Source organism: Temnothorax longispinosus, chromosome 2 (assembly GCF_030848805.1).
Source record: "Temnothorax longispinosus isolate EJ_2023e chromosome 2, Tlon_JGU_v1, whole genome shotgun sequence".
NCBI classification, from domain to species: domain Eukaryota; kingdom Metazoa; phylum Arthropoda; class Insecta; order Hymenoptera; family Formicidae; genus Temnothorax; species Temnothorax longispinosus.
The window spans coordinates 12,939,804-13,061,918 of NC_092359.1; the positions used below are offsets into that span (position 1 = coordinate 12,939,804).

Consider the following 122,115-nt stretch of genomic DNA (forward strand, 5'->3'; position numbering starts at 1 on the left):
CTAGATGACACCAATACTATGCGATGCGGAAAACATGAAAAGAATTGCGCGTTACAAAATGTAATAAAACTGTTTAATTGGTGGTCGCGCGCGACGCCATAAAGATTTGCGATCTTTTTTTAATAAATATATTATATATAACTTTTTTATGTTTTCTTTCTTACTCCCCCTCCCCTCCTCCATCATCACCGTTAGAGTAGGCTTTACTTCCCTCTCTCCTAAAAAAATCCACTGCGCAGTTCTATAAACATTAATTCCCCCTCCCGCTCCCCCTTCCCCCACCACCACATCATTACTTTTTGGAGTTGTCGCGTATACTCGAGTAATTTCAAATGAGCAGTCTCGTCGCGATCGCTTGTACTGACGGACAACTTCTCAGAGCCTAGAGAGCGAAAAAATGTTCTCCTTTGAAGGATGCAACAGCAGCAGCAGCAACAACGGTGCAAAACGTGTGAATGCCGTGAATTATTACGTGCCGATTCACAACGTTGAAACTCAAACGTATGAAGCCAGATGCAATAGGTAAGTTTCGTTTGAGAGAAAATTAACATATAGAGTCTCCCCCCAGTTTTTATATCTTTGCATATTGTAATACTTATGAAAAATACAAAAAACTAATTTCATTTCTTTTATCCAGCATTTCGGGGGACCGTCGCGCAGTACGTATACTCAGCAGACGATACGCGCTGACAGCTACGGGATACAAATTCCTCGAAATTGGCATCAATGTGGGCCCACCGAGCTATGTGGAGATCGCCGTTGGAGTTCATCGAGGAAAGGAACTGCTGTTGTCTCTCGAATCGTGGAAAGCACTCTACGAGCAACGACGAAATATTCAGAATTTCTTTCGCAACGACTTCAAAGATATCCATAGTTTTATAAATGTTGGACCGCTAACGGTGAGAGTTTGTATGACGGTTAATAACATCAAACTCATACGTCTCGAATCTGTAAACGTACGCTTGATGATGACCGAATCGACGCTGCATCGTATGTTCGATCTCGATCGGTGCATCGAAGCGAGATTCGATCGTTTGGTCAGAATCCTTGCGGCGGTCGATGCAAAATTTGCGCAGTTCTCCGATATCGCGTCCACCGTGACGGATCCCAGGGAAGCGTCGAATGCAATATACGCTAGCGATGCGTTCAATACGAATCAGCTCATCGATTGTGAGCTCGCAGTTTTAGTTTTTTAGCACGTAAGATATATTGTGTAAAAGAAGAGTTAAATAAACAGGCTTTTTTTACACCCTAAAACGAACGATGTATTTTTCTTTTGCGTGCATGTCCTTCCCTATACCTAACTTTTATCATACGTTGTTTACGACGAACATGTTCCGACAGGTTGATCTTCGTCCCGATGACGTCATTTTTTTCCTTTGTCTTTCACGTACTGCGTAGATAGATTGTTTAGTCTACGCGCGATAACCGCCCCCTTTTTCCTAGAAAAATGTTGTTTACGTCGAACGTGTCCCGACAGGTTCGATTGTTTAGTCTACGAGATAATCGATTGTTTAGTCTACGCGCGATAACCGCCCTCCTTTTCCTAGAAAAATGTTGTTTACGACGAACGTGTCCCGACAGGTTCGATGCGTCATCGACAAAAAAACACAAAAAACACGCTACTACGCAGTGCCCTATCGAGTTAGTCTTACCATTGTGCGCCGCCTAGCGGCGTCGTTGCGAACGAGGCCCCCGCGGCGCGACGGACTCCGCGGCCCCCGCGGCCCCCGCGGACCCCCCACGCGGCTCCCGCGGACCCTCGCGCGGCCCTCGCGCGGCCCCCGCGCGGCCCCCGCGGCGCGACCGCGACCGCGAACCCGCGGCGCGGGTGAGTCATCCCGGTGATTCATCCCGGTGGTATGTCAAGGTCAACCCCTCTCCCCCCCCTCTTCCCCGCGAAATCCGATACCCTTGTGTAACCCGATACCCTTGTGTAACCCGATACCCTTGTGTAACCCGATACCCCGCTCCTCCCCCCTCCCCCTCACCCCCCCGCGAAATCCGATACCCCCCCCTCCCTCACCCCCCCTCGGAGCTCCCGAGTCTGAACCGGCCTATACACACTACTTGTGACATTCGCTCGAATTCCCGAAATAATTTTCAAGGATGTGAGTACGAATATATGTATATATATATCGTACTATTTAATATTTATAATTAATAGAAAATTATAAACGATGCGTTATGTATGAGAAATTTAACAGAATTGCTTTTATCAAATAGAATTAATTTGCGATTAGTTGAAGGGAATAAAAGAATAAACAAATCAGGTAAATTTCAGACACGTGTTACAGGTGTCTATCTGTAATTATCAAAAATATCGATACCTGAACATATACAGTTGCGAACAACATTCAGTAAGACACGCGAATAAAAATAAATAAAAAATTTTACAGTTAACAACTTATTAACATTAATCATGCTATATTGCGATTATGTTTTATGTTAAAATTGAAAAATATATACAAGGTGTACAACTAAAAGGGTTACAGATTATTATTTTTAAAAAATTAAGCAAAATATTAAATTGTTGTTTTCTTTAGAAATAATAGTCCGTAACACTTTTAGCTTCATACCTTGTATATACTGTTTATAAGATTATAAGATATATTGTTTATAAGATTAAGATGCGTAACACTACAAAAAGGCGTGATATCCGTACAAAATTACCTTTTTAAGGTGATTGGGCCATCAGAGCATGTTAAAGAAAAAAAATCCGAATTAAATATATGTTATAAAAAAAACCTAAATACGTTTAAATTTGCAATTTTGAGAAGATCTGCCGTCTAGTTTTTGAGATATTAAATCTCAAAGTTGGCATTTTTAACATAGGTTTTATGGGAAATTGTACCGAAAACATACATTTTTCGAGAATTTTACTCACTGTCTGTAAAGAAACAAGTTCAAAAAACTGAAAATAACATTATTTGATTCTTCTAGCACTTGTTAAGTATAAGACAAAACGACTTTGACGTGTAATAAGGCCAAAAATTCAATCAAAAGTTGATGAATCGTCGCGTTTCTTGTCGGCCTTTCGATCAGCTGTACGCGACGTGAACATGTGGCAACGCCGCGCCGTGTAGTGTTTTCTTTCCAAAGCACTATTCTTTTGCAAGCAAATCTCCCGTTATCGAAATTGTTTGTTACCTTCCATTATTTTTTAACATAAACACAATACATAACCTCACTCAAACACATGGCACTGGCATGATAGCTGCCTACAGCGAAGAGATGCAATGTCGCGACATTTCTCTTGTACGAATGTCAACTGAAGTCAAATCTTGAACTGTTTACATTTATCAGTAGATAAATTGATACGTAATCGAATGAAAAGTTACATTATAAAACCAGTAATTATACAAGTGTCTAGAATATATCCATAAAAATGGTTTTTCTTAAAATAAAATTTAGCCCTTATATTGATTCATATAATGGTACATGGCCCAATCACCTTAAAAAAAAGGTAAAAGAAGGCGCCAAGTACACGTATAGTAGTGTATATGTATTATGTTGTTACCCTGTTATGTTGTTACCTCGAAAAAAACAAAGTGGTAGTATTATACCTCCAAATAGCTTTACCCTGTACGTACTGTTTATAAAATGCGTAATACTACAAAAAGGCGTGATATCCGTACAAAATTACCTTTTTTAAAAAAAAGGTAAAAAAAGGCGCCAAAAGTACACGCATAGTAGTGTATATGTTGTTACCTCGAAAAAAAAAGAAAGTGGTAGTATTATACATCGAAAAAACCGAAGTAACAAGTGATAGACGTAATCTTTATATCTCGAAAAATCTCGAAAAAATCTAACCAGTAGTATCTTTATTTTCGAAAAATTATAACCCAAGTGATACACATCACAAAATTATGTTACTTTATCAAAAAGAAGAGTTACGCTTCAAGTGATCTATTACAATTACAAAAAAAAATGATATCTCTTTATAAATTACAGCGCCAATTACAGAGAGAACATATATATTGCCTCAAAAAATAATTGTTGCACTACTTTGAAAAATCTTTACATTGTGTCAATTAGAAAAGAATGTATGATAACAATTTTATAAGATTAAAAAATTTTATTTAAATTTAACAAGGGAATACAAGATATTTAAATACAAAGTTTACATGTGTATTTTTTAGTGGTCACAAAGAATTACAGAGGTAACAGTACAAAATAAAAATATTTTATTAAAATACATAAATTTTTCTTGTAAAAAAACTTGGCGCTGCTAGACCTCAAAATTTTAAATAAATAAGGACAACAATAAATAAAAATAATTCAGAAAAGAATGCGATGGGAGTAATATTAAATGATTATCAGCGTGGATGTGCGAGTGAGTGATATGGGTGTGCGTGACGACGCGAACGGCGGATAATGCGGCTTATAATTAAGTAGAGGATAAATTTATTTATTTATTTAAAATTTTGAGGTTTAGCAGCGCCAAGTTTTTTTACAAGAAATGTATTTTAATAAAATATTTTTATTTTGTACTGTTACCTCTGTAATTCTTTGTGACCACTAAAAAATACACATGTAAACTTTGTATTTAAATATCTTGTATTACCTTGTTAAATTTAAATAAAATTTTTTAATCTTATAAAATTGTTATCATACATTCTTTTCTAATTGACACAATGTAAAGATTTTTCAAAGTAATGCAACAATTATTTTTTGAGGCAATTGTATATGTTCTCTCTGTAATTGGCGCTGTAATTTAAAGAGATATCATTTCTTTTTTGTAATTGTAATAGATCACTTGAAGCGCGACTTTTTTTTTGATAAGGTAACATAATTTTGTGATGTGTATCACTTGGGTTATAATTTTTCGGAAATAAAGATACTACTGGTTAGATACTAACAAATACCGATTTGTTTGTAAAGCTCAAAAATTTATTACAATTATGGCTAATTAAAATTTGTAATTTTTAGTTAAATGTTACAAATTTTTACACAAATCTTCCAAAATTCATTTATTATTAATAACTTCTTAATTCGCAGAAGTCAAAATACTTATGTTTTTATTTTCGTATAGTTTGTTGTAAAGTCCAATAGAAAAATACATAAATGTACAATTCTTTACCTATATAAATTTCTGATTCGTGAATGGTTGTAATTTTGCATACAATATACTACAAGGTTCTACAGAAAACGACAAAATCCTTAAGCCTTTTACAACTCGTGAATTCATGAAAATCTACATAAATTTGCTTTTTTTAGATGTTTATAGGATACTACAATTTTATTTGAAAATTAACAGACCTTTAACCAAACCTTCAACCTTTCCATGGAAAATAAAAATTAATATGTCAATTAAAAAAATTAAGTATCTTATGCAAAATTAAAAAAAAGAAAACTTAAAATAACATATAAGCAATGAGAAGTGCCGTTTTCGGTCGAAGCGGATATTGATGCTTAATAATATTTCACAATATCAATTATTATTAAATACATGTTTCAGTTTTTTAAATTGGACTTTGTCGGACTTAAAACGCAATTGTGTAAACTGAAACTAAAAATAATATATTTTATATTAATTTGATATTGTCAAGTAAAATAATATACTATTAGAAGAATATTTTTATAACAGTTATACAAATTTATATGAATAGATCCATTATAGAGTATATATTCATGTATGTTATCTTTGTAATGGCCTATCTTTCGTATTGAACGCGGACTAGCTCGCCGGATCAGGGTTCGATATAGATGGCCCAGAGACAATAATCAGTGTGGTAATGCGTATATAATAGGCATAGAGTTTATTCAATTTGATAGTTTACAGAAAATAATGCGACGCGGTCTTTGGTATAATACCGACGGACATGGGCAGCCGCGAGATGCGGTGCAACGCAAGCAAAAGGCGGGACGCGATATGTACAGCGAGGGGCAGTGCGGGTGCACTCGGCGCGGTATGCGGGACGCGGGATTACATTGGCCTGTTCGTTTTCGCTGCACTTCTGAACTAGTGCAATAAGTTAGAATGAAAGAAAGTATATTTGTTTTATTCTAACTTATTGCACTAGTTCAGAAGTGCAGCGAAAACGAACAGACCAAATGTTAGACGGGCGCGGTATACGGAACGCGGTCTTTTACAATATTAGGCGGACGCGGTCATTTACATTATTGCCTGTGCACTCGGCGCGATAGGAACGCGGGGTTACAATGTTAGGTGGGCGCGGTATACGGACCGCGGTTCTTTACAAATATTAGGCGGACGCGGTAATTTACATTAGGGCATGTGCACTCGGCGCGGTATACGGGACGCGGGATTTGACGGTAGTGCATGTGCACTCAGCGTGGAATACGGGACGCGGTATTACAATATTAGAACGCGGGCGGGAACGCGATATGTACAGCGAAGGATTGCGTAGTCCCGGGGCTACGGTAGCGAGAACCCTCGATACGGGGCCTAGCACGCTCGACCCCGCTTGGCCGTGGCCGTCGGGAGTGAATTTGTCGGAGTGCGGGAACACCTGAGAACTCTCGGTCGGGGCTCAGACTCTGGACCCCGTTTTGTGTGTTACCTTAGGAGTTGGATAGTGGGCTTCGTCAGGAGTAGCCAGGAGTAGCGGAACGCCGTGGTGAAGACGAAGTGCCCGCTCTCGCTGGCGCGCCGGGTTATATACCGCTCGGCGCGGTGCGTTCGGCGGGAGGAAGGCCGATCGTCAGGCGAATCGCGCGGTGGTGGGAGCGGCGCGATCCCGTACGCTCGTCTTCGGCGGGGATCGGCTCTCGTCGGCGCGCGTCGGCATCGTGCGGAAAGGCACCGGTGCGGCGGGTTATCCGCGCACACGGTGCGTTTCGAATGTTTAAAAAAAGGTGGGCGCACCGCGCCCTGTCCTCGCCCGACGGAGGATCGATCGGGCGGCATCCGGCGGGTGGTGGCCGGGAACGATGCTTTGTCGTAGGGGTGCATCGTTACATCTTTAACCTTATAAATATATTATACTTTTACATAATCACACATGATAATATACTAGTATATAAAACCATATATGACTATATAAAGTTATACTTAAAGAGATTTAGCCATATAATATTATTGTTCAAGATTATATTTCCATTTCTTATATGACCATATATAATTATAATATATTTACTAATATGAACAAATAAGAGGTATTTTTTCCCGAGTATATAATCATATATGCTTATATATGGCCATGTATAATTATATACTCTCATATACAATATGGCCGCATATAATATTGTTTAAGATTATATTTTCCATTTCTTATATGATCACATATAATCATGTATCTACTAATATAAACTATAATATGAATAAATAAGAGATTTTTTTCCCGGGTTATGCGGTTTTCGACATGTGTGTATGTGGTGCTGGGTAAGGTTTTTTTTTATAATGACTCGCTTTTTATTTTACAGATAAGTTAGAATAAAGAAGTTTTTTTTCTTTTTGTAATCGCGCGGCGTTGGCCCAATAGGCCTATTTTGTAATGAGCCGGCACTGGTTTCTGACATTTACCAGACATTAAGAAAAAATTATATTCGTATATCAGATTCGAAATTTTATTACTTTTTTTAAACTGAATTTGTTTCTTAAGAATTTTTGAAAAATTATATATTTGCGCTGGTTATGACACATGTTGTACACGTTCCGAATGAATCGTGATCTACGTAATGGTGTTAAGGATTAGGAAACTTGATGTCGTTTAGTCAATATATTTGAAGAGTGTTTCGAGAAGACTTTTAACATTTCTTAAGTCTGATAATGGAAGAAAACATCTTATCAATAACAAATCACATGAATATAAAATAAGCAATTCAGCATGAAATTTGTATCATTGGTCAATCAACTCAAAGCAATCTTTCAGTTTATCAGAGAAATCCTAAACTAGAATCTATTAGTTGAAGGTTTATAAAATAATATAATTTCTGTAGAACAGAAGATCTATCAACATGAAGAGTTGAGTGTATTTTACATAAATTCCACTCCTGAATAGTTAAACAGTTGAACAGACCATTAATACGAACAAAGTTATTAATATCGATGACCTTATAAATTCACAAAATATCATATAAAGTAGTAAATAAGTAATGGAAGAATGCATACATCTTTTACTTTTAAGCTTCTTATTATTCGAAAGAACAGTCAGAATTAGATTGTGAAACTAAATTTATGGTAATAATAATGTGCATATCAAGATGATCTGCTTCTGAAAATATATGACAATCGTCATCTGAGTTGTTTGTTAATTCAAAACAATTGAAATATGTACGCATTTATCCATGTTTGTCGAATAAAAAAGTATCTGACGGAGCGAGAGAATATTTCCTAAAGTAAAACGCAATCGTATTTTCGGGACAAGAATTGATAATATAGAGAAAAGTATATACAACGCAAAGTATCGGAAGAATTCAAATAATTCAATATAATTCTACTCACTCGTATTGAGTCCGCGAGATATTTACAAAGACGAAATATAGCTTTTACTGACAACGGCCGTGTCTTTCAAACAATTATTAATATTCAGCTTACAATTGAAGAATCATTTACTACAGGTAAATAGCTTGATTTTACAATAATACACGAATGATTTACGAATGTGAAATCTATTGATTCTCCACATACAAAATATTCTTACACGTGCGCAATCGGATAATTCTGCTACATGCAACGTGGGTGACATTCATCGAAAAACGTGCAGATATACAGCGACTCGTGCAGTCATCGGTACCATCATCGCTAACGTTTCGAGATCTGGAGCTTGTTAAAATACGTGACGCAGATATTGTAAAATTGACGTCGTGCGGCACCAGCTTGTACATGAAACCGTCAACTGCACTCTTCCTGTTCGAACTAGAACATTGCGTCGAGAATGTGTATTTTCAACTATGTCAAAATGTTCACGGCGTAAGTGAAAAATTCAAACAGTTTGTAACAATTTTACGTCAAAATTGTATCACCGATAAATGTAACGCAGTTACAATCTTGCGTGACGTCTATGATAAAAATTCGATTATTGATTGCGAATTATTAGCCTACGCTTTGGATACTATTGTGTATAATGCGCTACATGATAAATAAATGTATATATGATTTAAAAAAGTTTTAATTATTTTTCCTCGTCATTTACCGTTCATCCCATTTCCTGTCATAAAACTGTCTTCGTTTATCGTTTACTTAAATGTAATATTAAAAATTAAATATCGCAAAAATCTGAACGATTAAATATCGCTGGCGAAGAAAAGATACGCGATCGCGAGCGAGAACGCGCGAGGGAAAGAGACCGCGCGAACGAGAAGACGAACGTGGGACGGGGGAAACATCTACGAGGGGGAGACAACGCGAGCGTGCAGTGTGACGTCACGCGGACTCCGCGGCGCGGCGAAACACGAACGTGATCGTCCCTCACCCAGCGCATTACAAAATGTATTAAAAATATTTAACTGGTGGTCGCGACACCAGAAAAAATTATGATTTTTTGAAATAAACTATATATGTATATATAAACGTTTTATTTCCTTTTCCCACATACTTTGTAGTATAATATAGATGTTTTAGCTGTTCAAGAGCTGTTTTTAGTTGTTTAAAAGAAGTTTGATAGCGGTTCAATAGCAGTTATACAGATCGCAGTTATACAGATCGCTGTTATACAGATAACTGTTTTAGTTGTTTGATAGCTGTTTAAAAGCTGTTTTTAGTTGTTTGAAAGAAGTTTGATAGCGGTTCAATAGTAGTTATACAGATCGCTGTTATACAGATCGCTGTTTTAGTTGTTTGATAGCTGTTCAAGAGCTGTTTGATAGCTGTTTTTAGCTGTTCAAGAGCTGTGTTTAGTTGTTTGATAGCTGTTCAAGAGCTGTTTTTAGCTGTTTTTAGTTGTTTGATAGCTGTTCAAGAGCTGTTTGATAGCTGTTTCATAGCGGTTCAATACCTGTTTGATAGCTGTTTGATCGCGGTTCAATAGCAGTTTTACAGATTAAATCACCGAAAGTCAATGGCGCGATATCGTTTTCGAGAACATACGTGTCTCGCGGTGACTTCATTGCACACGTGCAAAACTGTACATCGCAGATTTTTTGGAAGGCGCAATTGTATGGATGCTGAGATGAAATTAGATATGATAAACAAACGATGTGACAATAGTGAGATGTAGAAGGATGAATTTGAAGGTACGCTCAGTAGTCGAGGACTGGAAGTAAGAGTCGGTTGGCATGCTTGATAGTGTTCGGACGTGTTTGTCTTGTCGAAAAATTTCAAGTGTCGCGACTGTTTGTACTGTCTGCACTGTGTGATTTTAACAGTAGCACCGTGTATTGCGCCTTTTGAGGCATACAACGTTCTGTAAAAATGGATTTCGAAGAATTACAGTTTGAAGGACATGAAATGGAAGTTGAAGCAAACGTTGAAGAAATGGAAGTGAATGACGAGGAAGAAATGGAAGTTGATGATGAAGCATTATTGTCGGACGATTCGTGTTATGATAGTGAAATGTCTGATGAGGATATTCCGGACGAAATTTTCAGAGTGTTGAATCAAGCAGAAGTGAATATGTTACACCCTCTGACAAAGATGTGTTGCATATACTTTTATTTTACTCTAGGACATATGAAGTTTTGTGCGTCATGCATTGTCAGAATACACGGATTGTTCTCGATGTTATACGCTGTTCGCAGACATGCCACATGTCCGTATATCCTCATAGATGGTCTCTTTTGTTCATCTTGTGGAGACTCATTATATCAGATTTCACCGTGTAATCTGTGTCCTATGTGTGTTTTTGTGTAAATTTTAACTGTGTAAATAGCCTGTGTAAATAGCCTGCAGTATTTTAGTGTATACATATTATTGTGTAAATTAAGAGACAATGGCCTGAATTCTGAAGGTGACTGACTCAAGAGTTAGGGATTTCTGGTTCAAATCCTGCGGTGGTAAGCAAATTTTCTATGTATAATATAAATTTATTTAAACGCGATCGTGAGCGTGAACGCGAACGGGAGCGAGAGAGACCGCGCGAACGAGAAGACGCGCGCAACCGGGGGACGGGGGAGAGATAACGCGAGCGGGAGCGTGCCGTCACGCGGAGTCCGCGGCGCGGCGAAACGCGAACGCGGGTCCCCTCGCCCCGTGGCGCCCGAAAACGCGAACGCTCCGCGGCGCGGCGAAAACGCGGATCCCCCCTCGCCCCGCGGCGCGGCGGAAACGCGGTCGCCCCGCGGCGCCGGAAAACGCGGACCCCCTCACCCCGCGGCGCCGGAAAACGCGGTTCCCCCCCCCCCTCCCCCGCGACGCCTGAAAAACGCGGTTCCCCCCTTCCCCCTCCCCCGCGGCGCCGAAACACGCGGTTTCCCCCTCTCCCTCCCCCGCGGCGCCGAAACACGCGGTTCCCCCCTCCCCCTCCCCCGCGGCGCCGAAACACGCGGTTCCCTCCCCTTCCCCGCAGCGCCCGAAACATGCGGTTCCCCCCTCCCCCTTCCCCGCGGTTCCTCCCCCCTCCGCCCGCGGTCCCCCCGCCCGCGGTTCCCCCTCGCCCCTCACCCCCCCTCATTGCCCCATGGCTTAGAACAAACGTTGCTTACCTACTTGAATTAATAAGTTTCTGAGTTATTTGCAAAATAAGTTCAGTTAATATGGTTAATGTACTGCGCAGATAACTGCGCAGATCGCTGCGCATGCGTGAAATGTACTCAAGGCTCCTGCGCACAAAGAGTGCGTCGACGCATTTCGCATGGCGGAAGTCGATGCGGTGGCCAATCACTTCTCACCTTTCTATAACTAGCGGGCGATTATTGGCCACGCATTGCCTGTATGAAGCTAGCCGACAGAAATTACTAAATTCGATTAGTTTTAATTCTTCTAAGTGTATTCCGTTTGTAAATTAAGTGTATTTCGTTTGTAAATCGATCGTGATTGATTGTGAGTCAGTTCTTAACGTTTGTGACCAATTAGTTCTTTGTAATTAACAATTTTATTTTGGTCATCAAAGAGCGCGTCGACGTATATTACGCATGGCGAAAGTCGATGTGGTGGCCAATCACTTCTCACCTTTCTGGTACCAACGAGTGATTATTGGCCACGCATCCTATGAGCAAAAATCCTCAGTAGTTTTAGTAGTTTTAGTAGCGCGTCGACGCGCTCTTTGTGCGCAGGAGCCTTGATACATTTCGCGCATGCGCAGCACAGTTATCTGCGCAGTACATTAACCATATTAACTGAACTCTTATTTTGCAAATAACTCAGAAATTTATTTACTTACAAACGTTTTACTAATATATTCGTAAATCACAAACGATTTCCTATTAATTACAGCTATCAGAAATCAAAAATCGGTTTGTTATTAAAAAGTGTCGGCTGACATCATGGCCAAAATAAAATTGTTAATTACAAACAAACTAATTGGTCACAAACGTTAAAAACTGACTCACAATCAATTACAAACGATTTACAAACGAAATACACTTAGAAAAATTAAAAATTATCAAATTTAGTAATTTCTGTCGGCTAGCTTAAGGGTCATACGTAGCGTAACGTAACGTGAATCAACGCACAAGAAACGTATCGGTTAGAGCCTCCGCACAAGCTCTCGTATGGCAACGTAACGTAGATTAACGCACAAGAAACGTATAACGCCGTAACGGCCGTAACCAATACGTTTCTTGTGCGTTGGCTTACGTTATGTTACGCTACGTGACCATACGAGAGTCTTGTGAGGTGGCTCTAAGACGGTTGGCTCACGATCCAGAGGTCCCGAGGTCTCGAGTTCGAATCCCATCAAGGTAAGTGTGTTTTTCAAGTACGAAAAAATCTTTATAATCATAGGTTGCATCTTAAGAAACAAATGTAGTTAAAAAGTAGTAATAAAATTTCAAAAGAAATATAATTTTTTTTATGTCGGGTGAATTTCCTCATTAGAGTGTTTTAATTCTAGTATTTCCTTGTAGTCTACTGTACTCAAATAGATATAGAAATGTGTAGAATATCAGTATTAGTTGTAGTTTGGCGTAGTTTTACCGAAAAATTTATAGATCAAGATGCACTAAAAAAATACAAAAATTTACAAAAGGCATTTTCATGTAGGATTTTGTAGTACTTCTTAAATTCATGTAGAATTTAATAGATTCTGGCAGTTATATTTTATAGTTTTTTGTAGTACATTTTTATTTTTTTTTAATTTTGTAGAAATATTTCCGCCAGGGCTGCTTTAAGGAAAATCACAACTTCTATAAAGCAGAACATATACACACTTGTGTCTGTGCCCTGCTTTAACGAAAATCATTAAACAGTTAAATACTTTTAAAGCGCGTTACTAATCTACATAGGTTAAGTAGTTGACGCGCTTTAAACACTTAAATACTTTTAAAGCGTCGCTAATCTATACGCCGAAAGAATATCATTTCGAATTATGTTACACTTCTGACTTACCAACCAAACAGTTGTCACGTGACCTCTTGCATGCGCGCCACTGAGCATGCGCATATGGCCACAGGGCATGTTCGTAGTTGCTACATCTCGTCGGTATGACAGGAATCATAACCTGATTACTATCAACTTTAACAATTAATATCTCGCTTCGCGGGGCAGAGCGGAGCTTTTTTCTGCCAGATTCATTCGTTTTGTGCAAAAACGCGTCGATTAAGCCCAAATTTAGCGAAATCGATGAGGAGGGAGCTCTCCTTCAGATTTACTTTCAAAAATAATAATATTACATCACAGTAGCTAGCGAACGTCTACATATTTTCTATTTTTACGTCTGCTTTATATATGTTTAAACTTAGCCGTATTCAAAATTGGCGCAAGAAAATGGCGCAGAGTTGGGACCTCTGTTCATTGGCTACGTTCAGCCGAACCTCTGCTTAGCGAAGCAAAAGGTAGCAATTGAATGTGATTGGTTCTTACCTTTGGATCCAACCAATTACACTTATAGCGTTTTCGATTTGCGACTCAAACCGACTCGGGTCGCATCATGTATACAAGACTCTAGCATCATTGACGTGGAATACATATGTACATATGTATATCTATGTGTGTATTCCACGTCCATTGATGCGACCCGAGTCGGGTCGAGTAGTAAATCGAAAACGCCATTAAGGTTGTATGACCCCTTAGAAGAAAAAATGCCAAATTCTTCAAACTTTGTCAGGTGATGAGTATTATAATAATAAAGCATTGTGCCAAGTTTGAACAAGTTTGCGAGGCCCGTTCAAAAGTTATAACAATTTGAATTTAACATAGGCTCTTATAAGAATTCATCAAGTTTCACTGTTTTTTCAACTTCATTTGAGAAATTAATATCGAAGAAAATATGGCATCTTTTTAAAACTTTGCAGAAATATTAATAAACATCTTACAAACAAATTAGAACCAAAAAAATTATGACTTCGAGGATATTTTCTGAAATATTAAATAAAAACCAAACAGAGAACAGTCTCGCTTGGTCTCGCTGAACTCGTAAGTACAGAGATCCGGCAACAGCGCACTATGACGTCACATTAGAACCTCTCTCTCCGTCACTCTCTGTAAAGGATAACAAATACTACAGAGGTCCGTTACTTTTTCCAATAGAGCCTCCTGTGTATCGAAAGTGTGCTCTGAGTACGTGTAATATACAGACGCATCGTTTGAGGTTAGTTTTCGCTTGCGCTACGAAAATGCCGAAAGTAAAACGTTACATGTGGAAAGGAAAAGTTGTCACTGAAAAAGTGTACAATCAACGGTTAGCACAGACAAATACTGGGAAACGTAATTTGAAGACACGAGTCGAAACCACACCAGATGATTGTAACAATTCCATGGCACATGTAACGTTTTACTTTTGGCATTTTTGTAGCGCAAGCGAAAACTAACCTCAAACGTTGCGTCTGTATATTACACGTGCTCAGAGCACGGCTCCGGTAACTTAGCCGGTCAACTTCGACTTTATTAATTTTCATATTTTTTTATCGTTTGTTGGTCGTTTGTTGGTGATTGTTGGCCTAATTACAACGTTTGTTGGTTCTTAATTTTTTTTTTTAATTTAAAAAGAAAAATTAGCATGAAGTTAGCCGGAAAAATTTTATTTTTAATTTCAAAAAAGCCTAATCGATGCGTAATCGTTTGCTGCTGATTGTTGGTCTAATTTTAGCGTTTGTTGGTTTATTATTAGTCTTAAAAACGAAAAAAAAACGAAAAATTATCTCACATATTAAAGTAATCGAAGATTGGTTTATTTGCCTACGACTTAAGCTTTATTTCTATCAATTTAAGGTTAACATCTATAAAACTGCCATATGAATACGGGCCTTAACATCGGCAGAAAATCACGAAAAGATAAAGGGTGCATTCCGATATTCACTGCCAGTACTGACAGTGCTGCGAGTACGTTCCAAAATACCCTGCAGTAAGCTTTCGATGAGCTTGTGAAAGCATATGACGTCATAGATTTTGTCGTCACTTCCTGCTTTCGTTACTGCGGCTGGCGAGGTAAGGCCACAGTATATACAGTAGCGCAACTCTCTGTCGGCGCCTTTGATATTAGTGTTGTCCAAAATGGAGTGCGCATGCGCGAAATAAGTAAGCGCCCAGTAGCACCAACTGAACGGCCACGTTCAGGCAGACACAACTGTTAAGTGTCGTCTTATCGACACGCTACGCTGATTCGTTGGATCTAAAAGTATAAGAGCCAATCACGTACTATTGAGCGGTTTTACGCGCCCAACGTCTTTCTCTGAACTTCTTTCTTAATTGCTCTTCCTTTCTCCGCTCTCACTCCACTTTTACATGAAATTAATCTGAATTTAATGAAAATAATGAAGATAAATATTTATTATGTATCTATTAAAAATAAGAAAAAAAATTCAAAAATGAGAAAAAATAAAATTATATAAATGTGATTGCAGATTGAATAATATAAATGTATTGAGGTAAATTATTAGAAAATATAATGTTATATAACATATATTGAACAACCGAAAAGCAAAATATAATATTTTATACATTATACTTATAAGAAAACAATTATAATTATAAAATATTTAACATAAAATAGTTTTATTACATTAAATGAAATAAACGAATGATTTAATTATGCATCCAAAATAAAAATAAGATATATTATATTCATGCTTAATTTAAAATGCGATAAATGAAATTTTAATTTTAATACGACGATATGTTCCCGGATAGCACGGAAAATTGAAAAGGAATTCTTTTTAAATTCTCGATTTTAAAAATTTTTAAAGTATTTTTTCCGTATATATTTCTGTCCCAAAACAACTCTTAAGAGTTCAAAAGAAATTCTTTTCTATGTCACCAATTCTGAGTTCTTCTTCAGATACAAAAAAAATCACTTTTCTACTCCATAAGAATTCGTAATATATTCGAAATTATGTTTAGATAGTATTCTAATACAGCTCTATCTAAGCGCTATTTCGAATGCATTGCGATTTCTTATAGAATAGAAAAATAATTCCTTTGTATCTGAAGAATAAGAAATGTACTAATCCATTTTATGTTCTTTCTGATGCAGAAACTGTTTTCGGATAGATTATGAAGGATTCTTTCTTATTCGATGTTACAGACAGAATATTAGGATTATAAACTCTGAAATTAGGAATATATAAATATAGGAAAATATAAAATAGAAGTATCCATGACTCCTATATCGATTAATGATTATATTACTAAATTGGTATACAGATTTGAAATATTGTATCATTATAATTGTTATAACAAACAATTCGTATAATATGAGCGACATATTTATCGTACATACAGACATGCAAAATAAAATTTTATATGCAAAATAATAAATGTATACCTAATATGATATATTGAAAATATAAAAGTATCCCGAAAGAGTGGTCGAGTAACGATTCGAAATTCTACAAACATATATTGTTACTTCGCAGAAGCAGCGACGATCGTTGTATTTCGGAATTCGGACGCGCTTCCGCGCGTTCCGTTAATGCTTCATTGGATGAGAGTCTATACCCGATAAAAACAGTCACGTCACATCCACGTCGAATCCACGTAATTTCGTCGTATCCACGTCGAATCCACGTAGCAATAACGTGGATCCACGTACTGTTTTTATCTGGTATGTACTTCGATAGATATGCATCAATCAATTGGCAGTAATTTATGGCTTATATAAAATGTAGCTGGATAGAATAATGGACATATGTATTATATTATCTCGATGATTCCCATACGCCGGATTGAGCATTGCGTTTATAAATTTATAAAATTTCTCCTAAGAGCCGTTCTGATCCGAGTAAGCAAAAGTCCACATACGAAGTTGCAACACCATGGATTTAATAGCACTTTGATATTCCCATTTAAGATAGCAGATACAATGAAAGAATCTATGGATAGATTTGAATATATTCTGTCTAGTCTTAGAAGTGTCGATAGGTTTCCGTTTAACGATGCTAAACTGGTAATAATTTCTGCTCCGGTGTCAGTCTTCAAGGATAATACAACCTGTCTTGTATTTAAATGTAAATCAGGTACACTGAATTTCCTCGATTTCGTCGGCACTGCTATATTTTGCGAATCCATATCCGTAGTTTCATTCTTCTCTGTAGGTACTACACGTCGTCATCAATAAAACACGATAATACCTAGAACATTATTGATATAATTTAGAACTGTTGAAAATATATACGAATATGTTATACATTCTTTGTTGAGTTACCTTATTCCGTATATATGTTATAAAGTTGATTGAGCCGGGATAAAGAGAATAAATGTACTTTCGTCGGTCGTCCCATTTCAATGAAAAACTGGCGGTTTTTACCTAGAATCATTTCAGATTTTATTGTCGCAAAAGAAGGTAGAATACCCGTGTCTGGATGTGGATCTCCATGCTTTGTTTCTATCATATAAATTTTGAAATCCTTCTCGCTCGGTATTGCGTTTAGATTTTGTGCATTGCTGAGCGCTAGCTGTTATTGTTATATCGAAACAAGATATCTATAAATTCCGCAACAATATTAATTAAAATAAAATATTTGATAATATGCCACATTAATATTAAATGACGTATTAATTTTTTGTAAGTAAGATGGTATAATACGTACTTGTATCTTTTTAGATAATTAAATGTTGCTGAGAGAATATGTTATCTTTCCGCAATTTACTAAAAATTCAAACGGTGGAAGTATATCATATAGTTTCAACCATGGGCCTTCCCTATACAAGAAAAAAAAATCATTACTTTTAATATAAATTCTGAATTAAATCATGAAACGCTGTTATATGATAACTTACAAATTGTATTGTATTGTGGAATGCATGCTGGAGATTTCAAAATCGACACCACTATCTTTTGTGAAGTCGATCTGAATCATCTGACGTCTGTTTCAGCCAGAAATTTGCATTTTAATAAGTATTTCAGAAATGTAACCGTTCGTAGACAACGTAGAATCAAGCAGCAATTCTTTCTAGATATTAGAGTATCACAGAGTTAGTTTCACAAGATAAATAGATAAACGATATTCTTAATTTAAGCATGACTGATTTTAAGTACAATGATTATGAATAATTATCCTACCTTCTGAGGTTTGTAACCACTTTATACTCCTAAACTCTTTTCACTTTCATCACAAACGTAGTTATTCAGAGCCTGTCAAACACTTCTAACAGCTCTCAATAGCATTCAGTGGGTAATTGAGCTAATTCTCTCCAAATTTCTGTTCCAATACAGATAGGCATTTACTTAACTAACCATTTAAATTCTGAGAGGGAGCAGAGCAGAACGGAGAAAGGAAGAGCAATTGAGAAAGAAGTTCAGAGAACGACGTTCAGATGGTGTTAGTGGGCGCTTACTTATTTCGCGCATGCGCACTCCATTTTAGACAACAAGAAATCAGGAGAGTTGCGCTACTGTATATACTGTGGTAAGGCATTCGCAGTAGAAAGATGGCGGCGCCCGTAGAAGATATGGAAGAGGTTGTTTTGGTAGACGCGGAAACTAACGAAGATTTTAAAATGTTATTAAGCAAAGAAGATGTAATCAGAGTACGAAGCGGTAAGAAACTAAATAATATTTTTATAAGTATATAATATTATTATTATGCAAAGCGGATAATAAATTCAACAGGAAATTGAATATAACCTATAATTAACCGCAAACATTACTTGATAATTTGTATGTTTTTTTCTTACTAGAATAGCCTAAATGTTAAGAATTACTTGTATTTCATTTTTAGATTTAACTTTTGCTACGCAGTTGTTGCAAAGTGCAAAGGACTCCGCCCAACAAGTAGATTGTACTTCGTCCCAACGTATGAATGATCTTAATTGTGTTACAGACCGCTGTTACACGGCGCCCCTACTGAAAAAAATCACGTCACGAAATCACGTCATGAAATTACATCACGAAATCACGTAACGAAATTACGTAATTAATGACATAATTAATCACGTAACAGATTGTTCCAAATCGGTACGTGATTTTAAAAATCACGTAATTTAAAAAATTACGTAATGCTGGGAAACACATTTTTTTTTAAATCTGGATAAAGTTATATAGGAACTACAAAGTTTGTTTAATTGCTTCTTCGTCGTAACTTATGCATGTAAAACATGATTTAAGCAAAATAAGTGGTTCTAAATAAAAAATCAATACTGTATATTAATTATATTGTCTATAATTTTATTTTTATGAGTCAACTTTTTAAGTATATAAGTGAGTGTAAAAGTGCATAAGTATAAGTATATAAGTGTGTATATCAAATATAATAATATAATAAAATAAATAGCATATATAACATAGACAACTTAGATATATGTTATGGTAACGTTAACAAGGTTAACTCATTTTAACATTGGTAATATGGTAACACTAAACTTAATCACTATCCGATAATGATTCACTGGAATTTGAATCATTGCTACTTTATGAAGAACTTGATGAATTGGGCGATGTTGGACGTCAATGACGTTTTCTTTGTTTTTCTTCTTCTTCTGCAAAACATTTTTAACATCATTATTATTAAGGTGTTTTTAATTTTTTATTAGTAACTTTTAGATTATATTGTTTTCTAATTTTTTGTATTTATTTATTGAAAGACTTTGTTTTAAAAAATCTAGACTGTTAAGATTTAGCATGTTAATTAAAAATGTTTATTATTTTTTATAATTATCTATGCTAACAATAAATGTTTAAAAATATTAAAATTTTTTATTTAATTCAATGTCTTATATTTTACATGTAAACACAACTATATTACAAATTATTTTTTTAAGTATCTTTTTACTGTTAAAGAGTTCTTTAACTGTGTATAAAGTAATGAGAAAAATATCATATATTAAAAGAAAAAGTATTATACTTTAAAGATTAATTCCATTAAGTTACTTGTTTTTATAAATTTTTATGAATATATCAATCTATAAACACATATTTTCCATTAAAAAATACAAAAAAATATTACCTTTAAACATATAAAAATTATTTGTCTATTGTTGTTTAAAAAGTATTGACAAACACAGCAGGTATGACGAGAATTCTTGAGTACGTGAGCGATAGAAAGAAAGAGAGTTCCTTTTAAGAAAATTTCGTCTTTATTGTATGTAATTCTTTCTAAAAATATGCCAACGTAAAACAAATTGATATGAACTAAAGAGTTTTTACGTGAATATAAACAAACAAATCAGTAATCAGTCCTAAAGATAGAATAGAGAATAAACTAAAAAGAGTCAGATCTTACAGGACGGAATCAAAGTATCTAAATTACTGACTGAGAATGAGAGTCCGAAACGTATTTGAATGTAATGCTGCTGACGAAAAAAAGAAAGATAGAAAAATGAAAAAGGGGGCCCTCTGGATGAATGTCTATCAGATCGGTTCTTGGGCTAGAATTTTAGGCCAGAGCCACAAGAACAAAATGCAGATCTCAGATCTGAAAACGAGAATGAACCTAGCAGAGGCCCTTGTACTTTGACGACCAATGTCGATCTTCAATATGGCGTCTTAAGATTCGGAATCTATCAATATTCCCTAACCTAACCTAACCTAACCTAACCTATCAAAGGCCCCGCTCATGGGATTATATCTCTCGCCTCGATCTTCCCTCACGGACGTTAGTCGTTGCAGCTCTCCTTTTCCTGCTGATGAGTCCACTCCTTGGTCATCTGAATCTCGCTCGGTCAGAGTCCAAAACTTTTGCTGTTGTCAAGATGAATCCGAAAGAGGGGCAGAGAATCGACTCGTCCGAAAGATCGCAAGCAACTGCGGCCATGACACCTGAGCGCCCCCACCTTGTTCAGGACAAGAGAAGAAGGAGGTGGGAGCGCTCAGGTGTCATGGCCGCAGTTGCATACGATCTTTCGGACGAGTCGATTCTCTGCCCTTCTTTCGGATTCATCTTGACAACTGCAAAGGTTTTGGACTCTGACCGAGCAAGATTCAGATGACCATGGAGTGGACTCATCAGCAGGAAAAGGAGAGCTGCAACGACTAGCGTCCGTGAGGGAAGATCGAGGCGAGAGATCTAATCCTATGAGCGGGGCCTTTGATAGGTTAGGTTAGGTTAGGTTAGGGAATATTGATAGATTCCGAATCTTAAGACGCCATATTGAAGATCGACATTGGTCGTCAAAGTACAAGAGCCTCTGCTAGGTTCATTCTCGTTTTCAGATCTGAGATCTGCATTTTGTTCTTGTGGCTCTGGCCAGAGAGAAACCTGAGAGAGGCCATCCCGGCATTTTTCGTCAATTTTTCTGTGTCACATTTTCCGACGCGCCGCCTGAGAAAGTGCGTATCAACTACGTCGTTTCGCTCGGTAACCGCACATGGTTTGCGTCCGTGCTAATGGTTCGTGTCCGAACTAGCCAGTTAGAGGGGATATGCTGCGGCCGCGGCGCACAGTGGAGCCGTTTGCGCGAATCGCGGAAAAAATTATGTTACTTGTAAAATATGCAATGAATGATCATAGAACCTTTCAATGTTGACTTATAAAAATTGCAAAAGTGTATATTTTTAAAAATTAATGATAGGAACAAGTATTTGATTGAAATTAAATAAAAATTCAATTTACATTTAATTTACGTATAAGAGCAAAGTAATTCTTGTGTCGATCATCGCTTAAGTTTAAATTTTTTTGATGTGGTTTACTTCTTAAACTAGTTATTAACGGATCGGATGACACGAGCATCATATGCATAACATCTTCATTTGTAAACAGACGGCTACATTTTCTACTATGATTAAGTCGATATCGTTTATAGTCCTTAATTATTTCTTGCCTCTTGAACTTCTTCCGATAATGTCCCAAACAGGTAACGCTGCATTTTCCGAGGCATTTTCTATAATTTCCTTACCGTGAAGAAGAATTTTATGAACGGTAATTGGCATAAAGTACCAAGAATATTCTTCAATAAATATTTTTCAATAACTAGTTAGTGCCAATTGTTATAAAAGACTTTTGCAGCAACAATGCACTCGAAACAACAATTATCCGTTGCGTTCCTTTCTCCTTTCAAGACATGAAAAGCTTTTCCATCTCCTATCAAGAATTAGTCACAGATGATGCCCTTATACGTCTTACTTCATTTTACGATAAAAATATTATTATTTGGAATAATGATCGACCTTCTTCAACGAGATATTGCAGAGCAATACAATTTGAATACACAAAAGAAACTGCTAAAAAAATAAAAAGTGAAAAGCAACGTATGTATAGATGACGAAATTGCTCAATTACGAGAAACAGAAATAGAAAAGTTCGGAACCACATTCAAAATAAATCATCAAATGATATTTACGATGATAGACGGTAAGGTAGCTCAAGCTGTAACCCACACGCCTTCATCATCTTCGTGGTTCATTTGCGGTTCCAAACCATCTCAAATGAACAACTTAACAGAAATTAATAAAAGGTCTAACAAAGAAAAAAAGCACTCAAATTAGGAATGTCACCCTTGCACGCACGAATCAAATTCATGGAATGTATATTACATATTGCCTACAATTTGTCTTTCAAGAATAAGTGGTCAACAACGCCAGAAACACGCGTTAAAAAAGAAGAAATAAAAAAAAGAATACAAGACGCTTTTTATAATAAACTTGGACTGAGGGTAGACATCGTTAAACAAGGTTCCGGATCATCTAATGACGGAAATACTTCTCGACGATTTTTTGCTGATCCAAAAATCACAGCAGAAATAACTGGAGTTGACGAGAAATTGATCAGAAGATTTTCCACAATATTACAAACGATTAATTGTGGTGAAGAAATAAATTCAGAAAAATTCGGTTCTTATGCGTACAAGGCAGCGGAAATATTTATTGAAAAATATTCTTGGTACTTTATGCCAATTACCGTTCATAAAATTCTTCTTCACGGTAAGGAAATTATAGAAAATGCCTCGGAAAATGCAGCGTTACCTGTTTGGGACATTATCGGAAGAAACTCAAGAGGCAAGAAATAATTAAGGACTATAAACGATATCGACTTAATCATAGTAGAAAATGTAGCCGTCTGTTTACAAATGAAGATGTTATGCATATGATGCTCGTGTCATCCGATCCGTTAATAACTAGTTTAAGAAGTAAATCACATTAAAAAAATTTAGACTTAAGCGATGATCGACGCAAGAATTACTTTGCTCTTATACGTAAATTAAATGTAAATTGAATTTTTATTTAATTTCAATCAAATACTTGTTCCTATCATTAATTTTTAATAAATATACACTTTTGCAATTTTTATAAGTCAACATTGAAAGGTTCTATGATCATTCATTGCATATTTTACAAGTAACATAATTTTTTCCGCGATTCGCGCAAACGGCTCCACTGTGCGCCGCGGCCGCAGCATATCCCCTCTAACTGGCTAGTTCGGACACGAACCATTAGCACGGACGCAAACCATGTGCGGTTACCGAGCGAAACGACGTAGTTGATACGCACTTTCTCAGGCGGCGCGTCGGAAAATGTGACACAGAAAAATTGACGAAAAATGCCGGGATGGCCTCTCTCAGGTTTCTCTCTGCTCTGGCCTAAAATTCTAGCCCAAGAACCGATCTGATAGACATTCATCCAGAGGGCACCCTTTTTCATTTTTCTATCTTTCTTTTTTTCGTCAGCAGCATTACATTCAAATACGTTTCGGACTCTCATTCTCAGTCAGTAATTTAGATACTTTGATTCCGTCCTGTAAGATCTGACTCTTTTTAGTTTATTCTCTATTCTATCTTTAGGACTGATTACTGATTTGTTTGTTTATATTCACGTAAAAACTCTTTAGTTCATATCAATTTGTTTTACGTTGGCATATTTTTAGAAAGAATTACATACAATAAAGACGAAATTTTCTTAAAAGGAACTCTCTTTCTTTCTATCGCTCACGTACTCAAGAATTCTCGTCATACCTGCTGTGTTTGTCAATACTTTTTAAACAACAATAGACAAATAATTTTTATATGTTTAAAGGTAATATTTTTTTGTATTTTTTAATGGAAAATATGTGTTTATAGATTGATATATTCATAAAAATTTATAAAAACAAGTAACTTAATGGAATTAATCTTTAAAGTATAATACTTTTTCTTTTAATATATGATATTTTTCTCATTGCTTTATACACAGTTAAAGAACTCTTTAAGAGTAAAAAGATACTTAAAAAAATAGTTTGTAATATAGTTGTGTATACATGTAAAATATAAGATATTGAATTAAATAAAAAATTTTAATATTTTTAAACATTTGTTAGCATAGATAATTATAAAAAATAATAAACATTTTTAATTAACATGCTAGATCTTAACAGTCTAGATTTTTTAAAACAAAGTCTTTCAACAAATAAATACAAAAAATTAGAAAACAATATATTCTAAAAGTTACTATTAAAAATTAAAAACACCTTAATAATAATAATGTTTTGCAGAAGAAGAAGAAAAACAAAGAAAACGTCATTGACGCCCAACATCGCCCAATTCATCAAGTTCTTCACAAAGTAGCAATGATTCAAATTCCAGTGAATCATTATCGGATAGTGATTAAGTTTAGTGTTACCATATTACCAATGTTAAAATGAGTTAACCTTGTTAACGTTACCATAACATATATCTAAGTTGTCTATGTTATATATGCTATTTATTTTATTATATTATTATATATTGATATACTCACTTATATATACTTATACTTACGCACTTTTATACTCACTTATATACTTAAAAAGTTGACTCATAAAAATAAAATTATAGACAATATAATTAATATACAGTATTGATTTTTTATTTAGAACCACTTATTTTGCTTAAATCATGTTTTACATGCATAAGTTACGACGAAGAAGCAATTAAACAAACTTTGTAGTTCCTATATAACTTTATCCAGATTAAAAAAGAAATGTTTCCCAGCATTACGTAATTTTTTAAATTACGTGATTTTTAAAATCACGTACCGATTTGGAACAATCCGTTACGTGATTAATTATGTCATTAATTACGTAATTTCGTTACGTGATTTTGTGATGTAATTTTATGACGTGATTTCGTGACGTGATTTTTTTCAGTAGGGGCCGTTAATCGGGTTTAATAACATCGGTAGTTCTTAGACTGGCTAATTACACTCATTCTTTAGAAGAAGGGAATAACTGTGATTTGCCAGCCTAACAACTACCGATGTTATTAAACCCGATTAAGAGTGGCGTGTAACAGCGGTCATAATTAGATAAGTAATATCAAATTTTATGTGACATAATGTTAATAATTTTAGCAACTACCAGTAACAGTAATAAAAAACCTGACAGCCTCGATACAACTGTACAATGTGCAGATGAAGGTAATAGATTGACATAGAAATTTACATAATATTTAAATATTTGCATATGTATATCCCTCCGAGAACACATAGGGTCAAGAAATATATAATTCTTGTTTAATCACATTGCAGGTGCACATGCATGGACCAAACAGGAAACATTATTATTATTAGAATTATATCGCGAACATCAAACTGATTTCATTGGTGGAAAAGGTACCGTCAAAAAACATTGGAACAATATTGCTAAACTTATGCAAGAGAAAGGACATGATGTAAATGGTTTTAAATGTTCAACAAAATTTCAATCTTTGAAACGTACATACAAATGCATTACGGATCATAACAAGAAAAGTGGCAATAATAGGAAGGATTGGGAATATTTACAGGTTAAATTATTAAAATTTATTTGTTGGTTAAATTATATGTGCTTGTGCTTAATATAATAATATATGTTTAAAATAAGTTCAACATTTTGGTATTTACATACAGATAATGCAAGAGATATTTGGTGATAAACCCTGGGTAAAACCTTTGGCAGTAGCAGGATCTCACTTAGATGAAACAGAAAGTGAAAGCGATGCAAAAGATGAAAAAGAAAATCTTCCAGAAAAAGGTAACATAATATATGTCTTATGGTAGATATAAAATAATTGTATATGTGCATAATTATACATATTGTATATTTATAATTTCAGTCACCAAGAAGGGAAAAGTCACTGCATTAATAAATGATTACATATCATTTAGCAAAGAAGAACGCGCTAACCGAAGAGAAATTCGTACAAAACAGCATGAAGAGAAACTGCTCGCCCTTAAAAGGTTGGAAAATTTGTTAGAGAAACTGGTGGAAAAAGAAAATAAGTAAGGAAATTAGAAGTTATAAGATATAAATAATATATATTTTGAAATGACTGATATATATATCTTATTAAATGTTAATCAGTATATACTTTACTTATATATTACTACAGTTTATAAAAGATATGTGATATGATGTAATACGATACTGTGATATTAAGCAACATGTATGTGCAAATTGTATTAGTTCCTTTAGTTTCTTTTTTTTTGTTTAGTATCGTTTTTTTTTTACTTTAATTTAAGGTCACATGTCTTTATTACATTTGTTTTGCACCTCTATAAATTATATTAATAATATTACAAACTTAAAATAATAATAATAATGATATTCATATTATAGTAATTAAGTATATAGAAGTATAGTAATTAAATGTTTTTTTGTTTTAAGAAAATATTTAAATTCAATGTATGTTGAGTTTTAAAGATTTGCAAGATTTATTGAAAACAACCCATTTGTTCAAATGCAATATACCAAACTTTATTTTAATTTTTGTGATACACATGTATATATAATATAAACATACTTATAAAACATCTCACGATAAGAAGTACATAATTGCATTTCTTTTATCTATACCTTCCCTTTGTGTGTCTTGTAACGGTTCTGCTTGTACACAATTCTGTTCATTAACAATTACAGGAATGTCTATCATATCGTTTTGTAACAAACATATGTTATGCAGAATGCAACATGCAATTATATATTTAGGTATTAAATCAGTTCTATACAGTGGAAGTGTATCCAAAATGCTTCGAAAACGACCTTTTAAAAGACCTATTGAACGTTCAACCATCATTCGAGCAGACGAGTGACGTGTGTTGAAAAGTATCTGACGTTCAGATAGATGACCGTTATCTTTAAATGGTACCATGATGTATTTTGTGAGACGATAGGCTGCATCACCCAATATGTGGCTGTCGTGCGGAAAATTATCATCTGTACACATCTTTTCGAAATCTGACAAACGGAAAACACGCATGTCATGTACAGAACCTACTTGTCCTGTATAGCAATGTATGAATTGTAGCCGTTCATTACAAACAACCTGTTGAGAAATATATGCATATATATTATGTGTCTATATTCTTAAAGCACACAGCAAGTAAAAACTATATTAATGTTATAATATACTATAAATAATATCACCAATCCTCCCCTACCTGTAATTGAATAGAGTGAAACCCTTTTCTATTTATATAGGAATCACTGTTATCTCTTGGGCCAATAATTTTTATGTGAGTTCCATCTATTGCACCAATATCACCAGGAAAACCATAAGTTCGTTTGATTGTTTCTATACTTTGTTCAGCTTCTTCTAAAGTTGGCCAGTGAATAAATGTTGCTACTTTTTTATATAAAGCCTTTACTACTCTTTGGACACTTCGCCATGCTGTAGCTGTTCCGACATCAAATCTGTCAGAAACACATCTTTAAAAAAAAATTTACTTATTAAATATTTCGGTAATTCTTCAGTTTAGCTACCTCAGCACAGAAATTGATGCAATTAGGCTTAATCGACGCGTTTTTGCACGAAACGAACGAATCTGGCAGAAAAAAGTGTCGCTCTGCCCCGCGACGCGAGATATTAATCGTCAAAGTTGAACCGACGACGTGTAGCAACACTGAACGTGCCCTGCGGCCATATGCGCATGCTCAGTGGTCGCACGCGCATGTAAAACTGCGCCAATTTTAAATGAATCAATCGTGCAGAATAACCAAGCATCTCGATTCAAGCAATTAGGTCTCACGCTGGGAGTTTCTTTAGTTTAATTATGCGTGGGAAGCACACACACACACACACACACACACACGGGGGGGTGCGAGGGGGGGGCCTTCGGCACCCCTCCATGCATGTTCTTTATAATTTCGCTTTACAACTTAGCATGTACTTTATGTTGTAAAGCGAGGTCCACGCTGCTTACCGACGGGGTGGGTGCGGGGGAGGGGGGCCGAAGGCCCCCCCTCGCACCTCCCGTGTGTGTGTGTTCTTCCCACGCATAATTAAACTAATGAAACTCCCAACGTGAGACCTAACTGCTTGAATCGAGATGCTTGGTTATTCTGCACGATGTAACTGTTTAATGATTTTCGTTAAAGCAGGGCACACACACGTGTGTATGCTTTACGAAAATCACAACTTCTATAAAGCAGGGCATACACCAGCATACACACGTGTGTGTGCCCTGCTTTAACGAAAATCACAACTTCTATAAAGCAGGGCATACACACGTGTGTATGTGCCCTGCTTTAACGAAAATCATTAAACAGTTACATCGTGCAGAATAACCAAGCATCTCGATTCAAGCAGTTAGGTCTCACGCTGGGAGTTTCATTAATTTAATTATGCGTGGGAAGCACACACACACACACACACACACACACACACACACACACACACACACACACACACACACACACACACGGGGTGGTGCGAGGGGGGGCTTTGGCCCCCCCTCCCCCGCACCCACCCCGTCGGTAGGCAGCGTGGACCTCGCTTTACAACATAAAGTACATGCTAAGTTGTAAAGCGAAATTATAAAGCACATGCATGGAGGGGTGCAAGGGGGCTTACATGCGTGAGCGCACGTGAACAGAAAGGCTTTTCTCCCCTGCACCCTCCCCCATGCATGTACTTTATAATTTCGTTTTACAACTTAGCATGTACTTTATGTTGTAAAGCGAGGTCCACGCTGCCTACCGACGGGGTGGGTGCGGGGGAGGGAAGGGCCAAAGGCCCCCCTCGCACCCCCCCGTGTGTGTGTGTGTGTGTGCTTCCCGCATAATTAAACTAATGAAACTCCCAGCGTGAGACCTAACTGCTTGAATCGAGATGCTTGGTTATTCCGCACGATTGATTTATTTAAAATTGGCGCAGTTTTACATGCGCGTGCGACCACTGAGCATGCGCATATAGCCGCAGGGCACGTTCAGTGTTGCTACATGTCGTCGGTTCAACTTTGACGATTAATATCTCGCGTCGCGGGGCAGAGCGACACTTTTTTCTGCCAGATTCGTTCGTTTCATGCAAAAACGCGTCGATTAAGCCTAATTGCATCGATTTCTGTGCTGAGGTAGCTAAACTGAAGAATTACCCTTATTTAGCGCAGCTTAGCCCACGGAGATTTAGCATTGTCGACATTGCCCACTTGGAACCGAGCAAAGTCCGCAATGTGATAATCGTTGCTGACATTGCCATCGCTGGATGGGCAGTGTTAACTTTGCCCACATCAAACCGGGCAATGTCCGCTAATAAACTACTTTGCCCAGTCGCGTTGTGCAATGCTGACATTGCCCGGGCAATGCCGACACTGCACACCATGCTGACTTTGCCCGTAACATATATATTGCTAGAACAATAAAATTAAAAAGATGACTGAATATAAAGTATTTTTGAATACTTTTATGCTCATTATACACTGTTCCTCGTTAAACGCATTAAATTAAATGAACATTGAACAGATTAAATATAATGAGAGCACGCGCGGTCATATAGACTAGCTATAACATGGCTATTACACTGCGGCTTAAAATCCGATTTAATAAATATATATACTGTATATTATCCAATCCAAAATTTTTGCAGCCCCACTGCCACTCTCAGTTTTTGTTTACTCAGCGCCAGTAGTTCTTTAGCTCTTCCCCTGGTCTGCTGTTTTAAAAATTATATTCGTATATCCAATTCAAAATTTTATTACTCTTTTTAAACTGAATTTGTTTCTTAAGATGATTTTTGAAAAATTATATATTTGCGCTGGTTATGACATATGTAGACCATATATAACACTTACATTAAATTAAGAAGTAGTCTACCACGTAAAACAGTTGGCTCACGATCCCGAGGTCCCGAGGTCCCGAGTTCGAATCCCACCAAGGTAAGTGTGTTTTTCAAATACAAAAAAATATTTATAATCATAGACTGCATCTTAAGAAACAAATTTAGTTAAAAAATAATAATACAATTTCGAAATAAATATAATTTTTTTATTTTTTTTTGACAGTGTTGCGCATTCCTTGCACGGTTTTTGAGGACAATTTGTCGTCGGACAGCGCTACGCAAAGCTAGGCTTGCTCGGTTTTTGCCGATTATTTGTCGTCGGACAGCGCTACGCAAAGCTTGCTCGGTTTTTGCCGATTATTTGTCGTCAGACAGCGCTACGCAAAGCTTGCTCGGTGTTTGTCGACAATTTGTTGGCAGAACGCTAGACAAAGCTTGCTCGGTATTTGCCGACAATTTGTTGGCAGACAACGCTACACAAAGCTTGCTCGGTTTTTGCTGCCAATTTGCTGTCTGGTTATGTACACAGACTTTGCTAGCAAAACACGAGCTTAAAGATGACACAAATGGCACCGGATTTGACACCAATCTTTGAACGAATTTGATGCCATCTTGGCGACAATTTGCTATCAAATTGCTTACTGGGTTAGTTATTAATAAAGCAACAAATAATGTAAGAATAAATATTGAAGATGATCCAATATGGACACAAATAACAAATCTATAAGTAATATGGATTCAAATGATAAATCTATAAGTTATATGGATACAAATGACAACAAGTAATATGGATGCAAATGATGAATCTACAAATGATATGGATACGAATGATGAATCTACAAATGATATGGATTCATATTATGAAGATATTGAATTAAAAGACAATGACATAGAAGTTTCAAACTTATGTGATAATTTAAATACCTATGATAATTGTTTTAAACATAAAAAGTAAAAGAAGTACAAAAACGTATTATACTAAACTATTTAATATACAAATATTCATGTTATATACGACATATTAAATCTAACATAACACATTTTGACTTAAATACTTAAATATTTAAAAAAATGATAATTAGCCCTTATAGAAATTTAATACTGTAAGTGATTTTTTGGCTAGTGATTAATCATTTAAAAGCACTATTAAAAGCACTATTAACAGTGCTTTTAATAGTGTGTTTAAGTGATTAATTACTAGCCAAAAAATCACTTACAGTATTAAATTTCTGTAAGGGAGTTGAACGCATTTAGTCAAGTTAACAATTTTTTTCTCATTATATTACCGATATAAAATTTTCAATAAAATTATTTTGGTATTAAGTTCCTGAGTGGAAATAATCGTCATTGTAACTATTTTTTTCGTAACTTTGATCAAACTCTTTCTCGAGTTATGCGATTTGTTTTGTATTCCTAATTTTACCTGGATATGCTGGATAGACAAACACAACTTCCTTTATGATTTAGCTTATTGTCAGCAATTTATCCAAAAATATAAAGATGCCTATTTATGTAACGGTGAAAGACCAACACGAATTTCTTACAACCTTCGTCTATTTCTCGCGAAATCTTTAATTGAGTCCATTCTGCCGAAGAGAGGTATTACGACCCTGGCATGCACAGAAAGAATCATAACGTTATTAAATAATATTAAAAATTGTGCAAATTAGAAATTTGCACATGGCTTCCTCATAGAGGAAGCTTTAACTTCCGCAAATTTGGAGATATCGATCTATTTCTAATTTTATTATATTTTTCAGTCTTTTCTACCCCTATTTCACATATAATTCTTTTAAATTCGGTTAATTAGACTTAGCTTTATATGCGATCAAAATTATGGACCTTTGATCGCGTATAAAGCTGGGTCTAATCAACTAAATCTTAAAAAATTATATATGAAATAGGGGTAGAAAAGACTGAAAAATACAATAAAATTAGAAATAGATCGATATCTCCAAATTTGCGGAAGTTAAAGCATAAACAAACATTTCTGAAAAAATTCAAAATTTTATTAAAAAAGAACCCCTTGATTATTAGCAATTTTTATTAATTCTATTATACTCTTCAGTTTTTTCTACCTCTATTTCATATATAACTCGTTAAGATTTGGTTGATTAGTTCTGGAGTTATATAAATTTTCGATAAATTTGGCACATACACACACACATACACACATACACACATACACACATACATACATACAGACATTTTTTAAAATTGCAATTTTTCGACGTTTTAGAACATTTTGAACACATTCAGAAAAACAAAAAAAAATTTTTTTTTAACGAAAACAAAAGCTTCCTCTATGAGGAAGCAAAACTCAAAGAAAATAAAAAAATGCTATAATTACAAAATTAAAAGACTGCAAGAAGTAAATAAAAGTAGTAGAACTTTAATAGAAAGTGCTGTTCATAAAGTTTTAACTATAAGAATCAAATTAAATTATTAACTGGCGAATTCAAAAAGTTCCAATTTGGGATAATGAAACCATAAAAAAGGCATTAAGATATAAATTTATGTGTGGTCGTTCGAGATATGAAGAAATAAGCTGCGATCTGTCATTATCTTCACTAAGAACGCTACGCCGACAACTGGAAAATGTCAAATTTACAAACGGGATATATTAGAAGAAATATTCGAATTTCTCCAAATTAAAATGTCTGCTTTTAAAAGTAATATTGATAAACATTATATATATGTCGGTTCTAGATGAAATGTCTATAACTCCTAGATCGTTTGATATTTCAACAAATTCATGTGTTGTTCTGCAGGTTCTGCAGGTTCTGCAGGTTCTGCAGAATTATATATGTAATAATAGCAATAAAAAAAATTTGCTTCGAAGGCATTAGTATTTATATTAGCTGGTATTGCTAGCAGATGATGGAAGCAGATCGTGGGTTTATATTATTTTACAGGTGATTCTGCTGACGGTAATAACTTTAAATCAATTATTTGCGATATTATCAAAAAAGCTGAAAATATAGGATTACGGGTTCAGTGTCACATTTGACATGGGATCAGCAAATATGACAATGTGGAAATTATTTAAAATTAATGTATCGAGGCATAGTACAATAATCAATTCCTGTCAACACCCTAAATGACAAAAGTCGTAAGCTCTTCTTTTTTCATGATTGTGCTCATGCCTTGAAAAATATAAATCAAGGTTTTAAAAAAAATAAAACAATAATTATCCCTGATGAAATTGTTACCATGTTTGATTTGCTAACTAATGTAGTCAGAGCAAAAGATTTAAATGAATTATGTATTTCTGAAGATCAAATAGATTATGGTCTTAAGGTAAGTTTTCATGGGCAGTGAAATGTAGCAGCAGTGAGCAGCATTCGTATGTATTTGACCGGAAATGAATGTCCGGTAAAGAATCTATACATATGAAATCGTTTGTATTTCGTATGAAGACTTTTGAAGTGCAATTGAAAAGGTTTGTGAGTCATTCAGTTAATTGTAATTAATTAATCATTTTTTCATCATGCACTTAGCCGAAATAGATAAATTAAACAAAGTTTTTGTATCGAATCGTTTGTATTTCGTATGAATTTAAGAGTTATGAAGTGTGATTAAAAAGGTTTGTGAGTCATCCAGATAATTTTAATTAATTATTTATAAACTATATGTACCTAGTCGAAATATAGATTTTTAGTTATTCATGTTAAAAGAAGGCGCTAGTGTTCCCGAATAAACGTTTAACAAATTATTTTATAACTGAAACCTCTCTGACTGAAACAAATAAACATTGTAACATATGACATTGATAACGTTGTACGTGTTGAACAGGTAAAGCAAAGGTAATTATACATACACCCGCCAATGACCTTGACCTTGACATATGTTGTCAAGGTCACTCTTTTGAGTGACCTTCAGAAGTTTTTAGCCGGCGGTCGTTATTCGTTAATAAGTTATTAACAAAAAAGTTTTGAAAATATAGCAGCTATTTTGAGTATTGAGAGGCATAAACGACCAATATTACGTCTTTTTTTTTTTAGTAGAGAATATCTCGTTTCGCGTGAAAGTTGCTGCTTTACTAAAAGCAGCGACTTTCTCGCGAAATAAAGTATTCTCTGCTTTAACAAAGACTTCAATTTATTAACAATTTACTGCTTTAAATGTTGTGTTTTGGTAAAGCAGCGACTTCTCGCGAAATAAAATATTCTCTGCTTTAAGGATGTATCACTGGTACAATCTTAGACAAAAGTGCATGAAATTTGAAATACTTGAATATCTACGCCTAACGCATAGTAAATCTAGATGTAAGATACTCAAATGATAGTAGGAGCCTTATTTTTATTCCTACAAAGGTATTTTTTACTTTACAAATGTTTTTTCCAGTATTATTTGCGATTTTTGTAATTTATGAGCCTAAACTTTTGGCAGTAAAAATGCCCTGATTTCAACTTTATAACGTCAAATTATTAATAAAATTAATTATTAATTATTAATTATTAATTATTAATTAATTATCATTAATTATTAATTTATTTCTTTAAAACGGTGTAGTGAAGACAATTGAAACTTGACAGATAGTTTCATCTATTCGTATACTAGATGTACAAAAAAATTCAAAATATTGGTAGCGCTCCTTCAACATTTTTTTAGCTGTTTTATCCGTCAAAATCGTCTCTTCCCATAAAAATACGTGTAAAATCAGTGAAAATTAAAATCGTTATATCTCAGCAACCCACACAGCACACTTTATCTGAGAGACGTCTCACAGACATTTGGGATATCTCAATAACCGGTGGATATCCAGTGGATAATTCAATATCCGGTGGATATCCAGCGGATGCACAAACGTCCTCAGGATATCCTGTGCTGTGTGGGAACCGTTTAGTGGATTCGTTTCTACTTTTTTTGTAGCACATCAGGAAGACTAAAAGAACATTCTCACAAATTTTTGTCCACTTGGTAGCGCTTTGAAAATAGGTGCAATACATCCTTAAAAAAAAAACGTAATATTAGTCGTTTATGCCTTCGAATACTCAAAATAACTGCTATATTTTTCAAACTTTTTTGTTAATAACTTAACGAATAACAACCGCCGGTTAAAAACTTCTGAAGGTCACTCAGGAGGGTGACCTTGACAACATATGTCAAAGTCAAGGTCATTGGCGAGTGGGGTCTTAATATGCATAATTCATATAGTGAGAAACCATTGCAGGCAGTGCCCAGATAGCAAAATGTTAGCAGAATGCGCGCAGATTGGCAGCAAATTTGATCAAAATCCCACACCAAAACCATAGCCATCTGTGCCGCATTAAGCTCGTATTCTGTCGACAGAGCCTGCTGACAGGCAATGTAAGCAGATTTCCAACAGAAACCGCGCAGAGCCTGCATACAAAACCTGGCAGCAGATTGGCAGCAAAAACCGAGCAGAGCCTGCACGGTCGACCTGAGAACAGATTGGCAGCAAAAACCGAGCAGACTTTATCCATACCCATATAGTACAAAATATTTTTTAGAAAGATTAAAATAATTTACAAAAATATTTTTTAAATGTTTCTATGTCCGCCAGATTATGTCAGAAAAATATTTTCGAAAATATTTTTAAAAGATTGCAAATAAATATATACAATAATATTTATAAAATTTTTCTATCAGAAATATTGCTTCGAAAAATAAAATATATGTTTATTGTTTAACCCAAAGCAATAAATGTTTCGTTTGAAAGATTTTTTTAATATTTAAAAAATATACATTACACACAATATACTTTACATCTTATTTTAGAAAATATTATTTTGCATATCTATATCATTGCAGCAATTTTGGTTGAGCCTTGCGTTGTATTGCTGACAAAGATATGTCTCGTGGATGTTATGATTTTGCTTCGCAGGAGGCCTGCTTATATTAGCCCTCAACTGAAATTTACTTACGAGTTAGTCTTACCATTATGCGCCGCTTAGTAGCGTCGTTGCAAACTATCACGGAAAGGATCTGTTCGGTTTTTGCTGCCACTCTGTTCTCAAGTCATACGCGCAGGCTCTGCTCGATCTTTGTTGTCAATCTGCTGCCAAGTATGTGTGCAGGCTCTGCGCGGTTTCTGCTGCCAATCTGCTCATATTGCCTGTCAGCAGGCTCTGTCGCATTTCTGGCTACAGTTTGACAACATCATCTAGCTGATAGAGCAGTTTCCGCGCGCAATTTGTTGCCTTTCTGATACCAAAAATTTAATGCAGACTCTGCTTGGAATCTGCTGCTCAGGTTTGGCTATCTGGGTGGTTCTATGTTTATCAGAAATGTTGCCCTTGGCTATGTGATACAATATAGCTGCAGCAATATTGTTATTCAACAAACTTACACGGCCGCATTCATTTTATCGAAATGGGATGGATTTATTGCATTTTCCTTAAGATATGGACACAGTTTCAACGGATCTTGTTGATCTAAATTAAATACTTCGCGAATAGGTATAATAGAAATTTCGTTGTCTGGTAAGTTATACTTTTGAACTAACATTTCGTCTAAATAAAATTTGTGACCTGATGTTAATGAGCACGCAACATTTTTGAAAACGCGGCGTGAACGGAATCTGGCATAATAAACAATTTGTCTTTTTTATTGCACGGATGTGGAATAGAATTAATAATCTTGCTAAATTTATCAGCTGTAATATTCATAATCTTACACCAACTCCTATCCTGCGGTCCCATGTCGGAAATTATTGCTTTTACTTGTAATCCGATATCATATGCCTTTTGGATAATTGCTATAATTTTGTCAAACATTTCTCGTGAATGAATTTGATATCAAAATAGCCACCAACCTGCTTCCATTTAGTAGAAATGCCGCACAGCATAAAGACAAGGCTATACGTAGCTTTGTGATTAGAACTGTCAAATCCACCCGATAATTTCATCGTCGGTCGACCAACAACTGTAGCAACCGAATATTGATCAAAATGTTTATAATAAATATTTATATTATATTGCCAAAAGATATCAAAAAACATTTCAGTTTATATACAAGAAATATTTTTCATACATTCCTAAAATATATTTTATATATTGTTAGTAATAATTTTTGTATTATTCTAAAACCTTTATGAAAAATCTTTATAAAATATTTATTACTTATTTTTGGAAAATAAATTTTCAAAATATTTATAAATATTTATCATAAATATTCATAAATTTTGTGCTGTTTGGGTAGGAGATACAACATAAATAATGCAGCTGAAACGAACAGATCTATAATACATATATTAATCATAGAATAAATTCTACCAATACATTTGAATTTGTTTCTGTATAGACATACATTTATTTAGATGTATATATTGGTACACAAAATATATAGATCTCAAAGATTTTAACGAAAGTATTAAGTACCGTTTAAAATACCATATATGGCGTATATGCAGTAATAATTTTGACTTTTTTATATCCACTTAATTTGCTCGTTTTTGTTAGACTTGACGTTGTCCGATTGAACTTGTAACGTAAGCGCGACGTATGGTTTGTCGCAATACGGCGAATCTAACGGAGGGTAATAATGTCTGTAGCAGACGTGTGTTAAGCAGTAGCCTATTACTGATCCTATTACCACGTCTGAAACAAATTCCGTGTTAAATTGTAATACAAAATTGTAATGGAATCATATTACTTTAACAATGAAGTTTCAAATGCAGATCACCTTGCCAGTGATGGTGATAGTCGCACGTTCTGCTTAACGCGATAGTTAGAGCGACGCAGAGCGGTAAAAGAAACGTGCACAGTCTCCACGATTGTCCTTTTCCCGCCAAGCTGAATGTGTGCAACTTTCCGGCTAAATATAAGGCAATGAAACCGAAACTGGCGAACGCAACTGCAATGGAAATTATTGTAATCTGAATATAATCTTCTATATATTTTTATGCAACTAGAAATATATGTTATCTTATCTCTGTGTTCTTTACTAAGAGCTACTATTTCCAACGTTTGTTAATTCTAATCTAAGTTGGCTATTCTAAATTTTTTTTTGAAATATTAACCAGCTAAAAATCGATATACAAATGAAACATCTACACTTTAAACAGAATATAAAACTTTATTAGAACATTATTAATAACAAAATTAAACAAAGAAAATTACAATAAATGCTCAAAATTGTTTCCTTTGGCTTTAATACTTTTTTGAATCCACTTCAGAAAATTATTCATCATGGTAAATCCCTGGTGATCATCCCAGGTACACAGGCAGGGCCACTTTAAGGATGTATCACTGGTACAATCTTAGACAAAAGTGCATGAAATTTGAAATACTTGAATATCTACGCCTAACGCATAGTAAATCTAGATGTAAGATACTCAAATGATAGTAGGAGTCTTATTTTTACTCCTAAAAAGGTATTTTTTACTTTACAAATGTTTTTTCCAGTATTATTTGCGATTTTTGTAATTTATGAGCCTAAACTTTTGGCAGTAAAAATGCCCTGATTTCAACTTTATAACGTCAAATTATTAATAAAATTAATTATTAATTATTAATTAATAATTAATTATCATTAATTATTAATTAATAATTAATTATCATTAATAATTAATTTATTTCTTTAAAACGGTGTAGTGAAGACAATTGAAACTTGACAGATAGTTTCATCTATTCGTATACTAGATGTACAAAAAAATTCAAAATATTGGTAGCGCTCCTTCAACATTTTTTTAGCTGTTTTATCCGTCAAAATCGTCTCTTCCCATAAAAATACGTGTAAAATCAGTGAAAATTAAAATCGTTATATCTCAGCAACCGTTTAGTGGATTCGTTTCTACTTTTTTTGTAGCACATCAGGAAGACTAAAAGAACATTCTTACAAATTTTTATCCACTTGGTAGCGCTTTGAAAATAGGTGCAATACATCCTTAAGAGACTCCGTCGATTTAAAGCGAATTCCAGAGATCCGCTCCAAGCTGGACCACACAGAAAAATCCTTTGGGTTCAAATCCAGCAAGTTTGATGACCAAACGTTCTTGCCCCAAAAACAACTCTTTGCATGTTGCATTCGTGCCGAATGAGCTGGTGCTCAATCTTGCTAGAGCGTAAACCCTTCTTCGAAATGCTCCGACGTCCATGACTCCAAAACGCCTCGAAGAACGATATCTTGGTAGCTGGTGGCTGGACAGACATCTGCGCGACGGGTGTAAGACACCATTAATTTTCATCGAAAGAAATGTGGAAATCAATGCTGCCAGCTACTAAGAGACCGTTCTCTGAACAATATTCAGCGCGAACAATCGCGACGTGCAAAGAGCTATTTCCTGGTTTTTTTGGGAGGCAAAGATGTTTGGTCGCCAAATTCGCCGAATTGAACCTGATGGACTTTTCCGTGTGGTCCAGCTTGGAGCAGATCTATAGAGTTCGCTTTAAATCAATGGAATCTCTTAAAGTGGCCCTGTGGCATACCTGGGATAAAATTATCATCTAGCAGTGCGCGACCATCGTGAACAATTTTCCGGCTTCGAAAATGTATTAAAAACCAAAGGAAATTTTGAGCGTTTATTGTAATTTTCTTTGTTTAATTTTGTTATTAATGTTCTAATAAAGTTTTATGTTCTGTTTAAAGTGTAGATGTTTTTTGTGAACCAATTTGTAGCTGCTTAATGTTTTCAAAAAAATTCTTGGAACTTTTGTGTCACTGTACTTATTCATATATAAGAAATATCTCAATTTACTACTATCACTGCCAATATTGACGTACACGAGGAATGTCCGCTTGGAAATGACTTCTTTCCATCCCTAATAACTACCGGATCTCCAGTGCATTTAAATCCTGGATTCATTTGTCCATCTGGAAAACACCGCCAGAAGAAATCTGGCCTTGGACGACCTAAAAGTGTGAAGAATATGATGAAACGATAAATAACATCAATCATTATATGGATAATGTTATTAAAACTGCAAATCTTATTGAGTTATTTGACGCAAATCTGTTGCACTCAAACCTTTCGATAATAACCTACCTACTATAAGTTTCAAAATGTCTGTAACAAGACCGTTAAATCCTAGGGCTAACGTTACAGACAATACTGACTGTTGAAGATCGACTTTATCTTTATGCATCATGAAAAAGAAGCAAATAACGACAATAGGCATCATAAACACAAGAGGCTGGAAAAAAAAACATTTTGTTTAATATATATTATTTACGAGATAATATTCTACTTATATTTTATTGTTAATCCTATTTATTAAAACCTCTCTAGGTATACACCTACCCATAATACTGTAGTTGGAACAAAAGATTCTGTTCTTGGATTTCTGTATAACCATAGTTCATCTTCATGAATTTTTCTTGTAAATGGTTCTGCTTTTTCCAGCTCCCTGAAAGTCGAAAGCACATTTGCAGCATTTATGTTTAATTGGCATTTATAATAAAAAAGAACAATTGTTTTTCAGACATAGTAATAATCAATATCAAAAATAATTTATATTTATAGTGTAATATATGTTATTTCTCAAAAAATCACAGCTACTTGTTAAAAATTATATTAACCCTTACTTGCCACACTTCTGTAGACGTCACGTACTTGCCACATTGTGGTGGAATCTACCCCAGCGACAAAAATTGTTATAACAAATAAGCTATTCAATATTTTAACTTGCCAATTTTTTTAGAACTTCTTAAAAGCTTACTTTTAAAAGTTATGTAGGTTATATAGCCAAAAATTAAAGTTATGTATGATACAAAAATTAAAATAGCAAAAGAAAAATTAAAAAATGGCTATTTTTACAAAAAAATTCATTGCTCGAACTATTGACAGATGTCGCTATAGACCCGCTTTTCATAGATTTCGGTACTTAAAATTAAGAGAATATAGTCGTGGGGTTGATTTGATCCCAGTGTGGCAAATAAGGGTTAACATAGATATCAATAAAAGAGTCATAAAATTTATGTAAAGATATAATATGGATAAAACTTCTACTATTCTATTATATTATATTTATTCATTTATTTAATCCATGTCTTGTGGCTACTATAGTGTTTTATACACTTACCTATAAAATACTTTACAAATTATATTAATATAATTATCAATAAAAGAGTTTCAAAACTTGTGCTTTTAAAATAAAAATATAATATGAATAAAATTCTGAATACCATTATGATTACTATTAATTAATGTTAATTAATACTACTAATTAATACTAATTACTATAGACTGACATTTGAACATTAAATTTAATGACATGTCGCTAATTGTAACATATTGATTGTTTAACTACCGTCCACTATGAGGCGTCAACTTACACGAATAGCACTGCCAGAAAGACACGCAGCAAAACGTCAAACCAAAACCATAACGAAAGTCGAAGTCCACGTAAATTAGTCATCTCGGTACGTCGCGCATTTAAACTGAGGATAAATCGCGCCGGTTTTCTCCGTGTAAAAGGAGCATAAAAATTGTCAACGTTAAACTTAAACGATTCATCGTGTTAAGAAACCGTGTCCGCCTGCGTCCACATCGATCGAAGTAGTCAGGGCATTTCGGGCACCTATTTTATGAACTGTTTGGAATGGATTCCGATTGGAATAATTCCATTTTCCCTACAGACTTCTATATATTACTAGAGACTCTCAAAAGGCTGCATCCTCATGGAGAGAGAAATAGCGGAACGGAATGAGGTTCGGGAGGTTCCTCACAAACTTTTGCTCCCGCACAGGGGAGCCACTGTGCCTGACAGCTAACGGCGCAAATTTCAAAGCAGCGAAAGAATAAAAAAGAATTGTGATAATAATAGAGTGGCAAAAAATACGCAAAGTGTCTGTAGAAAAATTAAAAAAAGAGCTCCGTTCTCGGGGAGCAAAAGTAACGGGGAAAAAGAAGGATTTTACAAGATCGGTAAAATAGATCGTCAATATCGGTTATTATGTCTAATATATACTCTTTACCCGGCGAACCAAATTGTAACAGAGTTATTTCAGTTAATGAATGCGAACTAACATTATCGATTGACATACAGTCATAATATTTTTATTACAATACTGATTTTTCCCATATGTTAACAATTGGTGTTTGAAACTTGCGCGGAATACTACCAATTTTGATATGGTGCTGCACTCTATGCTAGCTTTCACTGAGAAACCTCATTAAAACGGAATTACTCTGAATGACTCTGATAGGCTAATCTCTAGGTGGGGACTCTCAAGATGGGATATTAGCCAATCAAAAGAATTCCGTTTTAATTCCGTTCCGCTATTTCTTTCTCCATGGGGATGCACCCTAAGGCCCAGTTCAACAGTGGCCAGTTAGCTTAACTAGTAGTTAACTCTCACTCTCTGTCTCTTTTTAACTCAAAGGTTAGATAGAGACGGAGAGTGAGAGTTAACTACTAGTTAAGCTAACTGGCCACTGTTGAACTGGGCCTAATTCGGAACAAACAACCACCGTATTGACCTATCGATCATGTATCTTTTCCCCTAGGACGGAAATGTGAAAAGTGAAAGGTTTATCTCTTTCTATTCAACACCAATAGAAAGAAAGAGATAGTTACATGAAACTTTCATTTTTCACGTTTCTGCTCTAGGAAAAAAGTTACATGATCGCTACCCTGGGGGTCAATCATGTATTAAAGTAGAACGTGAAAAGTGAAAAGTTTTATATGACTATCTTTTTCTATTTAACATCAATAGAAAGAGAGATTTTTCATTTTTCACGTTTCCACCCTAGGGGAAAAGATTCATGATTGACCCCCTGACCTCTGACAGAGAGAAACCTGAGAGAGGCCATCCCGGCATTTTTCGTCAATTTTTCTGTGTCACATTTTCCGACGCGCCGCCTGAGAAAGTGCGTATCAACTACGTCGTTTCGCTCGGTAACCGCACATGGTTTGCGTCCGTGCTAATGGTTCGTGTCCGAACTAGCCAGTTAGAGGGGATATGCTGCGGCCGCGGCGCACAGTGGAGCCGTTTGCGCGAATCGCGGAAAAAATTATGTTACTTGTAAAATATGCAATGAATGATCATAGAACCTTTCAATGTTGACTTATAAAAATTGCAAAAGTGTATATTTATTAAAAATTAATGATAGGAACAAGTATTTGATTGAAATTAAATAAAAATTCAATTTACATTTAATTTACGTATAAGAGCAAAGTAATTCTTGCGTCGATCATCGCTTAAGTCTAAATTTTTTTTATGTGATTTACTTCTTAAACTAGTTATTAACGGATCGGATGACACGAGCATCATATGCATAACATCTTCATTTGTAAACAGACGGCTACATTTTCTACTATGATTAAGTCGATATCGTTTATAGTCCTTAATTATTTCTTGCCTCTTGAGTTTCTTCCGATAATGTCCCAAACAGGTAACGCTGCATTTTCCGAGGCATTTTCTATAATTTCCTTACCGTGAAGAAGAATTTTATGAACGGTAATTGGCATAAAGTACCAAGAATATTTTTCAATAAATATTTCCGCTGCCTTGTACGCATAAGAACCGAATTTTTCTGAATTTATTTCTTCACCACAATTAATCGTTTGTAATATTGTGGAAAATCTTCTGATCAATTTCTCGTCAACTCCAGTTATTTCTGCTGTGATTTTTGGATCAGCAAAAAATCGTCGAGAAGTATTTCCGTCATTAGATGATCCGGAACCTTGTTTAACGATGTCTACCCTCAGTCCAAGTTTATTATAAAAAGCGTCTTGTATTCTTTTTTTTGTTTCTTCTTTTTTAACGCGTGTTTCTGGCGTTGTTGACCACTTATTCTTGAAAGACAAATTGTAGGCAATATGTAATATACATTCCATGAATTTGATTCGTGCGTGCAAGGGTGACATTCCTAATTTGAGTGCTTTTTTTCTTTGTTAGACCTTTTATTAATTTCTGTTAAGTTGTTCATTTGAGATGGTTTGGAACCGCAAATGAACCACGAAGATGATGAAGGCGTGTGGGTTACAGCTTGAGCTACCTTACCGTCTATCATCGTAAATATCATTTGATGATTTATTTTGAATGTGGTTCCGAACTTTTCTATTTCTGTTTCTCGTAATTGAGCAATTTCGTCATCTATACATACGTTGCTTTTCACTTTTTATTTTTTTTAGCAGTTTCTTTTGTGTATTCAAATTGTATTGCTCTGCAATATCTCGTTGAAGAAGGTCGATCATTATTCCAAATAATAATATTTTTATCGTAAAATGAAGTAAGACGTATAAGGGCATCATCTGTGACTAATTCTTGATAGGAGATGGAAAAGCTTTTCATGTCTTGAAAGGAGAAAGGAACGCAACGGATAATTGTTGTTTCGAGTGCATTGTTGCTGCAAAAGTCTTTTATAACAATTGGCACTAACTAGTTATTGAAAAATATTTATTGAAGAATATTCTTGGTACTTTATGCCAATTACCGTTCATAAAATTCTTCTTCACGGTAAGGAAATTATAGAAAATGCCTCGGAAAATGCAGCGTTACCTGTTTGGGACATTATCGGAAGAAGTTCAAGAGGCAAGAAATAATTAAGGACTATAAACGATATCGACTTAATCATAGTAGAAAATGTAGCCGTCTGTTTACAAATGAAGATGTTATGCATATGATGCTCGTGTCATCCGATCCGTTAATAACTAGTTTAAGAAGTAAACCACATCAAAAAAATTTAAACTTAAGCGATGATCGACACAAGAATTACTTTGCTCTTATACGTAAATTAAATGTAAATTGAATTTTTATTTAATTTCAATCAAATACTTGTTCCTATCATTAATTTTTAAAAATATACACTTTTGCAATTTTTATAAGTCAACATTGAAAGGTTCTATGATCATTCATTGCATATTTTACAAGTAACATAATTTTTTCCGCGATTCGCGCAAACGGCTCCACTGTGCGCCGCGGCCGCAGCATATCCTCTCTAACTGGCTAGTTCGGACACGAACCATTAGCACGGACGCAAACCATGTGCGGTTACCGAGCGAAACGACGTAGTTGATACGCACTTTCTCAGGCGGCGCGTCGGAAAATGTGACACAGAAAAATTGACGAAAAATGCCGGGATGGCCTCTCTCAGGTTTCTCTCTGCCTCTGATCTCTATAAAGCTAGCCGACACAAATTACTAAATTTGATAATTTTTAATTTTTTTAATGGCTTTTGCACACAGGACGCGGAAACGCTTGCCGCGCGGCAAGAAGCGACGCGGTAGCCTATCAACGTGTTGCTTTTCCGTAAGAACCAAAAGTTTATTGGCTACCGCGTCGCTTCTTGTCGCGCGGCAAGCGTTTCCGCGTCCTGTGTGCAGAAGCCATAAGTGTATTTTGTTCGTAAATCGTTTGTGATTGATTGTGAGTCAGTTTTTAATGTTTGTGAACAATTAGTTTGTAACAATTATATTATTAACAATTTTATTTTGGCCATGATGTCAGCCGACACTTTTTAGTAACAAACTGATTTTTGGTCACTGATAACTGTAATTAATAGGAAATTGTTTGTGATTTACGAATCTACCGGTGTAACGTTTGTGAATTAATAAATTTCTGAGTTATTTGCAAAAAAAGTTCAGTTAATAAGGTTAATGTACTGCGCAGGTAACTGTGCTGCGCATGCGCGAAATGTACTTAAGAGACTCCTGCGCACAAAGAGCGCGTCGACGCGTTTCGCATAGAGGAAGTCGATGCGGTCACCAATCACTCTCACCTTTCTGTAACTAGCGGGAGATTATTGGCTACGCATGACCTCTATAAAGCTAGCCGACAGAAATTACTTTTCATTATTTTTAATTTTTTTTAAGTGTATTTTGTTTGTAAATCGTTTGTGATTGATTGTGGGTCAGTTCTTACCGTTTGTGACAATTAGTTTTTTTTGTAATTAATAATTTTATTTTGGTCATCAAAGAGCGCGTCGACGTATTGTACACATACATACAAACGTAAAGAACTGTCCCATAATCAATCACAAACGATTTACAAACAAAACCCTTACAAAAAAGTATTACTAGCTGGTTAGTAATAAATACTTATTTTGTGTATTAATAATACTAAAATTAAGTATTTATTAGTACTTGAATCACTGTGATCCAAGTATTGCATAGTATTTTATTACTGGTCAGTAATTTATGAAAGTAGTATTTAATACAGGACGAGTATTGAATACTTAGTATTAAATTTCTGATGAGAAAGCATTTAATACTAGGTGAAAAATACTTGTGTTGAATTACTGATTAGTATTTCAATGTTGTACTGAAGTACTGAACCAAGAATTCCATGTGTAATCACTGGCCAGTATTTTAATATTAATACTCAAGTACTGAACTGAATATTCCATGTGAAATTAATCACTGACCAGTACTACAATTTGTATAGAAACATTATAAAGGGTAATTCCTGATAATACTAAGGAAAAGAGATAAAAGTAAGGCACAAATACATTTTATATGAAGGTTTGTACTAATTCGTCGTGATAAAAGTGTACAAGTTTTGAAATAGTACTGAGGATATAATTTTAATATCCAATTCAAAATTTTATTACTCTTTTTAAACTGAATTTGTTTCTTAAAATAATTTTTGAAAAATTATATATTTGCGCTGGTTATGACACATCCCTTACAAAAAAGTATTACTAACTGGTTAGTAATAAATACTTATTTTGTGTATTAATAATACTAAAATTAAGTATTTATTAGTACTTGAATCACTGTGATTCAAGTATTGCACAGTATTTTATTACTGGTCAGTAATTTATGAAAGTATAGTATTTAATACAGGACGAGTATTGAATACTTAGTAATAAATTTCTGATGAGAAAGTATTTAATACTAGGTGATAAATACTTATGTAATAAATACTTGTGTTGAATTACTGATGAGTATTTCAATGTTAGTACTGAAATACTGGACCGAGGATTCCATGTGTAATAAATCACTGGCCAGTATTTTAATGTTAATACTCAAGTACTGAACTGAATATTCCATGTGAAATTTAATCACTGACCAGTACTACAATTTGTATAGAAACATTATAATGGGTAATTCCTGATAATATTAAGGAAGAGAGATAAAAGTAAGGCACAAATACATTTTATATGAAGGTCTGTACTAATTCGTCGTGATAAAAGTGTACAAGTTTTGAAATAGTACTGCGGATATCATTCTTATATCCAATTCAAAATTTTATTACTTTTTTTAAACTGAATTTGTTTCTTAAGATAATTTTTGAAAAATTATATATTTGCGCTGGTATGACACATGTAGACTATATATAACACTTACATCAAATTAAGAAGTAGTCTACCACGTAAGGCAGTTGGCTCACGACCCAGAGGTCTCGAGTTCGAATCCCACCAAAGTAAGTGTGTTTTTCAAATACCAGAAAATATTTATAATTATAGATTGCATCTTAAGAAACAAATTTAGTTATAAAATAGTAATTAAATTTCAAAAAAAATAATTTTTTTTATGCCGAGTAAATATCAGAAATCGAAATATCGGTGAGTAATTCAATAAAGCACCAGTAGTTCTGTGTAGTATTAATCACTACCTATAATATTTATCACTACCAGTATTTTCCCAGTATTTCCCAAATAAATATTGACAGTATTAAATCATTGAGATTTTAAGTATTTAGTCAGTAATACTTTTCTGTAAGGGATGTAGACTATATATAACACTTACATCAAATTAAGAAGTAGTCTACCACGTAAGGCAGTTGGCTCACGATCCAGAGGTCCCGAGTTCGATCCCACCAAGGTAATGGCTCCTGCACAATACACTTAAAAAAAATTAAAAATTATCAAATTTAGTAATTTCTGTCGGCTAGCTTTATAGGCGGAGAGCTGGCGTTAAAAAACTGCAAGAGTTTTGTAATGGCTGATTTTTTCACATAACGTTATATTGCGGGTGTACATGAGTCAGTACCCACTCGCAAGGTCAGGTACTGGGACACCTGACGCCGGCGCGCTTTGAAATAGGTCAAATTATTAAGTGCGATAAAAGTGTTTTGTAATGGCTCAAATTTTGTGAGAAACTAATAAATAATATAAAAAACCGTTAGACAGTGGTCAGACCGCACAGTTATGGGACGCAGCGAGTCAGCACCTCGCATAAGTGGTCGCAATAATTAGGTCAGTAAAACTGTTTCGAAATAGCTGAAAATTTAGAAACTATTAAATTATTGCGTATAATGAAGGAAGAAAACGGTCAGACTTCAGTTTAATGGAACTGACGCAGTCAGCAGTCGTTTGAAGTGCGAAGATCAAGCGCGCGCGGCTGCTCCAAGCGCGTAGTGATTTGCTTATAATTAAATTCCATTTGTATTTAATAAAATGATTGAAAGATTTTCAACTAAATCATGATTAAAATTGTTATTTTTTACGTTATTTAATTAATTAATTAAAAATTTTATTATAATATAAATAAACTTAAGATCAAATTGTAAATTACAAAACTACAAATAAAGAAACAAAAAATTAAAAAAAATTTTTTATAAAAAGTATAATTAAAGTATGACATAATACACTTTTTTCAAATAAACAATTAATAATCAATGTCGCTGTTATTTTCTTCATCTGATTGCTCATCACTCTCGAAATCAGCTTCTTCAGTGTCGTCTACGTGCTCAGACTCAGTATCTGTAAATGAATAATATTTTTTCAATTTTCTATGTTTATTTTACATAATTACAAGTTACGTTTTTATTAATTCTTTAAATATAAAAAATTAAAAAAATTATAATTTACATATATTTTGCTTTTAACAATAAATTATTATGTATAAAATACTATAGATGAGGCATAATTATTTATTTACAGATACTGAGTCTGAGCAGGTAGACGACACTACTGAAGAAGCTGATTTCGAGAGTGATGAGCAATCAGATGAAGAAAATAACAGCGACATTGATTATTAATTGTTTATTTGAAAAAAGTGTATTATGTCATACTTTAATTATACTTTTTATAAAATTTTTTTTTTAATTTTTTGTTTCTTCATTTGTAGTTTTGTAATTTATAATTTGATCTTAAGTTTATTTATATTATAATAAAATTTTTAATTAATTAATTAAATAACGTAAAAAATAACAATTTCAATCATGATTTAGTTGAAGATCTTTCAATCATTTTATTAAATACAAATGGAATTTAATTATAAGCAAATCACTACACGCTTGGAGCAGCCGCGCGGGCTTGATCTTCGCACTTCAAACGATTGCTGACTGCGTCAGTCCCATTAAACTGAAGTCTGACCGTTTTCTTCCTTCATTATACGCAATAATTTAATAGTTTCTAAATTTTCAGCTATTTCGACACAATTTTACTGACCTAATTATTGCGACCACTTATGCGAGGTGCTGACTCGCTGCGTCCCATAACTGTGCGGTCTGACCACTTTCTAACGGTTTTTTATATTATTTATTAGTTTCTCACAAAATTTGAGCCATTACAAAACACTTTTATCGCACTTAATAATTTGACTTATTTCAAAGCGCGCCGGCGCCAGGTGTCCCAGTACCTGACCTTGAGAGTGGGTGCTGACTCATGTACACCCGCAATATAACGTTATGTGAAAAAATCAGCCATTACAAAACTTTTGCAGTTTTTTAACGCCAGCTCTCGGGCTAGGACGGACAGACGGACGGACGGACGGACAGACAAACAGTCGGGTTTTATATAATAGTATGATATGCCATTAATACGAACGTGAAAACGGGTTTTCCTGAATTGCACAACAAGAAAAACATCGATGAACCCTCTAAATCGAGATTAGAAGTCTAATATAAGAGTGTATGACGATTCGTGCGTATGTGTGCGTACAATGTAGGTGCTATCTTTGTCTATATCCTTGTCTATACAAGACCAGATATAGGTCAATAACATAGAAAATGGTAATTTTGTCGGTTATACAGACGACTCCAGCATCACCTAGCTTAACTATTTTGAAATAAATTCTTTTTTAATAAGAATATAACCATAAATAATAAAATTAATAATTATGATGACGTTACTTATAATTTATAATTGTATAAATAATAAATATTCAGGAATGTAAGACATTAATAATTTGTAAGTAATTGTTAATATTTGTTAAAACAATAATTAATAAAAAATGTCTTCTTTTCGCAAATTAAGTAAATCATGAAGATGCAAATCAATAAGAACAATGAAAAAGCAATTATAAATATAGATCTTCGGTCATATAATATTTGTATTTTGTAACTGAACTAATGAACTCACAATCAGTTAAACTATTGATATATTCCGATCTTATTTTTAACTATGTATTTCATTCTGATCTTTGTTTAGGATCGTTTTAAATACGATCTTGAGACGCTGTACGGTTATTTCATTGATTGAATGGAATTTTAATAAGGAATTGTCCATAACCAGACTTTTAAGACGATTTTGAATATAAAATCGAATTAAGAATACTGCTCAAAATCTTAAAACACTTAAATTCTGTTTCGTTAATCAATTCTTGAAAAAAGATTACATAATGTCTACGTATTAATAATGTTGAAAATAGAATAAATATATTATACGTATATTAACAATTTTAGAGCCTGGTAACAGATAAACGTCACATTAAAAAAAAGTTGCACCATTTATTAGTGATCCAAAATGATGAAATAACTCGAAAAGTAAATGCATTTAAATAGTGATATATTTAACTTACAAATTATTACCGAAAATATATAATAAAATGTTTGTTTTATAAATTTTATAATAAAAAATATCGATATACACATCTATACAAATTAATTAAAAGTATTGCATTTTTAAGTATTTTTCTAGATTGTTCTAGATTCATTATTTTGTAACATTTAATTTGATGGACTTTCGTGGTTATGTATATAAATATAAAACAAATTTAATTGTTTTGAAAACAAAATTTTGCACAAAAAAGTTTTACGGTATGTTCTTGATTTATTCTTTTATATAGAATAGTTTATTTTTGCGCGCTGATAACGGGACACCCTCTATATAAGGCGAATGGTGGGGAGCTTGATAGAAACTCAGAGAGGGAGTTACTTCTGGCTCAGTTTGCTCTTGCACGATCTTATGCGAGGTTACCCTTCGCATCCCCTCTGGTATACTCTAACTCCCTCCGCGACACCCTCCTCTTCAATTTCCTTCTTCGCCTAGTCTCCGTTTCATCTTCATCGTATTTTTTCCCTCTAAAAAAATCTCATTGTAAGAATTACTCGTATTGCAAAAGACACATTTTATAAAAGCAGAAACCGATTCCCGTGCTATTTTTGGAGTAAATTTAGTAATTTGTTGTGAATGGATGATGATGACGACTACAAGAAATTATTGGATGCTGTTAATGTCATTATTGCTGATATTTGGATGCATTTCAGGTTTGTTACGCGTGCAGTTTACGCAATTTATTTATCATACATTCTATATAAGTTAAAAATGTTATTAAAAATATTTAATCGCTTCAGTGACCGATAATCTTTTCCTTTTTTAATTTTTGCCTTTATTTGCTTTAATATAATTAAAGTAAACTTATTTATTACATTAATCTTTTATGTTTCTTTCGAAATCGCCCTATACATTGGAAATCTTATTCCCGTGCACTATTTTTGTCCTAGTAGTTTTGCTTGCTTAATATAACGCTTACGCATTTTATGATACTATTGCACCATGTCTTCACAAATAATGAATACTTCAATAATTAATATTTAATATTGAATATATAACAATAAACATTTAATTTTTTGAGAAGCATTATTTTGTATATAGAATTTGTTTATAAAATACATTGACAATCGGTAAAAGAATACAAATATGGCTTATGTTCTATCACCGTGCAACTACGAAATACATGCAAAATGCATAGAATGTGAAACTAAAATTCTGACGTTGTGCGAAATATGCGAAATTTTATTATGCCGTTAAAATTTGTATGTATATCGATGTGTATATTATATATATATATATATATGTATATGTGTGTGTGTGTGTGTGTGTGTGTGTGTGTGTGTGTGTGTGTGTGTGTGTGTGTGTGTGTGTGTGTACTGTGTATATATGTATGTATAAAATATAATGTATATATTATATATTATATTTACCATACTATCATGTGTTTCGTAAAACGTATTTATTCATATATCCATAAATAGTTAAACAAACAATAAATAAAAAATAATTTTTCGACATATCTCTCATCATGTATCATGAAAAAGTAAGCCGTTTATTTTACTGATTATTTTATTATTTAATAACCAATCACATTTGAAAATAGAATATCGGTTTTCGTCAGAGCTGACCCGTTTTGCGTTCAAAATTTTCTACAACGTGTGCAGCACGTGCTAACCAGATCGAAATTGGAGTATGCGCGCAGCGATGTCGTATTTATAGATCGCAGACGATCCTCTTTAAACTACATTTTTCGCAGCATTCCAATTCCGGAACACCGGGATTGTTTTAATAACGTTATATCCGACTTTAAAATTGTACAATAATGTTATATAAATTATCCAACTTTATATTTTTCTACAAATTTATATAACTTGAAAATTACTGAGATTTCACAAAAATTATGATTCTTTCTTGTGTTATTTTAATGCAATATGTAAAGCTAAAACTTTCAGAATATCCAATAGTTCATATACAACATAGTTCTATTCAACTTAGCAACAACTATAATCTTCTCATAATCCAAACTTTAGTAAAAGCTCGAGTTAAATTTGGAGGATTACCGCACTCTGCTTTCTAATTTTTGTTCTTATCAGTACCATGACTTTATCTGTCCGGAATTCGCGATTTCTGTCTTCAACAATTCTCTTGCACTGTAAACATTCCTTGTTCGATTGCTTGCCGTGAGCTTGTTTTCCGTGACATCGCTAACAAGCTCGGCTCCAAATATAATATTGCATAATGAAGTGCACTTTGTTTTCAACGCGTTGCGAGGTGAGCTTTCTGCAGCAGAAGCAAAGATAATTGCAAACGCTATAATTATTAGTCTGCTGCAAAGGATAAGGTAAAAGATAATAGAAGAGGATTATAAAAGAGTAAGTTTACAAATTTCAATAAAAACACGTATCCATACGAGCGTGCGCGAATAATAATTACAATAAAATTAAACTTTAATAAACAAAAGTATGTATAAATAATTATAATATATTTTATGCATATTTTATAAATAAATCAAATAATTATTAATATATTATAAATAATAATGGTTATTTATATAATATAATTAATTGAAAATGAAGTAATTATTTTTTTATTTATATAATTACTTTGTTCATTTATAAATAATGTTAACATAATATACATATAATTTACAACATTATAAATTATCTTATTTATTTATAAAGAATTAAATTTTGTGCAAAGTATCATAAATTATAATAAAAAAATAAATTATATATCTATATATAAATGTTTAAATATATAATTGCTATAATTGTGGACTATATATATATATATATATATATATATATATATATATATATAATATAAAATTTTCTCCTATATATATATATATATATATATATATATATGTATATATAGGAGAAAATTTTATAGTAAATATTACTATGGTGTCGCACTAGCTGCGGACCATCGAGGAATTTCAAGTTAAAATACTATAATTATTGTTTTAAAAACGATTAAATAACGTAATTTTTACCATAAACATAGTAATTTAACTTAATTCCTCGATGGTCCGCAGCTAGTGCGACACCATAGTAATATTTACTATAAAATTTTCTCCGTGTACATATATATATATTACATATATATATGTACGTGTATGTACAATAAATAAATAAATAAATAATTTTTTGTAGTTAATACGGATGATAATATAAATAATTATAACATTTATTATAACATAAACCATTATAATAAAAATAAATTGATTTTAATATTAAAATACATACTATATATGAGCACTTTGAGTTGAAAAAGATAAATGGACAAGTTGCGAAATCTTCAAATAGAAAGTTATAAAGCTGCATTTGAAGCCAATCTACAAAGGAGATTTAAAGTAGGTCATGTTTTTCCTTGCTTATTTGGTTCTAAAACTGTGCGCATACACAAAGTACCGGCTCTCTTTCTCTCTTTTCCTCTTGAAATTTACACGCGTATTTAAAGCTACGTATATTTTCGCGTCTCACGTCAAAGTTTAAAGCGTAAATTTCCGCGCGCACCAAGCAAAAAGCTAAGTCACCAGACAAAAAAGTCAACTTACACCAAATGAAAAATTTTGCAAATGTGCAATTAATATAACGATTAAATGTTACTGTTAACTGGTCTGTTAAATCTCGATATATATACATATAGGTATGTATGTATATAATATTTATATTTATATTTATGTAAAAATCTATTTAAAAAAAATTTGTAACAAGTTACATAAAGAAATTTTAAATTAAAAAAATAGAGATGTTTTTTAAATACTATGAATAATTTCAAAATAGATTAGACAATCTTTATTTCCTAAAAATGTGCTTTTAAGACAACTCGAAAATAAGTTCATCAATTAGACATCGCATGCGAGAATTGGATAATTCCGTTAAGTGGCATGGTCGATATCGTTTACAGAGTAGAACAGGCGTACTATTGCAGGCTATTGCAGTTGCATTACAGAGAGCAGAGAATCCGCTACAATTAACGTGATTATTTAACGGCGCTCTCGTTGTATACCCGCAATGTTTATTCGCTATTCGCTCGTTACCGGTGTTGTATGCACTTCTCTATATACGTGTCCACGTGTAATATCAGGGGTCGGATTTACCCCACGGTTATACACCGTCCACCTTCTATGTTGACCAGGCAAAACTGTGTCCAGGAAACGCAAAACCGTATTATCGTATTATTACCGTAATAACGACATTTGTGTCACATTTATTGCCATTTATCGTAGAGCTACTACACGGTATTAATTATAATTATATGCTGATTACACAGAAATAATCTCGAATCATTTTAATTTTGTTTGTGAATGAATAATTTGTTTAAAAATTAAATGTATATGTCAGAAAAATTATATGTTCAAAAAAGTATTTATTTTAAACGTGCGTTATACAAAGAAGACTTACAATTAGTCCAAAAATAAAAAATATTATTTTTCTAACATTTTGTAGAAAACCATATAGTGTACATAAATTTAATAAACTAATTATTTTTTATTTTAACAGGAAAGTGGTTTTAAAGATGAAAATATCCCTTCAAAAACTTTGACATTTTACATTTTTGTTAATACTTTTGAAATTATAAAATAAAATTAAAAAATGTTGAATATACAATTTTAATAAATAAATCTTTACTTATTGCTTATATTTGTGATGATTTCTTCCATTTCTTTACATTTTTTTTCACATTTTTAGACATTAAAATATTGCTTTTTACCTTTCGAAAAAAAAGAGGTAAAATCCTCATTTTAAAATACATAGACTGGCGATAAATTATGAGCAAAGTATAATTTGCTAAACATGACATGATAGTTCTCAAATACTTTGGAAATTTGTATTCAACATATTATTAAAAGAAATAAACAAATATTTACTTTTTAAAAATTTTAAACAAATAAATTAAAATAAAAAATATTAATTTTTTCCCTCAATTTTCTCAAACAATCCGTTTTGCTCCTTATTTTCGAATATATTTTCCGAAAAATATCAATTATTTACATTAAATTTACAAAATTGATGATAAAACCACAAAAAATGTCATATTAAATCGAAAAGTTGACATTTTAAAAACTTCATAACTCGGAAACCACTTCTATTCCAAAATTGAAATTTTCAGGGTTGTTTAAGGATATAATGAAGTATATTCCCTGAAAATTTCAAAGGATTTCGAGTTGAAAGAAAAAAGTTCTGGCTATCTGAAAATGGCGATTTTTCGAAAATCGATCGGCTTTAGATGGCCATAACTTAACGAAATAGAAGCAATCAAGTAAAAAGTGGGTAGATTTCTTCAGAGTATACCTGAACAAAAAATATCAGCTGCTGATCAACCCTCTACTTCGAAAACTGTAGATATGACAGCATTTCAAAAATAGGCAAAATTTCTCTAAAACAGTGGTTTAGTTAGCAGCTCGCCGTGAAGCCGGACTTGAGTGTAAACCAATGACCATTTTTTTCCTTAAAAGTAGAGGGTTTACAGAAAAGAATGCGGCCTCAAACGAGTCTCTAAGTTATATAGAAGCTGAGATATAAATTTTTGAAAATGACTGAAAAATCGACTTTTTTCAAAATTCAAAAAATTCTCCAGCGGCCGGATTTGATCGAATCGGGCTCAAATTTTCAGGATCATCTCCTTTTCTAGTGTACTTTCGAGGAAAAAATCGGCATCAAAATCGGTGACCCACCCCCGCAACTTTTGGTCGAAAAGTAATGGATCTGCCCATATATATATATATATATATATATACACATATATATATATATACACGGAAATAATATAAAGTTGCTTAAATTAAACGTCGACGACACGGGCTGCCACAAGCATATGTAGTTAATTCAATTGGATATTATTGGACCAAATATTTAAATTATTAAAACAATGATCTGATGTTTTTTGTTCATTAATATTGATGTGTGTTGCATCAATAAATTTTATCTCAATAACACTGCTGCTGTTGATACAAAAAATGATGCTCTTGATACACAATATCATTTTTTTCCGTATATATTCTTGGAATGTCATTCTTATAATATAGAGGAACACCCGGGAAATAATGGGATATGGTTGATATCTTTTTACAGAGATACTGATATGTAGTGAAATGTTTCGAAATTATTACTCTTAGATGTCTCTAACCGCGTATTGTTATCAGTTTTGATTTTTAGCTGAAAGATATGCTACAAATTGTTTAATGCGTTTGCACTCCGCGACTGAGTTACAATTTCTTTGATACATTTGCATAAGACAAGCAATGTGTGATAAAATTCTACTTTTTATTACTGTAAATACATTTATGTTATTAAACGACCTTTTCTTGTCAATTTAGTAAAATATCTGTGTACGATTACCTGTGATGATTTATATTACCTAAAGTAAACTTGTAAATTTCCGAGCATAATGAAGCATTAGTCCTATAATGACTTGTGTTCTTAAAATGTTTTATTTTTTCTTCATACGCTATCAGTAAATACCTATATTACATGTATGTTGCGCAATATTGATGCCAAAGACTATTATACCAAATTTTGACTTTTATTTACATTTTAATAAGAAAAATGTTATTAATAAACAATTATTATTAATTAAAAGTATAATAATACATTCCTACATATATTGCGTGTTTTAATAAATCACTTTTATATATAAGAATATAAATTTTGAACATTAATAAAAAAATTTTATGAGGTATCTCATTACACTCCGCATAAAATACATAAGGAAAACTCACGCTTTTAATATAAAACAATAATTTCATCCTTTTAAACTATTCCTTTCGCAGTAAAACTTGTGTTTCTCTTATAGTATATATTTCAAAGGATATTTTAGTGCAAAACCAAGTTTATTTAATCATATTTAATAATGTTTTTAATTTGTTTAAATCTTAACGTTCCAATTATACCCTTAGATTTCTCTAATAACAACTATATTCTATATAAATATATTATATATAACTAAAACTTCCTAAATTCCTGAGTAATCAATATAAATTTACAAGAATTAAGAAGCATGGTAGAGTGTTTTACATTACGTTCACATGAGCACGACGAAACGACAACTTACCTTCAATTATGGTATCCCAATAACGTCTGGGCTGATCAAATTTGTAGTAGATTTAATCGCTAGGGTTTTGTTATAAATATGCTATTGAAAAGTGTTTTTATTTTTTCTCTGCCTAAGAAGGGAGAAATATCTCTAATATATTGTAATAACAATATAAAGTTCAGATTGTTTTTTATTTAAAAAACATCTCCATTGTCGAAAAAAAGTATTGTTACAAATTCCGAGTATGGACAATTTAAACGAGCTTACTTACAGTCGGTATTAATTTATTTATATTTTTATTACATCGATTTATTACATCGATAATTGTAAAAAACTAAGACCTCATGCAAGCAGAATGTGGAAATATTTGCCGTGTGGAAAGATCCGGTAGTCAATTAATCTTTCGTTTTTACGAAAAAGTAATAGTTGATTGACTAATACCGTATTTCTTATATGTTTAGGGATGCATAAATGTAGTATTAATCACAGACACGTTATAAATGTTTATTATAGAAAAAAATGACTAAAAATATATACAAAGATAATCGTAGTAATATGTATAATACATTTCTATAGCAATCTATATATGCAATACAATTTTTATAGAATATTTAAAATTTCAAAAATCGGATAACATAATTTTTAAAAGAATTAATTTCAAGTATATAAAAGACTAGTAAATATTATGATAGTTATATAATATAATTATGGATATATTTTTCTAATAGAGCAAATATTTGTGTTAAATATTTTGTTATTTTGATAAAAAACATTTCGTTTAGTTATTATTATTATTTTTGTTATTATTATTTTCTTTAATTAAGGCTTTTGTTCCATTGGAATACATTTGATTATAGTCACACCTTTAAGGATGTTCTGGAGGTACCGGTCCAAAAGTCATGCAGAAAATATTAAAAACACCGATATTAATTCTCCATAAGCGAGTCTTTTGTATGCGGCTAGATATGTAAATACTGTAAATAGTTTATAATTTCAGTAAATGTTTTAATCTATATCGATGTAACACTTCAGTATTTCCGTTAATTATTTAATTTCCATTAAACGACCAAGGTTATAATTGCTTTTTACACTAATGAAGGCCACATTTAAGGCCGAGAAACGTTTGTATTTGTTTTGAATTTATAATATAATATTTTAAGCATAAAGCATACTTTGCTTGTTCGCCAGCCTCGTTTATTTAAATTGTTTTATATCAAGCGAACATAATTAACTAATTGTAAAAAAAAATCTTGAAAAGAAATTTTTGTAAATCGTTTCAAATTCTATTGCCATATTTTTGTTTGTTGATAATCTACTTGTATGGATAATATCGTTATATTGGTAGCATTTTTTAATGTTTACACTTTTCTCTGTAATGCCATGAGGTTACGCGTTAAAACTTGGATATTCAAAAATTGATAACTTGTAACTTGATTGATTGTATATCATAACGGCCCTATTTTCTCTTATTATTATTTATTTACGTCATCTGAGAAAGACGTTTTAAACTATTGTTAACCGATTATTGTGATAAATATTACCACATGCTTCAGTGGTCGAATTGGTACGACGTATATCACCTTCATGGAATCTAGGTTCGAACCCTGGCTGAGGGGAAATATTTTCCACAAATTCTTCGTAAATTCTTTACAGTTTTTAGATAGTTAAATCGAGTCGATTTAATTTCGGGGAGGGAAAGGTTTTAATGTTCCAAAAATAACTGTGTTTCAAGTCCGACAAAGAATCGGCTCGCAGTTAAATAAGTCGGAAAATATATGTATACACACACGTGTGTGTGAAGCTAGCGTCTCATTTTGCGGAAACTCACAAATTATTGAGAGTTCTGACTTCCTTTTCAATAGTTCTAGAGTTCCTGCTAGTTTAAACAAATAGTTCTGGCTTTTAAAGCCAAAAAACGCGTCAGTACAAACTGAGACGCTAGGTTCACGCAGCGTCTCACTTTGTCCTACACAAGTTCCACTACTGTATCTCATCAGATTTTGCGAGATCTATAGTTCTATAACAGTTCTATAAAGAGTTCTGCCATATAAAAGCAAAAAAATTAATTATAAAGTACTAAAAAAAATTACAATGTAACGAGTATACCGAGTTGAGACGCCAGTTGAAATCTCGGAGTTCCGATTTATGTAAAATATTTTTCGAGTAGTTCTGAGCATATTGAAGCATTTCTTAAAGAGTTCCGAGCGTTAGAATATTTGTGTTATATTTTAAAAAATTAATATTAACCGAAAAGTAATCATGACGGAAAACGATGAAACGCTAAGCGAAATCTCGGAATTCCGGTTTATATAAAATATTTTTCGAGTAATTCTGAACATATAGAAGCATTTTCCAAAGAGTTCCGGGCATTGGCATTGTTGTATAATTTGTAAATAAATTAATAACACTCGAAAGTCAGGAATTTATCGAAAATAGGTGAGACGCTGGCCGTATTTCGACAGTTCTGCGAGTTTTATTATAATTTTCGTACAGTTCTGAACGTGTTCTAACGTTTTCAAAAGAGTTCTGGCGATAAACATTATTTCTGGCGATAATCATTTTTTAAATAATTTTTATCGCTCGAGAAAGATGCATTTACGGGTATATGGGTGAGACGCTGTAGGAAATCTCGGAGTTCTGGCTTATATAAAATATTTTTCGTTTAGTTCTGAACATATAAAAGCAATTTCTAAAGAGTTCCGGGCGTTGGCAATGTTGTAAAATTTTTAAATAAATTAATAACACTCGAAAGTCAGGAATTTGTCGAAAATAGATGAGACGCTGGCCGTATTTCGACAGTTCTGCGAGTTTTATTATAATTTTCGTACAGTTCTGAACGTGTTCTAACGTTTTCAAAAGAGTTCTGGCGATAAACATTATTTAATCATTTTTTTAATAATTTTTATCGCTCGAGAAAGACGCATTTACGGGTATATGGGTGAGACGCTGTAGGAAATCTCGGAGTTCTGGCTTATATAAAATATTTTTCGTTTAGTTCTAAACATATAAAAGCAATTTCTAAAGAGTTCCGGGCGTTGGCAATGTTGTAAAATTTTTAAATAAATTAATAACGCTCGAAAGTCAGGAATTTGTCGAAAATAGGTGAGACGCTGGCCGTATTTCGACAGTTCTGCGAGTTTTATTATAATTTTCGTACAGTTCTGAACGTGTTCTAACGTTTTCTAAAGAGTTCTGGCGATAAACATTATTTAATCATTTTTTTAATAATTTTTATCGCCCGAGAAAGACGCATTTACGGGTATATGGGTGAGACGCTGTAGGAAATCTCGGAGTTCTGGCTTATATAAAATATTTTTCGTATAGTTCTGAACATATAAAAGCAATTTCTAAAGAGTTCCGGGCGTTGGCAATGTTGTAAAATTTTTAAATAAATTAATAACGCTCGAAAGTCAGGAATTTATCGAAAATAGGTGAGACGCTGGCCGTATTTCGACAGTTCTGCGAGTTTTATTATAATTTTCGTACAGTTCTGAACGTGTTCTAACGTTTTCTAAAGAGTTCTGGCGATAAACATTATTTAATCATTTTTTAAATAATTTTTTCTTCATACCTCGGTCGAAAGTACGTACTTTCGTCCCTAATAGCAGGGACGAAAGTTTAACATTTACTCCCTGTGAGAAGTACACGCGCGCTCTCTATAACTTTAAACCTTAACGCCCTTTAACCTTAAAAATAGTCATCAATATTGTTCTGTCAATATGTCATCTGATGAATCCGTAGACGAGGAAGAAGTTATACGAAATTTCGATGCAGAAGCGCGATTGATAATAAATACAGATACGTTGCCAAAGAAGTCTGTTGATCGATACAATCTTGTTTACGACACGTATAAAAAGTGGCAGATAGAACAAAACTTCACTGTCAAACTGTGAAGAAAATAATTTGGTTGTGTATTTTAAGGACCTATCTAAAAAATTAAAGCCGTCAACTTTATGGAGTGTTTGGTCAATTTTGAAAAGCACATTAAATTCAATGCACCGGCCGGAAGACGCGATCCCGACGACGGACGGCTTATCGATCGTCCTGGCGTGCGAATCCGCGCGACACACGTGCACACACATACCAACGGTCACCCCGTTGGCACGCACGTGAATTTATTTTTACAAAATATGACAAGACTTGACTCTTGGAATGTATTTGATGCCTGCCCCCCCGACCAGCATGTGTCGGGGGCAGGCATCAAAAACATGCTTATTAACATTTAAAGTTAAAAAAAGTAAAATTAATAACGTACTTTCGACCGGCTATGAAGAAAAATCGTATACACTACGCGGGCCAAAAGTTGAAATCTCGGTCCTGCTCGTCATGATGCCCTCGGCTTCGCCTCGGGGCATCATGACGCGCAGGGCCGAAAATTCAACTTTCGGCCCTTGTAGTGTAATATACTATTATCGCCCGAGAAAGACGCATTTACGGGTATATGAGTGAGACGCTGTAGGAAATCTCGGAGTTCTGGCTTATATAAAATATTTTTCGTACAGTTCTGAACATATAAAAGCAATTTCTAAAGAGTTCCGGGCGTTGGCAATGTTGTAAAATTTTTAAATAAATTAATAACACTCGAAAGTCAGGAATTTATCGAAAATGGGTGAGACGCTGGCCGTATTTCGACAGTTCTGCGAGTTTTATTATAATTTTCGTACAGTTCTGAACGTGTTCTAACGTTTTCTAAAGAGTTCTGGCGATAAACATTATTTAATCATTTTTTAAATAATTTTTATCGCCCGAGAAAGACGCATTTACGGGTATATGGGTGAGACGCTGTAGGAAATCTCGGAGTTCTGGCTTATATAAAATATTTTTCGTATAGTTCTGAACATATAAAAGCAATTTCTAAAGAGTTCCGGGCGTTGGCAATGTTGTAAAATTTTTAAATAAATTAATAACGCTCGAAAGTCAGGAATTTGTCGAAAATAGGTGAGACGCTGGCCGTATTTCGACAGTTCTGCGAGTTTTATTATAATTTTCGTACAGTTCTGAACGTGTTCTAACGTTTTCAAAAGAGTTCTGGTGATAAACATTATTTAATCATTTTTTTAATAATTTTTATCGCTCGAGAAAGACGCATTTACGGGTATATGGGTGAGACGCTGTAGGAAATCTCGGAGTTCTGGCTTATATAAAATATTTTTCGTATAGTTCTGAACATATAGAATGATTAAATAATGTTTATCGCCAGAACTCTTTAGAAAACGTTAGAACACGTTCAGAACTGTACGAAAATTATAATAAAACTCGCAGAACTGTCGAAATACGGCCAGCGTCTCACCTATTTTCGATAAATTCCTGACTTTCGAGCGTTATTAATTTATTTAAAAATTTTACAACATTGCCAACGCCCGGAACTCTTTAGAAATTGCTTTTATATGTTCAGAACTATACAAAAAATATTTTATATAAGCCAGAACTCCGAGATTTCCTACAGCGTCTCACTCATATACCCGTAAATGCGTCTTTCTCAGGCGATAAAAATTATTTAAAAAATGATTAAATAATGTTTATCGCCAGAACTCTTTAGAAAACGTTAGAACACGTTCAGAACTGTACGAAAATTATAATAAAACTCGCAGAACTGTCGAAATACGGCCAGCGTCTCACCTATTTTCGATAAATTCCTGACTTTCGAGTGTTATTAATTTATTTACAAATTATACAACAATGCCAATGCCCGGAACTCTTTGGAAAATGCTTCTATATGTTCAGAATTACTCGAAAAATATTTTATATAAACCGGAACTCCGAGATTTCGCTTAGCGTTTCATCGTTTTCCGTCATGATTACTTTTCGGTTAATATTAATTTTTTAAAATATAACACAAATATTCTAACGCTCGGAACTCTTTAAGAAATGCTTCAATATGCTCAGAACTACTCGAAAAATATTTTACATAAATCGGAACTCCGAGATTTCAACTGGCGTCTCAACTCGGTATACTCGTTACATTGTAATTTTTTTTAGTACTTTATAATTAATTTTTTTGCTTTTATATGGCAGAACTCTTTATAGAACTGTTATAGAACTATAGATCTCGCAAAATCTGATGAGATACAGTAGTGGAACTTGTGTAGGACAAAGTGAGACGCTGCGTGAACTTAGCGTCTCAGTTTGTACTGACGCGTTTTTTGGCTTTAAAAGCCAGAACTATTTGTTTAAACTAGCAGGAACTCTAGAACTATTGAAAAGGAAGTCAGAACTCTCAATAATTTGTGAGTTTCCGCAAAATGAGACGCTAGCTTCACACACACTACACACACACACACACACACACACACACACACACACACACACACACACACACACACACACACACACGCACACGCACACGCACACGCACACGCAAATATACATATATACATATATATGACAGGAATTAATATAAGGCTGCCAAAGATCTAAGCTTGGACCGTAAATGGCATTTTATTCTAATTTGATTGTATATCGTAACGGTTCTATCCTATTTTCTCTTATTATAACTTTTTATCTAAAATGTAAATCAATCTAAAATTTAGCCCCGGACTTTGAAAGAGAATACAGAATATGATATTAAATTTTCATCAATTTCGTAGCATTTTGATAAACCTCCAAAACATCCTTAAGAATTTTTTATGGCAGTATATCTCAAGAACTATCATATTTTTTTAAATAATTGACTTTACAGTCATGTTACCGTATAGAATCATATTATCCTTTATTAAATATGATATTTTAAATATCAAAACATAGCAATATAAAAGAATATAATGTATACAAATTTAATTTTAGTTTCGACACAATTTTGTAATATTATTCTTTTTAAGAAAAAGGTAAATTTAAATAACAAGATTGTAATATACCTCTCACATTTTTTCTTAAAATTATTCTGTTTTTTAATGTTTGTAAATCTATTTTTTATAGCATTTTAGTTCAAGAGAAAATGAAAGCAGTTATACTTACGCATCAGAAAGAAGTCAAGTTTCCCGATTGTTTCGTTGTAGAATCCCAGCAACTCATCATCAGAAGCATCAACATCCCTTCTGCTGTGAAGGTTGGCGATGTTGATCATGTGATCCTCGACTGCGACTACGCTCTGGAAAACACTTCGAGCCAAGGGTTAGTGGTCAAGTGGTTCTTCAACGACAACCGAGTAGTCTACCAGTGGATCCACGGCAGAAGTCCCTTAGTCCCGGCTGACGAGCCGGCCGCGAAATACATCGATTTAACGTACAAGGCCAGCGATGATCCTTTCACCGAGTATCGAGCCATGAAGCTAGATAAACCAGGAATTGAATTAAGTGGTGATTATATGTGTGTGATATCGACATTTGAGGACGAACGGGCAGCAAACGCCTCTATGGTGATCTACTGTAAGTATTTTTTTTTAATATATCTATATTTACTTTTTTTATCAATAAAATTATTTATTTATTTATAAATAAAATAACTATTGTAAATCTTATACTTTTCGTAATAAGTAATAAGTATACATATATCATTGGTAAACGTAAGATATTTCTTAATCAGATTTAATTATTAATAACAAAATTTACAGTTAAAATATATCATGTTTTAATATTATCATATAGGGTCATCGTTTTTGTAATCTCTTTGTCTATCGTGAACGTTGACCTCGCCGACAATTCTTCTCCATTCGTCTCTGTCCTAAGCAGAAGCGTCCTCCGCGTTCTGCACTTCTACGCCGCCTCCTTACATTCTCCATCAATCCACTTTAAATTCTCCTTCAACCCCTACAACCTCCTTCCACTTTGCCTAAATAAAAAATATCTTTTTAATTACTTTATTTTTTCCACTTTTTTTAGTTTTAATTTTAATTTATATTACTTCTATATGCTATTCTTGAATTATTACTAATATTTTTATAGTTTACTACTGTTATTATTGTGTTATTATAATGTAATCATATTCGTGTGATAAAATGCACACAATGAAAATGACAGAAGAATCATGCATATTAAAAATATAACAAATGTGTAATATGTTGATTAAAAAATACAATGGTTTTGTTTATGTCTAAACTGTTTGTGCTTTTGTTTATTTTTCTTTATTATGCACTATATGTTTTTTGGCTTTGTTTTACTTTTACTTATATAGTTTATATTTTATTTGTTTTTATGCAATAATTATTTATGCAGAATACTATGTATTTTACAGCCGTTAGGACAAATGCTATAATATTGTTTGTAATTAATTACTTTTTGGTTTCATTAAAACATTACATTACCATGATATATATATATATATATATATATATATATATATATATATATATATATTTCGCCCGCGCTTCGCGCGGGCTCAAAATCTATTCCCTTCTCCCCAAACTCACCCATTAATTAGGAGCACCAATAGAACCCCATAAAACCCAATTTTCAACTCCATAGTAGCGATCTCCATAAAATTAGTAATCTTTTGGTACCAGTTTCAACAACAAAAAATTAAAAAAAATTTGGCACCGGTTTCAAGAAAATCGATCCATTAATAAAAAATTATCTATTAATAAAAAATTAAACTTATTTTTTAAAAATTAAAAAAATGTTGGCACTGGTTTCAAGAAAATCGGTCAATTAATACTTATTATTTCTCAAAATTTTAATAATTTCCAAACCGGTTTCTAAAAAATCGGTAACGAAAAATTATCCATAAAAAAATTTAGCTTGATATCTCAAAGTTTACGGAAATTGGAGCAATCACGTACATTTTTTTTAACCCTTAAATGACCAGTGGGGTCCAGCAGACCCCAGACCCTTTAGAATGAAATGTTTTTAAATATTCTTGCCAAAAATGGAGCTCATGCTCCCATTGATGATAGTTGAGTGATTGACCTACCCGTGTGTACACTTAGCAGTACTCAGTTTACTTAATTTTTTATACTATGTCAAAATTGAAATTTGAACAATATTAGCATTTTATACTTTTCTTTAGACCTTGAACAACATTGAAAAAAATTGTCATAACTAAAGATAAAAAAATCAATGAGTAAGGAGACATTTTTCATGCTGGGGTCTTTTAGACCCCTCAGTGAACTTACGAGATTCTTGAGAAGTGTGGCATTTAAGGGTTAGACAGAAATCGAAAACCCTTTACTATTAGCAATTTTTTTAATTCTATTACATTCTTTAGTTCTTTCTAATCCTATTTTATATATAATTCTTTAAGATTCAGTCAATTATTTCCCGAAAAATTGGAAAAATTTCGGAACCGGTTTCTAAAAAATCGGTAATAAAAAATTATATACTTTATGGCAATTCCCGGAAAGTTCTACTCCTACTTCATATAAAATTCTTTAACATTCGGTCCATTAACGAATGAGTAGTTCGCGGACAGACAGACAAATAGTCGGGTTTTATATATTATAAGTATGTTTTTGGCACCAGTTTTAAGAAAATCAATACATTAATGAAAAATTAAATTTTTAGCACCAGTTTCAAGAAAATCAATACATTAACGGAAAATTACCCATAAAAATTATCAATAAAAAAATAAACTGGCACAGTAACAACTGTGCAGCACAACGTAAAACTACGTCAACTGTCACTATTTCATGTTAAAGTATTCAGCGAAGGAAAGTAGACGTAGGGCAATTCCCGGAAAGTTCTACCCCTATTTCATATATAATTCTTTCAGATTCGGTCAATTATTTCCCGAAAAATTGGAAAAATTTCTGAACCGGTTTCCAAAAAAATCGGTAACGAAAAATAATACACTTTATAGCACTCCCCAGAAAATTCTACCTCTACTTCATGTACAATTCTTTGAGATTCAGTCTATTAATTTTCGAAAAATTGGAAAAATTTCTGATACCGATTTCCCCAAAGATTGGTAATGAAAAATTATACACTTTATGGCATTCCCCTAAAAATTCTACACCTACTTCATATACAATTCTTTGAGATTCGGTCATTTAATTACCGAAAAATTGGAAAAATTTCGGTACCGGCTTCCAAAAAGATCGGTAACAAAAAATTATACACTTTATAGCACTTCCCGGAAAATTCTACCCCCGTTTCATGTACAATTCTTTGAGATTCGGTCAGTTATTTCCCAAAAAATTAGAAAAATTAAAAAAAAACCGGTTTCCAAAAAATTGGTAACAAAAAACTATACATTTTATAACACTCCCCGGGAAATTCTACCCCTATTTCATATACTTTTGGTAAAAATTCGGTTCAGGGGTTTGGGCTGGGCGTTGATGAGTCAATCAGTCAGTTAGTCAAGACATCTTCCTTTATATATATATATATAATATGGTCAAAGCCCGAAACACATTTCTAGCACTGACTGGTCAATTCGGCGGAATGACTGGTCAATCCTGAGAAATAACCAAGCGTTTTGATTAAAGCAGTTAGGTATCAGACTGGGAGTTTGATTAGTTTTATTATACGGGGGGAGAAGCTCCGCCTATTTATGTACTGTTTATACACACATATCAACAAATTACTACAAAACTTTGACCAAGGAAAAATGCTTCAGACAAAAGTTGTTTGGTTTGAAGGGGGACATATGATTTCAATGTGAGTCGTGTCATACATGTCGTCATTTTCAAGAAATTTTAAAGGAGACTAATTTCTTAAATGAAACTTGATTTTTTCCTTGAGATAAAAGTTGTAGATCTCGTCGAGACGTTTCAAAACATTATTATAAAGTCCGTTTTTATTAAAAATTTCCTGAGATATTCAAAATTTTGTTATAATATTTTTAATATAAAATATGAAATCTCGTAAAGTATTCACTTTTCAATGACTTTACCTTCATACTTTTGTACGTAGAATAATGAAGAAAATCGATTGTAAAAAAAACAGAAAAAATAATTTTAAAAAATTCAATTGCATTTTACAGATACATTCAATTTTGCAAAATTACAAATGTAAAAATTATTATTATTATTATTCGCTTCCTTTCATTATTCAACGTCGTATAAAAGTATGAAGGTAAAGTTACAGAAAAGTAAATTATACTTTACGAGATATTTCATATTTTATATTAAAAGTATTATAACAAAATTTTAAATATCAGGAAATTCTTAATGAAAAAGAGCTTTATTATAATGTTTTGAAAACGTCTTGACAAGATCTACAACTTTTACCTCAAGGAAAAAATCAAGTTTTATTTAAAAAATTAGTCTCCTTTAAAATTTCTTGAAAATAACGACATGTATGACACGACTTACATTGGAATCATATAAGTCCCCCTTCAAACAAGTTTTGTCTGAAGCATTTCTTTCTAGAATCACATTAAAAAAGTTTTTAGGGATGATTGATTAAAATGGGATATCCTGTGTGTGTGTGTGTGTGTGTGCGCGCGCGCGCTTGGGAGTGGGTGTACGTGTACGTGTGAGTATGGATGTGCGTGTGCGTATGCATGTGTGTGTGCATGTACGTGTCCCTGTACGTGCGTGCGTGTGTGTGCCTGCGTGCGTGTGTGTGTATGTGTGTGTGTGTGCATATGCGTGTGCGTATATGTGTGTGTGTGTGTGTGTGTGTGTGTGTGTGTGTGTGTGTGTGTGTGTGTGTGTGTGTGTGTGTGTGTGTATGCGTGCGTGCGTGCGTGCATACAGAATGTACCATTTTAAATACCCCAGGCAAATATCTCGAAAAATATAGAAGATATGGAAAAACGTTGTAGGCAAAAGTTGTAGGATATCGAGGGAGACAAATACCAAATGGTAAAATCAATTTTCATAAAAATTGATTTTTTTTAAGTTACATAAAGTTACAGCTATTTTTTAAAATAAAATTGTACAATTTTTTTTACATAATATGATTCTTCTAATTGTTCTACATATAAAATTATTAAGGTAAAGTTATCAAAAAAATTATAGTTTATGAGATATTTCATTTTTTATTTTGACACACACATTTTGACAAATTGAAATATAAAATATAAAATATAAACCAGTAAACTATTCATTTTTCTATAACTGTACCTTAACACTTTTATATACTTAATAATAATAAGCTGAATCAATTGGTTTAAAGAAAACATTGTTGTTTGCAAAAAAATTATGTAATTTCCAATATTCAACTTTATGCCTTTTTGCAAAGCAACAATGTGTTTTCTTTATTGATTCATCTTATTACTCTGTACATAAAAGTGTTAAGCATAGTTATCAAAAAATGAATAGTATACGAGATATTTTATATTTTATGTCAAAATGAGCCAAAATAAAATATGAAATATCTTGTAAACTATTAATTTTTTGATAATTGTACTTTAATACTTTTATATGTAAAAAAATTTTTCTTTTTTGTAAAAATCTTTTAGGTCTATGTTTTTCGCAATTTTTGTTACATTAATTTATACAAAATGTTGCAAAAAAGGGTGTAGAACTTATAGGGTAGATAACTAAATTCACTATCATTTTTTTACTTTGGTGATACCGATGACGTTTATTTACATTTTTATTTTCCAGATGTAAGTAATTTTTTTACCTAAATCAAATATTTAAATAATATTTCATATTAAGGTATTAATTGTAAGATAAGTAATTAAAAAATGAATATTTATGAAATATTTCACATTTGAAATATTTTGACATAAAATATGAAATATCTTATTATAAAACTATTCATTTTTTTAATAAGTTTAAAATTAATATAAAAAATTAATACTTTTATATGGATAATAATTAAAGTAATCGTTTTATGTATAAAAAAATATATTATACACTTTTTACTTAATTTTATCTATTTCCTAAATCTTGAATCAGTTCTTTAAAATGTGTTATGAATATAAATATGTTGTATAAAAGAAATATTATAAAAAAGGAATTATAAAGATTTATTTAATATTTGTAAATTACTCTTATAAATATACACCATTCATATTTTAATATATTTCAATATAAATAATTTACGTTAAATCATCAATTATGTTTTTTTAAATAAATAATTTTATCAGTAGATCAATATTTCGATAAATTCTATATCTCAGGAAATATGTTTCATTTTCTGCTGCTTTTTGACATCAATATGACATCAGCAATAACATATGTTTTATTCGTATTCCCTTATATCTACGCTCTTGCTTGCTATTTCGAAAATAAAAGTCGACCTCGTAATAGAACACAGCAAAACCACCAAGAAAGCTCCAACATTACGATAACGCAAGTATATCCATTGCTATTACATTCTTATTTATTTTTATTGCTCTACGTGCGTCTCTTTTTCTGCGAAATATCCGCCTCGTGATCTCATACCTCGAACTTCGAAAATACGCTTTCTCTACCTTTCAAGATAGAAAATAAAACAATAGTATCCATAAAATATAAAGAATCTATTCATTTATTTAAAAAAGAATAGCTTTTAAAAAACAGATTATAGAAATGTTAAATTACATATTTTATATAAAATACATCAAATATTTTATTACTTAAAAAAATATTAGATGTAATATATAATATATGATGAAATAACTATAATAATAAAAACATAAAAATTGTACATATATTCTTACAATAGTTTCTTACATTTTATTTCTCATAATTTTAGCGAAAAAAAATGTTTTTGACAAAAGTGATTTAACTTTGAGGATATAAAATAATGACACTTGCGTGAATTGGATACTTATTTTGTTAAAGATAATGTTAAAGATTATGTTACACAGTTACCTCAAATCTTTTGTAAAAGATATTATTTATTTTTTATTGCATATATTTATAGCAGAGACCGAGTGGGTTTCTTAAAATAGTATAATTATACCTTTCATCCGTAAATATTTCCTAAATTATAAGTTGTGGAAATTACTATACTATCGGCTAATTCGTATTGTCTAACTAAAATATGTCACGTAAAGGATGTATGATCGAATTTACATTTATATGTGTGTGTATGAATGCAGTGTAGATGTGTAGAGTATGGACGTGAAGTGATGAGGTGGATGGAAGGGATGAGTGCAAAAGAGTAAATCATATAATATGTGCGTGCGCGGGATGATTCCCTCATTTGTATCACCTAAGACAATGCTGTTCAAGATTTGTAATTCTGAGCATTGATTGAAGTGTGTCGGCGTTTACGTCTATTGATTTTCTTTTTCTATCTCCATTAAGAAAAAAGAAGGCAATAGGCATAAACACTGATATCAGTCAATATCCAAAATTGCAAACCCTTGGACAGCAACTGACCTAAGATATTAAGTTAATTTTAAGAATAAAACAAAATATTTTCATTACTCAGTTTAAAAGAATATTTATAGTTGATAGAATTTTTGTCATTTTTTGATATCTGAAAATCAGATACTTTCTTACGTTATCCGGTTTATTTTTTTACATAACGTTATGATCAATGTTATGGCAAATGTTTTAACTTAAATTTATATAATTAATTCAAATAATGTCTTGAGTAAAATTTACTTACATCCATTTCAATAGTTTTTCAGAGAACAGAGGTATTTTATTATCTAGTCATTGAAAAATATATCTCTCTTTCTCTCTCTCTTTCTCAAAAAAATATTAACTTTCTGTCTTCCTTATTGTTATTATTGCACAGATGTTCGAAATAGTTGCCCTAAACTTTAATATGTCAACGTAAACGGCGAAATAGTGGTAACAGATATCAGGAATGGTCAATGGAATTATATTAATATACATTGCTCTATTATATTGGCGCATATTTATAAATATTATAGGGTTTCCTAAATATTTTGAACACGAAGCAGTTTATAGGATCTTTTCTTCCTAAAATAAGTCATGGAATATTTCCTTTAATTTTTGGTACTTATACTTAGGAAATACTCTGTATTATGGGAAAACATCGATAAACATTGTCTTTTATTATACCCCATAAAAAAAATCTAAAGAAATAAGACCCAGAAATTATGCAGCTCATCTAATTGTACTTAAATTTATATTAACTTATCCCAAAGGAAAATTTTTGGTTCAGATTTTTCTTTCTCTTAATAATTTATACGCAAAACGCAAAATAATTGTCATATTGATGCCGCATTAACCCTCAGGGTACGGACTATAAAAAAGTTACGTTCCGTACGGACATGGGTTAGCCTAACCCGGTGACTTTGATTGACTGTATATCGGGCTGTAATTTGTCAATTAAAACACTTTTTTTTTCTTTGGATTGGAAATTTTCTCAAAAATACAATGGCGTTGATAGATTTATTACATTATTTGTTTAAACAAAGATACATTTGAAAATGTAAACCATTCTCAAAAAATTTTCATAAAAATTCATTTTTTTTCTTTTAAATTGCATAACTTTATGAAAAAAAAAGATATCGACATTTTTTAAGTCGCGTTTGAAAGCTAAAAAGTTGTTCTTTGAAATGGCTGAATTCGTTTTTTGATCCATTTCAAAAAGTATATTTTTTTGAACTATGAAAATACCCGTTTTTTTGCGATAGCGATATAACGTTACTTGCTTGATTTATCGTAATAACGCAAAAAAAAATATCTTAAAGTAAAAATAGTTCTTTTGGATGTTGTTGATTAGTATAATATAAATAAATAACAAAAATTGCATGCACGGATACGTTATGCTGGTATGCTACAGAGCATCATTTTGAGGTTAGAATGCACAAAAGTATATTAAAAATAGTAAATTATACATACCAGAATACTCTACTGCAGCAAATACTCGAAAAACACAAATTTTTTTTGTTTGAAAAACACGGATTTTGTAACGTTCCGTACGGACTGGGTGTAGACTACCCGAGTTTAATTTTCAAAATCGTATAACTTGAGCACCAAGCGTAGACTGACGCTGCCCCTTGGCGCTCACATAGTAGCTACCTCAAAAATTTTTCCCCCCGGTACGGACCCCCCTTATTCACTTCCTTTGAAATGGCGCTACTTTCAAAATTCGCTCGGGTTACGCTAACCCAGTCCGTACCCTGAGGGTTAATAAACTATTATTTATACATATGTACCTACTATAACACGTTTTCCAATATAATAGATACTAGTAAAATAAATAGATACAATAGTGTATATAACTAAATAAAAAATTAGCATATATTGCTCATTTAGTTGTACATCAAATTAATTTTGGAAGATTAAGGATAATTCATAATAATAAAGCATTAACAATCATACACCAGGCATTAACATTTCACTATAGCAGCTAGATGATTAATTTATCAAATCATCTCAGATTTTCTATGATAAAATGTTCCTTAAATTATATGTTCATGATTGGTAAAAGAGATTGATGGGTTGGCAAATAAAACAGTTTCAATAAATAATAAATTATTTAATAACTGGACTAGAGAATCTGGACTGAGATTGTATTCAATTCAGTTCCATAAAGTTCTTAGTGCAATGGTAACATTTATGAAATTTATTGCAATTAAGAATACAGACAACACGTTTATCTGATTAATATCGACATTACGGATGTAAGTCATGTGGACTGATTGTCGGATTTGCAATTACAACAATGCGACGATGTTTACAGACTCTAGAATTTCATGTTTCCTTTTACAAGGTTTTGAAATGTACATACTGATTGAACATGACCAGCTCAGATCGAACTTCTTCTGCATAATGATGCTTGCACAATATTTCTTTGACATTCCTCCTAAATTAATAACATTTCAAAATTTTTCTTCGATTATAAATTAATAAATTTTATGCTGTTTTGAAAGCATGATGCTATTCACTCTGACATAGATAATATAATTAATAAAATGACAAAAGTTAAAAGATTACCAGAAATTAAATTAGAATATGTTCTAAGACATTTGCTTCGATTCAATGATAGGGTGTAGTAGTATTATATTCAACTTTAATCAAAAAAGAAAATTGATTAGTCCATATATATGTGGACCAATTTATTTCTTTATGCATATGTTTATGCACCTATGCAAGTTTGTCTGGATAGACCTATACACTGAGAAACCTATTTTCGTTGAATCAACTAAATTTGGTTAACATAACCAAAATTATATCCAACCAAAGATTTTAGTTCATTCAACAAAATAGGTTTCTCAGTGTATAGGTCTATCCAGACAAACTTGCATAGATGCATAAACAAATGCATAAAGAAATAGATTGATCCACATGTATCAAGAGACACGGTAGTGTCTCGTGCCAAGTACACGCAGAGCGAGACCGACCGTGACTCTTTTACGCGACGCGACGGGTTGCGAGTACCCGAGATGTTGAGATCTCGATAATGAGTGAACGGATCAAGTTCTAAGTAGGCTTGATCGATAGCTTGGGGTCCAATTAGGGGGGGGGGGTTTCTCTCATAATATTCCGCTACGTGCCCTACGTGCCCTACGAGCGGAGATATTGCGACGCAAAGTCAAAATGTGAAAAATTTTATTTTAAGATACTTCTTCTTCTCCTAACGCCGACGTCTCAATATTATTATGATTATTAGAAAAATGTCACTTTCACTTTTTCGACGCTGGCGGCACAGGTATCGCCATTTTCGATATCGCGCGCGTATTTCGAAATATTTCGATAGGCTTATCGGTCAAGAGGAAGATTTTTATTTAGGTAAATTAGGTATATATATAATATATATTGAGTTAATTGCTTCATGTTTATCTGGAGAGATTTTGTATCCTTATTACATCGTATTACCACCGCTGCCGGAAAAGAAGGTTCTCTACGCTTGGCAGAAAGTGTCGCTAGGGAATTTTTAAGTCGATTCTTATGAATCAAGCTTGAATTCGATGTCTAGGTATCCCAGGTTGCCGATGACGAGGTCCAGATAGTGCGCTTTATAGTTTTCGGTGTCCAGGTATAATAATACGTTGAATTCGATGTCTACGTGTCCCAGGTTGCCGATGACGAGGTCCACATAGTGCGCTCCGTAGTTTTCGGTGTCTGCGTGTATTAATACCTTGAATTTGATGTCCACGTGTCCCAGGTTGCCGATGAAATTTAATTTTTTGATAACTCTATTTTTTAAAACGTTAATTATCTTAGAAATATTCAATCCTATATATCGAAAAATGACTTGGTTGAAATTTATTAAAATGAATTATATGATGTATATATTCTTTTTAATTTCTGAACAGTTATGTATAATTGAAGTTTTTAATCTACTACTAACGGATGTATTTTGACTATTTATTTAGTCCGAGTAATGCCGAATTCAGATTATTACAAAAACTTCAATAGGTAGAACTTCTTGAAAAAAAATCTTGCCATGCTTCAAGAGGTATAAAAAATTTCGTAATTTCCGACAGAATTTTTACGAAGTTGTTTTTAATTAAAAAAAAGCGAACTTTACGAAAAATAATTTTTTCCTCTTTAACATAACTTTAACTGTATAACACAACTTTAGACTGTCCAGAAATTAAAAAGAATATATACATCATGTGATTCATTTTAACCCGAACAAATTTCATCCAAGTCATTTTTCGATAGGATTGAATATTTCTAAGATATTAATGTTTTAAAAAGTAGAGTTACCGAAAAATTCAATTTTTACACAAAAATTACACTATCGGAAATATTGATCATAGACCCAAACAAAAAATACGTGTCTCTCTTTTTCAGAATGCTTCTCGGAAAAAAATTGTCAAAATTATTGGAATAGATCAGAGTCAAAACATAAAAATTTTAGCGAGAATGCCCCTAATACAATACAATAAATAATAATACAAAAGTTTAGTATTTATAGTATCATTCAACATTATATATAATGTTGTTTGAACGTTCCCAGGTAGCAAGATGACGTCTAAGACATCTTAATGGCGTATTATTGAAGTTAAAGAAGTCATTAAGACGTTATTAATATAATTAATATATACTCATTTGACGTATTACATCACTCTGCTACCTAGATTGATATTGCATATAATCTTTGTTGCAGCAACAGGACAAAAATTCGACTTCGAATACCAAAAAAAGAGTATAGATAATAAAGATGGTGTGGAAGCAATGTGTAAAGCAGAAGGTCTTTATCCTCAGCCGACTCTTGATATCTCAATCAAGTAAGTTGTCTTTGTAAATACCGAGAAATCTCAATATGTTACAAAATTTGAAACTTTAAATTATTCATATTTATTCTGCTTTTAAATTGTAAAAAAATTAATATAAATTTAATTAATTATAAATTATATAAAAATTATAAATATAAAATTCTGAAAAAAACTATTAAATCTACTTATAACAAAAGACGTAATTTAAATAAAATATGAATTGTTATAGACATATAATAATAGACAACATTTATAGGGATATTCCAGAAAAGAAAACTTCAAAACCCACAGTGACGCTCCGCGAAGATGGATTGTATAATATTTTATCACGAGTAGACTTTCTAGACGAAGAACTACCAGAAGCTGCAGAACTCAAATGCATCCTTGACATCCCGAGGACAAATTACAGTATGACCCGAAAAACCATTTACTATTCTGGTTAGTTATATATCTTTCATGCTTTAATATATTTCTACTAATTATAAACAATTGCTTCTACTAACTTGCCAGTTTACATTAACTTTTGATGTCAACTCATAATGAATGAATAGCACGATTGCAATAACTTTGACGATGCAATTTAATAATTATTTTTAATTATATTTATGTCAAAAAAATGCAAAAACGTTTAGAACGCAATAATTTTTGGTTTTTGTATAATAAACACTATTAAATATATAGAAAATATAGACATTTTTGTATCAAAATATGTTTATTATTATAGTTTTTTAATATTATATACATATAATAAAATTATATTCAATCTATAGAGGGTTGTATATAAAGGAAAAGATGCAATTGTGAAATTAAAGAGCAAAACTATCTATGTAAAATATATTTTTTTTCTCTTATGGCTGGTTACATTTTGATCAATTTTTATAAAAAATAAGTATTTTCTGAATTATACTTTGAAAAACTCAATTTTTTGCATTTTTGATTACAAGTTTTGTAAGTTTTGACAAATCATCATTTTTTAAAATCTTATCAAATTAATCCGTTTGTTTCTTTTACATCTATTTATTTCTTTACACACTTTATTGTAATAATTCATTCTCTTTTTCTGTGTCCATTTCAAATCAAAACAAGTAGAGAATGCTGTCAAATCAAATAAAAATTTCACACAAATTTTTTAAATTATTGTTTGATCATCCATTTGTAATTCAGATAGCGAGAAGATTATATATACGTTACGGGCAAAGTCCGCATAGTGTGCAGTGTCGGCATTGCCCGGGCAATGTCAGCATTACACAACGCGACTGGGCAAAGTAGTTTATTAGCGGACATTGCCCGGTTTGATGTGGGCAAAATTGACACTGCCCATCCAGCGAGGGTAATGCCAGCAACTATTATCACATTGCGGACTTTGCTCAATTCCATGTGGGCAATGTCGACAATGCTAAATCTCCGTGGACTAACAAGCTGCGCTAAATGGACATGTCATCAGGCTCAAAGACCGACGCTCACTAAACGAAAAAGCCGACCACAACGCGTTGTGGCATATTCAAAAAGGCCACAACGCGAAATTCGTATCGTGGCACTATCAATAACGCTCACAACGCGTTTTGGCAATGTGAAAATGCCACAACGCGTTGTGGACACTTATTGATGCAGTCATGACGCGATGTGGATGTATTTGATTACATGCATGAACTTTCCACGCGTGAAAAGTTGTAAACCTATGTGGCAACTCGTCTCACGTGGAAAGTGTATGCGTGAAGGCAGTAGGTTCCGTCCCCCTGCGGGAGGCTCCACTACCGTTAAACTAGACACATAGGCCGGTATTCATAGTCGGTTCTTATATTTAAGACCGTCTTAAGTACAATCTTAAGATGTCATTAACCTATCACAAAGTCGTATTGGCATCTTAAGACATTACTTAAGCCGGTCTTAAAATAAGAACCGATTATAAATACCAGTCATAGTATGCCTTGCAAAGTACATGCGTGGACTTTCCACACGTGTAAAGTTGTAAACCCATGTGGTAACTCGTCTCGCGTGGAAAGTGTACGCGTGGAGGCAGTAGGTTCCGCCCCCTTGTGGGGGGCTCCAATACCGTTAAACTAGACACATAGTGTGCCTTGCAAAGTACATGCGTGGACTTTCCATGCGTGGAAAGTTGTAAATCCATGTGGCAACTTGTCTCGGTGGAAACGGAGCCCCTCCTCTGCCTACATAAGGCTAACTGTTAATTTTCGACATTGCCCACTTGGAACCGAGCAAAGTCCGCAATGTGATAATAGTCGTTATTGACATTGCCATCGCTGGATGGGCAGTGTTAACTTTGCCTACATCAAACCGGGCAATGTGCTAATAAACTACTTTGCCCAGTCGCGTTGTGCAATGCTGACATTACTCAGGTAATGTCGATACTGCACACTATGCGGACTTTGCCCGTAACATATACATATATTAAACTTTTTTAGATATTTAGACATATCCGCAATCATTTTGTGGAATTCAAAGTATGCAGATAACAATCTATTCCTTTTTAAATAAAAAATTTATTTTACTTTATTTTATATTGGTAATTTTTAAGTTCTAGGAAGGATGCAAAAAATTACCAAATTGTAAAGTCCAAATAAAAAAAATTTATTCTGCTTTTCTCGAAATAAGAAAAAATTACCCATGTATAAATATAAGTATATAAATGTAATAATTGTATATATAAGATAAATTACATATTATATATAGAATATTGTATAATCTAACCACAATTTTTGTAAAAAAAACAATGTAAAAATTAATTATTTTTCTTATTATTTTCCTATATATATACAGACAAAGATTATATAAGAGGAAGAAAACATATATATTGATATATTTTATATATATATAATTATATGTATATATATATTTTTTTATACAAATTTGTTACCGTATAAAACAACTTTTTGTAAGTTATTTTTTCTTTTTAGCACAATAGTATACTTTATATATATAATTTTCTTACTTACACGCGTAAAATCTCTTATTTACAATACAATTTAAAACAATAATTTAAAACTAATCTATTAATATATTGATATCAAGATGGAAGAATATCTTATAAAGACTGACTTATCGGGCTCTTCTTAGATTGCCGGAGCACGATAATAAATATTCCAGTTTTGTCGATTCTGTAATCCTTGCTTTTTTAATTTACTTAACTAAATACAATTTAATCTAACTTATCTTTTGCTAATACGCATAATGTATAAAATTTATAATATTATTAAATTAATATTAATAATGACGTTAATTTTGTATTCTGACTTCTATATTTGCATATAGATAGCCCACTATATATTCTATTTTTGTCAATAACCGCAGCATAAATAATCATAGAGCAGTATATAGTTTTTATAATTATTTTTAGCGTTTATAATATTTTTGAAAAGCATCTTCATATCGCATCGCCAAGGTTATCAAAATTATCAATTTTTTAATTATTGAACTGTTTAATTAACTCTAAAATAATTAAATCTGCGCTTAGATTAGACAGAATATGCATAGAAATGTCTATGCTTGGTTTTTGTGTTATGCAGGAACGGCTACTACTACATCTGTTACAACCATACCACAGCATAAAATGGATATCCAGGCCCTAGACAGCTCAAAGGCCAGTAATGGTGGTGGTAAGATTGAATCAATCGTGAAATTTATTAGACATATATATATATATCTGACATTGAATCATCAGCCAGTAACCATCACCATTATTTTTCGAATCAAGGGCCTTCAGAATTTTGATAAAACCTGTCTATTCATTTCATGCTCGTTTTTTGAGAAGTCTTTGAGAAGCATACTCTAAAGAATTTATCTATCAATTCTTATTCATTAATCAATAGCATATATAAATTTTTAGGATATTATAATTTTTTTTATGTTACAGGCAGTTACAGGTTTTTTTTATAGAATCTCTCTTATTTCGCTCTTTTCGAAAAGTGCTCGATCACTGTTCATTATTCAATTGAGATATTTCCATTTAATTATAAATTTCTCATCGCTTTTTGCTTAAAAACTTTAATGGCAAAATTGATGAATGCTTTTGTTAATTTTTCTTATTTAATAGTGATAATATAACGTAAGTTATTTTATACAAAACTGTGAATGAAGTCTTTGCTAATTAACACTGCTATTTCTTTTTGTTTCAAGTTCTGTGTGAATATTAATAATACTCGGGTATCGTGTATTATCCAATAAAAGTCAAAACGGGCAAAAGCCCATTAGTATTATACCTTTCAGCGGAGAATTATCCTCGCAATATTAACACCCCTATATACATATACTAATGTCTATGCATTAATGCATATGCATTCCGCTCAAGTGGCCTTCATTATGGTTATGCATATTTATGAAACTCACCCGCGGCCGTTGTAACGCGCTCAATTATTGGCCCCATTAATTTTAGGAAAATGTTTAAACGCGAAAAACACTTTTCGTTATATTATAAAATTAAAAGAAAATTAATTATATAATTAAGAGAAAAACGAAGACATAAGGCATTTTTCCTCTTTTCATTATATTACTGTTATATTATCAAATTATGGAATGCAATATTTTTATTTTATAGATTTGTTAATCAATAAGAAAAATGTTGTCAAATAAATATAAAAAATAAATAGTAATTAATTTACAATTTATTACGTTAAAGCAGTGGTTCCCAAGCTTTTTTAGCCTAGTGCAAACTTCTGAGAATTGGGTATTAGTTACCATCCCCTCCCTGATCCCAGCTAAATATAATAAACATGTCAAAATCAGCGACAATAACCTTTATATTACATTGTATACTTATATTCAATCTTTTCAAACTAAATAATTATCAGCTGTACATAAAACATTAATTGAACTAAAACAGATTTGTTTACATTTGAAGATTTCAAAATGTGTGCTAATTCTCTAATTACATTATTTTTCGTGGAACAACGTTCACCTCAGGTGCAACATATATTATACATATCTATGTTATTTATTTTAAAATTATTAATTGCATACTACAATTACTTTTAAAATTAATTATTTCAGTAGAAATGTGTAATTAATTTACCTTAAATAAATAAAACCTAAAAATATCCTCCTATCACCTCTTTACAATTTACTGCTCCCTGAAAACCAAAAACGCTCCTTGAGGGCGATAGCGTCCAGGTTGAGAACTACTGCGTTAAAGTATAATCTAATTTTGCTGTTTTTATCAATCTTACTTTTTCTTTTGTTTTCGTTAATTCTATTTTAAAATACATTTTTATATACAAAAATACATTCACTTTTCTTTCTTTTTCCAATTATTAAGCAATTTGTATGGATTATAGGGTAACTCCGGTATATACGCCGCACCTAAGAAAAACTTAATTTATTGAGTACTATTTAATATGTTTAAGGCAAATGAATACCAATAAAAACTTTATACCTACTTGTCTACTAGTATAAAAAAATTAGAAATATAAAATATTTATTCTTTGTAGATATTTGACAAAAATAAACTTTTAGAAACCCTTGCATTTTTGCCATATATCCCATAAAGGTGGGATAAATGATATTCTTAGGTGGAATATACGTCTTATAAAAAATTACAAGTACCTAATATTTATAAATGAGACAATAAAATGTCATAATAAGTTATAAAATGTGTGTAAAAAATTTATTAAGGTGTAAGAATGATAAACAAATTATAAAACTGAAAAATTTTAAAAAGAAAATAGACGAACGATAGATGCATAAAAAGTTATTGTTATATGATCCAAAAAAAAAAGAAGGAAAAAGAATACATAAGAGATTTCGATTTTTACAGAGTGTTTGTACTATGGCATAAATCCCGCACGCTAAAAATGCCATATACCTATCCTAAACAGGTGGGATATACAAGATATCAAACTAAACAAAGAATACAAAAACTATGCACTTGTATTTTGCTGTATTTCATCCTTTACTATCCCTTTACACTTATGTATCATGAAATAACCATTAAATCTTTTACACTGTTTACAGTAATCATTTTATGTAGGTCGTAACATATAATAGCTCGCTACTTACTACGTTGAAAAATCGATTCAACTCATGACGGTTTCATTAACATTAACAGTAAAGAACTGAAATTACAACACAATGCTAATGTGGCTTAAAGATACATAATAGAATAATTGCGAGCAAATACCTTTATTCCTTCTATTTTTTCTGACGTAAATCCCCGCGCGACGTAAGTGTACCGGAGTTACCCTATATATATATATATCCAAGCTATATCGATCTAAAGACACTCTTATTTGTGTGTAAAAAAAATATATATATATCGTGTTATTATGTGTTATTAAAAAATATCGTATTTTAATAACACACAAATAAGGGTGTCTTTAGATCTATTGTATCATCTGCTAATAACAGATTTTTCAGGTATTCCGGATAAAGATCTTAATTTGTGAAAATATTATATAAAGATATTATAATTTTTTAATAAAAAACACGTTTGAAATTGACTAATCAGATTGCTCAAAACTCTCATATTCAGATATGACATATTTAACTCCTAGATTCCTAACTGCGGTAAATACCGGATCTTACTGGTATAATTTTGATTGGTATTTCTTTAACATTAGGGATTGGTAATTTTATTGCTAGCTAACTCTCTTAGTGAGAAAGTGAGATTATGTTATGTGCAAAAACATTCACAGTGCATCTATTTATATTAAACATGAATTTATCTTATATTTAGGTACAGTGAACCTTTCATGTCATACGAAAAAAAATGTAATTTTGTGAAAGCACAGAAATATTTAAAAAAGTATTGTATGTTCTCTTAAATGTGATACAGACTCTGAATATATTCCTAAGAATTTTTCTTATCAAGAGACACCCGTTAGTACGAGATAGTTCTCATGCCAAGCACACGTGCAGCGCGAGACTGCTCCGTGTATTTCTACGCGAGTATGAGCGTTGCGAGTATCCGAGATTTTGAGATCTCAATAACGACTGAACGGATCAAGTTCTGAATAGGATCAATCAATAGCTTGAATTTGATTTATACAAGAAGTAAGTTTTTATTTTTCCTCTACGTGCCCTACGGGTGGAGATATTATGACGCAAAGTCCGAATCTGGAAATTTTTATTTTATTTACGAGGTAAAAAATATTAATATTTCATTTTTTATGTAAAATAAAAAAATTAATTTTTTTTAAATTAATATTTAAAATATTGATTTAGTAATATTTTTGAAAAAATTTTTGTGCAAAATAAAAAACCTTTGTATTTTTTTATTTACAATTATTATTAAGATTTTGCAAAAACGTATTATTTTTATGAATGTTACTCTATGAACTTGGGGTCCGCTATATACCCCACACTTAAGGAACTATGTAAGTCAAGTTGTATCAGAAGTTTAAGGGTTAAAAATTAATATAATTTATCGATCAATATTGATTAGAAATATCGTTTGAAAAAACATCGTTTGTGATAGATTTCATATGGTAGCTTTTGATAATTCGATGCCTATCTCATTCTAACATCAATATTTCGTAATAATTATATTACTATATACACATAATTAATATTACTAGCATACGCAATAAATTAATTAACGCAGATAAATAAGACAACATTGAGAAGTGTTTTCAATATTATTATAAAATCATGTCAATATTATGTATTTAAAAAATAAACGTCTTGAGGCACTAATTGATCATGTGCTATATTGTGCAATATATTTCCTTGAATGTGCGAGCTTTGGGCAATGTAATCAGCCAAATTTAAACGTTTCTCATTTGAAAGTTATTATAATCTCGACATTTTAGTATTAGAATTTTTATTCTTGAATAACCTCAAGAATCTGTCATTACCTGATGTGAGACACTGTATACTATATGAAGAATATTTTTGGACTTATATGTGCTGATCTACTTGCAGGCAACTTCGTCGACCGTGCATCGATTAATCTTATCCTGTTACCGATACTTCTGGCTATTTTCATTCTGTTTCATTAATAATACAATCGATAGGTAAGTTTAAACTGATGTTGGGTTTGACTGGTACCTCTATGATTTTAAGAAAAAATTGATCCTAAATTACAGTTTCTCTCTCTCTCTCTCTCTCTCTCTCTCTCTCTCTCTCTCTCTTCAAAAATTGTTTCTAAAATATTTTATAATATACATTTTATTATGAAACATTTATCAATCATATATTTTTGAAAAATAGAAATTATGTATTACACAAAGCGTGTTTTTACAGTTTTTTTAAGTTTTAGAAAAATAATATAAATCATTTTCTAATCTTCTTTATATGTAGATATGTGATGGATATACATATAAAATAAATTATATTTTAAAAACATTTGAAAGAATGTGAATGCAAAGACAAAAAACAGGGTACGAGATTAGATTTAAAAAGTATAATTGCGAAATAACAAAGAATTTGGTTAAATCAATATTCTTTAATCGACAACTTATACATAAAGTGATAATAAAAATACTATATTCTGCATATATGTATATAGAACATTTTATTACACTTTTTTGTCACGTCTCGATATATATTCAAGAAAATAAAGTTAAGATAAAGTAAAATAAATTAAAAAAATACTTTGATTTAATTTACTTGATTTGTAAAATAATGATTAATGTAAACAATTGCTAGCCTAATTAGAAAAATTTGCAGTTTTTATTATATTATAACACGATAAAAAACAAGATCTAACATAAAATATGTAAAATATAAAAAATATAATAAGTGACTATGTCTATATTTGGTGATTTTTTATATTTTTTAAAAATTCTAATTAAAAATATATATTATATATATACATATATATATATATATATATACATATATGTATATGTTAGGATGGGATTGAATGGATGAGTGCAGAGATGATAATATCCGTGACAAAGCTTATATATTTCAGCGTACACAAATTCAGCAATGTTTACAGATATTATCGTCTCTGCACTCATCCATCCGATCCCATCCTAACAATATTTATTATATATATATATTATATATATATATATATATATTGTATATTAAAATATTACCAAAGTTTTTTATCTCCATTTAAAAGTAAGAATAAGATAATAGAGAAATCTAATATAAAATATAAAGAATATAAAAAAGGAACATAAAAAAGAATAAAAATTATTCCTAATATAAAATAAACAAACATAAATTGTTTTCTTAATTAAGATATTTTTTATATTTTATATTAGCAAATATAAAAGAATAAATTGTACATAACACTTGTTATAATTAGTTGACAATTTATTGTATATAACATTTTGCAAGCAAACGATTTTATTGTATAAACATAATTGAAAATTCTGTAAGTTATATTTGTACAAATTGTGTAAATAACGCTAAATTGATTATATATTCAAATACATATATATACATGCATACATGTGAGGCAATTGAATAACCTAACCTAACGAGAATTTTTTTATAAGTCCTTTATTAAGGAGGCTTTACAGATAATGGATGTATTTAAAAATTGGAAAAAAACTTCATGGACATATAAATTGAGATGCGAGAAAAGTGCTCGAAAAATTTTAGCATCGGTTATCGTGTAAAAATTTGCAAAAATAAATTTCGAAATCACAGTTTTAACATGAGCTCTTATGGCAGAGGGGTTCCTGGAAACAGGAAATGAGATATTAATTATATGAAGCCGGCCTACCAGAGATTCAAAAAACAGAGCTCTTATATATAGCTTAATCTAAGCTTTTCAGAAATATCGAGAAAAACAAGGGTTATCGTGTAAAATTTTGTGATATTGGCTATTGAAACAGGCCACATCACAGTTCACGTAGCGTGCTTCTTTTTCCTCTAATTAATTTATTGGCGCAGCTGTTTCCTTTCCGGTCAGCAACGGCCATCGTAGCGTGCTTCGAATAACATTTGGCAACGTCGCAGCGACTACACCCGCACGGAAAGTGCTAACCTTTAGGCTACAACTACATCTATCGTAACGCTTTGATCGTGGTCGTAAGCAATGAAGTCGTCGTAAACCGTATATCTATGCCAATATATCTATAAACACATTTTTCTTCGCACGTCGAGAAAGCTGAAAGATTAGGTTATGTTCTAACTGGTTGTAACGCCAGACAAGCGTCGTAATTGTAAAGAGTTCAAGCTGAATCAACTCATATGATGAGCTTACGATAGCGATTACGACGAGCGTTACGACCGCTTACGGTGAACATTACGATAGTGTAGACGAGCGCTTACAGAGGAGTACTCGCTCTAAAATTATGTGAAATACAAGTTTTGACTCATATTACGTTTACGTTATTATTACGTTACATATTACGAGCGTTACTTCTGTAGTAACTTACGATAATTCCTTCGCGTAAACGGGATTTTCCTTTGCGTAAACGGGATTTTGTAGTAACTTACGATAATTTACTCCGCGTAAACGAGTGAATTATCGTAAATTACAAAAGTAACGCTCGCGTAAACGTAGTATCAGTTAACAACAACTATCAATAAACAACAAAACATAAACGGGTGCTTTTTATTTAGCGACTCAAGTCGACACAAGCGTCATTCTGTCCTTTTTCAACATCTAGTGAACAACAAAGATAGAGTGACACTTGTGTCGACTTGTGTCGTTAACTGGAAAGCACCCAACCACATTACCACATTTTCTCGCATGTATAAGCCGGAGTCAAAGGACCACTTGCACGATATTTTTAATTATTCCTCGCTTCGACTAATATGGGTATGATATAAGCTCTAACGTCATCAAAATTCATGAAAATATTTTATGAATACTTAGAATTGATAAATTTGAAGATTTTCTCTTCATCTCTCAACTGACTAGAGAGTACCTGTAGAGCCTCCTTAGGGTGCGGTCACATGGACTGATATTTTCCGCGTCATGCGTGTCGCGTAACCAATCAGAAGCGCAAATATGCGTAACTGAAAATGCAAAACGCTTCTAATTGATTAAGCGGGGAGCACACACTTCTGCATAATGTATAATGTGTAAGCATAAGAAAATTGATTGGTCTATTTTCTTATGCTAAGACTCCATAGACGCGGAAACGCCATGCGGCAGAGTGCGTTGACCAATCACAAATTTTGATTTTGCCGCAGGCGACTTGCGGCAGCCTTCTGATTGGTCAACGCACTCTACCAATTTTTTTATGCTTACGCATATTCGTATGTATTTTGTATGAAGAGTTATGAAGTGTGATTAAAAAGGTTTGTGAGTCACCCAGATAATTTTAATTAAATATTTATAAACTCGGTATATAATTAGCCGAAATATAGATTTTTAGTTATTCATGTTAAAAGAAGAAAGCGCTAGTGTTCCCGAAGGTTCGTCTGCAATCAAAATTAAGGGGATCCTGCAGTGACTGGCGAACTTCCTCGATGTCGATAATGTCAACCTTTCTAATTTTGTTTTTCCTATATCTGTCTTTGTCTAACGAAATGACATCTGTCCTTTTTTCGATTGCTCGCCATCTCTCGCAAAATCCGGTAACTACTGTTGCTGCTCTTCTTGTTATTTGCATCCGTATTTGCATTACTAAAATAATTTTTCGATGGATCTTTTTTTGTACGCATTGAATCTTACTTCTACTTGCACTTGATATTATTCCTACATGTTTTCCCAAGGGCAGATGATAAAAATTATGTATGTATAAACTGCAGAATATTTGTTTTAAGCAAATATTGTCGTCAGGTGACAGCTGCGTATGTGCCCAAATAAGTAATATTTTTAATTTTTTGGTGTTTTTGATATAAAATCGCGTTTTCTACCTTAGATTTTTGTGCGTACTTTAATTCTAGACAAAAAACTTGCAATTCTGTAAAGCCAATTAAAAGATCCATCGAAAAACGATAATGTCGGTAAAACTGAAATAAATAAATATACAGGCTAATAATCCTGTAGCTATAAGCGATAGTTGCTAATTAAGTTTGTCACTCATATTTCCATCTTGCAGAAGACCTCCGTAACGAGATCAAAGATGTACACCAGCTGTGCAGGGTGAAGAGGTTATCTCAAACGCCCTTAATTGGGCCACAGCCCAATTAAGAGCGACTCAAATGTCATTACCGCTGAGAAGTAATTCTTGCCATTTGAGTCAGCATGTCAGAGCTAGTCACTACGGATTGTGGTGACAGCACTGGACTGCCTGCAGAAGTTAATCGCATATAGCCATCTCACTGGCCATGTGCCTGATTTAACGGATCCTAACAAGCTGCTGATTGTGCGCATTGTCGAGACAATTTGCGGTTGCTTCACCGGTCCACAGACAAGCCAGCATGTGGAGGTATACGAGGGTACGGTACTGTTAACAATTCGTACTGTTTACAACGTTTACTTGTCGTCGCGCAACCTGGTGAATCAAACAACAGCCTGTGCGACTCTTACGCAGATGATCAACGTGATCTTCGCACGAATGGAGACTCAGGCGGAGGAAGAGAACGTGAGGCTTGATGGGGAACATCAGCAGGAGGGTTTTGTCATAGCAAACGGCAAAACTGAAGCTGAGCTAAGTCTTAGTTAGCTAAGTCTAACTAGCTCATCTTCATGAAACTTTACGTTGCGTGCGTCTATTTAATGACGATGGATGTAGAAAGCTCTTCAAATCACCTCGAGAGGATTATCAAAAGCGATCTCCTTATATCGCATATTTAATCAGATGTCGTCAGGGATTGCTGTCGACATTAGCTCACTTAGATAGGTACTGTTTATATATAAATATCATCTTTGTGTGTAATGTATAAGTAAATGTAAGATGTTTAAATATAAGATGTTAACGGTTTAATAATAATATTTTTCAGATTATGCGTGCGAGTTAAGTGCGATCGGGATGCTATCAATAATCATCTTGTATCCGTTTGTGTGAGGGTATTTTTAGAAAAAAGAAGGCTTTCCTCCTGCGTTTCTGCGAAGAGTTTACAAAGCTTACGCTAGCTGACGAGAAACAGGATCTCGTGGATAATTTTCTAGGGAAGGTCCACGTGGAAATGGACAACGATCCGATTTGGCAATGTACATGAATATAATTATTTATCTCGCAATTGATCTTAGCGGAGTGCTCAGAGACGTCTGAACTTACTTCTTACTTTCAGCGGCAAGCGCCAACTAGTTAGATTTGGCGAGAGTCGTGGTGAAAAGAACCGTCATGGCACGGGTATACCACAATGCGCTCTATCTAAATGAAGATGGAGATGTATATAGGGACCAGCTTTTTCACGGTCACATCAATAAGTTGGCAAAGGTCGTAACTCTAAATCACAGGGACCTACGCATTTCAAAAGTTTATCATTACAAATGCCCCTGGTCATGGGCGCAGGCTGAATTGGCTGTGATATCGGCGTATAAGACTCCTAGGGATAAGTTGCAGTGTGTATTTCGTTGCGCGACTACCATCATGAATCTCTTCTCCATGGCGTCGGAAAGAGGCATACCTGCTGCCGACGATCTGACTCCCGTGCTGGTCTATGTCATAATCAAGGTATGCGATTGAAAAGAGAATTGTGATTTTAGCAAGAAAAGTAATTGTTAACGTGTGCTTAATTTCAGACTAATCCGCCGTCTTTGTATCGACTGTTCAATATGTAGACAGCTTTTACGGGAATCGATTGGAGGGAGAGGAACAATATTGGTGGACGCAGTTCTGCGCCGCGATCGAGTTAAGACAATGGATTAACAGTTTCTCAAGAGTATCACGATAAATAAGATTAGATTCGATGCTGGTGATAATGTAGAAATGTATCATAATCATAATTTGACGATTTCATAAAGAAGAAGACCAATATCTTGTGTAAAGCTAGCTGAACAGTTTTATGCTTCCAGTATCAATTAAAATTCTTAAATAGCCTCTTAAATAGTCTAACTGTTAGTTCTTTTGCACGTTATTATGTAACATTAGCAAAGACTGAATCAGATTATACGTAAAGTGTGGCTTTATCTTTATTTGTAACTCTATTGTACAATTTCACAGGACATCGAAAAAAAAGAAACGTTTAGATATTCTATAATTTATGTACAATACAAAACTTATAGAGAATTGATAACCATTTAGCAGGATAAACTGTGTTGGCGTACTTAATTCTAGACAAGAATTTTGCATTTCTATAAAGCCCATTAAAAGATTAGTGCTAAGAAAAAAACTGAAAAAAACCGGTTAGGATCACGGCTTTAAGGATCACCTTAAACAAAAATACATGAATCTGTGCTGTTCAGTGCTGTTACCTACGATACCTTCACAATAGTCTTCCCCGAATAACATGACGCACTTGCGCCAGCACTTCTTCCATTTCTGGAAACAGCCGCGAAAATCATCTAAGGGTCAATTGTGTATCTTGGATCGAGGTGAAAATTACAAAAGTAAGGAAATTCACTATATAGAGTATCTGCAATTTTATTTGTCGAAATCTAGTAAATTTGTTCACTTTTGTAATTTTTACCTCCCTGTTCAAGATACATAATCGATCTTCTGGGCTGCGTTCCAAAATTCACTCTAGTTAACTAAAATGCTATATACGTGACGTAAACTATAGATTATAGTTACCCAAAGTGAATTTTGGAACGCAACCCTGGGGGTCGATTGTGTATCTTGAAACGAGGTAAAAATTACAAAAGTGAACAGATTTTACTAGATTTCGACAAATGAAATCGTAGATACGCTAGTGAATTTACTCACTTTCGTAATTTTCACCTTATTTCAAGATACACAATTGACCTCACGTCTTTAACTTGTGTCGTGTGCCTTTGGATGTCCTGAATAGGGAGTTTTTGCAATACCGTCTTTCAGATACGATAACCGTATCTGAATTGTTCAGATACATTCACTATCGGTATCTAAAAGGCGGTATTGCAAAAACTCCCTAATGTCAGCAAAACACGTAGACACGCTGACAGGCTGACACACATAAATGACACGTGCTTGTGATAAACATTTGTCGTCGTTAACATTCTTTACTCTTTAATTTTGTGAAAATTACCAACAGTTTTTCATCCGATTTCACTAAAAACTGTTTAATAACCGTTCTTTGTCCAATTTTCTTATTGTACATTTTCACCACGTGACTTTTAGAACATTTTACAAAACTTTACGATCGAAAACTTAACTTCACGCGTTAAAACTTCGGAGATGCAAAAACTGCGGAATATTTCCACCAGATAGTAGCACAAGCTCCAGTGTTGCTCGGTAATGCGTTAGAAAGAAATTCTCGTTATTCAATTCTTCTTCTTCTTCTAGACCCAATGGATTTCTGACTCGCTATCAACCACGTTTTCTTCTTCTAGACCCAATGGATTTCTGACTCGCTATCAACCACGTTATATTTAACTGCCCCTTAACACATGATAAAGCAACTTATCTCAGACAGGCAGTTCACTCGAGTGAGGGACCCCAATGTAGTGATATCTTTTCAACTCTCGCAAAGCCTACGCGTAAGATCTGTAGACTAATTATGTCTTTTTGTAGATCAGCAAAAATCAATTTGTAATGCGCGCGCTTACGCGTGCCTGACCGACCACCGGCTCTCCATCACCTGCCCAGCAGCGCTCCCCCTAGATTTTTTCCCCTACCTATCCCAACACGACCTCCGCATCGTGAGCTTAAGGGGATCCTATAGCGAAGGTCGACTTCCTCGACGTTGGTAATGTCAACATTTCTAATCCTGTTTTCTATGTTATATATCTATATCTTTCCTTGTCTAACGACAGGCATCTGTCTTTGTTCGATTGCTGCGCCATCTCTCGCTACACGCAATACTGCTTATCCTATCAACCTGAATGTGCTTTTGCTTAATAAAACTTCATTTTACAAAATCTTTTTTTCTAGACGATGAATCTTAGTTTTATTTACACGATATTGTTCCTACATGTTGTCCCTACGTCGTCTTGATGACATTATATATATATAAACTGCAGTAATTTTGTTATTGTCGTCAGATGACAGTTGTATGTGCCCAAATTAGTAAAATTTTTAATTTTTTTTCGTTCCCGATATGAAATCGTATAACGCGATGTAGATTTTTGTGCGTACTTTAATTCTAGACCAAAAACTTGCAATTCTGTAAAGCCAATTCAAAGATTCCTTAAAATGAAAAAATGTCGGTAACTACCGCCACTATAGGATCCCCTTAAGGGGATCCTATAGCGAAGGCCGAACTTCCTCGACGTCGGTAATGTCAACATTTCTAATCCTGTTTTCTATGTTATATATCTATGTCTGTCCTTGTCTAACCAGAGGCATCTGTCTTTGTTCGATTGCTGCGCCATCTCTCGCTACACGCAATACTGCTTATCCTGTCAACCTAAATGTGCTTTTGCTTAATAAAACTTCATTTTACGGAATCTTTTTTTCTAGACGTTGAATCTTAGTTTTATTTACACGATATTGTTCCTACATGTTGTCCCTACGTCGCCTTGGTGTCATTATATATATATAAACTGCAGTAATTTTGTTATTGTCGTCAGATGACAGTTGTATGTGCCCAAATTAGTAAAATTTTTAATTTTTTTTTGTTCTCGATATGAAATCGTACAACGCGATGTCGATTTTTGTGCGTACTTTAATTCTAGACCAAAAACTTGCAATTCTGTAAAGCCAATTCAAAAATTCCTTAAAATGAAAAAATGTCGGTAACTACCGCCACTATAGGATCCCCTTAAGGGTCGGCAGGAGACCCAGGCAAACTCAGATGCACTCAGGTGCACTTTTTGCACTAAGTGCACGTTAAACTGCACTTTACTCCGTATTTTATTTATTATAAATAAAATACGGACTCGCAGCGAGTCGCAGCTAAGCCAACCCGACAGAGGTCTCCACCGTGTCTCCTGCCGACCCTTAAGTCTATTTACACGGCTATCAACAGCAGCTATAAGCTACTCTCAGTTGGCAAAACATTCAGTGGTAAAAGCTGGCCATATTGTCCTCGGAATAGAGGCAGGAGCCAATTAAACCAAAGAAGAAGAAGAGCAAACATGAGTCAAAGTACCACAATTACAAATCTAAAGAGGAGTCTCAGTTGGGTCGAAAGCGTTCTCTCGGTGTTTCAGTCATTATTAAATTGCTACATACATTATACATACATACATACATACATACGTACGTACGTACGTACATATGTTCATGTTCATACGTTGTACATATACGTACGTACAACATACATACATACATGTGTGTATGTATGTACATGTAAGTAAATAATTTTACTATTGTAGAAATAATAATAAAATATTTAATAAGTATTTTTTATATTTACTTACTGATATCAAGAAATCGACACATGAAAGCAATCTATCTTGAAGAATAAAAAAATCAATTTATTTCTTGCATAATTGTAAAGTTTGAAATTTTAAAACAGTATTTCTAAAATTTTTTTGAAATTAAGGCTCCTGGGTAGTCACCGCAGCCATATTGAATTTCTTGCTATCGAGGCGAGAAATTACCCTATTTTATGTTACGGTATTTTCCGAAATAAAAATAAGACATTTCAATAAAAAATCACTATAGATCGTTTCAGCACACTTCTAAAATTGACCGGATACTATCCTTTTCCCTCGACAATAAACAAACAGCCATAAAATGAAGCCTAAACATACGGAAAAACAAACTGTTTTCGACTATCGAAAGAAGTGGAGAATGTTCTTTCCGCATATGTATTTCTTGCAAATCTTACCATACAGTAAATTTTACGAGTTTCACGAATACGTTAAACGTTATAGCACAAGTACAGAGCGAATAATAAAGAAATTTAACGCAACGCAAAATAGGTTGTCAACATGTCACAAGACAGAATTCTCCATTGGAGAGTGAGAGGAGAGTGTTCTTATTTCTGCCGCGACGGTACGGCGCCACCGTCAACGCAGAGTTCTCAGCTTAGGGACCAGGAGCCTTAAATTAAAAACTAATAAAGTTACACGCCATTAAAAAATTAAGTGTACAATTAAAAAATAAAATACATAGCATATTTCTGGAACAAATATATGTAGGAAAGATTCAAGACAGCATTTGGCCCATTCTTTTTATTGTAGAGAGATCTCGAACTTTCTATTTTATTTACTATTTTATTGCTCTGAATACATATGTAAGCACTATATGTCATACTGTTTAAAAATTCAAATAAAAATTTATTTTTTGTATAAAAAAGATTAAGATTGCAGCTTATTTGGCTGCTTGCATTTTCAACAGATCAATTTTAAAAATTATAGAAATATTTAGGTATCACGATTAGATCACAAGTTAAAGATTTTATAAATAAATAAGCAAAAATGCTAAGCAAAAATAAACGATTGACACAATAAAAGCCAGAACAGGTACTAAAATGGAACAATTGATTCAAAAGGAATATTTTGTAGGAATACAAGAATTAATTTATAGACCTGATCCCATACAGCACAAAAAGTTAAAACAACGTTGCTGAGACGTTGCAATGTTGAATGTTGAAGTATAAATATTTTTCTAACGTTGAATCTATATGTTGATTCTTCTACATTGATTTTTTATGTTGATACAACATTGAAATATAATATTGAACAAATTATTAATCTTTCCACGCTAGTTTACAACGACGCCACTAGGCGACGTATGACGGTAAGACCAACTCGTAAATAAATCTTAGTTGGAGACGAATATAAGCAGGCCCCCGGCGTAGCAAAATCGTAATATCCGCGAGTCTTTGGACCTGACGCTTCTTTTAAATCTAGAGGAATAATCCAATCTGAGCTCATAAAACTTCCAACAATTGTAAAAAAAACGTGTGCTGCTAACGTGGCCAATGTTAATCAATATTTAATAATTTAATTGTTGTTGCATCGTTTTTAATATTTGTGAATCAATATATCAGGTTTTTGAACACTATAAAGATGTGTTATAATACAAGTATAAGCAAGAAAAAAGCGTCAGAGTCAGAGGATTATCACTAGCCCGTTCAATCGTCGAGCTTTTCTGAATGTTGAATTACAACATCTACAAGATATTGCAATTCAGCGAACATTAGACGTTTGCGCAATATCTTTTTAACGTTGAATCTATATTTCGCAACGTTGATGCAATATACAGACATCTATATATTATCTAGACTACTAATACAAGCTTTGCGAATAAAGCCACAATAATAGCCCAGGAAAATTAGGATTCATCTGCGGAAAAATTCGCACCCAGCTCAATTTTTGCATAGACCTTTATTTCGTCGTTATAAACAATATGTAAAAAGTCACCATCGATGTGACCCCTGCTAAAACTTTTGAGGGTCAAAAGAAAAAAAAAGTTTTTCGCGAATATCTCTTTATTCATTAGTCCTACGGCAAAAATAGTTATCACAAAATTTGTAGCTTATAAAATTCTCTACAAAAAAACGTTTTATAAGTTTTTTTCGTAGGATCCATCGTTTTCGTGTCCTGCGGCTTACAAAGTTTCAACTTTCATACGTTTCAGAGATAATGCACTGTTTTCCACACCATCTCGAAGGTACAGTGCTAGGCGCGTTTTTTGTAATATGGTGTTGCCAGTTTTTTGGTTTTAATGGCCAGAACTATTTGTTTAACTTATCAGGAACTCTAAAACTATTGAAAAGGAAGCCAGAACTCTCAATAGCTTGTAAGTTTTCGCAAAATGAAACGCTAGCTTCACACACACCGAAATGACCTTTTAAAAATAATCTATAATCTTATATTTTATATATGATTATTATATTTATATATAATTATATATAGATAATTGGGATAAAGTTCCGACGGTCTACCTCCGATTTCGATGAAACTTTGTAAAAAGCTTCATTTGGAGTTAAAATAAAAACCCTTAAAGCGAATTTTGGTGACTCTTACACAAGAAAGCTATTTTTTAAGATAAAATAGTAAAAAGAATGGTAAGTTTGGTAATTATTTAGTTCAGGCAAGCAACTTCCTGCGACCTTGACCTGGACATATATTATAGAGAGCACTCTCCTGAGTAACCTTCCAAAGGTTTTAGCCGTCGTTCGTTATTTATTAAAAAGTTATTAACAATAAAGTTTAAGAAATATAACAGTTTGTGTCAGTTCTAAGGAATGTAATTTGCTGATATGTGTGTACACAACACCCATGTAGACGGGGGAAGGGCTCCCGTCCCTCTCCCTGCGGCAGTGGTTGGTGGGGGTGGACTTTGTGTGGAAAGTTGAAAGCCCGAACCGTACAATGATAGACCTCGTTTCGCCCTGTAAGCGGGGGTGGAGTGGGGTGAACCTCGTTTCATGTATTAAGTTGAAACCGATTTAAAATTATACTAGCTTGGACCTTGTTTCGCCCTGCTGCATTTGGGAGTGTGAGGTGAACCTCGCTTCGCGTGGAAAGTTTAAAGCCTGAACTGTACAATAATGGACCTCGTTTCGCTCTGTAAGTAGGGGTGGGTTGAGGTGGACCTCGCTTCAAGTGTTAAGTTGAAACCTATTTAGAATCGTGCTAGCTTGGACCTAGTTTCGCCCTGCTGCATATGGGGGTGTGCAGTGGACCTCGCTTCACATGGAAAGTTGAAAACCCGAACCGTACAATGACAGACCTTCTTTTGTTTTGTAAGCAAGGGTGCGGTGGAGTGGACTTCGTTTTACGTGAAAAGTTGAAAACCCATGTGGAACATGTTTTCAATGCCTTTTGAATCAACAGGAAAATTCCTAAAGTATGATTGTTGACTTGAACAGAAAGATTACGTTAAAGTAAAGTGGGAAGAAGTGTTTATAATATATAATGGTGATTTATAATAATTCATAATGTCCTGTAGAATTGTTAAAATATCTTTCTACACTTTTCATCATTTTATCTTAAAAAATGGCTTTGTGATGGAAATCGCCAAAATTCCCTTTAAAGACTTTCATTTTAACCCGAAATAAAGCTTTTTACAAAGTTTTAGCCAAATCGGAGATAGACCGTTTTCAGAACTCCACCCAGTAATTTTTCATCAAACGTTACTTTTTGTAAAAAAAACAATGCAAAAATTCTTTTAATTATTTTTTGTTATTTTCTTGTATATGTATATTACTTAATAGAGGTTATACAAGAGAAAAAACATATTGACATATCTTATATGTAATAAATTCAGTAATTACATATAAAAAATTATTTCTTGAGTCAAACATTTTTTTATAGGGTAGTCCGGGGCTATGTGTCCACACTTTACGCTTTTTTCAAGTTTACTAAAAAACTAATAAAGATATTTGGCTAAAATTTTAATGGTATAACCTTTCAACCTTGCTATAAAAAAAAAAAAAAAATAATTAAAATCGTTGATCTTTTAACATTTTAAAAAGGCGAATTTTTTAAGTGGACAAGTCAAGCGTAGACAGATAGCATCATATGCGGGGCTATCTGTTCACATACGAGGGGCTATCTGTCCACATAATAAAAAACACATTATTTATATTAATTTTTATACTTATTTATAATATTATTTATTATTAATATATAATATTGAGAAAAACCTGCCTAGTCGTTGGAGTCAGAGAAGTATAATAGTAGGCACTTTGTGTAGATTTTTTGATAAGTTTCCTGCGTAGAGCTGACTTTTCTTTATATACGATGGCATCAAACTGATTTTGTGTCCGTTGCAAAATCAATGTGATGAGTTTCTTTTGTCCCCTCAATTCTTTAATCCTTTTTTTATTTGGGGCCTTTACTTTATCTTCAGCAGCGTTTGAAATAGAAAATACTTAATAATTTAAGACGATTCTTAAATCGCAGGATCAAGTAGTTGCTCGTAGGTTACTTTTTTACAGTAGCGAGTGAGAGCCCGAACATTTATTCCAAAGTCTAACGCTGTTTTTACGAAAAGATTCTCGCTCAATTTTTATTCTTTTAATCGCTCTAAATATGATTTTATTAAATATGTCTACCTTATCCATCTTAAGGAAAGTCTTTCTTTTGTAGTTGCGCACCATTATCTATTTATAAAAGAACAATTCGTCATTGAAGTATGGACACATTGCCCCATAAAAAATAGGACAGATAGCCCCGACGTTTTTCAGTCTTTAACATGTTGCCAATTTTAGATAATGCGAAACTAAGATTTGGCGCTTCTCACACTTGATAATTATATATTAATTGATATTATGAATTGCTTACTTTAATTTGAGTTAAACTACTGTCGCACAGCAAATTTTTCGACCGTCGAAAAATGTGAATAATTGTTTTCGCTTTTCTTTTCGTCTTTTCTTTTCTTTAACGTATATAGCGTCTGCGAGAGGCATCGCAAGAAAACAAACAACATTTAAATATCTTACGTAGGGCATTTTTCAACTACTTGTTACAATGATATAGACATCTGTCTCTTAAAACTTGAGATAGCAGTACTGCGGACACATAGCCCCCGTAGACAGATAACCCCGGTCTCCCCTATTTAGGTATAAGATTTTTCAAATTAAAATTGTTTATAAATCATTATTTTATTATATTATATAATCATGACTTATTTATGTCTCATTTATAACATCTTTTTTATAACTTTTATTATGTAAATATTTGTGCGTGTACGTGAGTGTGTGTGTTGTGTGTGTGTGTGTGCGTGCGCGTTTGTGTGTGTGTGTGTGTGTGTGTGTGTGTTCGCGCGCGCGCGTGTATTTTAACTTTAATGATTATTTCAGCACAATTGTAATATACTCAATAAACATAGATACTGACAAATTTTATTTTTATTTCTCTACTTATTTTGTAGAGAGATTTGGAGTGCGTAGAAAAGATTCATGCAAAATCCTATGAAGCTTTTGAGCTTTGTGCAAACCAAATCCAGGACACAAAGCCAGAGTATTAGGGTGTGCTCTTACAATGTCAGCTAATGTATCAAAAGTTGTTAAAAGAGTTGTTGCATCGGTTTTGTTGATAGATTTCACTGTTGTTAAAGCGTTAATTAACTGTAATAAATATTTATTATATAAATATTTATTTCTCTTTGTTATTAAAATATCTATATCTTATATTGGGTGCTTTCCATTTACTGACACAAGTCGACACAAGTGTTGTTCTGTCTTTGTTACTCATTGAATGCAAAGAAGGATAGAACGATGTTTGTGTCGACTTGTGTCAATAAATGGAAAGCACCCATTTTATACAGAATGCCCCATTTTAATCTTTCTATGCAATTATTTCCTGAATTATTCGTTGATCGAAAAAAAAGGTTTTAAACAGAACTTACTCTGTTTCGAAGAAGACAGCTTATTATGGACGCTAGTCTTGTCTAGGTGGAGATGCTTCCAAGATTTCAAGGTAACTTTTGTTTTTTTAAATAAAAATATATATTTTTGTTTAGCTGGATCTATATGCCATTCCGAGACGAATTCATTGACCTGTGATATATTGGTCTTTCAAGGTTATTTAAAGTCATTTACCATCGTTAAAAAAAAATTTTCTTTCAAATAAACTTTAAAACGTTCTGGAAGAAGTTCTATTTGCCACCAGAGTATGGACGATGTGGTTCCAACATGATGGTACTCCTGCTCATAATGATCGTAAAGTTCGACAAATGCTAAACAGCGTATTTCTTATTGTTAGATAGAAAAAGGAAGAAAAGGAAATTTATTTGAAAGAAAATCGTTTTTTTTTATACAATGGTAAATAACTGAATAACCTTGAAAGACCAACATATCAATAAATTTGTCTCGAAGTGGGCTATATACTCCTAGCTAAACATAAATATATAGTTACATTTAAAAAAACAAGGTTACCTTAAAATCACCTAAAAGATTAAAATGGAACAGCCTTTATATACACGGTGCGGAAAAACTAGAAGTATAACCCAGATAGCAAAGCGTGTCTGAGCAAAATCGCGCAAACCTGTGATTGCTTATGATGCTGACAACTTGCCGTACATTTGCTTCAATTTGATTTCGAGTAATTTAATATTTGAAGCAACACACAGGCAACATTGGATATATGTATTGCCAGCAATTTGTCGGCAAGAGAGCAGCATCAAATTTACTTCGCGTTGCTAACAATATGACAGGATTATGTGATCCTATGAATTATTACAGCAACATGACAGCAACACAGCTCGAATTTTGAATCAGACGATTTTGGATCGCAGCATAAATTGCCAACAGGTTGCAGGCAAGTTGCTATACAAAACTGTCCCAGATAGCCAAACCTGAGCAGCAGATTCCAAGCAGAGTCTGCATTAAATTTTTGGTATCAGAAAGGCAACAAATTGCACGCGGAAACTGCTCTATCAGATGATGTTGTCAAACTGTAGCCAGAAATGCGACAGAGCCTGCTGACAGGCAATATGAGCAGATTGGCAGCAGAAACCGCGCAGAGTCTGCACACATACTTGGCAGCAGATTCCCAGATAGCCAAACCTGAGCAACAGATTCCAAGCAGAGTCTGCATTAAATTTTTGGTATCAGAAAGGCAACAAATTGCACGCGGAAACTGCTCTATCAGTTAAATGATGTTGTCAAACTGTAGCCAGAAATGCGACAGAGCCTGCTGACAGGCAATATGAGCAGATTGGCAGCAGAAACCGCGCAGAGTCTGCACACATATTGGCAGCAGATTGACAACAAAGATCGAGCAGAGCCTGCGCGTATGACTTGAGAACAGAGTGGCAGCAAAAACCGAACAGATCCTTTCCGTGATAGTTTGCAACGACGCTACTAAACGGCGCATAATGGATAACGGCGCATAATGAATAAGACTAACTCGTAAGTAAATTTCAGTTGAGGGCTAATATAAGCAGGCCTCCTGCGAAGCAAAATCATAACATCCACGAGACATATCTTTGTCAGCAATACAACGCAAGGCTCAACCAAAATTGCTGCAATGATATAGATATGCAAAATAATATTTTCTAAAGTAAGATGTAAAGTATATTGTGTGTAATGTATATTTTTTAAATATTAAAAAAATCTTTCAAACGAAACAATTATTGCTTTGGGTTAAACATATATATTTTATTTTTCGAAGCAATATTTCTGATAGAAAGATTTTACAAATATTATTGTATATATTTATTTGCAATCTTTTAAAAATATTTTTGAAAATATTTTTCTGACATAATCTGGCGGACATAGAAACATTTAAAAAATATTTTTGTAAATTATTTTAATCTTTCTAAAAAATATTTTGTGCTGTATGGGTATGGATAAAGTCTGCTCGGTTTTTGCTGCCAATCTGTTCTCAGGTCGAGCGCGCAGGCTCTGCTCGGTTTTTGCTGCCAATCTGCTGCCAGGTTTTGTATGCAGGCTCTGCGCGGTTTTTGTTGGCAATCTGCTTACATTGCCTGTCAGCAGGCTCTATCGACAGAATACGAGCTTAATGCGGACACAGATGGCTATGGTTTTGGTGTGGGATTTTGATCAAATTTGCTGCCAATCTGCGCGCATTCTGCTAACATTTTGCTATCTGGGTGTTATATCGTGAAGGCATCAACTTGCCGACAAATGCGGACTCAGTTGTACAATTCTGATAGCAACACATATTATGTTGTCGGCAACTTGCCAGCAACAATGCAAACACGTTACTATCTGGGAAACTTCTAGAGATGGTGGAGGGAACTGAAACAAATGTGTTTTGTTTATAATGTGATAGTTAGAAATGCTTCCTTTTTGCTTAGGTACTGGGTAAAGGACGCTTGGTACAAAACGCTTTATTTGACTCTATTTTCAGATGAGAAAGCATTTATGACATTGTGTATACAATTACGTGTGACAATTCCAAAGAGGTAAGCAGAAATTTCTTTTCGTATTCTGTGTACTGTATTACAAGCTTATCTTTATAAAAGAAAAGAACTTCGTTCATTTTCATAAAAGTTTTGGGTTATCCAGGCCTAGAGATGAGACATATTTCAAACTGTAGGGCATCATGAGAGGATTGAAAATTTATTGGTACTAATGGCCAAAATACCCTCAATGTTAGGACTTCATCAATGTTGGTATTAAGGTGTATTCATTTTGTTATCTATGCTCATGATGTTTCCACGCTTGCAATTAACTGATTTTTTTTAATAGTTAAAATATAAAAGTATGATTCCCAGAATTCTTGTTTTTTTATCTTTTCGTAAAGATGTCTTTTTGTGTTCAAGGCACCTCCTCGTGATGACGGCGGTAACAAACAAATGTTGAATATATTGGTGTGCCCATATGATGTTGATTATATTATTATCTAGGATATGCTAAATATCTTTCTGATGATATATAGATACCTTCTAAATAGTAATGACTACTTTTCATCTTGGACAGCTCTGATAATGAGCCATTTAACGAACAAAATAACATCATTAAGAGGTCAGAACTGCTTCCAGCAGGAGTTTGAGAATCTAAAGCTATTCTTTAATACCACCATTATTATCTACAAAATTATGTATGATTGATGACTAGGCAAAGTTCTTTCTGTTCATCTCTTTGGAATTACCACACGTAATTGTACACACGGCGTTATAAATGCCTTTCTATCCGAAAATAGCTATGTCCGAGTCAAATAAAATGTTTTGGCATAACCGTTTTGTGTACCAATCATCAATCATCATCCTTTTTACCCAATGCCTAAGCAAAAAGGAAGTATTTCCAACTACTACTTTATAAGCAAAATATATATGTTTGTTACAGTCCCCTCTACTATTCCTAGAAGTTTTCCCGCTAGTTTTCCCATATATATACTAGGTACGAGAATTTTATTTCGTGCACCAATTATCTTTGCCAATTATCTCAGAAAGTGTTGGTTTATTGGAAAAATGTATCAGATAAAAGTGAAGGGGTTTAGAGAGGGCCAATAAACGATTTTATTAGATTTTGAGTCTGGAGTGAGTCCGTGTTGGGTTCAGTAGAGCCTAAATTAAATTTTTTACATGGAAACCCCTATTTCTTATTGTATCGTCTTTTTCTACTAATTAATTTGAACAACTTTTGTCGGAAACATTTTATTTGTCTAATATTTTTTGAGATATTCAAAGAAAACTTGGTAACCTTTTCAATATTTAGCTTACGATATCTTGACAATGGTTTGTCAGAGGGAAAAGAGGTGTAAGACTTTTTAACTTGATTTGGTCTCAAGAATATGTTGTTGCAATAGTACCCTAATTTTTTTAAATATTTGTATATATATGAAAGCTCCAAAGAGATGTACTATTTTTCCTCCGACAAACAATTATCGAGATATCGGAAGCTAAATATTGAAAGTTACCAAGTTTTCCTTGAATATCTCAAAAAGTATTAAGCAAATAAAAAAGTTTCAGAAATTGTTCAAATTAATTAGTAGAAAAATGATACAATAATAAGTAGGAGTCTCCATTTAAAAAATTTGACCTGGGCCCTACTAGGTTCAACAGAGGCTCCAAACCCAAACTCTAATAAGATTGTTTATTGCTTTCTTCAAATCTTCCAACTTTTATCTGAAATATTTTTCAAATAAACCAATATTTTCTAGGATAATTGGCGGAGATAATTAGCACATAAAATAAAAGTCACCCTGTGTGTGTGTATATACACATATAATGTCTTTTTAAAAAATATATAAATTACTTTTTGATGAGGTGCTGTATCGCTACGTTCCATGATATCATCAGGAGGTTTGCTTTCATATATTTTATAAATTTCAATAATTTTGCCTGCATCCTCCGCATTCCATGCTAACATTAGTGTCATGTCTGCCAAAATAGAAATCCTTGTTAGATGTTTCAAAACATGATGAGGGTCGGCGACATCAACCTAATGAAATAAAAAATTATAATATAGATATAAAAAAAGTGTGCAAATTAGAAACTTGCACATTGCTTCCTCATCATTACAGATCGCTATCATTGCTTCTATTTTATTTTGCTCACAAAGCTCTTCTATGAGAAAGCTTGTATTTTATTTGATGCATAATTATTAGTATTTATTAGTTTGGCTTTCTCGTAGAGGAAGCTTTATGAGCAAAATAAAATAGGAGCAATGGTAGCGATCTGTAATAATGAGGAAGCAATGTGCAAGTTTCTAATTTGCACACTTTTTTCAATTTTAAATTTAACCTTTTTATGAATTAAAAAAGGGTCAGCTTAGTAGCACAATTGGGGTTTTACAATTGACGTAATGTCAAATCGATGTTGACTTTGGGAGTTCAGGCTACATGGTCCATATATGGACTTCATATATAGACCTTTGATCGCGTATAAAGCTGGATCTAATCAACCAAATCTTAAAGAATTATATATAAAATAGAGGTAGAAAAGACTGAAGAATATAATATCATTATAAATAGTCCGATATCTAAAAATTGGCGGAAGTTAAAGCAACCACGAACATTTCTCAAAAAATTTAACATTTTATAAAAAAAGAACCTTTTTACCGATTATCGCCAAATTCAATATCAACCTTCTTTTAATGATACTCTATATAAAAAATAACATATATAACTTATACATGTAACTTTTTAAGCAAAAATCGGTAACTCTTTCACCGATCCTTAGCAAATTCAATACTTTCCTTAAATGATATTCTATCCATCAAATAACCTACACATTTTTTAAGCAGGTATCGGTAACCCTTTCACCGATCCTCGCAAAATTCAAAACAACCTTTCTTTAATAATACTCTGTATAAAATTACATGTATATCTTATACACTTTTTAAGCAGAAATCGATAATCCCTTCACCGATCCTCGCCAAATTCAATAACAATCTTCCTTTAATGATACTCTATCCTTCAAATAACTTAGGGTAGACCGAGGCGAATCGGATCAATATAAGTTTTAAGATAGTTTTCGTTAGTGTTTTGTTTCAAACAAGCTGTTTTATTGTGCTAATTAGTAATCCGATTCGCTTCGGTCTATCCTATACATTTTTTAGGCAGAAATCGGTAACCCTTTCATCAATCTTCGCCAAATTCAACACCAACCTACCTTTAATGATATACTCTATCCATAAAAAAAAATTAAGCTCGATGTCAAAATTTCAAAATTTGCTGAAGTTAGAGTAATCGTGTAGATTTTTTTAAAATAGAAATAGGTAACCCCTTTATTATTAGCAATTTTTATTAATACTATTATATTCTTCAGTTTTTTCTACCCCTATTTCATGTATAATTCTTTAAGATTTGGTTAATCAGTTCTTGAGTTATAGAAATTTTGATGGCACACACATACGGACATTTTTTAAAATTACGATTTTCCTACGTTTTAGAACATTCTGAACACATTGGCATCAAAAACTAAAAAAACAATTTTTTTTATGAAAACAAAGCTTCCTCTGGGAAGAAGCAAAAGATCATAAGACTACTAATTTATGCCAAGTTGGAAAAATTATAATATAAATAATATAACTATATCAAATTATATTTAGTATACATATAAAGAATTATATTAATCCTCCGTACGCCTGGTTGGCTCTGAGAGACCCACTAGTACTTTTGAAGACATAACTTTGTAACCAGGAACGCTGGCGGCCTGAGTGTTTTAGAAGCTTCTGTTTACATGTTGTACTCATATCATTTTATAAGTTCATGACAATGTAAAACAAATAATACTTTCGATAAAAAATTTAATATTATTATTATACCAGGGTATACTTATTTTCAAACTTTTAGGTCTGTCAGACCCACCAGGCGCACCACGTTAAAAAATTCATCAGGCGCACGGAAAGTTAATAGTCTATTATATATTTTAATTTATATATTATAAAAAATATATATAAGTATAATGCAATATATATAAATATGTAAATTGTTGTTACATACTTGTACCAAGAGCACACGCAAGTTGTAAGCATTGGCCAACAATTTAAGTCTTTCGTGAATATAATCAGGATTCAACTGGTGATAACGGATTGATAAAAAAAGAGCACATGTAGTTTTTCCCATTACATAATCTGGCACAATGTCGGAATACTCCCATGGTACATTTGTTATATACTTCAGCAATGGATTGCCTTTCTGGAGACATTAATCCATTATAAATTTTTGAAATGTTAATTAAGTTTTATTAATTGCTTTAAATTTTATTAATAAACTTACTGTAAACAAGATATTATTAAGTTTAGTTAACACAATTTGCAAGATATTTACTTTTAAATTTATACTTTAACATTTTATAAAACATAAGAAAATATTACCTGCTTTGGACTGACAAAGACAATATTGGCTTTGTTTAAAACTGTTGCCAAAGAAGTTTCAGGCTTAGGAACTGAAAAATCCTTGTAAAACTCAGATTTCTTCAAGTTACTAAAAGCAGCTGAAAAAAAAGTTTAGTTATAAGATATATAGATAAATTATACAATTAATGATAAAATGTATAATGATAAAATTATATAGATAACATTCTAGATAACTACAATCATAAAAAAGAGATTTTGCAAAATATATCTGCTATAAATTTTGATAGAATATTAGCAGAAAAATCTGTCAACAGAATATAATGGCAGATTAATTATAGAAATTAAATAGAATTTGCCATTTGATAACCACTTATATAAAACATTCCATTATAAAATTATAGATTCTGCTATTATAGTTTCTTTTTGGTAATCTGCTATCAGATTATATTGGCAGACTACTGACATGAGCTTAATACAGATGCAACTGATTAAGTAACGTGATTAACTAAATAACCGGTAATTATAAAGGAGAGGGGCTTCCTTGCCAATTTGGCTAAAACTATGGCTAAAACTCACAATTTTGTATATTTTGGTACGTAAAACATGAAGAAAGAAGGAGAAGAAGAACGCTCCAAAGCATTTGTAGCGTCACGTTGACCGTAGCCTATAAGTTAAAATTGTCGCTTTCAATTAGGAAAAAAGTTATTAAGTACTAAAATTGACAGTTGCGTGGTTAGAATGTTTGTCATTTATTATACTTTGTATTTATAGACTTTTCAATATGCCAATTATTTTCTGCTTTAAAAAAAGCATAATAACTCTATTTCTATTGTCTTTTTTAACCATTTAATTCAATATATATTATGGCATATTCAGGATAACAAAACTGCATATTTTCCAAAGAAAATAATAATTTATGTTTTTTGTTAAAGCAGAAAATAATGTATATTTATCTGTATATTTTCTACAGAAAATAATAATTTGTTTTTTGTTAAAACATAGAATAGATGGACCAACTATTCTAACCAAAATACACAAAATTGTGAAGTTTCAGCCAAATTGATGAGGAAGCCCATCTCTTTCATAATTACCAAATTATATAACTTACTTTGGAAAGATGTATTTTTAGCTTGTTTTGATGAAGATACATTATCCAAATCTTCTATACTTTCTCTTGTGTTATTCATAAATTCTCTCTTTCATTACATAAATATTCCAATATATGCTTAGTTCAATCTATACTTATCTCAGATTTTAATAAAAGCATACTCAACTGATCTCCTTTTATGCGAAAACAAAACTTAAATAAGAAAAAAAAAATAATTTTGTAAACAAAATAATTTTAGGCTATTTTCCTATATAGAAGTCTACATTTATTTAAGTTATATAATAAAAGTAATTCAATGTTCTAGGTTATAACATATTCTGAACCACAGCTCTTTACAATCATAGACTTAGGAAGAGATAGATGAAGGCTGCATTCGGCGGTATCACAATTGCAGTAGCGACAGTTGGGGCCTTGGCCATAGAAAAACTTAAGGTCTATCCATGATGTAATAAAACAAGGGGCGCGTTCAGCAGACCAAGCCGCTCAGTAGCAGTCGAACGTGATTGGCTCTTACTTTTAGAACCAACCAATCAACGCAGCGTGTTGATAAGACGAACTCAACAGTTGTGTCTGCTGAACGCGGCCAAAGTGTGTTCTTACGCAGCCATTTTTTTCAGCCAATGGCTGCGTTCAGCCGAACCTCTGCTTAGCGAAGCGAAAGGTAGCAATTAAAGCCCCTTGCACAATGCCAGGCAACAGGCAATAGGAACAGGGAATAGAAATCAGAAATCATGTATAAATGCAGAATAAACAGTGACACAGGCAATAGACACAGAGTTTCCGTCACGTTGGAAATTTTGTGCCTATTGCCTATTGCCAACCAATCATAGCATTTGAATTTTTTAGGTTGTAATTAACGATTTTTTGGTTATTTCCTGTTCCTATTGCCTGTTGCCTGGCATTGTGCAAGACCTCTATGAAGTTGGCCGGACAACTTCAACGTATCGAACTTTCATTAATTGGAATCGATTGGTGGTCGTTTGGTGGTCTTTGGTAGTCTAGTCCGATCGTTTGGTGGTTAGTCGTTTTCCTGTAAAATAAAAATGAAATTTCCGGTGTGAAGTTAGCCGGACAATTTTTATTTTTCAACCAATTTAACTTTTTTATAGCTCATTCGACGCGGAATCGTTTGGTGGTCACGAATATCACCGGTAAAACGTTTGGTGGTCAACCGTTTTCCCCAGAAAATAGAAAAAACCGTATGCGCATAATGCCGTAGTCGGAACAATTGTATTTATCACCCAAATTGACTTTGATAGGGCTCAATCGACGCGGAATCGTTTGGTGGTCACGAATATCGTCATTAAAACGTTTGGTGGTCAATGGTTTTCCTAACAAATAGAAAAAACCGTACTCTCACGCCATTGGTCGTATGACTCCGTGACGTTAGCTCGGTAATTTGATGGATAAACATTATTTATCAATCAAATTGACTTTCATACGGCTCAATCGACGCGGAATCGTTTGGTGGTCACGAATATCGTCATTAAAACGTTTGGTGGTCAATCGTTTTCCTAAGAAATAGATAAAATCGTACTCTCACGCCATTGGTCGTATGACTTCGTGACGTTAGCTCGGTAATTTGAGGGATAAACATTATTTATCAATCAAATTGACTTTCATACGGCTCAATCGACGCGGAATCGTTTGGTGGTACGAATATAATCAGTTAAAACGTGGTGGTCAACCGTTTTCCCAGAAAAAAGGAAAAACCGTATGCTCACGCCATTGGTCGTATGACTCTGTGCTATTAGTCAGAAAAATTGTATTTGGCACCCAAATTGACTTTGATAGGGCTCAATCGACGCGGAATCGTTTGGTGGTCACGAATATTGTCATTAAAACGTTTGGTGGTCAACCGTTTTCCTAAGAAATAGAAAAAACCGTACTCTCACGCCATTGGTCGCATGACTCCGTGACGTTAGCTCGGTAATTTGATGGATAACATTATTTATCAATCAAATTGACTTCCATACGGCTCAATCGACGCGGAATCGTTTGGTGGTCACGAATATAATCAGTAAAATGTTTGGTGGTCAACCGTTTTCCCAGAAAAAAAAGAAAAACCGTATGCTCACGCCATTGGTCGTATGACTCCGTGACGTTAGCTCGGTAATTAGATGAATAAACATTATTTATCAATCAAATTGACTTTCATACGGCTCAATCGACGCGGAATCGTTTGGTGGTCACGAATATCGTCATTAAAACGTTTGGTGGTCAATCGTTTTCCTAAGAAATAGATAAAACCGTACTCTCACGCCATTGGTCGTATGACTTCGTGACGTTAGCTCGGTAATTTGAGGGATAAACATTATTTATCAATCAAATTGACTTTCATACGGCTCAATCGACGCGAAATCGTTTGGTGGTCACGAATATAATCAGTAAAACGTGGTGGTCAACCGTTTTCCCAAAAAAAAGGAAAAACCGTATGCTCACGCCATTGGTCGTATGACTCTGTGCTATTAGTCAGAAAAATTGTATTTGGCACCCAAATTGACTTTGATAGGGCTCAATCGACGCGGAATCGTTTGGTGGTCACGAATATTGTTATTAAAACGTTTGGTGGTCAACCGTTTTCCTAAGAAATAGAAAAAACCGTACTCTCACGCCATTGGTCGCATGACTCCGTGACGTTAGCTCGGTAATTTGATGGATAAACATTATTTATCAATCAAATTGACTTCCATACGGCTCAATCGACGCGGAATCGTTTGGTGGTCACGAATATAATCAGTAAAATGTTTGGTGGTCAACCGTTTTCCCAGAAAAAAGGAAAAACCGTATGCTCACGCCATTGGTCGTATGACTCCGTGACGTTAGCTCGGTAATTAGATGAATAAACATTATTTATCAATCAAATTGACTTTCATACGGCTCAATCGACGCGGAATCGTTTGGTGGTCACGAATATAATCAGTAAAACGTTTGGTGGTCAACCGTTTTCTCAGAAAATAGGAAAAACCGTATGCGCATAATGCCGGACATATCACCTCTGTGTCATTAGTCGGAACAATTGTATTTATCATCCAAATTGACTTTGATAGGGCTCAATCGACGCGGAATCGTTTGGTGGTCACGAATATAATCAGTAAAGCGTTTGGTGGTCAATCGTTTTCCTAAGAAATAGATAAAACCGTACTCTCACGCCATTGGTCCTATGACTTCGTGACGTTAGCTCGGTAATTTGATGGATAAACATTATTTATCAATCAAATTGACTTTCATACGGCTCAATCGACGCGGAATCGTTTGGTGGTCACGAATATAATCAGTAAAACGTTTGGTGGTCAACCGTTTTCCCAGAAAAAAGGAAAAACCGTATGCTCACGCCATTGGTCGTATGACTCTGTGTTATTAGTCAGAAAAATTGTATTTGGCACCCAAATTGACTTTGATAGGGCTCAATCGACGCGCAATCGTTTGGTGGTCACGAATATCGTCATTAAAACGTTTGGTGGTCAATCGTTTTCCTAAGAAATAGAAAAAACCGTACTCTCACGCCATTGGTCGCATGACTCCGTGACGTTAGCTCGGTAATTTGATGAATAAACATTATTTATCAATCAAATTGACTTCCATACGGCTCAATCGACGCGGAATCGTTTGGTGGTCACGAATATAATCAGTAAAACGTTTGGTGGTCAACCGTTTTCCCAGAAAAAAGGAAAAACCGTATGCTCACGCCATTGGTCGTATGACTCTGCAACGTCACGAAGTCATACGACCAATGGCGTGAGAGTACGGTTTTATCTATTTCTTAGGAAAACGATTGACCACCAAACGTTTTAATGACGATATTCGTGACCACCAAACGATTCCGCGTTGATTGAGCCCTATCAAAGTCAATTTGAGTGACAATACAATTTTTCTGACTAATAGCACAGAGTCATACGACCAATGGCGTGAGCATACGGTTTTTCCTTTTTTCTGGGAAAACGGTTGACCACCAAACATTTTACTGATTATATTCGTGACCACCAAACGATTCCGCGTCGATTGAGCCGTATGGAAGTCAATTTGATTGATAAATAATGTTTTATCCATCAAATTACCGAGCTAAAACGTCACGGAGTCATGCGACCAATGGCGTGAGAGTACGGTTTTTTTTATTTCTTAGGAAAACGGTTGACCACCAAACGTTTTAATGACAATATTCGTGACCACCAAACGATTCCACGTCGATTGAGCCCTATCAAAGTCAATTTGGGTGCCAAATACAATTTTTCTGACTAATAGCACAGAGTCATACGACCAATATGGCGTGAGCATGCGGTTTTCCTTTTTTCTGGGAAAACGGTTGACCACCAAACGTTTTACTGATTATATTCGTGACCACCAAACGATTCCGCGTCGATTGAGCCGTATGAAAGTCAATTTGATTTATAAATAATGTTTATCCATCAAATTACCGAGTTAACGTCACGAAGTACACGACCAATGGCGTGAGAGTACGGTTTTATCTATTTCTTAGGAAAACGATTGACCACCAAACGTTTTACTGATATATTCGTGACCACTAACCGATTCCGCGTCGATTGAGCCCTATCAAAGTCAATTTGGATGATAATACAATTGTTCCGACTAATGACACAGAGGTGATATGTCCGGCATTATGCGCATACGGTTTTTTCTATTTTCTGAGAAAACGGTTGACCACCAAACGTTTTACCGATTATATTCGTGACCACCAAACGATTCCGCGTCGATTGAGCCGTATGAAAGTCAATTTGATTGATAAATAATGTTTATTCATCTAATTACCAAGCTAACGTCACGGAGTCATGCGACCAATGGCGTGAGAGTACGGTTTTTTCTTATTTCTTAGGAAAACAATTGACCACCAAAACGTTTAATGACGATATTCGTGACCACCAACGATTCCGCGTCGATTGAGCCGTATGAAAGTCAATTTGATTGATAAATAATGTTTTCATCTAATTACCGACTAACGTCACGAAGTCATACGACCAAATGGCGTGAGAGTACGGTTTTTTTCTATTTCTTAGGAAAACGGTTGACCACCAAACGTTTTAATGACATATTCGTGACCACCAAACGATTCCGCGTCGATTGAGCCCTATCAAAGTCAATTTGGGTGCCAAATACAATTTTTCTGACTAATAGCACAGAGTCATACGACCAATGGCGTGAGCATACGGTTTTTTCCTTTTTTTCTGGGAAAACGGTTGACCACCAAACGTTTACCGATTATATTCGTGACCACCAAACGATTCCGCGTCGATTAAGCCGTATGAAAGTCAATTTGATTGATAAATAATGTTTATCCATCAAATTACCGAGCTAACGTCACGGAGTCATGCGACCAATGGCGTGAGAGTACGGTTTTTTCTATTTCTTAGAAAAACGGTTGACCACCAAACGTTTTAATGACAATATTCGTGACCACCAAACGATTCCGCGTCGATTGAGCTCTATCAAAGTCAATTTGGGTGCCAAATACAATTTTTCTGACTAATAGCACAAAGTCATACGACCAATGGCGTGAGCATACGGTTTTTCCTTTTTTCTGGGAAAACGGTTGACCACCAAACGTTTTACTGATTATATTCGTGACCACCAAACGATTCCGCGTCGATTGAGCCGTATGAAAGTCAATTTGATTGATAAATAATGTTTATTCATCAAATTACCGAGCTAACGTCACGGAGTCATGCGACCAATGGCGTGAGAGTACGGTTTTTTCTATTTCTTAGAAAAACGGTTGACCACCAAACGTTTTAATGACAATATTCGTGACCACCAAACGATTCCGCGTCGATTGAGCTCTATCAAAGTCAATTTGGGTGCCAAATACAATTTTTCTGACTAATAGCACAAAGTCATACGACCAATGGCGTGAGCATACGGTTTTTCCTTTTTTCTGGGAAAACGGTTGACCACCAAACATTTTACTGATTATATTCGTGACCACCAAACGATTCCGCGTCGATTGAGCCGTATGAAAGTCAATTTGATTGATAAATAATGTTTATCCCTCAAATTACCGAGCTAACGTCACGAAGTCATACGACCAATGGCGTGAGAGTACGGTTTTATCTATTTCTTAGGAAAACGATTGACCACCAAACGTTTTACTGATTATATTCGTGACCACCAAACGATTCCGCGTCGATTGAGCCGTATGAAAGTCAATTTGATTGATAAATAATGTTTATCCATCAAATTACCGAGCTAACGTCACGAAGTCATACGACCAATGGCGTGAGAGTACGGTTTTATCTATTTCTTAGGAAAACGATTGACCACCAAACGTTTTACTGATTATATTCGTGACCACCAAACGATTCCGCGTCGATTGAGCCCTATCAAAGTCAATTTGGATGATAAATACAATTGTTCCGACTAATGACACAGAGGTGATATGTCCGGCATTAAGCGCATACAGTTTTTTCTATTTTCTGGGAAAACGGTTGACCACCAAACGTTTTACCAGTGATATTCGTGACCACCAAACGATTTCGCGTCGAATGAGCTATAAAAAAGTTAAATTGGTTGAAAAATAAAAATTGTCCGGCTAACTTCACACCGGAAATTTCATTTTTATTTTACAGGAAAACGACTAACCACCAAACGATCGGACTAGACTACCAAAGACCACCAAACGACCACCAATCGATTCCAATTAATGAAAGTTCGATACGTTGAAGTTGTCCGGCCAACTTCATAGAGGTTTGTGCAAGGGGCTTTAAGGTTGTATGACCCGTAAGATCTCTGCCAAAAGTTTAAGAAACGTAACATAAAGCTAATTAACGTATTTAAGAAGATATTCTTTACTGGAAAGTAATATTTATATTAATATTTTATTAAAATAACGGTTGCCTGTGTTTTTAAGAGCTATAGAGACATTTTTATGCATATTTTCTCGTATGCAAACTTTCACTTTTAATGATTTTTAGAAAGACTGTACCTGACTTGCAACTGACACAAACGAAAATCTGAAAGTGTGAAAATCTTCAAAAAGTAACAAAACATAGTAATTACTATTTAAAAATACTAATGAAATTATATTACGTTATTTATTTACGTCATTTATTAATAAATTAAATACAATAGCTCTCATAAAAAAGTATTTTGATCGCAACAACGTCGCATTTTCTGTAAGTTGGTAACATTGATCTCACTCGACATCAGCTGCGTGAACGCGAAGTGTGTGCTCTGAAGCTCTGATAACTTAGCCGGTCAACTTCGACTTTATTAATTTTCATATTTTTTTATCGTTTGTTGGTCGTTTGTTGGTGATTGTTGGCCTAATTACAACGTTTGTAAGTTCTTAATTTTTTTTTAAATTTAAAAAGAAAAATTAGCATTAAGTTAGCCGGAAAAATTTTAATTTTAATTTCAAAAAAGCCTAATCGATGCGTAATCGTTTGCTGATGATTGTTGGTCTAATTTTAGCGTTTGTTGGTTTATTATTAGTCTTACAAACAAAAAAAAACGAAAAATTATCTCACATATTAAAGTAATCAAAGATTGGTTTATTTGCCTACGACTTAAGCTTTATTTCTATCAATTTAAGGCTAACATCTATAAAACTGCCATATGAATACGGGCCTTAACATCGGCAGAAAATCGCGAAAAGATCAAGAAACATGATGGTTCGTGGAAAGCACACACACACAACGGGGGGGTGCGAGGGGGGGCCTTCGGCCCCCCTCCCCCGCACTCACCCCGCCGGTAGGCTGCGTGGACCTCGCTTTACAACATAAAGTACATGCTAAGTTGTAAAACGAAATTATAAAGCACATGCATGGAGGGGTGCAAGGAGACTTACATGCGTGAGCGCACGTGAACAGAAAGGCTTTTCTCCCCTGCACCCTCCCCCATGCATGTACTTTATAATTTCGTTTTACAACTTAGCATGTACTTTATGTTGTAAAGCGAGGTCCACGCAGCCTACCGGCGGGGTGGGTGCGGGGGAGGGGGGCCGAAGGCCCCCCCTTGCACCCCCCGTTGTGTGTGTGTGTGGTGTGTGCTTCCCACAAACCACCATGTTTCTTTGGGTGCATTCCGATATTCACTGCCAGTGCTGAGAACGTGACGTCATAAAGCAGTGCTGGCGATGCGTTCCGTAATTGCTTAAATTGCTTTTACCACCTTATAACGGAACGACATCGCAGTACTGCCAGAAGTGCCAGAACATAATAATGGCGTTAATACCTACATTTTTAATTAAAGTCATTGAATTATTTGATTCATCTGAATCGGATGATTCTACAGATGAGGAAGACGAATGTGTATTATTTTGTCTTAAGGGTCGACAGGAGTAACACTACCGACCTCTGTCGGGTTGCTTAGCTGCGAGTCCGTATTTTATTAATTATAAATTTTTTAAGAGCCAAAATGGAAAATCCGGCTCTGTACCAGCTTGCGGCTGATCTTACTGATTAAAACGAGCATAAGTGAAATGAGATTCGTTAATTAATTTGGCTAAAATTTGGGACAAGCCGTTCCTAAGCAGCTTTGCAGCTCTAAGCAAGCCTGCAAAGCTGCTTAGGAACGGCTTGTCCCAAATTTTAGCCAAATTAATTAACGAATCTCATTTCACTTATGCTCGTTTTAATCAGTAAGATCAGCCGCAAGCTGGTACAGAGCCGGATTTTCCATTTTGGCTCTTAAAAAATTTATAATTAATAAAATACGGACTCGCAGCTAAGCAACCCGACAGAGGTCGGTAGTGTTACTCCTGTCGACCCTTAATAAGATACGTGTAACACCATCGCGTTCAATACCACGCTGCAAAAATTATATGGACGTGGTTCATTCTTTTACAGATGATGAATTTAAGAAACATTTTCGGTAAGTAAACTGTACATAAATTTTATATTTAATATACATAGAATACACATATAAATATATAAAATGGAAAACATGTTTAAAAACTATAAATAGGTTAAATGCATGTTTAACATTAAGGTTATGTTCAACATAAAGAAAAACTATTACACTAATTATTTTTTATTTTATAGTATGAAACAAAGTACTTTCAACTTTATATTGGAATTATTACGACCAGAATTATGCAAACAAAACGACAAATCTGGAAGGCATCCAATAACCCCTGAAAAACAATTACTTCTAGCTATCTGGTTCATGAGTACACCAAATTCCTATAGGTAAAACTTGAAATATCAAAGTATATATAACTTAATAAACTTATGTTAGAAATATTGGTAATTCTTCAGTTTAGCTACCTCAGCACAGAAATCGATGCAATTAGGCTTAATCGACGCGTTTTTGCATGAAACGAACGAATCTGGCAGAAAAAAGTGTCGCTCTGCCCCGCGACGCGAGATATTAATCGTCAAAGTTGAACCGACGACATGTAGCAACACTGAACGTGCCCTGCGGCCATATGCGCATGCTCAGTGGTCGCACGCGCATGTAAAACTGCGCCAATTTTAAATGAATCAATCGTGCAGAATAACCAAGCATCTCGATTCAAGCAGTTAGGTCTCACGCTGGGAGTTTCATTAGTTTAATTATGCGTGGGAAGCACACACACACACACACACACACACACGGGGGGGAGTGCGAGGGGGGGGCCTTCGGCCTCCTCCTCCCCCGCACCCACCTCGTCGGTAGGCAGCGTGGACCTCGCTTTACAACATAAAGTACATGCTAAGTTGTAAAACGAAATTATAAAGTACATGCATGGGGGAGAGTGCAGGGGAGAAAAGCCTTTCTGTTCACGTGCGCTCACGCATGTAAGCCCCCTTGCACCCCTCCATGCATGTGCTTTATAATTTCGCTTTACAACTTAGCATGTACTTTATGTTGTAAAGCGAGGTCCACGCTGCCTACCGACCCGGCCTTCGGCCCCTCCTCCCCCGCACCCCCCCCCCGTGTGTGTGTGTGTGTGTGCTTCCCACGCATAATTAAACTAATGAAACTCCCAGCGTGAGACCTAACTGCTTGAATCGAGATGCTTGGTTATTCTGCACGATGTAACTGTTTAATGATTTTCGTTAAAGCAGGGCACATACACACGTGTGTATTCCCTGCTTTATAGAAGTTGTGATTTTTGTAAAAGCAGGGCACATACACACGTGTGTATGCCCTGCTTTATAGAAGTTGTGATTTTCGTTAAAGCAGGGCATACACACGTGTGTGTGCCCTGCTTTAACGAAAATCATTAAACAGTTACATCGTGCAGAATAACCAAGCATCTCGATTCAAGCAGTTAGGTCTCACGCTGAGAGTTTCATTAGTTTAATTATGCGTGGGAAGCACACACACACACACACACACACACGGGGGGTGCGAAGGGGGCCTTCGGCCCCCCTCCCCCGCACCCACCCCGTCGGTAGGCAGCGTGGACCTCGCTTTACAACATATAATAAAGTACATGCTAAGTTGTAAAGCGAAATTATAAAGCACATGCATGGAGGGGTGCCGAAGGCCCCCCCCCTCGCACCCCCCCGTGTGTGTGTGTGTGTGTGTGCTTCCCACGCATAATTAAACTAAAGAAACTCCCAGCGTGAGACCTAATTGCTTGAATCGAGATGCTTGGTTATTCTGCACGATTGATTCATTTAAAATTGGCGCAGTTTTACATGCGCGTGCGACCACTGAGCATGCGCATATGGCCGCAGGGCACGTTCAGTGTTGCTACATGTCGTCGGTATGACAGGAATCATAACCTGATTCCTGTCAACTTTAATGATTAATATCTCGCGTCGCGGGGCAGAGCGACACTTTTTTCTGCCAGATTCGTTCGTTTCGTGCAAAAACGCGTCGATTAAGCCTAATTGCATCGATTTCTGTGCTGAGGTAGCTAAACTGAAGAGTTACCATACATTTAGCGCAGCTTAGCCCACGGAGATTTAGCATTGTCGACATTGCCCACTTTGAACCGAGCAAAGTCCGCAATGTGATAATCGTTGCTGACATTGCCATCGCTGGATGGGCAGTGTTAACTTTGCCCACATCAAACCGGGCAATGTCCGCTAATAAACTACTTTGCCCAGTCGCGTTGTGCAATGCTGACAAATGCCCGGGCAATGCCGACACTGCACACCATGCTGACTTTGCTTTGCACGTAACATATATATAAATTTTTCTGAAGTAGATTCATCTCTAATATATTGAACATCACTTTCTGTATCATATAAAAATGTAACTAATTCGGCTGCAGTCTTATTTTGAAGATTACTAGAAGATGCTTTGCCTTGTTCATTCAAATTCGTATTTAATCCTTTTGTAAAGAAAAAAAAATATATTGTCAAAACTTCTTTTAAGTAAAAATAAATTGAAGAATTTTAATGATATAATATTTTTATTTAAATAAAAATAAAATAAATCAAAGAACATTTAAACAAATAAAAAATTACCTGCATCTCCAAAGAAGGTATATGGCGATGCATGCGACAATACAATAATTTACAATAAATTATTTATATAGCTATATATTATATATTATAATGTAAATATATCTATATCCATTATCTATTATTATAAGTACCTCTGACGTCTCTCTGTCTGTCTATCTGTCTGACTGCAAACTACTCATTCGTTAATGGACCGAATTTTAAAGAATTATATATATGAAGTAGGGGTAGAATTTTTTGGGAATTGCCATAAAATGTATAATTTTTTGTTACCGATTTTTTAGAAACCGGTTCTGAAATTTTTCCAATTTTGCGGTAAATAATTCACCGAATCTTAAAGAATTATATATGAAATAGGAGTAGAAAGAACTAAAGAATGTAATAGAATTAGAAAAATTGGTAATAAAAAAGGGGTTTCCGATTTTTGTTTTAAAAAATGTACGTGATTGCTCTAATTTCCGCAAATTTTGAGATATCAAGCTAAATTTTTTTTTGTAGATAATTTTTATAAATAATTTTTTGTTACCAATTTTTTGAAAATCGGTTTCAAAATTTTTCTAATTTTTCGAGAAATAATAAGTATTAATGGACCCATTTTCTTGAAACCAATGTCAAAATTTTTTTAATTTTTTAAGGATAAGTTTAATTTTTCATTAATGTATCGATTTTCTTGAAACCAGTGCCAAAACTTTTCTTATTTTTTGGGGATGGCGATGATGTGTAGAATTTTTCATATGGGTTTAATTTTTCATTAATGTATATATACCGATTTTTGGGAAACTGCAGGTGCTAAAATTTTTCTGACTGCGAACTATTCATTCAATTAATGAACCGATTTTCTTCAAAACGGTGCTCAAATTTTCCTAATTTTTCGGGGATGGCAATGATGTGTAAAATTTTTTATAACCGATTTTTTGAAAACCGCTTCCAAAATTTTTCTAATTTTTCGGGGGGGGGGCGGATGGCGACGATGAGTTTTATTTTTTAGTAATGGACGTATTTTCTTAAAACCAGTGCTATTTTTTCAGTTTTCTATACCAATGTGTTCAGAATATTCGAAAATGTTGAAAAATCACTTTTTTTTTAATGTCTGTATGTGTGTATATATTCCGCTCGCTAAAGGATGATCCAAAAAAAAGGATGTGTGGTGGAGGCCAATTTTGTTTTAAATAATAAAATTGGTTAATATGCATAAAAGGTCAAACCTCACCGATGATTTTGACCTTGACATATATATTGTCAAGGTCATCATCCTGAGTAACCTTCAAAAGGTTTTAGCCGGCGGTCATTGTTTATTAAAATCAAAAAAGTTTAAAATATATAACAATTTATGTGTTAGTGCTATAAACATCCATGCGATGCGCGAAAAAATAAGTATATATATATCTCTATATACATAAATTTAAGGAGAGAAAAATATAACTTAAAGTGGAAAAAAATTCGAATCTGCGAAGAAAAAGATAAGCACAAAGAGGGTTTAGAAAAGGGATCTAGACTAAAAAAAAAGAAAAGGTTTTTGAGGTTTTTCTTAAAAGCAACTATATGTCTTTTTTCATTTGATTCGTCTCATTATTCTGTGTATAAAAGTATTAAGGTAACATTACCGAAAACTTAATGTTTTACAAGATATTTTGTATTATGTTATGTCAAAATACTAGAACTTCCAAGCCTATAATAATTCCAAAAGTTCTTAATGAAAAAATACTTTATTATAGTGTTTTGAAAAGCTCTCGAGATTAGCTACAAGAATATGCATTGAAAAATAGGGGTTTCCATTTAAGAAATTAAAGGTGTCATTCACATAAGCTTTAACGACCGCATCCATGGTCAAAGCAATGACACCATATCTTATGTCCCCCTTCGAACCAAACAACTTTTGTCTAAAACAATTTTTCCAATCTCTTTATTTACTTCAAGAGATATTCAGCTGAATTACTTAAAATGATACACCCGATATATTATATAATAAAATATATATAGCCATATCATTATGTATATGTATAATACACATATAGATATAGATTATATATATTATATATATATATATATATATATATATATATATATATATATATATATATATATATAATGTATTAGGCCGGCCAACAGGCCGGTATTCATATAGTCGAATCTTATGCTAAGACTCCATAGACGCGGAAATGCCATGCGGCAGAGTGCGTTGACCAATCACAAATTTTGATTTTGCCGCAGGCGACTTGCGGCAGCCTTCTGATTGGTCAACGCACTCTACCGCACGGCGTTTCCGCGTCTATGGAGTCTTAGCATTATATTGGCAGCTTTCCAGCAAGCGACACAAGTCGACACAAGTATCGTTTTATCTTTGTTACTCATTGCCAAAAAAGAAAGATTATAGAATGATGTTTGTGTCGACTTGTGTCGCTTGCTGGAAAGCTTTCATTTAAGACCATCTTAAGTACGATCTTAAGATTAAGTTATGAACCAATCACAGAGCCGTATTATAGCATCTTAAGGCCCGGTCTACAATGGATGTCGTAAGTTGGAGTCGTAAGAAATTAACCAATCACAATCTATTATTCTCCTTGCGGTCGAAGAATAATGAACTGTGATTGGTCAATTTCTTACGACTCCGACTTACGACATCCATTGTAGACCAAGCCTAAACATTACTTAGGGCCGGTCTACAATCAGTCGTATGTCGGAGTCGGATGTCGGAACGTAGTCGATGATCCAATGAATTTCTTTTTAGGAAACGAATTTTTCTCATTGGACCATCGGCTACGTTCCGACATCCGGCTTTGACATACGACTCATGACTTATTGTAGACCGGGTCTTAAGACGGTC

At 33.5% G+C, this 122,115-nt stretch overlaps 7 protein-coding genes, 1 long non-coding RNA gene and 1 pseudogene across 21 annotated transcripts; 4 read left to right on the plus strand and 5 right to left on the minus strand.

Moving 5' to 3' along the window:
- Window positions 1–235: 235 nt before the first annotated feature.
- LOC139825201 (uncharacterized) lies at window positions 236–1,196 on the plus strand. The gene is made up of 2 exons (XM_071797737.1): window positions 236–522; window positions 638–1,196. The coding sequence occupies exons 1-2, from the start codon at window positions 398–400 to the stop codon at window positions 1,194–1,196; spliced, it is 684 nt and encodes a 227-aa protein (XP_071653838.1). The 5' UTR covers window positions 236–397.
- A 15,020-nt stretch (window positions 1,197–16,216) lies between these two features.
- Window positions 16,217–18,839, minus strand: LOC139808438 (uncharacterized). Of its 2 annotated transcripts, none has more exons than XR_011730869.1 (5): window positions 18,501–18,839; window positions 18,218–18,390; window positions 18,028–18,139; window positions 17,643–17,744; window positions 16,217–17,568 (listed from the first exon to the last, which is right to left on the minus strand). It is a non-coding gene; the product is annotated as an uncharacterized lncRNA (long non-coding RNA). The 2 variants fall into 2 exon arrangements; XR_011730868.1 differs by having other exon boundaries at window positions 17,643–17,920.
- Window positions 18,840–18,868: 29 nt separating this feature from the next.
- On the plus strand, window positions 18,869–26,966 carry LOC139808437 (uncharacterized). Its single transcript, XM_071770418.1, has 6 exons — window positions 18,869–18,977; window positions 19,159–19,233; window positions 25,674–25,739; window positions 25,851–26,107; window positions 26,211–26,334; window positions 26,417–26,966. The coding sequence occupies exons 1-6, from the start codon at window positions 18,869–18,871 to the stop codon at window positions 26,584–26,586; spliced, it is 801 nt and encodes a 266-aa protein (XP_071626519.1). The 3' UTR covers window positions 26,587–26,966.
- Window positions 26,967–27,057: 91 nt separating this feature from the next.
- On the minus strand, window positions 27,058–35,805 carry LOC139825202 (putative nuclease HARBI1). Its single transcript, XM_071797738.1, has 4 exons — window positions 35,603–35,805; window positions 35,090–35,308; window positions 27,741–28,008; window positions 27,058–27,625 (listed from the first exon to the last, which is right to left on the minus strand). The coding sequence occupies exons 1-4, from the start codon at window positions 35,803–35,805 to the stop codon at window positions 27,116–27,118; spliced, it is 1,200 nt and encodes a 399-aa protein (XP_071653839.1). The 3' UTR covers window positions 27,058–27,115.
- Window positions 35,806–36,115: 310 nt separating this feature from the next.
- LOC139808255 (uncharacterized) lies at window positions 36,116–37,550 on the minus strand (annotated as a pseudogene).
- A 3-nt stretch (window positions 37,551–37,553) lies between these two features.
- LOC139808257 (phospholipid phosphatase 5) lies at window positions 37,554–41,885 on the minus strand. The gene is made up of 6 exons (XM_071770038.1): window positions 41,597–41,885; window positions 40,563–40,668; window positions 40,308–40,455; window positions 40,046–40,174; window positions 38,006–38,176; window positions 37,554–37,920 (listed from the first exon to the last, which is right to left on the minus strand). The coding sequence occupies exons 1-6, from the start codon at window positions 41,677–41,679 to the stop codon at window positions 37,751–37,753; spliced, it is 807 nt and encodes a 268-aa protein (XP_071626139.1). The 5' UTR covers window positions 41,680–41,885; the 3' UTR covers window positions 37,554–37,750.
- Window positions 41,886–51,309: 9,424 nt separating this feature from the next.
- LOC139809026 (uncharacterized) lies at window positions 51,310–85,861 on the plus strand. Of its 3 annotated transcripts, XM_071771624.1 has the most exons (6): window positions 51,310–51,643; window positions 64,967–65,335; window positions 76,769–76,889; window positions 77,134–77,315; window positions 80,402–80,491; window positions 84,750–85,861. In XM_071771624.1, exons 1-6 carry the CDS (start codon window positions 51,571–51,573, stop codon window positions 84,824–84,826), a joined length of 912 nt encoding a protein of 303 aa, XP_071627725.1. In that variant the 5' UTR covers window positions 51,310–51,570; the 3' UTR covers window positions 84,827–85,861. The 3 variants fall into 3 exon arrangements, with proteins under 3 accessions (XP_071627725.1, XP_071627726.1, XP_071627724.1); XM_071771625.1 differs by lacking the exon at window positions 80,402–80,491; XM_071771623.1 differs by lacking the exon at window positions 84,750–85,861 and having other exon boundaries at window positions 80,402–84,741.
- Window positions 65,464–108,295, minus strand: Ercc1 (DNA excision repair protein Ercc1). Of its 3 annotated transcripts, none has more exons than XM_071771628.1 (5): window positions 107,938–108,295; window positions 106,848–106,966; window positions 106,474–106,668; window positions 104,283–104,468; window positions 65,464–65,738 (listed from the first exon to the last, which is right to left on the minus strand). In XM_071771628.1, the coding sequence occupies exons 1-5, from the start codon at window positions 108,014–108,016 to the stop codon at window positions 65,688–65,690; spliced, it is 630 nt and encodes a 209-aa protein (XP_071627729.1). In that variant the 5' UTR covers window positions 108,017–108,295; the 3' UTR covers window positions 65,464–65,687. The 3 variants fall into 3 exon arrangements, with proteins under 3 accessions (XP_071627729.1, XP_071627727.1, XP_071627728.1); XM_071771626.1 differs by lacking the exon at window positions 65,464–65,738 and adding an exon at window positions 99,200–99,683 and having other exon boundaries at window positions 107,938–108,293; XM_071771627.1 differs by lacking the exons at window positions 65,464–65,738; window positions 107,938–108,295 and adding exons at window positions 99,200–99,683; window positions 107,406–107,682.
- LOC139809029 (GTPase-activating protein and VPS9 domain-containing protein 1-like) lies at window positions 88,185–90,762 on the plus strand. 9 transcript variants are annotated; one of them, XM_071771633.1, is made up of 5 exons: window positions 88,185–88,319; window positions 88,787–89,530; window positions 89,631–89,841; window positions 89,922–90,307; window positions 90,376–90,762. In XM_071771633.1, exons 4-5 carry the CDS (start codon window positions 89,975–89,977, stop codon window positions 90,412–90,414), a joined length of 372 nt encoding a protein of 123 aa, XP_071627734.1. In that variant the 5' UTR covers window positions 88,185–88,319; window positions 88,787–89,530; window positions 89,631–89,841; window positions 89,922–89,974; the 3' UTR covers window positions 90,415–90,762. The 9 variants fall into 9 exon arrangements, with proteins under 9 accessions (XP_071627734.1, XP_071627731.1, XP_071627736.1 ...); XM_071771630.1 differs by lacking the exon at window positions 88,185–88,319 and adding an exon at window positions 88,336–88,476; XM_071771635.1 differs by lacking the exon at window positions 88,185–88,319 and adding an exon at window positions 88,339–88,356.
- Window positions 108,296–122,115: the final 13,820 nt, after the last annotated feature.

Excerpts from the sequence above, each read along its gene's own strand:
- LOC139808257 (XM_071770038.1), bottom strand. The coding sequence starts at position 41,679 with ATGACTAATTTACGTGGACTTCGACTTTCGTTATGGTTTTGGTTTGAC. Across the intron at positions 40,175-40,307 it reads CATTTTGAAACTTATAGTAG|GTCGTCCAAGGCCAGATTTC; the intron begins GTAGGTTATTAT and ends TCACACTTTTAG. Across the intron at positions 37,921-38,005 it reads CTATCACCATCACTGGCAAG|ACGTGGTAATAGGATCAGTA; the intron begins GTGATCTGCATT and ends AATTTGTTTCAG.
- LOC139809029 (XM_071771633.1), top strand. The coding sequence starts at position 89,975 with ATGGCACGGGTATACCACAATGCGCTCTATCTAAATGAAGATGGAGAT. Across the intron at positions 90,308-90,375 it reads TGGTCTATGTCATAATCAAG|ACTAATCCGCCGTCTTTGTA; the intron begins GTATGCGATTGA and ends GCTTAATTTCAG.
- LOC139809026 (XM_071771623.1), top strand. The coding sequence starts at position 51,571 with ATGATGATGACGACTACAAGAAATTATTGGATGCTGTTAATGTCATTA. Across the intron at positions 51,644-64,966 it reads GATATTTGGATGCATTTCAG|AATCCCAGCAACTCATCATC; the intron begins GTTTGTTACGCG and ends GTTTCGTTGTAG. Across the intron at positions 77,316-80,401 it reads AAAAACCATTTACTATTCTG|GAACGGCTACTACTACATCT; the intron begins GTTAGTTATATA and ends TGTGTTATGCAG.
- LOC139825202 (XM_071797738.1), bottom strand. The coding sequence starts at position 35,805 with ATGGATAAAGTCTGCTCGGTTTTTGCTGCCAATCTGTTCTCAGGTCGA. Across the intron at positions 28,009-35,089 it reads GTTATTGAGATATCCCAAAT|ATGTGTTTCTGACAGATTTG; the intron begins GTCTGTGAGACG and ends TTTTTTTTAAAG. Across the intron at positions 27,626-27,740 it reads TTCACTCTATTCAATTACAG|GTTGTTTGTAATGAACGGCT; the intron begins GTAGGGGAGGAT and ends ATTTCTCAACAG.
- LOC139825201 (XM_071797737.1), top strand. The coding sequence starts at position 398 with ATGTTCTCCTTTGAAGGATGCAACAGCAGCAGCAGCAACAACGGTGCA. Across the intron at positions 523-637 it reads TATGAAGCCAGATGCAATAG|CATTTCGGGGGACCGTCGCG; the intron begins GTAAGTTTCGTT and ends TCTTTTATCCAG.
- Ercc1 (XM_071771626.1), bottom strand. The coding sequence starts at position 108,016 with ATGAATAACACAAGAGAAAGTATAGAAGATTTGGATAATGTATCTTCA. Across the intron at positions 104,469-106,473 it reads TGCGTGTGCTCTTGGTACAA|GTTGATGTCGCCGACCCTCA; the intron begins GTATGTAACAAC and ends TTATTTCATTAG. Across the intron at positions 99,684-104,282 it reads ATACAGCACCTCATCAAAAA|TTAATTAACGCTTTAACAAC; the intron begins GTAATTTATATA and ends TATTTATTACAG.
- LOC139808437 (XM_071770418.1), top strand. The coding sequence starts at position 18,869 with ATGGCGGCGCCCGTAGAAGATATGGAAGAGGTTGTTTTGGTAGACGCG. Across the intron at positions 18,978-19,158 it reads TGTAATCAGAGTACGAAGCG|ATTTAACTTTTGCTACGCAG; the intron begins GTAAGAAACTAA and ends TTTCATTTTTAG. Across the intron at positions 26,335-26,416 it reads AGAAAATCTTCCAGAAAAAG|TCACCAAGAAGGGAAAAGTC; the intron begins GTAACATAATAT and ends TTATAATTTCAG.